Source organism: Pelophylax lessonae (assembly GCF_965119305.1).
Source record: "Pelophylax lessonae genome assembly, chromosome: 2".
NCBI lineage: Eukaryota > Metazoa > Chordata > Amphibia > Anura > Ranidae > Pelophylax > Pelophylax lessonae.
In genome coordinates, this window is record NC_138769.1 from 412,971,169 (window position 1) to 413,110,800 (window position 139,632).

General features: G+C 40.3%; 1 protein-coding gene across 1 annotated transcript; it reads right to left on the reverse strand.

The window, feature by feature from the left end:
• Positions 1–13,118: 13,118 nt before the first annotated feature.
• IMPG2 (interphotoreceptor matrix proteoglycan 2) lies at positions 13,119–106,788 on the reverse strand (the record flags this gene model as incomplete). The annotated part of the gene is made up of 20 exons (XM_082245046.1): positions 13,119–13,290; positions 13,679–13,756; positions 14,983–15,062; positions 17,044–17,245; positions 17,844–18,032; positions 18,276–18,486; positions 19,632–19,851; positions 21,069–23,720; positions 24,083–24,168; positions 28,257–28,510; positions 30,095–30,115; positions 30,233–30,291; positions 30,622–30,783; positions 33,466–33,551; positions 34,430–34,479; positions 55,851–55,874; positions 57,292–57,323; positions 62,926–63,092; positions 102,932–103,177; positions 106,710–106,788. 19 exons carry the CDS (start codon positions 106,786–106,788, stop codon positions 13,717–13,719), a joined length of 4,860 nt encoding a protein of 1,619 aa, XP_082101172.1. The 3' UTR covers positions 13,119–13,290; positions 13,679–13,716.
• Between the last annotated feature and the right edge of the window lie 32,844 nt (positions 106,789–139,632).

A 139,632-nucleotide genomic window follows, 5' to 3' on the forward strand; every position in this document is an offset into this window, starting at 1 on the left:
CACCTGGCGCGAAACATGTAGAGAATATTATGAAATATAATACTGCTACTGAATACTGAGCCCTTGAAACCACCACCATCATCATTGGAACCGCATTATCTGTTATTTAGTCTATTCACAACAACCATGGGTTGTCCGGTCTTCTTTTTTCTTACTATACAATAGATGGTTTATCTTTTCCAATGAGGTGGTTACATGGGTCATAGCTACTTTGACTATTATAACAGCAGTTTACGCTTGTTTTTAAGATTCTGTCTTTAGTACTATTTTGTTTTTTGTGTTTATGTATGTTTTTGTATATACACATATTTTTAACATTTTTCAGAATAAAAATACAATTTTTTATGACTTAATTGTCCTTTATTAGTGCCAACAAAGTCCATTCAGTTCTATTCACCTTATATGCTCATTAATTAGGACGCAGCACAGATATATCCCAGTGTCCACAGTGTCATCCTGTGGTGACACTATAAATCTTTATCTTATGTTCGGTAAGCAGCCTGTCATGTAATGTACTCTATGGTTCAATTTTCAGACCTCTTCAGCTAAGTAAGTAAGTCCATTTTCTCTGGTTTCTCACAAGCTAAGTCTCTCACCAATTATATCAGGGTGTGATTACATTTTTTATATGCTTAATGGCCTTGTGGGCTTGTACTGGGTAGCGTGTGACTTATTAATGCTCAGTAAATGACACCATTATTGCAAGAACCAGCTTTTAAAACAGGGTCCCTAGTCTGAATGTATCTTATACAGACAGTCATAAGAAAGGCAGAAGTGCTTCCCAACCAGCTTGGCAATGTTCTTAATGGTCTGCTCGCTGATCATTTCTGCCCCCGTTAACCTGGTAAAGTGGGCCACCATGACTAGAACATGATGTTAAAAATTTTATGACAAGTCAAGTGTAAAAAAGTCGATGTTCATTAATTCAAGTGTGGCAGATGTGTGCCAAGTCAAAGTTGGACTTTGGGTCTGAGTACCCTTTGACAAATCCACATATTTCTCTCTATTCCAGTATGTCAGTACAGTTGAACTACACCTAGCAGTATCAAACTACTACCTTTCTTTCCATGAACTAGTGCTGATTCTATAAGGCCTGGTATAACATTATAGAAGATAAAAGATAAATCTAAATAAATTAATTAAAATATTTAAATGTGATATTGTGATACGTTTTAAAGGAGTTGTAAAGGCAGAAGGTTTTTTTATCCTAATACATTCTATGCATTAGGATAAAAAGGCCTTTGTGTGCAGCAGCCCCCCTCAGCCCCCCCCCCCTTATACTTACCTGAGGCCCCTCTCTGTCCAGTGATGTCCACGGGTGTATTAGCCATCTGAGATTCTCCCTCCTGACTGACTGAGACACTTGGCTACTGCTGCTGTCAATCAAAGTCAGCTAGCCAATCAGGGGAGAGAGAGCATGAGGCCGGGTTGGGGCTCCGTGTCTAAATGGACACAGGGAGCTGTGACACCGAGAAGAGGAGGATCTGGGCTGCTCTGTACAAAACCAACTGCACAGAGGAGGTAAGTATAACATGTTTGTAAAGTCTTTTTTTTTTCCCTAGAAAAATAACAATCACTTTAACTCATACAACCCTGAACTTTATAAGTGTTCCATTTTTTTTCAGTTACTATTAGTAAAAACCTAGAAAGCTCTGAACAAGAGTAGAGGAATCTATAAGGAAGCTCATCCTATTAACTAATGCTCTGCTCAGACCTCACTGACACATGTGCTTTGCATTCTTACACTTAAGGAGGATTGCTGTCCACACATCAGTTGCCTATATATAGGTTTGATGCTAATTAGGGAAATTCAATTATCCTTCTGATGGGAAACAGCAATCTCTTAGAGACAATGCAATTATACTTTTTTACTAAATGGATTTAAACCATAATTGTAAAAGTACTGTCCTGTTGTGAACATATGGTCTTATTCCATAAAGAGTGCTCACTCTTAAGTACTAATTCCTCAAGTAGATCTTTCAGTAGCTGTACAAGGCTTCAAAAATAGGTTCCTGATGTCACAATGTACAGCAACAATATAATTCTTACAAAAGATGTGCCTTTTATCATTAAAAATTACTTATTAAGTGTCTTCTGGGTGACTTTCCCTAGGCTAAGATGATGTCATCAATCTGCTGCAGACAGGAGTAAACATTTCCTGTCTCCTGTCGCTACTGATAAGTAAACAACATTGTAACCTTGCAGCAAGCCACAAGGTGAGAGGCTGCAGTAGGGGCTGATCTGTGTTGGATATTTTTAAACACTGCCAAGATCTTCACAGGCATCACTTTTTACCTGGCGGTGTCATCTCTGAACCATCGTGTAAGTCCAGGATGTAGATACTGACTCTAGATAAAATCTAAACAAAGATGGCTCTGTCTTAGGCTCCATTCACATATAGGCGCCTCCGATAGCAGGCAGAATTGCCACGATTCTGCCCGCGATCCCGAACCATAGCAAGTGGCAGGGCGCCCATGCAAATCCCGTAACTGGCAATGGCACCCCAAACGTGGCACAATTTTGACACGATCGTCGCCCCACTAATGGCGGTAGAATTGCCCAAACAGAATCATGGGACGCATGTCACCAAAAAAAGTACAAGAACTTCTTTTGGACGACAGGTGTCCCGTGATTCTGTATGCGCGATTTTACTACAATTTGTCAGGCGACAATCACAGCAAACTTTGGGGTGCCATTGCAAATCACGGGAATCGAACGGGCGTCCCGCGACTTGAAATGGTTCAGGCAAAACCAAGGAAATTCTGCCTGCGATCCAAGACGCCTATAAGTGAATGGAGCTCTACTGAAGAGCATAGCAGATTAAATCATTGTCAAGGGAAGTACAGGCAGTCCCCAGGTTACAAACATCCGACTTACAAACAACTCCTACTTACAAACAGAGAGAGACAACAGGAAGTGAGAGGAAATCTACCCCTAGGAAGGGAAATTCACTCCTGTAAGAGTTCTCATGGAAAAAAGGTGTCTCCACTGAAGCTTTATCAATAATCCTTGTTTCCACATCAACCCAAAATTTTTAAAATCCAATTGTCATAGGGACAGAAAGTGGGGTGAAATCTTCTGAACAGGGACACAGACAGCAAAACAAACGGTACAGGGGTGGTAACCCTTCCCTATGCTATCTAAAAAATTAAAAAATTTATATTTTGGCTGGAACTAAACTTAAAGTGTAACTCCACTTTTACATAGTTACATAGTTAGTGAGGTTGAAAAAAGACACCAGTCCATCCAGTTCAACCTATGATGTGTGTGTGTGTTTGCTGTTAACCGTACATTGTATACCCCTCTATGTTGTGGTCTTTAACCACTTTAGAACCGCTCACAGTAATACTACTGCGGCAGAGTGGTTCGTTATCGTCCAGCGACGTAGTATTAACGTCGTTAGACACTCCCCCTTCTGGGCGGCGCTTGCGCGCCGCCGGAGGCTCGCTCCCACTGTTTTCGTTCACAGCGGGAGTCGGGCCAGGGGAGGAGCAGCGGCGATCGCCGCTGCTCTTACCCGATCGTCGGGGATCGAGTCTGGAGATCCGCCCGCTGTGTGTAAACACAGCGGGCGGATCTCCATAGTGACAGGGAGTGACAGATCGGACTGTTCAGCATAGCTGGACATCCGATCTGTCCATGACTCACACAGTCACCTCCCCCCCTACACGTCAGTAAGCACCAGGCATACATTAACCCCTCCCTCTCCAATAAAATTAACCCCTTCCCTGCCAGTGTCATTTTTACAGTAACAGTGCATATTTATAGCACTGATTACTGCAGTAATGTCACTGGTACCCCCAAAAGTGTCAAAAATGTCAGTCAAGGGTCCGATCTGTCCGCCGCAATGTCGCAGTCCCGCAAAAAAAATCGCAGATCGCCGCCATTACGCGTTAAAAAAAAAACACCAAAAATGACAGAAATCTTTCCCTTTGTTAGTAAACGCAATAACTTTTGCGCAAACCAATCAAAATACGCTTATTGCGATTTTTTTTTACCAAACATATGTAGCATAAAACAAATTGGCCAAAAATTTTTAAAAAAATTGGTTTTTACATCTTTTTTGGGGGGAATTTCATATAAAAAAATGTTAAAAATATTGTTATTTTTTCAAAATAAACGCTCTTTTTTTGTTTATAGCGCAAAAAGTAAAAATCGCACAGGTGATCAAATACCACCAAAAGAAAGCTCTGTTTGTGGGAAAAAAAGGACGTAAATTTCGTTTGGGTACGGCATCGCACGACCGCGCAATTGTCAGTTGAAGTCGCACAGCGCCGAATCGCAAAAAGTGGCCTGGACGGAAGACAGCAAAATCCTCCGGTGGTAAAGTGGTTAAGGTGCCCATCTAATAGTTTTTTGAAACTGCTCCCTGCTGATACGACTGTTTGCGGAAGAGAATTCCACATCCTTACTGCTCTCACAGTGAAGAACCCCCCCTGCGTATTTTAAGGTTAAACCGCCTTTCCTCTAGTTTTAGTGAGTGGCCACGTGTCTTATTGTATTTCCTTTCTCTGAATAGGTTTTTCCATATGCTAGGGTAGCCAGTACAATATTTGTACATTGATATCATATCCCCCCTCAATCGTCTCTTCTCCAGAGAGAATAAGTTCAGTGCTTGTAGTCTTTCCTCATAGCTGATGTCTTCCATTCCCCTAATTATTTTTGTTGCCCTTCTCTGGACTTTCTCCAGTTCCAGCACATCCTTCCTGAGGACCGGTGCCCAGAACTGGACAGCATACTCCAGATGTGGCCGGACCAGAGTCTTGTAGATTGGGAGAATAATCTCTTTATTTCTGGAGTGAATTCCCTTTTTTATACATCCCAGTATTCTGTTGGCTTTGCTTGCAGCGGCTTGGCATTGCATGCCACTGCCAAGCCTGTTGTCTACCAGCACCCCCAGGTCCTTTTCCATCCTAGACTCACCCAGAGGTCCCCCCCCCCCCCCCAGTGAGTAGCTTGCTTTCTGATTTCTGGCACCCAGGTGCATTACTTTACATTTTTCAACATTAAATCTCATCTGCCATGTAGTTGCCCACCCCATAGTTTTGTTCAGGTCCGCTTGTAAGGTTTCCACATCCTGCCCAGAAGATATTGGCATGCTTAGTTTAGTATCATCCGCAAATACTAAGTTTTTCTCGATATCCCCTCTCCTAGATCATTTATGAATAAATTAAACAGGATTGGCCCCAGGACAGAACCCTGGGGGACCCCGCTTTCCACACTTGCCCAATCTAAATACTCCCCATTAATCACCAACCTTTGCAACCTCCCCTGGAGCCAGTTCTTTATCCAGGTACTCAACTTATGGTCCATACCTACCTTCCTTTTGTTGAGAAAAAAACATTCCCCTCTGGGTGATCTCTGTACATTGCAAGGATTTTAACAAACTTTGTTGCAGATTCCTGCTATTTGTTATTCTGAAGAAATTGTTGTCTGTTTCTCTGTCCTGAGTGGGTCTAATGGGAGCGGTTTCATAATTATCATTCAGCTGTGGCAGCTGCAGGGCTCTAATGAGGGAAGCTGCTGGGCCTGCATCCCTTTAGACGTGTTCCTATTGGGAGTATCTCACCAAAAAATGAAATTTTTGTTGCAGGGGATGCCAGAAATCTGACTTGTATCTTAGGCAGACTTCTGGGAAAATTGGTGAGCCAATCACACAAGCAGGAAATGATGTTTCTGGGGGTGTGGTCAGTACACATTCTGTGTACAGAACACCTCCAGGTAGCCATATTGCATTGCATTTTCAGAAAATTACAACAGCTGCAGATTGAAAAGGAAAGGTAATTTTTAATAACATTCAATTACAATATGACTTGTGTCGCAATTGTATACACTATATTGTTTTTCTCTTTATTTGCTATCTTTTTCACGATGAAAGTGGAGTTACCCTTTAAAAAACGTACCTGTTCCGACTTACCAACAAATTTGACTTAAGAACAAGCCTACAGACCCTATCTTGTTTGTAACCCGGGGGCCGCCTGTACTGTAATCTCTGTGAAAGGTAATAATACCTGTAAATCTTACACATACAGAAAAACATGGAATAAAATTCTTAAAATAAAAAATACATCTGCTAGGTCCACTTTGAGTGCAGGAACCTGGAGCATCATGATTGGTTGTTTAGGTTTACAGCACTCAAAAATGAGTACTATTATTGAATTGTTTCTTAAAGCCAGAAAGTTGGAATGTTAGATGAAAATAGTTTTGAGACATGTCTGTGATTAGTTTTTTTTCTTCACAATTAAACAATTGAATGAACATTTTCCATAAGTTTACATACTTTTTGCCAGGGGTTGCATGCTAATACTTATTACCTAATTGGTAGCCAATTGGTCTTAAGAAAAAGCATAATGTTATGCTATTTTATAATTTGTAATTTGTAGTTATAATTACATTTAAAGGCAAAGTATAGTCTATGTTTAAAGCTTTTTAAACACACAATTGAATGTAAAACATTTAAACATACCAGTGAATGTAAAAGCCTGGTTTAATTGACGTTGTACAATCTGTAATTACATATGTACTGTACACAGAATTGTCATATTTGCTGTTAGGTCTTCTGTAGATGGGTCTTGTTTTCAAATGCTGTCTTTTGCAACCTAACAGAATGCTGTTTTAACAGACGTGTTTAATTTCAGAAAAACGTTGAGCAAATGAATAAACGCTATAATATCTTGAAGTATAAATCATAGTATATATGTAAAGAAAAGGGTATTCAAGGGCAATACCAAATAGCTTTGTTTGTTAGAAGATTAATGACACCATCAATTAACATTTCACAGGTTGCAGTTCTGCAGTTCAATTATGGGTCATCTGTCTGATGTAATATGCTTAAATTGCCAACATGCTTCCTATAGATCCAGTAATCTATTTCAACTGGCTTTGTGTAATCTCCTTTACACAAAACTGGCTGAGCCATGGAAAAAACGATAAATGTGGTGAAATGTTTTTTGCAGTTAAAAAGAATGTATAAGTATTTATTCTGTTTTTACATTGTAATAAACTAATATTTTCTCTCTCTTTATTCTTGCCTTTGCGTAGCCTCCTACCTTAAATACAAGATGTATTTAACTAAATATAAATGCATGTATTTATGTAGTGTATATTACAGTTATATTGAACTCTGTTTAAATAAAAGTCGGAATGCTAAATTAGTTATACAAACTGAAACACACACAATTTCCTAGTAAGTAAATATATTTGAAACAAATATCAAAATACAAAAACAGAAACAATTCAGCATGTTGTAGATACATATTGAAACAACCATGTAATAAGACATCAGAAAACGTTGCTTTTGAATAAGCCATTGGGTGACATTCATCAAGTAGTTGCAGGATCTGGTTGGCTTGCCATCATTTACATTAAAATTATATACAGTATCTATAGTATGTTGTGCTTACAGTACAGTATATTTTGTGTGGGTGTGGGGCTGGATGTTCAGCTGGCTAACTAAATGAATAAATGACATTCACTTTCATTTATGGCTTTGAAATGCTTTAGATATGACTCAGTTTAAATGCAATACAAAGAAAGAAATAAACCTACAGCAACCAATGATAGCTCAGCCTTTAAAAGCCTAAGTCTACTAAACTACTCAAATCTATGATTTAACAATACTCTGGGTTACTGTACAACAGCAGCAGTTTCCTACTGATATTAAATGATACCAAATAAACTCAAAATATGATAGCCAACCCAACAACAAATGATTACCAAAATCACAATTTTAAAAACAACTGTCCCTAATCAGATGGTTTGGAACAACGTTTCTACTAAATCAGGCTTTACCCCATAGTCCCCCACTGTTATGTACACTGCTTGATGGACTGAAGTCCATTCTAAGGCCTCATGCACGCTGATTTCTCGTACAGAAATAGCGTATAAATTCCTCTAAGATGCATTTCTTCTTTTCTTTTAGGCCCCCTTTACACCCCAAGATTTCCAATGAGTACCGTTCATATCCATGCAACCTCAAGTCGCAGCAACTTCAGAGCAGTTCCTGCACTACTTTGGTCCGACTTTGATGCAACTTGAGATCCATAGACCTCAAAATGACACAGGCATTGCTTTAAGTCGCGTCAAAGTCACATCAAAGTCGCGCAACTTTCAGGTTGCACAAGTGTGTAAGGGGCCTTATCAGAGTTTAACAGAGTTTGGGGATTTATTTATTTCATTGGCCAGAATTTAAATTTATTCTGGCCATTAAAATAAATAAACACTGGAGTGCTAAATGTGCCTAGAGTTAATGAGCGTTTATCAGTGTTCTTAGTGTTCAGAAGAACTGCTCTTAAATGCAATTTTAGGGCGTTCAATAAAACAGCCCATAAACTCCCCTGCTAATAAACTGCTAAAAACATCCATGTGTGCACATAAGATAGCATAGAGGGGTGTTTAATGGCAGTTAAAAAAAAAAAAAAAAAACACCCAAACTCACAATAACGTGAGTTTAACAGCAGCAGCGTGCATGAGGCCTAACAGATATAGGAGCATTTACATCATCAAAGAATGCAATGTGATCTCAGGCTTTCTGGCTGCTGGAGCTGCAGGTTAAATTCTATGTCATAGTTTTTAGTTTTCAGAAAACCAGGAGAATAAGACAAATTATCATCTGTATGTGTTGTGGAGAGTTCGTTATGGTAGAAAGTCCCATATTGGATTCTAATATATTGCAAACAAATGATCCTGATGAAGTGCACCCTCTATATATACAAAACAAAAGAGATGTATACCAATACAGAAGGCACACCTTAAAGATTACATATCACTTAGCTTCAGTGGTTAATGTGTTTTTCCCTTGAAGAGTCAGGACCTTCATTTTCTTCATTTCCTATACATTTAAAATTTTCAAATCCTCTCTCAAAAGTCCCTCAAGTTCGCCCTGTTTTGTAAGTGAAATGCATAAACCTCTAACTCTTTTCTGTTGCAGTGATGTCAGTCATTGCTAACAGCTCATTTCCTTCACCTCCAAGTTCAGGGAATGGTAACTGTGAATGGTTGAGGTTTTCTATGTCTTGGGATGAATAATGTTTGCTTAAGCTTCATCTCCATCTCTTCTCTCCTGGTTAAAGTGAAAAATAATGTATGAGCTCTGTCATAACAACTTGCACTCACCCCCCTCCTCTAGCTAGACAGCACAGAGCTAAGGGAGTTTAGGAACTGTATATATTCAAAAGTATATAACCACAGAGCGAACTGCAAAAAAAAAAAAAAAAAAAGCTGATTTATAGAAAGTACATCTTGTATGATCTTTGAATCCAGAAAAGTAGCACCATAGTAGAACAGAAGAGATAGCTCCTAGTTGAACTTACTGAGGGTTACTGTGCTGGGGGTGCATTATGACTTTTCTCTCGGTTTGCCTTTCTCAAGTGCTAACAGTCTCTTCCATCTTCTTCTCCTTGACTGTGTCCTTCTTCCACCATTGGGCAGCTACTAATGATGCACCTCACACATATAAATGCTAGAGTTACCCCAGCACTCTCCTTCCACTCTGACAGATGCTAAGGGCGGGAGGAGAGTGCATACTGCATATACAGTATGATATAAGCAGTGTACATGCAAATACATTTTTAAATAAAATAATAGGAAAAGTAACTTTATGGATGAAGGGTTGAATTCTTAAAGGCAAATAGGCTGTTCACTTTGCAAGGGAAGTTATACTTTGGAAGGAATCTTTTTACAAAACTTTGCAAATGTGGTGAAATCTCACTTTGCAGAGAATACCCAATCACAAGCAAGGAAAATAAAATACAGCACTTTTACTTAGACATAATGGAAGACACCTCATTCACAAAGCTTTAGGGAAAAAGCCCTTGCAGAGTGCAACTGCATTTGCAAAATAAAGTCTATAAGCCTTTGGAAAATCAACCCCAAAGTCTCTTCTCCAAAAAAACTGTTCCCTCTAGGACTTTTTTTCAATAGCTTTAGTTATGCTATAGGACTTTTTTTCAGCTTTAGTTATGCTATAACATAAGTACACTTTTATGTCTTTCCCTTGGTGAGCATTTTGCTAACAGCTTTTATTTATCTGATATACAGGGCTCCAGTGAGCTTCACTTTACTTGGAATGCCTCATCTTTAAAATCATTATAGCTGGCCAGTGTACACACTCTGCCTGTACTCTGTGACCTCTATTTCTTTTAGTGGTGAAGGGGCTTTTTCTCATAGGGCTGTTCGTAAGTGGGGTTTCTGCTGTTGAATGATTTGTACAAAAAATAAAAGGAGCCTCATAAACGCAATGAGTACACTGATTGGCTGAACATAATTGAGGAAGAGGTTGTGTGTGACAGGTAGGTCATACAGAAAAATCACCAGAGCCTTATAGCTTAGTTCATTATATGCTATTAGCAAAATGATCTGCACTAGGAGGGGCCCTAAATAATTACTGGTTGTAAAGTGCACTTATCCTTTAAAGGCAGATAAGGAGAATGCTATCAGCAGCATCTTCTACCACTATAAGGGTCAGAGTTATATATATTAGCTGCCTATTCTGGAACACAGCAAGGGCATTTTAAAGAAAGAACCAAAATATTAAAAAATACAAATTGGTTGGGCAGAAAGAGATTGAAGAGAAAAAAGGTCCTGGCCGCTGAGAGAATACAACGCAAGAGCCACTGAAATCAAGTGACAAGTATGCAACAAAAAAACAATACTGTACATTCTTATAGATCTTTACACACATATTTCAAGAGAAAATTCTGTAGTTTATTACTCTAAAGTTTTACCATCAAATTGCCATTGTCTATGTTTTTCTATCTCAATTTTCTTCATTCTTCAATATATAGTTCACATCCTCATGTATGAGAGTACCAGGTCTTCCCACACAAATTTCCATAAGAGAGGATGCATTCCAACATGTCAACATTAATAAAGTGTGGCACAACACTTTCTTTGTGTCAGGGGTTTTGCTTGCCATGAAATACCATGGTCTAAGTGAGCTCACTATTCTGTATAAAGTGTCTTGTAAAGCAGGCAATGTTATTATGCACCCTGCATTATATGCACTATGTTCTGTCCCCCATTACAACAAAGGGGTTGATTTATTGAAGGCAAGAAGGCTGTTCTTTTTGCAGGTTAGATTGCACTCTACAAGCAAATTTTACCCAAAACTCAGTAAATGTAATAAAGCTTCACTTTGCAAAGAATAACCAATTATGTGTAAGGAAAAATTGAAAAAAAAAAACAGAATTTTTGCTTGCACATAATTTTGTGATGAAAATCAGCAGAGCTTCACCTTTATCACTAAGCTCTTGAGATAATTTCCTTGCAGAGTGCAAGTGCACTTAAAAAGCAAACAGCCTTAACGCCTTTAACCACTTCCCGCCCCACAATGTCATATGACGTTGTAGACTTTGAGTGGAGATACAGTATCTGAACATTTCCTGCAGCTACAGGCATCATTAAGATATCTTCTTTTTCAGTCGGCGGTTCCCTGTACCATAGAAACAATAATAGTGGCTGTTCAGCCACTTGATTGTTTTTACAGGCAGCGGGAGGGAACACCCCCCTCCCATCGCCCTCAGGTGCTTCTACTGATTTGCCCGTGCGATCAGTGAGCCGTAGAGTGAATCGACCGGCGGTGGCCGTTTACCATAGAGCTGACCGAGGACTAGATGGTCATCTTTATGACCTTTGGAGGCCCAATGCAACCTTATGACATCACATGATTTTAGGATTTCCAGCCTAGAGGAGAGATGTGGGGACTTATAAACCCCAGATCTCTCTGCAAAGAGGACCTGTCATACCCTATTCCTATTACAAGGGATGTTTACATTCCTTGTAATAGGAATAAATGTGCTTAAAAAAAAAGTAAATGGAAAGTGTCAAAATATAAAAACACAAAAGTAAAATTAAGCAAAAATAAAAAAATTTAAAGTGTCTACGTGTGCTCGCACGCAGAAATGAATGCATGCATACGTTGTGTCTGTAAACAGAGTTCAAACCACACAAGTGAGGTATCGCCGGGAACGTTAGAGTGAGAGCAAAAATTCTAGCCCAAGACCTCCTCTGTAACACTAATATGTCTGTGTGCTGCAACTTCAATCTCAAGTCTTTAGTGTGAATATTAAGTGCCACCATTCTCTGATTATGTTCTTGAATTATTACGCCCCAACTCTAACTAAAAATGAATTTTTGTTATGGATGGACTGGGAAAATGTTACAGTTTCTGCTGTGTTTAGACTTCTATATGTGTCCCTTTGGGAAGTTTTTCCTCACTTATCCCTGTGACATGTATACAATAAATGGAAGAAGCAGTTGTCCTCAAGACAGAAAGGCATAGACAGCAATGAAACCATTGGAAGAAAATTGAACGCTTACTTTTTCTACTAAAAATATTCTTTTGTTTTGCCTACATCCCGATTGGGGAGATTAGTCCCTATTTCCTGTCTTGACAGAAAGTGGAGGGAAAGCTCTCCAATGGGGACCCAAATAGAAATAAAGAATTGACAGAGGCTTTAAACCTTTCACCCTTTTTTAAACTAAATAAAACATTTTGCCTAGAGAGGGGTTTTAACAATGCTTACTCTGATTTGTTTTATGTATCATCTTCCAAAACCTAAAATTATTTCAAATCAATTATTAGCTTAAAACAGTCTTTAAAAAAATATCTCTAGGAATTCTACAATTAGTCATTCAATCAGAATTAACATTTTATCTGAACACATACATTTTAGCTGTTTTATATAAAGTAAACAAACACAAATAATTCCATAGTCAGTCATTCTGATTCACTGTAATGGGTAATCCTCTTTTCTTCAGCTTTTATGCTTCAGCCATTGTCAGTCATGTTGCAATAGATCTGAAAAGTGCCCAAGCACTGGGGAATATCATGATCACAGCACTGGGAATTCAGATGGGAATTTTTTGCCACTGGAGACCCCAAGATATTAACCAGGATGCAGTTGAACTTGCTACCAACCACATTTAAATCAAACCCGGATATCAATCTTGACTGCAGCAGACTTCAGGACCATCAGTTTCTGCGTAACGTTACATATATCTTATTGGAGAAATGTTGAGGCTATGTACTGTGGTTGCAAAAACAACAACACAATACAAGAGAACAAAATATACAAAAGTTGATAGTAAAACAATGTTGTTCAAAAAAACTCAATAATAATTTTCTTCACAATCTTCATATGAAGTAATCTGACACGGTCTTCAAAATGTCCTATTTTAGAACTACAGTATGTACATTTGGGAAAAAACTTCTGCTGAAAACAACATGAGGTAACACATTTCTAATGTAATGGCAAAATGTTTTCCTCATCCAGTCCTCATAGCATTCCTCTTCATTCTGTAAAAGGAACAAAGCACATTCTCATCACACAAAGGAACTGATATTTAGGCCAAATTTTAAAAAAGCAGCATTGTTTGAATGCAGCACACAGTCCATTTTATAAAGTATATTTACTGTTGATTACCTATTTTAAAAAAAAAGCAGTAACTTGATCATAGGTTTTATTTATTTATTTTATTATCATATGCCCATTTATTGCTAATGCTTTCTTTTGATTAATAATAGAGGTTAGGTGATTGAGCCAGTAACCTTGTATTAAATATTATCTGCAATTTTTTCTGAATAATTAGCTAAATTAAAAAAATGACACCTTTTACACAATGTGATTCATGTATTACATGAAACACTGTGGTCATACAATATATAAAATAACAGAACATTACCTTTTTTTCTGTAAGATGAGGAAATATGAGTAGTTAACTCATTGGATTGGCTTTTTTGACATTATCCACAGACCTGGTAATAAAAAAAAAAAAAAAAGCAGATTACAATGTAATCGGGCTTACTAGCTATAATAATATATTAATAGAGATTGTATTGTAATATTAGGTGTAACTCGTTCACTAATGATGCAATCCATCTCAATAACACAGCAGCTGAAGTACATATCCAACGTTTTGTGTTGCTGTGGATTTCAGTACTGTATAGCTGTGCTTATGCTTAGAATGTACCATTTTTTTTCTAGCACTGTTACTAATAGGCATTAGTTGGTCAATATCTGCTACCTACAGTCATTAATAGTTTGAATAATAAGAAGCAAGCATATATGTAAAGCTATGTGCATCAGGTAAAAACAGACCTTTTTGCAGCCAAATAATTTCCTAAAAAATTATCGCCATCTAATATATTTCACAACCTTGATTCTTTGCCATCCTTAATTTTTTTTTTTTTTTTTTAAAGTGTATTGTGGCTGGACTAAGTGGTGATCATATAGCTACTGCAAATGTAAAGGAACCCTATACTGGGAGGAATACTGTATGTAGGTTGCCACTGCTTTCCTCCTAAAAATGCTAGTTGCCTGTATTTGGCTTAAATGCTTCCTGACCTGGAACATGTGGTAAACAACCAGCAAATTGAAAGCTCATGCCTCCATATTAGTTTCAGGTCAGTGAATCAGAAATTATTCAGGTCAATGGATCAGCGTGACAGCCAGGTACTACAATGGAATAAGGAATTTTAATGTAACAACTTTTGGTTATTCAGCTAAACTTTACTATTCCTTTCTTTGCAAGTTTAAATTGTTTTTGTGATTCAAAGTTTCAGCAGGCATGTACAGATAATTTGCTGAAATTATTAGGGTCCATCTACTTGGAATGGATGCCTTCGTGGCTTGTATGGCTTGTATCTAAACACACACACACCACAGGTTGAACTGGACGGACTGGTGTCTTTATTCAACCATACCAACTATGTAACTATGTAAACTGAGCATAGACCTACTGTAACTGGGATTGATAGAATATAATAAATAACTGACTTACTGACAATTTTATAGGCAAATCTACAATGACTACCCAGAATACATTTTTTTTCTCTTCTTTTGAGGTATAAATGTTGGCATGTTCTACATTGTTTATTGCATGGTGACAAGGTCTAAGCAATCCTTTTTGGTTTTTTTTTTACGTAAATTCCCAAAATTAATCAACCATAGAAAGTTTGAAAAAACAAATTTCTTAGCTTACATTTGATGCTGCCTCACAAACTCAGCAAACTGTCGGTCCTTTGCGTAGAGTTCTATTATTCTTATCCGGTCCTGAATTTCCTATAAAAAATTAGTCAAAAATTTGTAGGGTTAATTTTGGCACACTTTACCGCTGGACCACTGCGATTACTGTGAAAGAATTAATAAATAGGATAAAATACTATAAATAAAGTTGCGAATAACTGTTAAGCATGGATTTGAAATCAGTTCACATGGCATTTAGTAATTTTTTGCTTTGCTAAACCTATAGTTTAATCATATTTAAAAGAGAAGTATGGCTAAGCTTTTTTTGGGCATACTTTTCTTGTGGGTCACAGGAGTGTACTTACTTGCTAGGTGCTAAAGCCTGTCAACTGACACTCCAGGCTCTAGAAGAATTCCAACCATATTGTCTGGATCCACCCAGATGCCTAATTGACAGCTGGCTTTGACTCTTAGCACTTGACTGAGAGCCAAATCCAGCTGCCCCTTCCCCCTCTCCAGCCCAGGCACTCCAGTGAGCACTGTAGGGGCAAAGCAGAGATCAGTAACTGACAGTTACTGCTCTCCGCTATGAGAGGACAGAGAACTGAGCGATCAGTGACATATACGTTACTTCCACTTTCTGGAACGCAGGTGGAGTGCAAAGCGGCGTCCCCTGCTTTTTTAAAGTGCCTATGAACGTTCACCGATCGTAAGTGTAATTTTAATCGCTTTAATAAATCTGTTGGGTATACTACGCTATGAGAAGCATAGCTTTTTCTTCATTTACACAATTCCTCAAGCTTCCACATCCACACAGATAGGATTTTCCTGGAGGTTTATGGAGCATTAATTTTTCTTTGATTGACAACTCGTAATGAGGGTCATAACATTCTGGTGAGTGGCTTGTGCCTATGAATGTCGGTGGAGAGGGACTCACGATTTCACTGGTGATCGGTTAGTTGGAAAGATCCTGGCAGAGATCGAACACTTTTTTTTTTTTTGCTGTGTTGTGTGTAACAAATTGGGACTGTTGAGCACTGCGGTTTCACTTTATACACCTTATAACTTTATTGTTTTCCAATAGTATCATTCAATGTGAAGCGCGGTCAATACCACATGATTTGATTTATTTGTTCATTTAGAAAGTTTTTATGCTTTATGGCGTGCTGCTATAATATATAGATTTAATAACTTGGGTTTAGATACAATCCCTGTACAAGTGGAGGGGTGTTTATCACCTCGCTCATTATTACATGCTCCCCCATACCCAGAAGCAGGGCCGCTGATAGGGGGGGACCACCAGCCCTCTTGTAGGGGGCCCGAGCACACAGGGGGGCCCACACAGAGAGGGGGATTAGTGATGGACAACAATTACAGAAATCTTCCTCCAGCACCTGAATCTGATCTGTCCCTCTCCCTGCTATCTGCTTTTATCTGTTGAGAAAGAGACAGTCGTCCCTCACTAATCCCCTCCCTGTGTGGGCCCCCCTCCCAGCACTTATCTCTGCTCAGGAGTTTATTTGTAAATTGTAACTTTGTTTCTCTCTCTCTGTCTCTCTGATCACTGAGCTCCAACTGCCCAGCCTGTATATTTTTCTCATCTCATCTTCTTTTTTATTTAACATACTTTTTTTTTATTTAGATTTAGCAGGAATTATGCGAGTTATGTTATATTTGTGTCTGATAATAGTGATTTTGTTGTAATTTTAGCTAAATATATCTTTAATATTTTCTTGAGGGGGCCCTTCCAGGTAGTCTGTACGGGGCCCCGCAATTTCTAACAGCAGCCCTGCCCAGAAGCACCAGAATTGTCACTGGCTGAAGCAGAGGAAGGAGCAGCAGGGTGTGCTGGCAAGAAGTATAAGAGGTTGAGAGGGGGCCATTATACTAAGACACTGTCACTTTGTCCTAAATGGAAAAGTTGACAGTGCTTCTTTAAAGAGTTCAGCTAGTAAACTCCAGTGAGGGTGCAACTTATTTAAGCAGACAATACTTTGTATTTACACTAATAGACATAATAACAAGTTGCCTGCAAAGAAGGCACCAAAATAAATATTGTTTTTGACATACAATATACCTCTTTTGTGAGTTCACTATTTTCATAGATATGTCTGATCTCTTCACTGCTGAAGTCTGCAGAAGTCTCTGGACTGGTAGAACTGGTCGATGGAAGCTGTGGGTATCGCTTATAATAGTGACTATAACCTGTGGTGTCACTCTCATACATAGGGTTATATTTCACAGCATTCTCTATAGATGACAAGCTATCACTCTGTCTCCTGAGGATTAGAAAATATACAATCAGCGTTTTACAAATATAAAATAAATGCAATGGTCTCATTTGTGTTGGGTATTATATATATATCTTACTGAAAAGTATTTGGGTATGCAGCAGTTCTTCAAATATATAATCAGCATATCTTTGTCAAGCAGGCAGTGCAGTGGCTTAGTGGGGGTCCTTGGGTAAAAACTCAGCCGGGACACTATCTGCAAAGAGTTTGTAAGTACCCCCTGTGTTTATGAGAGTTTATTTCAATTTCCTTCCCCACTTCAAAGATATTCTGGTAGATAATTTGGCCATGGTATGTGTGTACGAATTGGCTATGCACACGTTCTCAAATTTTGCATGCCAGTCCCAAGCCCAAGTAATCAGTGTGAGTTGAGGAAACACCTTGAGACCTACCATAAAAAGCTCACTATGACATTTCTATGTAAAAAAGGTTTACAAGGAAATCAGACATGGTGTCCAGAGTGTTAGTCTAAAGATTCCTTGGGAGTCAGATGCAATACATATATACAGTACATCTGCCATGTCTGCCAGCATCTGGATTAATGCTTCATATAAGAAATGAGAAGTGATTGATTAAACAGGCTCACCCGCCAGATTCCTCAGAATCTCCCTTAGTATTTTGAACTCGAAGTGTTCTTGCTAAGAAAAATATAATAGCTGAAGCCACAAGAAGAAACCCTGCTACTGAAGCAATGGCAATGCCAACCACAAGAGGTTCTGAGACATATTCCTCACAGTGTTCTCCTCGGTACCACCAGTTTTCTCCAACACGACACCTGAAACGAAAGGTAACAGTTGTGTTTACAGTCCAAAAGTGTTCAATTTTAAAAGGAAACTAAGACTTTAAAAAACAGACTCAATTTCGTGCACAATCACTGTAAACTTTAATTTTCCATGCAGGTGAGCTTCATTGAGATCACAATGAGGATTTAGGTTAAAAACTATTATCACTGGTCTACCTAAGTATCTGTAAACTGTATAAATATATTAAATGTTATATTTCTAATCTAGGATGTTACCTGCAAATAGCTCCTTGTCCAGGAATAATATCACATTTGCCATCATTCTGACAAAATTCTATTTCCAGATCACAAATGCTCTGACAAGGCAAGCCATCAACGCTTACATATCCTGGGTTGCAAACACATTCGCCTTCACCAGTCCATTTGTTAATTAGACATTCAGAGTATTCATTGCATGCTTGAAATTTGCAAGTGTCAGCTACATCTCCTGATTATGAAAAGAAGAGAAAACATAAATTTCAGTTTTAATGAGTTTCACATATTTGAAGCATGTGCCTATTTTGGATAATTCCCCCTCACTTCCCGCTGATGGGGTGAAACAGCTAAAAGAAAAAAAATTTTTAGTAGAATGAGTGAGAACTTTTTTCAGGTTTTAAATATTATTCGTCCTGTCACAGAAACACCTATTTTCCTTAATTTCTTGTTCTAGTTTTGCAGGAAATGATTAGGGGTCTTATCCACGCTATCAAAAATCAAACTAAGTTTAGGGTACAGTTGGTCTCTCAGCAGAAACATTGTATTTGTACCCATTTAAATCAGTCAGTGCACTTTGAGCTACACCAAAGCACAGATAAGCAAAAAATACCATCAGCAGCACAATAGTAAATATAGAAATATGTTACATGAAGAAGATAAATAGAAACATAGGGGGAAAATTTACTGAACCTATCAGCTTCTCTAACTTCAGCTTGTTCAATTAAGCTTTGACAATAAAACCTACAAGTTAATTGGTTGCTATGCACATTTGCACCAGATTCTGTATGCACCAGTTTTAGTAAATCTCCCCCGCAGACTCTGAAAACTGATCTCAACAAAAATAAGGATTTTCAAATGAAAGCCATGGTTACATTAGTTTATCTAAAGTTAAAATGTAAATTATTCTTAGCAACTGAGAACAGTTTTTCCTTTTATAATCTAGTAATGTCCAGGAAAATATTCCATTCTGATGAACCTTAGAGTAATGATTTAAAAGGTCAATCAAACTAATGCTGATATTTCAGAATCTGGTAGACGTAAATAGAGGAATTTGACATTGGTAGAAAAAAAAAGAAAACAGCTTATAATTAATGACACCTTTAACCATACGACAACCAATAATAGATTCTACTCAAAGATTAAATGGCAATCTGTATGTCTATATACACCCACAGAAAACCAGAGATTGGCCATGTCAAATGTTTTCAGTCAACCACTATCCCAGACCCATTTGCCTTTTCCCTGTGCCTCTCTTAGATAGGGACATGCAGAAGTTCCATTAGAAACTTTTGCTGCAATAATGGGAACTGGTGATTCTGCAAAAGTATTGAATGAAGTTACAGCTTATCAGTCACATTGTGATTATTGTTACAGTACCTGATTCAACATCCAAAGAGTACTTATCGATGGCTAGGTTCATAGTATGGTAAGCCGTGTTGCAGAAGTCCTCAAGAATGATGTAAACAGCATTTGTAACATTGCGTGGAACAGGTTTTGCAAACTGCATTCTGCTGTTTACAATGATGCTGCCATTTCGAAAATTCATTATTTCAAGGTTCTGAAACCCAGTCAAGTTGGACTGCAGATAGGGAACCAGCTGAAACAAAGAATGCAAAAAAAGTAGTCTGTACAACATTTATTTTTCAAATTTTCTTCTACATTTAGAACTGCATAGCTGCAGGGGACTTAGTAAGCAGAGGCTTTATATCCAAGCACACAAACTAGATTGTTCTACTAAAACTGCATGCATTAGTAATAAATAAACTCTAGATTCCTACAAGCTTCTATCTTGCAGACAAAAAAACATCCATTTAACGTGCACTGCCAAAAATGGACAAAGTAAGAGATACATAAGAATAAGGACATCACCCAGTAGCTCCATATTTGAAAAAGAACTACAGTTAAAGTAAAATGTAGGAGCTCTTAGGCATTCAAGGGCTTGAATGGTAATTTTGCATGATAAGGAATTGCTTAATAATTTTAATATATCTTATAAATGTGTCCAATAAAAGCTGGTATTCTGTAAAAGAAAAGTAATATAGGTAATATGCTCCTATTATAATTCCACTCTGCTGCTACAGCTTGCACTGAAAATCTTGCAAACAGTGTAACGAAACATCCAGATGACTGATTTTCTCACTGGTGGCTCATGACTAGCAAAGGCAGATTGGAGGGGTATCTCCTCATAGGTAAAGGCAGAGAAATGTCCCAAAATAGACATTAAATAGGCACCAAAAAAAAGAACTTCTATTCCATTTGTCCAAAAGATGAATATTTAAGGCAAACAGGAAAAGTAAAAATAAATGTACGCTTAAAAGGCCCATTAAAGCTTACATAATGTCCAGCTGATCAATCCCATGTTTGGGGGTATTACACATTAAACATTTCTAAATAGGGGTGCGCAAAAAGCTCTTAAAAGGACAATTATACTTGGAATAAAATTTGCATTGTGTAAAGGAGCAAATAATAAAATTTCAGAAAATGTCATAAACCTGTACAAAAACTCAAATGCATGGTATAACAGTGCTAAAATAAACTAAGCAAATTATGATTGTGTCTGTGCACCTAAATCTGTTGAGTACAGGAAGAGAGTTGTGTGTTGGGTAATAACATCCTTCACTACTCCACCTTCATTTTAAATATCTTTAGTTCAATCAATCTTCTAAAATGATTACATACTGATCCAACAAATGTTAAAAAATATTCTTCCCAAAAAACAGTTAAAAAGAATGTGTAATTTCTAAATTATACATTTTTACAAATGTATTTTAAGATTTATAAATTACAATCACATAATTCAGAGTTAAAACTTACCAGTTCTAGAAATCTTTGTTCCAAAGATTTATATTCAGGAGAGTGTTTATTAAACAAATCTTCAGAAAATATCATATTAGTCACACGCAAACTAAAAAACACCACAAGTGCTCGTCTCTGTGCAGAAACATTCATGCCACTCTCATGAGTAGAGAAGATAACACCTGAAAAGTCTGTAGCATCCCCCTTCTTTGCCACCATGCTTCTCTCTTCAGGACTCATGTCTGGGTGAAAATAAACTGTACTTGTGTGATCTAACTCCAGGGAAATGTCCTGTACATCCGCTGTGACCCCTGCATCTTGTATCAGTAGACTTGTTGGGACTACAGATGCTCCACTTGGACGTGGCTCGGACTGAACTGGATCTGAGATGACTTCTCCTCTGTCTATCGTAGGAATAATGTTAGGTATATTGCCTTCACCTACAGATTCAAAGTCACTGTCTGGGTGTGTATTTATTATATCCAAGCTAGGGATGGTATTTAACAGCTCCTCTTGTGGTTTACTTGGTGGCACTGAAGTAAAATCCAAATAGCTGTCATCATAAAGATCGGTTGTTGACATCGAAACAACATTTTTGTCAGAACTGGTTATAGTTGGGTTGCTATTTTCATTAGATGTTGGGACTGAACTAAGCTTTTGAACAGGGGTATAGGGTTGTAATGGATCTATTTCATTAGAAATAGAACTTTTTGTAATGCTAGCATCATAGTCTAATATAAAGTCTGTATGAGATGGTGGTTCTCCTGTTTGAGCAGTACTAGTAGTGTCTGCAGCATGTGAAGATAATTTTTCCAATGAGTTATCAAGGTGGCTGTCTACATCGGTCACCATATGCCCATTTGTAACTGAATGCTGTGGTGTTTGTGTAGATAGGTGAACATTCAAGTATTCTGAAGTTGACAATACAGGTGAAAGGTTTGTTGCAGTCTCCAGCAGGACAGGTGGATTTTTAATTTCTGTAACAACTGTACCAGGAGAAATCTCAATGTCTTCTGAGCCCTGGCTCAAAGTAGAGAGTACCTCAGTGATAGCCAAACTCATATACTGATCAACTGATTTATCAGTAAATGGTTCTACAATAAGATCTTCATAACTTCTTGTTACCTCCATTAAATCTACATCTATTGATTGTTCATTTAAGGTTAAAAGAGATTCCACTGTTGTTTTTGTCCAAGACCATGTCACAGGTCTTTCCTCTTTGGACAACCCACCATATCCTGAGCCTGAACCATCATCAGGGCTAATACTATTTTCATTAATTAATTTTGTAGGCAGTAAATTATCTTCCACCAGAATTTCAGCTGTTTCCAGCTTGCTTTCAGCAGTTAGTTGTGGTATTAAGTTGTCAATGTTTGCTGTAGTAACTGGTGATAAAAAGTTGTCACTGTTTTCTGCAGTTACTGGTGATAAAAAGTGGTCACCATTTGCTGCAGTTATTTGGGATAATATGTTGTCATTATGTGCTGCAGTTACTTGGGATAATAAGTTGTCACTATTTTCTGCAGTTACTTGGGATAATAAGTTGTCACCATTTGCTGCAGTTACTTGGGATAATAAGTTGTCACTATTTTCAGCAGTTACTTGGGATAATAAGTTGTCACTATTTGCTGCAGTTACTTGGGATAATACGTTGTCACCATTTGCTGCAGTTACTTGGGACAATAGGTTGTCACTATTTGCTGCAGTTACTTGGGATAAACAGTTGTTCCTATTTGCTGCAGTTACTTGGGACAATAAGTTGTCACTATTTGATGCAGTTACTTGGGATAACAAGTTGTCACTATTTGCTGCAGTTACTTGGGATAACAAGTTGTCACTATTTGCTGCAGTTACTTGGGATAATAAGTTGTCACTATTTGCTGCAGTTACTTGATACGATAGGTTGTCACTATTTGCTGCAGTTACTTGGTATGATAGGTTGTCACTATTTGCTGCAGTTACTTGGGATAATAAGTTGTCCCTATTTGCTGCAGTTACTTGGTATGATAGGTTGTCACTATTTGCTGCAGTTACTTGGGATAATAAGTTGTCCCTATTTGCTGCAGTTACTTGGTATGATAGGTTGTCACTATTTGCTGCAGTTACTTGTGATAATAGGTGGCCATTATTTTCTTCAGTACTTTTAGAATAAATTGGTGAAGTAGGTTCACCTAATGCAGGCTCTTCTGCAGCTATTGCAGATGTTACAATGTCTGAATAGTGCTCTACAGCTGATGGAATAGTAACAGTTGGTTGAGGATGAGTGGAGGTAACAGCATCATCCTCCTTAGGCAATGATATATCTTCGAACGCAGATGAATATGAGGTTCCAATAGTAGTATGAGTATACAACGGCATATCATTATCCCCAGATTCTTCTTGAATGTCTGAGTCTTGTACTGAAGCAGTGACTAGATATATTAAAGATTCCTCTGAGCGGAGAGATGTACTTTGCACAAAGTCTGAAGCAGTTGCTTGCGTAGTAAGCATATACTCAGGACTTGTAGAAAAATGATCTTTAAAAACAAAATCTTCTGTAACAACAGGGATTTCTGCTTCCAAAGCATCCTGGGTTTGTAAAGCCAACTTGTCATGAATTTCTTCTACTGGATAAGTTCTCCTTATAGTTGAAAAATCAGTGGGGAGCCATTCAGCTTGCAGTGCATTATTCTAAAATCATATGGATGACATGATAAATGAATGTGAAAAACATAACTATAATAAAATAACATGGAATTGTGACAGATAAAAATGCATGGACAGTGAAATGTAAGGAAGGGCAAAATCTTACATTTTATCAGCTTTCTCTATCGTTATAAATGAGAACTGTGGCAATTAAAATTGACTAATGTTCACAGCAACAGATCGTATCTCTGAACATAGGGAAATTGCAATTATGTGAGAATAGTGCTGCTTTCTGTTAGATAATTTTAAAGTATGTTTTTCTTTAAGAAGTTGTGTAGAACTAGCAAGTCATGTACTGCATTTTTAGAACTGTAGTTGGATCATAAATCAACAGGTAACATACTTACAACATCTGCTGTAGAAGGAATGGGAAACGTTGGTTTCTCAGTGACTAATGCCCATTCTTTGTAAATATGCGATGGAACATTTTTTACTAAAGACATAAGAAAAAAAAAGTTGTAAAACATAAATGCATGTCAGTGATTATTCCACTGTGACTCAAAAATTCTGTTTACAAAATAAATGTACAGTATGTTAAATGCTGCTAATACTTCATTTATATAATGATTCTAGTGTTCCTGAATAGCTGCTGACTTATATATAATCAAAAAAAGTCAAGACACTGATTTATTCTCATTTTTGGCACAGGGGATTGCATTCATAGAGTGGGGGCCTGACAACACATAGTGCAGCATATGGGTCTGTCTAAAGATTATCTTAAGCACCTGGGTTCCAAATGCAGACACATCACCACTGGATTCCTATCAATTATAAGAGAACATCCCTATAACCACAAAACTTCAAGAATAACTTAGTATTACAGTAACTACAAAAATATCAACATAATTAATTTCATCTTGGCAAAAATTCTTAGTGTACCAAAATGTATTGCCTCTCCTATGACTTTTTTATTTTTATTTTGCATTGTATTGCCTATATGTATGAAGGCCTTTAAATGAGACACTTATCAATAAAGTGCAACTAAAGGTTTCCTTTGTGATAGTCTAAAGAATATCAAATGAAGGTAAGAAAGATATGCTGCTCCAGGTTAAATGAGTGAGTCTAATGGAACCTCCACATGAGTGCTAGCCACATCTCGCCTCTGTAAACCATATCAAGATAAGAAGAATTGGCCGCACATCCCTGGAGTTCCAAATGCCTTTATTGTGATTTTGAAGGTGGCACAACAAAACACCAACCAGTCCAGGTAGATGCTTTTACCCAGTACAACTGTGCTTAATCATTCATGATTAAGCATAGTCGTACTGTGTGAAACGCATTTACCTGGACTGGTTGGTGTTTTGTTGTGCCACCTTCAAAATCACAATAAAGGCATTTGGAACTGCAGTGACGTGCGGCCGTTTCTTCTTTTCTTAAGAATATCAAATACAGTCGCTGTGATGCACAGACCTCATAAAATACATTTTATAGTTTTTGGGTTTTTTTTTTTTTTTTGTTCCCTGACTGAGCCAAATCTTCCTTCATCTGTGTCTCACATGCTCCCTCTCCTAGATACTACAGCTCACAGTGGAAGAATTTCAGCAAATAGGAGCAATCCAGATGCTTTCAATCCAGAAATCAGTGGGCAGGACTAGGTATGGCTAGGTGTTGACTGACAAGCTACAAGCTTGTGAATCAGCAGTGACAATGCTAATAGCCATTCCCCCTGCAGTTTATTTTATCCCACCGTAGTACAAGTTGGGACAGCCTACATGAGAGTGGCAATGCTGCTCTGAATTCATGAGCAGTGCAGCATCATTGCCACACCATCACAGGAAGCTGCATTAGGGGGACTTCTCTGGCAAGCCCAACAGGTAATTGTGGGACTTTGCAAGGGAAAAATATGTTTCAGATGCATTTAGAAATAAGTGCTACCAAACTTTTTCTTTTAATGGAAATCATGAAATCATCATGCTGATCAGAGATGGAATAGAGCCACACCCATTACATGGTGGTGGTAACAATAAGCCCTGTTGCATGATCCCACATCGGATGGACAAATTGGGGTGGATTTAATAAAGGCAAATAGATTACACTTTGCAAGTGCAGTTGCACCAATTTTTCCAAGAGCTTATTAAACATAGGCAAAGCTCTGCTGATTTCCATCATCCAATCAAGTGCAAGCAAAAATGATGTGTTTTTTTTTTCTTTGCTCCTGTTTGGGTATTCTTTACAAAGTAAAGCTTTACCACAATTACTAAAGTCTCGGGAAAATGAGTGTAACTGCACCGGCAAAGTGTACGGGCTATTTGCCTTTAGTAAATCAACCCCACTGTTTCCTTGACTTTATTGATTAGTTTTGCTAGATATCTGCAGCTGTGTCAGGTAATCTATTCAACCGCTTTCTGACCGCCCGCCGCCTTTTTACTGCCGCAGTGCGGCCCTCCTGCGCAAACCGACGTAGTCCTACATCGGCCGCGCGCCTGCAGCTAGAGGGCGAGGGAGCGCTGCCGCCGGCGTACCCGCCCTCACTCGGCAGCGGAGAAGTCGATGCACGGGGCAGGCGGCTCTGATTGCCGTCTGACAACCGCAATCGCTCCCCGCTGAAAGAGAAGAACGGTTGGCTGTTGTAAACACAGCTGACCGTTCTTCTCCTTGGAATGATCACAGAGTGCCCGTGATCCTTCTATATAGGATCACGGGTCTCTATGATAATTTTACAAGCCATGCCCCCCCCCCCCCACAGTTAGAATCACTCCCCTAGGCTCACATTTAACCCCTTGATTACCCACAATGTTAACCCCTTCCCTGCCAATGTCATTATTACAGTAACAGTGCATATTATCACTGGCCCCCCCAAAAGTGTCAAAAATGTCAGTTAGGGGTCTGATCTGTCCGCCGCAATGTTGCAGTCCTGCTAAAAATCTCAGATCACCGCCATTACTAGTAAAAATTAAAAAAAACAATAAAAATTACATAAATCTTTCCCGTAGTTAGTAGACGTGATAACTTTTGCGCAAACCAATCAAAATACACTTATTGAGATTTTTTTTTTACCAAAAATATGTAGCAGAAAACAAATTTGCCTAAAATGTTAAAAAATTTAGATTTTTTTTTTTTTTTTGAGAATGTTATATAGCAGAAAGTGAAATTTTTTTTTTTTTTTCAGAGTTAAATTTCTTGTTTTGTTTATAGCGCAAAAAAATAAAAATTGCACAGGTGATCAAATACCAGCAAAAGAAAACTTTATTTGTGGGAAAAAAAGGACATCAATTTTATTTGGGTACAGCATCGCACGACCATGGCCTGGTCATTGAGGGGGAAATTCTTCCGCCCAGAAAAGGTTAATCAAGGAGAGATTTGCCCTATGTTGCCTTTCTTATAAGGTTATATGCCTTTTTCTTATGATGCCTTGATGCTAGCTTTGATTGAAGTTTCCAGAATGGTGCTAAAAGCAGGACAATTTATCTGTATTAGTAGCAAGCATATTTGTAATTTGGGCCTCACATTTGGACAAGATCATGACAAAATACTTTTGTGATCATATTGGATCTCAGCCTCCTTTATGTACATACTATCCAATGAGTTGAAAATATTGGTGCATGCTACACCACCTGACATCAGTTACTATATTTCAGGATATGTGTGGGGGAGCTGACTAACATGGGTATACTGTATACCACAATTTGCTTTATGCTACAACAGCTTTGTTTGATCTTTTTATGCATATTGCTTTTGCTACTTCAAGCTTTGATGCTTTTTACAAGGCAATTTAAACTCTTTTCTACTTGCACTACATATTGCTACAAGATGTGATCCAATCATGTTGTTAACTGATAACTATGTGGACACAATAATATGAGCATGCTGTATCACTTGATATCATGTGCTATATTAGCTGATATGCCTGTCTGATATGCTTACATTTCATGTTTTGCTACATGTTGCTATGATTTTGTTTGCATATTTTATTCACATAGCTTAAATATTTGAGCCTTGATGCCTTGAAAAGCTAATTTTATTTTAAATCTGTGTAAGTCAAAATGAATGCTAGAAAAATGCAGCTCACTCATACTTCTGTTAAAAATCTACCTTAATAAAAGTTTTTTGTTTTTTTTGGGGTATACTGTATATATCATTAGATGGACTAAAAAGAGTGGCTTTTTGAATCTCTAGAAATAGAAAGTACTTTTTGATTAATTTAATAAATTCGGTCTCAGATCAACATGACAATTAGGATAAACTATTAGATAGGGGCTTGCTAATGTATGGAAATCTGTTTTTAAAAGGGGTTCGGTTTTTTGTAAATACATATTTTTTGTGATATGAATTCATAAAATCTGCATAATTTTGCTGATTATTATTAATGATATTATGCACCAGCACTGCTTCTAAAGCCATTATAATTTTATTTCATTTATAATTTAATACACTTATTATAAACTATATAGTACATGCCAATATGTTTCCCTTGAGAGTTATATTTGTTTGCTTTTGTTGTGAGAGTTTTCTTAATGCTATACCATGGTAACAGAAATGGGTAATAATAATAATACTTTAAAATAATTTATACATTCTTACCATTGACAAGCTGGAGAGAATCTGGATCAAAATCAAGTGTGTTTTCTTCAGTATATATCCGTTTGTTAAGACCATCTAATATAAAATTCCTAAAGCTACTGACAGTATAAACAGCTGTTGGATTATCCTCTAAATAATGAAGGGAAGTGTCTTCAATTTTATTGGAATGTAGATTCATAAGATCCAATGTAGCATGGTTTATGGCATCTGAATCACCCTCAAAAATGACAGCATACTGAACTTCCATAGCAAGTCTGCAATTAACAAAACCTATAAATAGATTTCTTGACAAAAGATAAGACAACAGAAGTCCAAAATATTAAACTGAAGAAAACATATTTTTTAAAGTGAACCTAAACATGAAGTTTAGGACTGCTTCAAACATTAGTAAGTCATCAGCAATGCTAGGTAGAGGTTTCCTAAAGTTTAAAAACATCCCAGTTAGTCAAAAAAAGCAGCTGCTATTGCCCTTCTGAATCCTGCATGTTTGGTCAAACAACCTGCTGGAGTCTTGTTTTGTTAATATTTACATCAGCAGTCTTTATTCACTCCTCAGTGCTTTGGGACATGTCATCTGGGAGCTGTGCACCTTGAGAGCTGCTTTTTGCAATTGCAGGTAGGTTTTACTTGCAGCAGAAGCCAATCTGCGGGTGCCAAGCAATGGATGTCCGACACCAGCCGATCATCAGGCAGAGACACAGAACGGAGCTCTGCCTATGTAAACAAGGCAGAGCTCTATTCTAACAGGGGGGAAGTAATGGGTTTTCTTTCCCTGCAAAGCAGAGTATAAAATCCATAACTTCCCTTAGTAAAAGCAGCACATACAGTACACAAAAACACTGGCTATGCACACAGTTAACCCTTTGATCACCCTAGATAGTTAACCCCTTTCTAGCACTGTAACTATACTAATGACAGTATATTTTTATCCCTGATCACTATATTAGTGTCACTGGTTCCCACAAAGTGTCAAAAGTATCAGTTAGTGTACGATTGTCTGCTGCAATATCACAGTCCAGCTATAGGTCACTGATCGCCTCCATGACTAGTAAAAATAAATAAATATATTAATTAATTAATAAAAATTTAATTATACCATAGTTTGTAGATGATATAACTTTTGTTCAAACCAATCAATATATTTTACAAAAAATATGTAGCAAAATTGGCTTAAATTTATGAAGATATCTGATTTTTTTTTTTAAATTATTGGATATGTTTTTTAGCAGAAAGTAAAAAAATATGTTTGTTTGTTTTTTTTTGTTTTTTTTTTAATTATAGGACTTTTTTGTTTATAGCGCAAAAAGTAAAAGACACAGTGGTGATCAAATACTACCAAGAGAAAGCTCTATTTGTGAGAAAGGACATCAATTTTATTTTGGTACGGCCTTGCATGACCGCGCAATTGTCAGTTAAAGTAATGCAGTGCCGTATCGCAAAAATTAGCCTGGTCATGAAGGGGGGGGGAGGGGGTAAATCTTCCTGAGGTCAAGTGGTTAATAACTACTATTTTTCAAGAAACAAATAAAAGGGATAGCAAAATGCAGTATAAACATGGCATTTCTTTGCAGTTAGAGGCAATGATAAAACACATTTTCTCTTCTAGAGGTAACATTAATGAAGACTTTGCACACTTACACTAGGGGTAAAGATATGTAGGTAGAAGGAAGGGCAAAGTGGTTAAAACTTTAGAATGCTAGAATGGTGTGTCACCTGTTTCAAGACTTTTCTACCACTGGGTGAACTAGTCAAAATATAAGTGGATTCTGAGCACAATAACTCAAAGGGATTTTTTTAGTCTATAAAACTACTCAGAAAATTTAAAGCAGCCAAAATACCTGTCATCCAGTAGGGAAGGGCTGAAAAAAATAAGTTGTACATTATAAATATATAAAGTTGAAAAATACAGTTATAAAACATATTTTTAATTGACAAAATTATAATATACAAGCATTGACAAATTGACCAAGTCATACCTTATTTTTTGTATTCTTATGCCTTTATAGCCTGGTAAAGCATGAAATACACTTTTCATCTGTAAAAGCAAATAAACAGTTTGCTTAATATATCACAATATATATCTTTAAGTAACAAATATTCAAAATCAACTTTAATATATAGATTTTATTTGTTTTGGGTTAATAGATAAACACATGGGTGGATAGAAAACAGACAGACAGACAGACAGACAGACAGACAGACAGACAGACAGACAGACAGACAGACAGACAGACAGACAGATAGATAGATAGATAGATAGATAGATAGATAGATAGATAGATAGATAGATAGATAGATAGATAGATAGATAGATAGATAGATAGATAGATAGATAGATAGATAGATAGATAGATAGAATATATACCTCAGTAACAAACTTTTCATTGAACTCTTTATGCTGGTCTGTGGACAAGTCACTTAGTTCAGGGCTGTACTGCTCATTAAGAATGAGGATACTAAATTCAACCATTTTGTCTGCTGATCCTTTTGGTTCTTCTGTAATCCTGAAAATTTCATTGTCCAACTGCTAAAGGAACACATTAACCATTAGGAGAAGAATAGTTTGTCTTTTATTTTATCCATTACAGCAAAGCAGGAAATACCCAATCCTGTAAATCCAAGCACAACTGAAGTAATAAATAATAAATACATAAATAGTGGTTAACTGAAGTAATAAAAATTAAAAATTTTAGGACCGACTAGGTGTCTTCTTCAGTAGGAAGGAACAAAACAGGCCTTGAAAGGGTGCATCTTCAAAAGAATCAGTCGGCCAATAAATCGTATCACTTAAGCTCCAAATTTTTTGCATTAAAGAAAACGGATGCTAATACAGACAGAATCTGTCTGTATTAGGATACACACAGCACGAAAAATATTGTTTATTAGTGTTTCCCAACCAACTTCCCAAATAAGCTCAAATTAGAATCCTTTTAACTACTACTTTAACTACTACTATTAAAGTATGCACAAGTATTGCTAGTACTTCCATTGTAAATATAAATGTTTTCTAGCTAACACAGTTATGGTTTTAAATAACTCAAGGGCCTTGTAAGATTATTTTGTGTAATATATACAGTATTTGCTAACAACTGCCTTTTATAGATTTCTGCAACGGAGAAGTAAATCTGTTGCAACTTCGCATTATACTATGTAGTTATCATCTCAAGGTTACATGTAACTAAAATAAAATACAGTGGGGGGATTTATTAAAGCTGGAGCATAGTAATCAATCAGATTCCATACTAAACTTGTTCAATTAAAGCAGAATTAAAACACTCTATCCTTTACAGCCAGGGAAGCTGCCATCTTTGCCTCTCTTTGATTTGCAGTTGCAATCTTGCCAAACATGTGATCAGAAATGACGTTAGCCATCGGATGACTTGACAGTTGAGAGAATAAGCAACTGTGAAAGTTATTCATTGCACGCTTTGAATGTACCGGTATTGGGAAATAGTTAAATTGACGGATTCACTTCTACTTTAAAGTATAACTGTGGCCAAAAAAGAATGACATATATGATACAGTCTGTCCATATCATTAACACAGCAGTCTTTGTTTTTCTGAGTCTCCCCCTAACATAGATTATTACCTGGTAATCTGGCCAGTAAGCCTGTTGTTTTTCATGTCCCTTTAACAGACCAATCTGTCCAGCAAAGGTGGCATTTGTAGGGTTTATAAAAACCATTTAACCACTTGCCGACCGCCGCAAGTACATATACTGCGGCGGTCAGCCCCTCACAGGCAAAGTGACGTATATATACGTCACTAGCCTGTGAGGCTCTGGGGAGCGAGTGCGCGCCGCCGGCCCCGATGTCTGCCGGTCACTCGGCGATCGTCGGGGGAGAGGGAGAAAGGCAGGCGGCTAGTGTAAACAAGCTGCCTGTCATTCTCCCCTGTGTAGAAACAATGATCATACGGTTCTACTATGTAGGACCGTTGATCATTGTTCCTACAGCTCAAGCCACAGCCAATCACAGTTAGAATCACGCCCCTAGGGACACACACAGCCCCTCCCTCTCAAATAAAGTTAACCCCTTCACTGCAAGTGTAATTTTACAGTAACAGTGCATATGTATAGCACTGATTACTGTAGAAATGTCACTGGTAACCCCAAAAGTGTCAAAAATGTCGGTCAAGGGTCCGATCTGTCCGCCGCAATGTCGCAGTACCGCAAAAAAAATTGCAGATCGCCGTCATTATGCGTTAAAAAATAAAACAACAAAAATGACAAAAATCTTTCCCTTTGTTAGTAAACGCGATAACTTTTGCGCAAACCAATCAAAATACGCTTTTTGCGATTTTTTTTACCAAACATATGTAGCATAAAACAAATTGGCCGAAAATGTTAAAAAATTTTGATTTTTACATTTTTTTGGGGGGAATTTCATATAAAAAAATGTGAAAAATATTGTTATTTTTGCAAAATTGACGCTCTTTTTTTTTGTTTATAGCGCATGATCAAAAAATCGCACAGGTGATCAAATACCACCAAAAGAAAGCTCAGTTTGTGGGAAAAAAAGGACGTCAAATTCGTTTAGGTACAGCGTCGCACGACCGCGCAATTGTCCGTTAAAGTCACGCAGTGCCGAATCGCAAAATACCCCCTGGTCAGGAAGGGGGTAAAATCTTCCGGGGCTTAAGTGGTTAACACAATATTTTATTCTTTTATGTAAAACCTTTATTCCAAAAGGAAAACAAAACTGTTGCTGTAACTGCTTAATAAGTGTTAATGGAGTTTGGCTTTAAATTGTTAGTCATGTATGTAAAGTCTATCAAGATCTGCTTAGTATATCTAACATTAACCTCTCCACTGACTGACAATTCTGTCGTGGCTATGTTGTTCCTTCATAGATACAGTGGAAGAGTAAATGTAGCCACCCTAAGAAGACAGGAGGTGTGTTACTGGACAATCACCAGATGAAAATAAAAAAAAAAATATATATATATATAAGTTTGAAAAAAGAAAATGAATGCAGATACCACATCCAATGTTTGGTAATCTACAATATATAACAATTTTGATTTGGGGTTTAGCTGCACTTTAAGCTTTGAAAATTAAACTAGAAGCCATGCCATGCACAACGTATAATTTAATTTTGAGATGTATAGATGGATCCATGGGAAATAGTGAATGTTTCTATATACCACAATCATACTAATTTACTTTTTATAGTATACTAACAAAAATTAAGCAAATATGTTTACTTACTTCTTCAGTCTCCGCTTTCAGAAAAACAGTTGGTGGAATTTCTTCAACAGATATTTCATATGATAGTGGTACATTGGCGGCCGCATCTTCCAGAACAAAATAAAAACAAACACACACATTCTCAATAACCCAAAATTATGAAAATCAACAAATATTTGGATTTAATATACCTTATGATAAAACTGTAAGTCAGTATTTTTTAAATGCAAGGGGAAATCCATCCACACCGATCCTAATGTAATTCTTTATATCCATAATTTGAGTTTTTTTGGCAATGGAATAGAATGCACTAAATTTCTGAAAGGTTTGGTTAGTAGTGTTTGTTGCTCATTTTTAGACTTTTTCAGAACATAGTTCCTAGAGACAATATATATCACATGACTTACTAGCCTCTGTTGAAAAGGCTTTATAATTCTTTAACAGGATGGTACTGTTCTAGAAGGTTCCTTTTCCCACCTCCCTTTTAAGGGAGAGAGGTCTCCTTAGCTGAAGGGAGAGGGAGGGGGGTCCCCTGTGAACAGCTGTGTGTCTGTAGTGAGGGCTAGACAATTGTGTAGGTAGTGTACTTGGTGAAAGGCCCCAGGACCTCTGTGCAGGCTTTGTGCATAAAGACCATGAGGCCTGAATATCTGTGCTAGAGTCAAAAAGCTGGAATGGAGTAACACTTCAGCCCCCTGTTTTTTGGTGTCTGAACTCCAGAGGAGGCTGTGTGATACTATCTGATAAGTTTTTGGAGCTCCTAGAAGAGTTTGGGCACTCCACCCCCTCCTGTCCTACATTCCTACAAACAAGGAGTTTTGCTCTTGTCTCTTGTACATCTTAGTAAATGCAAATAATTTTGTATCTAAAGCACAGTGTCAGATTTGACCTTCATTAACAGATATTGTAGAATATGTCATAACACAACTCTTCTTTATACTACTATACTATATACAGTATATTCTGCTATAACACTATAAAATACCTCGAAAAGTGGTAGTTTCTGGTGTTGAAGTCACTGATGTTTCATCTGAACTGAAAAACATGTAAGAAATTTGTCATGATGAAATATACATAGCAATTAAGTAGAATTATAAGTAAGTAAAATAATACAATAAAAAATGAATTCATAGGGGCAAAGCACATACACACATATTTATTCCTTCAGTTTAGAAGCTAACTTTTTACCAAATGTTTTGAAGCACAGATCTGCTGAATTTTTGGAGGCATGTTTTGTGATTGATGTTAGTGTTATTTTGTAGGTAAAAGCTGATTACCATATGGTTTTTTTCAAGAAGAAGAAAATTAGGCTGATTAAGGTGGAGGGTAAAATAATGACTCATAAAGTAAAATACTGATTTATGATAAATTTGGTCTTTCATTAATTAAATGCTCATTCTATGTGAACAACTGAGTGCATAGGGCCAGAATATTCATTTGCAAACATAACACAATAAGCCCCTCCAAAATGAGAATGGCCTTCTGGATAATGCAGAAATGATCCATTGTACTAAAACTGTTGGTAGCTAGTAACTAGTTAAAATTCACTCTGGTAAAATTTTACCAGAACAAGATAACCTTTGGATAGGAGCTATAGACTACTGAATTTAGGAATTAGGATACTTTTTATATCTACAGATCGTTGCGGACATATATTTTTTAAGAACAGAAATTAATACGCCTATTAAATTGGAAATTTTTAAAAGACATGTAAATATGATTATTTAGTGAAGTGAGAGAATTTTTTTTGTTTCACCTAAAGCTTATGTATCCTTTCTAAAAAAAAAAAAAAAATCATAAAAACCCAGTGCAAAAAATTGTAAATGCTTCACCCAATATCTGATGTATCTTTTGTAGTATAAAGTCCTTTACCTCTTTAACAAAAACTTTACACATCTGAACAATAAGTAGTGATCACGGAATGATTATAAATAGGGGGCACTACTAAAAATAAGTAAATAAATTAAATCCTTTATGTCTACTATGTATTGTCCTTTTGTTTCTTGACACAGGGTCTGAAATACATAATAAATAGGAGAAAAGCCCACATAAACTCAGACATAAAATAAAGACTAATAAAAACATTGACTAAAATAAAACTAATCATAATGCAGGATTTAAAGGGTAAATGTAAACAGATTTAATGTACACTTTGAAATATGGGAAAGTATAACTATTCATAAATACTTTATCCCTTTGATAGATGTATAGAATATAGTTTATTAGTATTCTTTAGCACCGGTGCCTCCCAGCCCTTTACAAGGTTTATGACACTGGAAGGCGGGACGTGGCTTAACATCACATGACCGCTGTGATTGGTTGCCACGGCGACACATGATCCAAAAATCTTTCCGTTAAGCAACAGTAGCTGTGCCAGGAGCATGAGGCGTGCCCTCTCGGCTTAGGGGTAATGGCAGCAATTCATGCAAATATGCTAGTTGCGCCAAGCTGCAACTGATTAACGAGGTTCGGTGGCAATGGAAAAACCACCAAACTAGTATATTTGCTTGTCCAATTGAGATGTGGATCAATGTACCTTGGTGGAGTTCAAATAAAAATTAAATAAGGAGGCATAGGAAGGAACCATGCAAAAGAAGATAATTGTGAGATCCAGGTAATTTAACTAGAAATAGACTTAAATAAAAGAATAAATTAACATAAAAAATTGGAAAAACACTACCTCCATTAGACATCATGAATAAAAATTGACAACGTTGTCACAAATATTAAAAAGTCAGGACTCTAGACCTTAAATGTATAGCAAAGTTACTTGGTTGGCTCTTGTGTAGCTGTGCTCAGTATCCACTACCTCTGCTCAATGGCCATGGCAGAAAGTAATATTAAAGGAAGACATCTCGGGCACTACAAAGGAGATGCAGACCAAGAAGTGTGATATACTCGCTATGCGTGTGATAACACAAGAACCCTCATAAAAAGAGGATAGATTCCATATGTTAACCTGCAGTGGGTTATGGGGCTGTGAGATAACTCTTGAGAGGACGATTAATTTGTGAATGAGGTAAGGTAGCTGAGATGAAGCATTTATCAACAGGTAATAGCAATGTATCCCATTAGGAGCCTGTAGAAGTGTACAGAGGTCACTGGTGGATGGCAGCCTTGATGGAACAAAGGGAAGTTAGTTAAGATGCCATTTGTGGAGTCCAGGTGATGGTAGTCCAAAATGGTAGAGATTCGGGGATAGATATGGATGAGGGATGGAAATCATAGCTTATAGGTTCATCTCGGCTGTGGAAGATGAAGTGTAACTGAACGAGGGACACAGGGTCAAACCCAGGTACAGTCTCTGGGTATGGAGCTCCAATCTAGGGCAGTCAGTACTCACTGCTCTGTGTCAATGATCTCGTTCTTGCTGGTTAAAGTTGTGTATCCAGGCCAATGTGTCCACGCTGTTCACCTGTCTCTAGTCAAGCTTGTTCAGATCCACTTAGCGGCAGCTGTGGCAGGTATCCATCCAACTTACTCAGGTGTGCTCTATCAGGCTCGCACTTGCATGTTAATGGCCAACTCCGATCTAAAAAAGCCTGTTTGAGCCTCCAGCGGTGTAATTAAGATGGGTATCAGAGCAGTCTCACATCTCATGGTAGGGAATAAGCATGGGGTTAGGTTGAGTGTCCAGGACCCCCATTCAAGTGAACTGCTAATGATGCATTTTGCCTGCTGTGTGTCTTCAAAGAACAGTAGTGGGCGCATTTTCCAAGGAAAAGATCAACCTTCCAATGACTCCATGGAGGTGATTAAGGATAAATGTAAAAATCATAAAAAAAACTGACCCTTAAGTATCTCATTAGAAAATGGGACATGTCCTCCCTGGAGTCATATGTTGAACATAGCATGATCCCTAGGGGTCTCCGAGAAAAAGTTGTTCCAGCGGAACATCTACACACTGAGCGTTTACTTGAAAAATGGAAAGCCTCATGCCTCAAGCGATTGAGGAGGAAAAATAGCAACTGGAGGATTTACATAAACAAATAGAAGAAATTGTTTAAGATCTTGACCCATTGAAAGAGGACCTTGAATTTGATAAACAGAATATATTACTAAAAAAGGAAGTATAAAAAACACAAAAAAAATTCTTAAAGCCACTAAACAACCTAAATTTAAAAGAGATCTAAAAGACTGGCGCAAGGGACATATTTTTGATTTCACAATCAGGAAAGGACAGACACAGACGTAACTCCTCAAGACGCAGTGGGATCTCTTCATCTGATAGTGAGGAAGATAGAACTTTTAAATCAGTTACTTTTTTAGAGAACACAGTACCAAACAATCAGCAAAGCGATGTGACAAAGGGTATTTCAGCAGACAAAATTCAGAGCGACGGAAAAGATCAACAAAGAGGGAAACTGACACGACAAACCAGGAGCCAGAAATAATTTTGACTCAAAATCCAGTCCACACAAACAGAGGACCTTAAAGTTATTAACCTGTCTGACTTTACATTACTGGACAGACGCTAAAAACTATTACAAAAGGGGGTTCCTTCTCTCCCACCTCTCCAATGGATGAGTTTGAGGTCTTTAAAGACCTGATCCTCTTTCCAAGGAAGGGTATGTTCAGAACTTACTATGATAAACCTTATGACAGTAATTTTACCCCATGATTTCCCACATAGAGAAAGAGAAAAACAGGCATTAGATGAACTTGAGAGTCTATTTGAAGAAGCTTCACAATCTCCAATGATTGACGATCAGGATAACCCTATAGAGAAAAGGAAGGTTGAACCAAAATTAAATCTAAAAAGATGCCTCCACTTCAGAATAATAGATGGATTAGTATGTTTCTTGGACTGGTTCAGGCTGATCTAGCAAAGATTGACTGGACCAGTAAACAAAATGACAAGCTGTCAAAAGAAGAACGTAAAGCCCCGTCTGAATTAAAAAATGCACCTAACCTAGTTATTAAACCAAGTGATAAGGGTGGCAATGTTGTTCTATTGAACGACCAAGACTATCTTGCCGAGGTGATGAGAAAACTGAGAGATCAAACTACTTACTCTAAACTGTCCTAAAATCCCTTTCCTAAGTTGGTTTGTCAGTTGAACTGCCTTCTTTCTTTATCAACGGAGGCTGGTCTACTTTACAAAAATAATTTGAATTCCTTAAAATTGAGACATACAATATACCAACATTCTTGGGCTACCTTTTTGGGCTACCATCACCTGGACTCCACGAACGGCATCTTAACTCACTTCCCTTCATTCAATCAAGGCTGCCATTAACCAGTGATCTCTGTACATTTATACAGGCTCTGCAGTCTATGTCTATTCCATAACTATATCTTTGATTTATTCCTTTGACCATGCTCCCATATTAACATAGGGAATCTATCCTCTTTTTATGAAGGTTCTTGTGTTATCACACACATAGCATGTATATCACGCTTCTTGGTCTGCATCTCCTTTGTAGTGCCAGAGATTTCCCCCTTTAATATTACTATCTGCCATAGCCATTGAGCAGAGGTAGTGGATACTGAGCACGGCTACAAGAGAGCCTACCAAGTAACTTTGCTGTATATTTATGGTCTAGAGTCCGGACTTTTTAATAGTTGTGACGACGTTGTCAATTTTTATTCATGGTGTCTGGTGGAGGTAATGTTTTCCAATTTTTATTATGTAAAATGTTTTATGCACCTTATTCAATTTAATAAAGTCTACTTCTAGTTAAATTACCTGGATCTCGCAAGAACCTTCTTTTGCATGGTTCCTTCCCGTGTCTCCTTATTTAATTTTTCCCTTATATAAAGATCTTCCTACTTGAGGTGGTTAGAGCTGTATTAGTTCGATTGCAACAAGAACAATTAAGTAATGTCTGTGATACTTTTTAATTTGCCCTAACGTTTACGTTTACAGGACAAGCTTTCAAATGTACCCCCTTTTTTGGGGTCTAAGCAGTACTTGTTCGATAAAGATCTTCAGACATCTAAACCAACAAAAGCTAATAAAGGCATATTATCAAAGCAGACTTCCTTTCCAAGTTTTTGGTAAGGCTAAACTAACTATATTGAATCAGAACTTCACTCTCTAAATCAACATTGACTATTTCTAAGCCTTATTATACTGCTAGCATTGGCAAATAGATGATAAAGTACATCATATTTACTTGTTTTAAACATTTTTACATGTTTTTTCTATTTCTTCAGTTACTTCCTGGTTTCCAGGCCTAGGTGAATGATGTCATAAATTCCATGAGTTTTCAGGAGGGGAGGAGGGGGAGGAGTTTTCTCAGCTAAGCACACCCTCCTGCCTGCATGCTTGAACTAAGGGCACATGGATTCAAGGAAATAAACACTACATAAATCACCTGCCCTTATTCAAGATGACAATGGCCAGAATTGCTGGGGGGGGGGGGGGGGGGGTTTAAAAATAATAAATTTGATATGAAAAAATAGCATTTTTGACTTGTTGTGCTCAGACACATTGTAGTTCTGCTTTAATTTCATTGATCGTGTCCTTGGTCCTGTAAACACTTTTACAAGCCTAAGAGCAATTGTAGTAGGGTAAAATGTAGAGTAATAGGTACAGTACTTAGAGTATAAAGCTGCAGACGTGTATAGATAGAACTGTTTACTCCCTTAGTTTTGTAAAAACAAATGTACTACATAAATATTCTTGTGCATCGTATAGCTATACATGTGTTATGGTCGGATTTGTTTATAACTATGTATTATCTCTAGCACAAAGTAGACATGCCCAAAAACACATTGCAATATGTCCTGGAATGTAATTACCACCCCAGCCCCTTGAATCAATACTAAACCCAGGATAAAATGTACACTAAAAATGCAATGGTAGTGTACATGAAGCTTTATTTCCAACAGCAGAAAGAAAATGGTAAAACTGTGCACAGCTGATTTCTATTTATACACAAGGGTGATTGTTTTTTCCCAGCGGCAGATACATGTTTGTGCTTTCAGAGTTTACATTTATATCTAGATTGCTGTTCAACAACTGACAGAAAGTATTTTGCAATAACAGGCCATCCATTTTTGTTTTCATTGAAAAGCCACACCAATATGTTCATAAACACCAAGGTCTATGTACTGTACAAATATAAAAAAATAAACTTAAATCAAACTCACAATATAAAAGGTAAAGAAGGTTTAGAGAAACAGAAGAAAATAAGTCGATAGCCTGTCCATATATATTATTATACTTTCTGCTGTTTGAGCATTCCCACTAGCTATAACTGTGTCTCTTATGAAGAAAACTGTGGCAAATACTGCAGGTGTAGAGGAATTCTAATGATTAAATTACTAAACTAGGTACAGGTAAATCTATTTACTAAATAGGGAATGTGGATAAATAATGTGGATAAGCACTGTATATGCACTAAGGCTACTAACTCTGCATTGCATCCTTTAATAAGTGACTACCCATAGATATAAGACACTGAGAAGAAAAAATATGGCTGTTGACAGAACGTACATGCTTGTTAGTTATTAATGTAGCTTTTAGAAGCTTGTTTGGACAGCAGACATCCCATGCTTTAAATAAATGTACTTTTATCTAAATGGGAGAATATAATGTATATGAAGCATAAACACTATGTAAAGTAAGGGTTTTTAGTGTCTGATTCTCAATCATGCTCTATTTTCCTAAACAGAATATATCCATGAGTAACAATGTGGGGCTTTGCTATATATATATATATATATATATATATATATATATGTCACAGGCCCTTTTATACTTAGCATTTTCTTTAAAACCTAAAGCCTGTTACATACTGTGAGATTATCAGATGAATGATCGTCTGTGTTTTTTTTTTTTGTTTTTTTGCATGCTAGTTTTCTTATCAAAAATCGAGAGGAAACTAATGTTATGAAAATTCATCTATGACAGAATACAAATTTGAAAGTCATGTAATGTATTGTATTAAAGTTGTTTTGTATTTTTGGATAAAAACTATACTTCAGATCAGATTATCGTACAATCGCTTTGAAAGCGGTATTTTTCATCCAATTTTTTAATCCTGTGTACTAGGCTGTATTATAGCAAGAATATTTCTTTTGTTGTTGTTTCAGACAGAATGGGAAAAGATTAAAAAGCGCTGACAGGCTTTTATTGCTGTCTGTGATCCCTAAAAAGAGACTTCGCAATTCTTTATGACCTCTAATGTTGTCACCAGGACAGGAAATGAGGGAAATGGGGAAAGGTTTTGGTTATAGTTGGGCACTAATATTTAGAAGTAAGGGCAAAGCTTTACAACACTAGATGTATCTTGTCTGCTGACATATTTATTATTGGGTAGTAACAGAAATGTAATCAACATACTGTATGTACTGACATGGAACATGCTGAATCATAGATATGCAGCTCATAGATAATGTTCCGTAGTGGCATAACATGGACTGTGCACCGACGGGAACATTTATGATTTTAGGACACAGAAAAAGAGGGGTGGCATGCCATATGCAAGGCAAGGATGCCAGTAAGTAACACTGCATTTTAACTATTCATGGTATAATAGTACAGGAGATTTCCTATTATTGCATGGTAATACAGTACGAAGAATAGACACATTCGTAGTTAAACTGAATAGTATAAAGGACAACATGGTATGGCTATTTCTAAATGATTTATTTCTTCCAGTTTAAAGATGACAGAACGTTTAAATCACACTATCTCTCATAATAAACTCAAGGATACCAATTATCTTTAAAATATATTATGTTACCTTTGTTTTTTCCTTCCCTGTACAATAAAAACTACAGACGATGTTCGGGTTTGCTGAAACCATGCAATTGAGATTTGCAGTCCTGGACAATTTATGTGCAGATTTACCAGGTAAGAATCTTTTTAAACCATAAGGTATTGCATGACTGTATAGAAAGAATAAGGAAAGATGACTAACTGCATAGGGAGAGATTCGTTTTTTTTTTTAATCTTATTTACATTATTATTGTTATTGGGGGTTATTTTAGCTAGTTAGCTGCTGTCCTATCCACAAGAAACATTATTTTGCTGCAAGGCTTTCTATAAAAAAAATGAGGCTTTTGTTTCAGGTGGGTGTTTTTAAGGAAAATTATTCTCAAAGCCTTCACTGCCAAAAGCCGTAAATGATTTAGTTGTTGTAATGAAATTATGTAATCAGTTGAAATTACAAATGACTAGAAATGGGCAGCACCTGTAAATATCCAACTACAGCGTAAGGAGCACACATACCTCCCAACTTTCTGATATGATAAAGGACACCCTTTACCACACAGTATAAACACTTGAAGCCACACAATAGACAGGGGAGGTTGGTCTCAAAAGAGGGACAGTCCCTCCAAATGGGGGACAGTTGGGAGTTATGAGCACATGCTCTCCATACCAGAAGTGAAGAGAACAAATGAATGAGGGATCCCTCTAGACACGCATTCTGCTTGCACATTTGACTCTCTTGTATACCATACAATGTAGGGATGGACAGAAATGCCCACATTGAGTAGTTTGTCATTGCATTACAGCATGGACATTATCATTTATGGTTCCAGTAAGTTAAGACATTGAATTAAACTGGCAGGTAAAGTACATGCCTTACTTTAATGTAGAGACAGTGCATGTAGCAGACAAACTGAATGTTTACACTGGACTGGGCTTGTGATGACAGCTCTCAAATGACAGAAAAGTTGAAGGCAACAGGTTATATTTGCATTTTGTTGGTACTCCAGTATATATTAAAAGTTTCAATGTGGTTTAAAAGTATAGTTATCCTATAATGTAAACATTTTGTCGGTAACATTACTCTAAATACATAACGAGTTCCAGCATGAGAACAAAAACGTACTAAAATTTAGAAGCTTCCAGACTTTTCTGGACACCATTGTTGCCTCCGGTTGTTTAAGCTGCTGTATCATTTGAACATGCTGGAATCACAGCTATTAAACAACCAATGTCTAATGTCTATGGGCACCTTATACAGCATAGCACTCCACTGGCTTAAAGATCCATCATTGTAGTAATACATTCTGATCTTTGCATAGATATGTCTAAGGACTTTGCAAAGTAATGGTTTCAATATTTTCAGTATATGGCGAGCAAGAGGCTCATTCACACATATGTATTAGAAAAGCATACAAAAACATGAGCACTGGTTTTGCATTGTTGGAGCATTTATAACGGGCTGGGAAGGATTTCAGCTTCAGGAATAGAGTATGCTGATAACCCATAAGTGAGAAATATGCAATGTACAGTAATTTGAGTACAGTTTTATGCTATCAGAAATACATTGACAGTGCATCAAATGCATGCCTGTGTGAGTGAGCCCCCAAATGTACTTGCCAGAAGCACTCTAAGATCTGACTGTATATAGGGACTTCTGAGGACTAAAGTTCATGCTTACCTGCACCGGTGGACCCATGGAGCAAAACCTTTGCTGAACATTAGTTAGAACAAGACAGAAAGGGCTAAACTGAGGTGCAGCAGTGGGTATTCAGTATAAGAACAATAAATGTATGGTAAATGTATAACAGTCTCTAACAGCTTTCAATATCTTAACTATTATGCTGCAGTAAAACTATCAACAGCATAACATGTATATGCAGTGAGATACTTGGCTTTCATTAAATAAATTATTCTGCCACTGAATGGGTAATAATAATAACATAAGGCAAGTAATTAACAAAAGTCAAACCATAAATTAAACTTCAAAATGAGTCCACATTGTAGGCCAATTGGCATAAATGAAATTTAAGGCAAATATACATATATACAGTATCTCACATTTTTGTAAATATTTTATTATATCTTTTCATGTGACAACACTAAAGAGATGACACTTCTGCTACAATGGAAAGTAGTGAGTGTACAGCTTGTAGAACAGAGTAAATTTGCTGTCCCCTCAAAATAACTCAACACACAGCCATTAATGTCTAAACTGCTGGCAACAAAAGTGAGTACACCCCTAAGTAACAAAGTCCAAATTGAGCCCAATTAGCCATTTTCCCTCCCCTGTGTCATGTGACTTGTTAGTGTTACAAGGTCTCAGGTGTGAATGGAGAGTAGGTGTGTTAAATTTGGTGTTAATCGCTCTCACTCTCTCATACTGGTTTTCTCTCATACTCTCTTAAAATTGTATTTTTTTAAAAATATAATTTTAAATAGAACAGGAGTGCCAGGACTCTGAGACAAAAGGTGTGGTACAATCATGGCTGCCGATAAGGGGGTATAAGCAGTCTCCACGTACTGGGCTCAATAGGTCAGTGCCTAAACTCCAGTAGTCCCTGTCTCCATGATTTTTCTCTACATGGCTCATTGTTCACAGGGAACAGATGTGTGGGCGAAGCTCATACAAGCTCGTTGGAGTCTGCATTTTTATCAAAAATTAAAGTGCCCAACACAGAGACATGCCTACTCTCTAGGTGGTTGCCAGGACCACCAATTTGGTGTCCTTGCAGTAAAAGGCAGGCAGCTTGCAGTTTGAAGCTAACCAGTCAGTAATTCCCTTGGAAGGTAAGCCAAAGCATATGGAATATGGGATGGCTACCGCTTGCCCTGTACGACAATCCTCAGAATGGGGTTGTCAAAAGTAGCACTGAGAACCCAGCAAATGCAAGGTGGATTTACTGCCACAGTTTCTCTGTGCTATCTTACTGCTTATCAGTGAGGGAAAAATGGATGGGAGGGAGCATGGGGTCTTATCAGGTAGGTTGTATGATGCCCTATTATTTCTAATTATGGTGGCCCTGGCTGCAGTGCACATGTTCTGACAATAAACATGCTGAAAGTAGGAGAAAGTGGAGTAAGTAGAAGGGTGACCTCATAAGTCTGCTGTTGCTTTACTGTCCAATTAGCAGGCTAGAGGTGTGTCCTTGACCAGGCAGGGATACTTGTTTTAACCACTTCAATACAGGGCACTTTCACCCCCTTCCTGCCCAGGCCAATTTTCCCCTTTTAGCGCTGTTGCAATTTGAATGACAATTGCGCGGTCATGCAACACTGTACCTACACCAAATTTATGTCATTTTCCCCCCACAAATAGAGCTTTCTTTTGGTGGTATTTGACCACCTCTGGGTTTTTTCCTTTTTGCTAAACAAATAAAAAAAGGCCGAAAAGTTTGAAAAGAAAAAACGTTTTTTTGCTTATGTTATACAATTTTGTAAATAAATACATTTTTCCTGCACTGATGAGCACTGATGAGACTGCACTGACAGGCACTGATGGGGTGGCACTGATGGGGTGGCACTGATAGGCGGCACTGATAGGCAGCACTGATAGGCGGCACTGATAGGCACTGATAGGTAGCACTGATATGCAGCATTGGTGGGCACTGATAGGCAGCACTGCTGGGCACTGATAGGTGGCATTGATGGGCACTGATAGGTGGCACTGATGGGCACTGATAGGTGGCACTGATGGGCACTAATGGGCACTGATAGGCGGCACTGGTGGGCACTGATGGGCACTGATAGGCGGCACTGATCTGCACTGACGGGCGGCACTGATGGGCAATAATGGGCACTGGTGGGCGACACTGATAGATGGTAATGATGGGCACTGGTGGGCAGCACTGATAGGGAGGGCACTGGCGGGCAGCACTAAAGGGGAGGGCAATGGGGGCTCCCTGAGCTCTGATTGCCATCCCTGGTGGCCATAGTGGGCATCCCTGGGGTCATGGGTGAGCATCCCTGGGGTCATGGGTGGGCATCCCTGGTGGTTCTAGTGGCACCCCCCCCCCCCGAGGGTCTGCACTGGTAATCAATGATCTGATTACCAGTACTGACCTCCCCCCCTGTCAGGGGAGCCGCCGATTGGCGCTCCTTTACTCATGCCTGTCAGGCACATACTGAGGAAAGCCGATCAACGGCTCTTCCTGTTTACTATGTGACCAGCTGTGATTGGCCACGGCTGGTCACATGGTAAAGAGCCTACATCAGTAGGCTCTTTACCGAGATCAGAGATGCAGGGAGTCAGACTGACACCTCGCATCACCGATCGCCGCATATTATCCTGCCGCCGTCATATGACGTCCGGTCGGGATAATACAACCACAATCCTGCTGTCAATCTGCTATAGGGCGGGCGGGATGTGGTTAATAGTATCTGTCAAATCAGAGATTTCCTGTTACTTCTCTGCTTCCTGTGTCTCCAGTTGAAGTAAAGTAAACCTTCCTATTGTTTTCAGCTAAGGAAGCTGCCATCTTCGCCTTTTTAATCTGCAACTGCCATGATGCTGCACATGTGTTCCTGTATGACACCAGCCATTGGATGGTTTGACAGTTTTTTGATAGCACATCCAATGTGACAGTCAGCATTTCTGGCATGCCGGGAATGTTAACTGTTTTTTTGAAACTATAAAATCCATGGGTTTACATCTGCTTTAAGGACAGCCCTACATTGCTTTGATTCCCATGAGAGGGAGTAGTGGCACTGAGTTGTCTTACTGTGCCCTCAGCTATTCACTAATCCTCTAAAAACAAAATCATTCTGATCAATTCAGAGACTCATCCAGCTACAATATATTATCTATACTCAGCTTAAAAATATTTTGAAACCCTATTAAAAAATATATATATATATTTTCTGACATTACATCAGGCAGGCAATATGCGCTAGGAATTCCCAAGCTTTTTACAATGTAGAGCAATCTAAGCATCTATACGATATAACAGCTGGTGGGTTATTTAGCGTGGGATTACATCTTTTTGACAAGTAAATAGCATTTGACCTAAAGATATTTACTCAGCCAATTAGACTAATTTCTGCTTACATGGATTAACTGCATGTGGCTTCATGGAGCATAATTAAGATGTTGTATATAGGTTTCTTCTACTGGTAACTCCTATCACTATTTAAACAGGGGGTACTGCAAGGTATCTTTATTTTATGTTTAAACAAAGAGATGGACATGCCTTGAGCAATGCTGGGGTAAAACAACATACTTCATTACATTTTATTCAGATATGCATTGCAAACAGCAAACCCGTTCTGATAATACTATGCACAAAAGTATTTATTCTGTTCTCTGGCTAAATACAGAGCAATCACGGGCAGGACAGCAACTGGGTTATTTGGGGAAGAACTAAAGCAATGTTAGAAAACATAGCATTGAGGATTGGGCTTCATTTAACCTCCCTGGCGGTATGATTCTGTCAGGAATTACATACCAAAAGCGGTACAATTGTTTTCATGGAAATTTGGCGTTATGTATTATAGGCCTACAATTCTTAGTAATTACTGACTTAAACCTGACCAAAACAAGACTCTAGTAGACATCCCAGATGTGATAAATTTGAAACACAAACATGTGAATTATAATCGAATCAATAATATTATTTTATTATTTAATATATAATATATATAATAAAATTATATTATTGATTAGATTATAATTCATGCATTATATATTATAGATATATGTGTGTATATATATATATATATATATATATATATATATATATATATATATATATAATATATAACGCATGAATTATAATTGTATCAATAATATAATTTTATATATATATATATATGTGTGTGTGTGCATATATATATATATATATATATATATATATATATATATACACATATATTTATATGCATATATATATATATATATATATATATATATATATATATATATATATATATATATATATAATACAAAATGTGTTTTGTGCAACGTTTTTTTTTTTTTTTTTTTGAATTTCCCTCCCTAGTTCCGCTCCCATGCAGCATTGCTGCTGCAGGGAACGGAACTAGGAAGTGATCACACCGACGGAGGGACAGAGGAGCGGCGGGACTCAGCTGGCGGTCACAGCAATGAGAGATCATCGCTGGATCGCCAGGATAAGGTAAGAGAACACCGCTGCGCTCTCTGCAATCCACCCCGAGCGTGACTCGGGGTTACCGCTCCTGATATGAAAAACCAACCCCGAGTCACGCTCGGGATTACCGCCTAGGAGGTTAAAGTGGTATTAATCCCAAAAGCCTATATTCATGTTATTGCAGCTTACCAATTCTTAGATTTGATGAGTGCATTTGTTTTCTTTTTAAAGTGGTTGTAAAGTAAAGTTTTTTAAACAATAAACATGGTATACTTTCTTGCTCTGTGTAATGGTACTGGACAGAGTGGCCCTAAACCTCCTCTTCTGTGGTTTCCCACCGGCGCTCTTGGCTCCTTCCACCATAGGAAGCCACTTCCTACGGTAGTGGGCCTTGGAGTCTCGCTTCCGAGCCACGCTGTGTGCATCCAATAACACACACAGTGTGGCTCGTCCTGCCCCCCACTTACTCCTCATAGGATTTGATTAACAGCAGCAGGAGGCATAAGCTCCCACCGTTTCTTCTGCCCTGCAAGTGCACGGAGAGAGAGGAGAGAGCCATTACAAACAGGTCTAGCAAAGCGCTTGATGGAGTGAGGACTTAGATAAGTATTTGGAGGGGATGGATGCAAATACTGGGCCATTTTTTTACCTTGATGCAGGGAATACAATAAGGTAAAAAAATATCTTTCCTTAACAGTGGCTTTAAAGTGCTACAAAACCTAGGACCCTGCATTCACTATATCTGGTCTCCCACAGTACACAGAACATGGGAATGCAATAGTTTTAGTAAATATAAACTGCTAAATACCTTTTCTCATCAGCAGTATATAGCAGTCTTGTGACTTCTATCAGTGTCTGGTTAAAGCTTGTAGGAAAAGTTTTCATTCTACTCTGATTGTCCTATGAGGCTGCAGGACCCCTGACCCTCTGTCTAGACAGTGCTGATTGGCCCTGTGCTGATCACATGCACTCTCCCAAGAAACAAAAAAAAAAACTATCTAACAATACACTACAAAATGAGCATGTGCAGAGTGCCTCCAGGGCTCTGTGCTATCAGGAGATGGATTAGGGACTGTGAAAGAAGGGGAGGATCAGAGAAGACAGGGTCAAACAGCCTTTTTACATACTTTGCAGGATTAACCCCTTGGGTTCCACAGTGAGTATAACAAGCATGCTTTACTGCATATGCAGACTGGTTTTACTGCTGTGGATTTGGTAACACTTTAAGGCTTTCTCTCCTTTATTTTCATCTGGTGATCTAGCCAGTAAGTCTGTTGTTTTTTAACAGAACAAGCTCTGATTCAGGTGTTTCAGTTTACAGGGATAAGACAAACCATTTACCACTGACAAGGGTACTTACAATGATCGCCTTTTGTTGATTCATGTAAAACCTATATCCCAAAGGAAAACACACTGTTGCTGTAACTGCTTGTGTAACTGCAGTGCGAGCTGGAATGTCTTCAATGGCTTCAATGTCGTGTGTATTTAAATCTGCTAGAACATCTAATACTCCCCTCCCACTAGACTGGCCATGCTGCTGGCCAAAGGTGCCCCTGTGCTCCTTCATCCAAAGTGGAGGCACGCTAATACAAGAGGTGTGTTACTGGCCAGATCATCAAGTGAAAACAGAGGGGGAAAAAAGCCTGGAAAAGAAAACAATTGCAGCCATCACATCTAATGATTGGTAAACTGCAAAATAAAACACTTTTGGTTTTGGGTTTGATACCTCTCTAAAGAGAAACTAGCTTCGTTGTTTACATTTTTTTAAATACCTGAGAAAGGGATAGGATGACCTTAATATAAACATTGTTATAAATGTCTGGTTGTGCCTGGTTTCTTTTTTCTTTTTGCAAGCCTACCTGTCAGATCGTCACAGCCAAAAATATTGGCACCCCTGTATTTCTGTCAAATAATGCACCACTTCGCCCAGAAAATTGTTGCAATTACAAATGTTTAGGCATTGTTGTGTTTATTTCTTTTGTTTGTATTGGTATGACATAAAAGGCCAAATCTGACACATTTCACGCAAAACTCCAAAAATGGACTGGACAAAATTATTGGCACTCTTGATTTAATATTTAGTAGCATACACAGTGGAAAATATAAATTAAATCAATCCCTTCCTGTAACCATCAATGAGTTTCTTATGCCTCTCTGCTTGAAGTTTGGACCACTCTTCTTTTGCCAAATTCTTCAGGTCCCTCAGATTGGAAGGGTTCCTTTTCCCAATTGCTGTTTTGAGACCTCTCCACAGGTGCTCTATGGGATTTAGATCTGGACTCATTGCTGGCCAGTTCTTTACTCTCCAGCGCTTTGTCTTAAACCATTTCTGGGTGCTTTTTGACGTGTGCCTTGGATCATTGTCCTGCTGTAAGACCCATTACCTCTGATGGAGACCCAACTTTCTGACACTGGGCCCTACATTACACCCCAAAATTCTTTGCTATCTTTAGATTTAATAATGCAATCCACACAGTAAAACCATCCACTGGCTGAAGCAGCAAAGCAACCCCCAAAACATCAGTGAACCGCCGCAATGTTTGACTGTAGGGACTGTGTTCTTTTCTTTAAACGCTTCAATACTAGCCACTTTCACCCCCTTCCTGCCCAGGCCAATTTTCAGCTTTCTGGGCTGTCACATCTTGAATGACAATTGCATAAATAGAGCTTTCTTTTGGTGGTATTGAATCACCACTGGGTTTTTTATTTTTTGCTTAAAATATGAATAAATATCAAAAGTTTTGAAAAAAAAAGTTTTTCTTACAGTAGTTGTCAGAAAATTTTGTAAATAAGTATTTTTTCTCCTTCACTAATGTGCGCTGATTAGGCGGCACTGAAGGGCCTGATGTAGATTTACTAACATGCCGCATGTTTGGGCAATGATAGGTGGCACTGATATGCGCCACTGATGAACACTGATAGCTGGCACTGATAGGTAGCACTAATGGGCACTGATAGGCAGCACTGTTAAGCAGGCACTGAGTGATGGGCACTGAAAGGCAGCACTGATTGGTGTCACTAATGGGTGGCACTGTTAAGCAGGCAATGATGGGCACTGAAAGGCAGCACTGATGTATCTGATGGTCACTGATTGGTATCACTCATGGGCACAGACTGGCAGTGCACTGATTAAACAATAAAAAAAAGAGTGCGCTCTACCTGTGCTGGTGTTTCATATGGATCAAGCCATAAATCCACACCATTATTCTTTAAGTCCTTATACCCAGCACATCTGTGGAGGGACTTTGTGGATTTATTCTTTTCTTCACACTATTTGGAATTACCACTTATTGTGTCACATACTTTTGTAGGTTTGATGCACAATGTATGATATATGGTGTGGATTTATGGCTTGATCCATATGAAGCACCAGCACAGGTAGAGCGCACTCTTTTTTTTATTGTTTATTTCCTATTCTACTGTTCTTAGAGTTCAAGTGCAGCCACCCCCCCCTTTTTTTTAGTTAAGCGTACCCATATATATTTATTTATAGTGCACTGACTACCTGTACAGTCTCCCCTGTGAGGAGATGCTGCTGAATGGCTCTCTTCGCCTCACACTCTGTCATATGATGTCGTCCCAGAACGAGAGGAGATTCCATTTTACTATACGGCAGGCGGAAGTTAGTAACCACTTAAAAACCACCCGTCGCATTTATACTGCAGCAGGCAGCCCCTCCTGCGCGAACTACCATGGGTATACGTCAGTCGCGCGCAGGCAGCTAGGATGCAAGCGCGCGCCGTCTGCGGCATGCTCCCGCCCCCCACTCATCAGCGGGGAAGCCAATGCACAGGGCAGGCAGCTCCGATTGCCACTTGACACCCGCGACCGTTCCCCGCTGAGAGAGAAGAACGGTCAGCTGTTGTAAACACAGCTGACCGTTTTTCTCCATGGAATGATCACAGAGCTCCTGTGATCCTTCTATATAGGAACACAGGTCTCTGTGATCATTTCACAAGCCCATCTCCCATACAGTTAGAAACACTCCCCCACAGTGTTAACCCCTTCCCTGCCAGTGTCATTATAACAGTAACAGTGCATATTTTTAGCACTGATTACTGTAGTAATGTCACTGGTCCCCCCAAAAGTGTAAAAAATGTCAGTCAGGGGTCCGATCAGTCCGCCGCAATGTCGCAGTCCTGCAAAAAATCGCAGATCGCCGCCATTACTAGTAAAAAAAAAGAAAAACAATAAAAATGACATAAATCTTTCCCCTAGTTTGTAGACACCATACCTTTTGCGCAAACCAATCAAAATACGCTTATTGCGATTTTTTTTTACCAAAAATATGTAGCAGAAAACAAATTGGCCTACAATGTTAAAAAATTTTGATTTTTTAATTTTTTTTGGGGAATGTTGTATAGCAGAATGTGAAAAATATTGTTTTTTTTTCAGAATTGTCGCTATTTTTTTATTTATAGCGCAACAAATAAAAAATCTCACAGGTGATCAAATACCACCAAAAGAAAGCTCTTTTTGTGGGAAAAAAGAACATCAATTTTATTTAGGTACAGCGTCGCATGACCGCGCAATTGTCCATTAAAGTAATTCAGTGCCGAATCGCAAAATACGGCCTGGTCATTAAGGGGGCAAATCCTTCCGGTCAAGAAGTGGTTAAAGCAGGGCTTGAGAAAATTGGTTTGAATCTAGGAGCCAGCTAAAAAAGTTAGGAGCCAGTTTTTTTTTAACTACAAAGCTTTTAATGACAAAACTCCTTCTCTTATGTAGCCAGAAGCCTGCGAAACGGCTAGCTTCTGTCGAAGAGGGCATGACTGAAAAAGGTCTGCCGACTGGCATCCAATCAGTGTTCTCAGCCAATGGCTAAGAGTGCTGACCAATGTGTTCTGGCTGGGGGATCATCTCCTGTCAGAACACAATAGCTCAGTGGGTAGATTACTGTACTAGGAGTGGGGAGCTCCTTGCGAGATCTCCGAATCAGACATGCATCTAGTCAAGGACATTGTGATGGCTGCTGATATATGGACTGGTCCTTTATTATATAAATGTTAGAGTTCCAATTTGCTCAGCACAGGACCTTTTGAAGATTGCAGGCTCGGGGGGACCCTTTCATACTGGTGTCCTGCTCCTCTAACTCCAGTGAGCTGGCCCAGCCCTGAACCCCCATAATATGATCCATGCCATGGCAGAGAGAAGGAGCGGAGAGGAGAGGAGAGGAGAGGAGATCTCAGGTGCGCAAGCATGGCCAGGGCAAGGTGCAGGTGGAGCTGCCCCCCTTGGCACAGAACATCAGACAGAAATCCTGCCAGCCATCTCCTAACCCCCAGATGGTATAAATCAGATAGTGGCACTCCGATCCCCCCATCAGATCTTAACTGGGAGATGAGCCCACACTACCCTCCATTCCTTCACAGTAGCAGCCGCAATAACACAGATGGAACCTTTTCCAACATTACATCTGCTAATCCCCCCAGACATTGGAGCTCAGATAGTTCCCCTCTCGCAGCACATCTTTTGTAGAGGAGAGATGGTGGATGTGGCAATGAGCCCCCCCCCCCTCCCTCGGCCCCCTGGCTCCGATTATCTGAATAGCATGAATGGCTGCTCCGCTCCAAGTGCCTGTTCTCTTTCCATTCCCTCCGCTGCCTTCTGTGGCTGACTTCTGTCATGCTATGCCACTGATGTAGGGCATTGTGATGCCAGGAAAACCGTGTACTTCGGAACCCCAACATCCCTGTGCCAGGCCTCTGACTCCCTCAGGCTGCTCCAGCAATACCTCGAGGGAGGGAGGCAGCAGCAGCGGGGATGACCGGCCGCCAGGGATCCCCTAACTTTACTGGACTCTGCTGGCCATTCGCTCTTCCCACTGTGTCAGCGGCTGCCGTGCCGCTCTCTTCCTTCTCCATCCTCGGGGCGTCTTCATCCCTGTTAATCACATTCCCTATGAGGATAGAGGTGCCCTGCAGCCTGCCTTGTAATGGCAGCTGAGCTGAAGCACCTGTCACTGGCAAAAGCCCAGGTGCCAGGACGTAATTTCTAGTCACCATGGAGACCTGACGCCTGGTATTTTTTTGAGCCCTGAGTTAAAGGCCTAATTTCTTCTTCTGAAAACAGTAGAATCATGGGCTTTACCAAAAAGCTGTAATTTTGTTTCATCTGTCCACAGCACATTCTCCCAAAAGGATTTTGGCTTCCTCGGTTAAGTTTTGGCAAACTCTTTGATCAATTTTTCTCTTTCGCTAACATCCAGGGATATTAGCTACAGTGCCATGGGCTGTAAACTTCTTGACAATTTTGCACACAGTGGACACAGGAACATTAAGATTTGTGGAGATGGGCTTGCAACCTTGAGATTGTCCATGCTTTTCCAAAATTTTTGTTCTCAAATCCTCAGACAATTCTTTGCTATTCTTTCTCTTCTCCATGCGCCGCATGTTGATTTTTCCACCATTTTAACTGATTGCCAGTGTGATTTTTATATTGTCAGCACAGTTGAGTTTAATTACAAATTGCAGGAGCATCACAAACTTGCAATGCGATTATTTCTTACAATTTTGGGAAGGTGCCAATTTATTTTGTTCAATTTCTTTTCGGTGTTTTGCATGAAATGTGACAGATTTGGCTTTTGTTTCTCCACTTTTTTGTGCAATACCAATACAAACAAAAGAAATAAACATGACAATGCTTAACATTTGTAATTTCAACATTGTTCTGGGTGAAGTGGTGCAATATCTGACAGAAATGCAGGGGTGCCAATATTTTTGACCATGACTATAACAAACCATAAATTAAAGTGTGCCTAATATTTTATGTCAGTAGTTGTTGATGAACCAGGTTAATTAGGGTAAAATTCAGATACCATTACTAAGAAGAAACCTACAGATCTGTACAATACAATAATAGAAATATGACAGAGCAAGCATACTGTATGTATGTGTCTTAATCTTAAAGTGACTGTTGCTAACTTAAAGAAATGTACACATAGAAAACCTACAAAAGAAGATACACTATACTAAATTATTCCAATGCCCATTCCTCTGGTCTTCACTCTGTTCAAGAGCTACTACTACCCCGCTGTGAGCTGCACTTCCTACTGCTGATCACCACCTCACTACTGTGTCCTATAGTGACGCAGGGCCTGGTGGAAGAAACTACAGTGCACAATGAAAGAACAAACATCTGACACTGCATGCCAATAAACAGGCAATTTCCCTGCAAGAAACCAAAGGAATGCAGACAGCGGGACAGTTGAGTACCTTAATTTGCAGATCCTACCTTTTCTACATTCGTAAGGTCAGAAACAGAGTTGATTTAAATGAGGAAAATGCCATTACCAGTATTGACTCAGAAAATCTACCTACTTAAAATACACTATTGTACTTTAGTGACACAGAAGAATTTGGAGTCAATAATTGAAGAGGTCAAGTGACACAAAACTCTAAATCCAAAATCTATGCCAGTGCAGTGTTGGTCCATGGAAATACATCATGCATGCATGGCTATTGTGTATGACTCAAACCAAACAAAACCCAGAGTAAAGGGTGAAACAGCCCCCCTTAAATCAAAATTCTGAGAACTAACTTATTTACCAAAAACTTAACTGATGCATATTTATCCTTGACAAACTAACAACAAAAAAGAGTGCAGAGCTGAGGAAATCGATAGGCTTAAGTACTTACCCACAAGTCCAGTCAGTGCAAGAACTTAAAATATAAAAAAATATACATATATAACTAATAAGTAACATTGGATGGTAAGTTGTTAAAATAATAGGTAATGTTTAGCATATGAAAATGTATTATTAATAAGTAAGTGTAATTTTACCAAAATAAAGAGGCTTGAAACAGTTTCTCAATTTCAAGCAAATCAGTAGATGTAATAATATATAACAAGTGGTGTGCATTGCTCCACTGTGATTAGTAAACAAAAGTCCTGTTAATCCTGTTATAAACAGTAGATATAGCCCCAAAATATAAGATCTGTAAAGTGACTTAAAGAAATCTTCGGTGTACTTAAAAGTAGTTCCAATACTAGGTGTGATGTGTCAAACCACTCACCAGAAAACAGAAGATATCTAGCATCAAATAAAAGCACTTCACCCAATGTGCTTGGAAATGGCCTGTCACGACCGTGCACCTCCACAAATCTAAACACTCACCAGATAGCAAACAATTGTATGCCTTGAAAAAGAAACAGTTACAGAGGTGCCTCTAAATGCAGACTGTAAATATACTTTTAATGGTAAGTTGCAAGCGAATTAAAAACTCACATTTCCCATACGTATGAAAAGCCTTATTAAAATGGGTAAGAAGTCCCTCTGCGGCATCCTGTTCGGTTGGACTTAGGGGCCTTCAATACAAGGTGAAGTGCTTTTACTTGATGCTAGATATTTTCTGTTTTCTGGTGAGTGGTTTGACACATCTCACCTATCATTGGAACTACTTTTGAGTACACAGAAGATTTCTTTAAGTCACGGAGTTATGAATTTTATATTTTGGGACTAAATCTACTTTATATATATAACAGGACTTTTGTATGCTAATCAGAGTGGAGCGCTGCACATCACTTGTTGTTGCATTATCTTTTGGAGGTTGTATGTTCACCTTTTTGTGTGCTCGCTGCTTATTAACTGTACAGCGCTCACTTCTTTTTTGTTTTTATTGAATGTAATTATGTGCCCGTTCTGCAGGATAATTCCTGGTCCCTTCTCAAAGTGTAATCCCTACACCCTACCAATTTGTATCTCCACAGTGATACTTGCCTAATGTGGAAATATGTATGTAGGCTCAGTGTCAGACTGGACCATTTTCACTGTGAGCATTCACCAACATAGTTCCACTGGAGACTAAGAGCTTGGACCACTGAGCATATACTGTATAGCAGGGATCCTCAAACTACGGCCCTCCAGCTGTGGCGGAACTACACATCCCATGAGGCATTGTAAAACTCTGACATTCATTGACAAGACTAGGCATGATGGGAATTGTAGTTCCTGAACAACTGGAGGGCCATTATTTGAAGACCCCTGCTGTATAGGATAGTAGGATATAAACCCAGTGGTGGTAATCTTATTTGGGGAAAAGTTCACTTGTACTATAAATGTTAATAACTGTAACTTACGTGCTTTCTGCATGTTTAGTGAGAGACAGTTTCTGCAAGAAAATAATAATAATCACAAAAGGCTTATTAACAACATAAACAAAAAAATTGTATCAAAGCAATTACCCACTATTTAAAAAAACTCAAAAATATTATTGCATTGGCAATGCTGCTGTTGTAATCCACAGAAGATTAGAATGCACTGATAATTTAAATTGATAAGATTAGATAACATAAGATAGGTTTCTTAGCTCAAAGTATTAAAATATAATGTCCTGAGCAGCACTGCATACATAGAACAAATGTCTTGATGTACTTAAAGAATAGAGAGAATTCACTTATCTTAGGGAAAAAGGTGAAAGTCTGCTCATCTTAACTTGTTTTAAACCAGTGGGTTGGTACTCACGTATTTATGGATCACCATTTAAAATGGCACTGTTTACTACTTGTGCTCACACCATACATACAATGCCTGTGATTGAGCTTTTGTTTAGATCACAAGCAAAATGTACAGAGCCAATTAAAGTGGCTCTGTGCCTTGTGATCGATGTGTGGGCCAATCACAGTGTTCACAAATGTTAACACTTCCAGTGCTTACATATGAGGGTTTTCCCCATTCTTACACAACAGAGGAAAGGCAAGAAGGAGAATTTAATGATTGAAGGGATCATAGGGGGCAGCAGATTTAGGCTGGGTTCCCACTGGTGCACCGTTCCAGGTCCGATTTCAGCCGGAATTTTTGGCTGAATTCAGACCTGAAATGGACCAGGAGACGCACAGGACTCCTGTGCAATTTGCACTGGAGCCGCTCCGGAGATATGTGAACTGGCTCCATCGAGAGTCGGTGACAAACTCCTGACATGCGAATTGGATGCGGGAAACCCACATTCAATTTACAATAGTGTGAACCCAGCTTCAAGGTGGGGTTGGGGATTAATAAATGTTTTTGTGGAATTTATATTTAAACCTTTCACTCACATTCCACCAAACATCATATCTCCATCCTGTCTCTGTAGTTCCTGTATTATAATATGGTCACCTCCCTTAGCCTGCACATTAACCCTGCATCTTCATTCTCCCACTGTATGTGACCTGTATATTAACCCCTCCTCCCTCTGTGTGTGACATCTCCTCCTCCTATGTGTACTGTACAATAGTTATGTGCTGTATCTAATGCACCATTACCAAACTTTATGTTTTACCACCTCGATACCAGCTTGTTTTTTTATTTCCAAAAAATTGTCACAAAAATGAGTTCACCTCAGGGTGTCTACTTTCCACAAAGGCGTCATCTTGGAGGTTTCTGTGCTGTCTGAGCTTTTTAATTTTTTATATGTTTCTAACAGAAAGTCAGGGAAAGTCTTTTTAAAAACGTTTGATACCACCAAAAGAAAGCTTTATCTGCCTCCAAAAAACAATATTGCATTCACTTTGGTGCAGTGTTGTATGACCTAGTGATTGCCTATCCAACTATCACAGCACTAAAAACTGAAAAATAGCCTGGTAATGAAGATGTAAATAAAAGCTAGTACTGAAGTGGTTAAATGCCCAGTTATGTACAAGGGTAATCAAAAACATAGGACGTGGGAAGTCTTTACTAATTTAAAAAAACAATCCCAAAGTATTTGCATAATTCTCACATTCATCATGTTCTGCTAAGATGTGACGAATTATCATTTTAAATAATTTATATTACCAAAAGTATTGGGACACCTGTCTTTACACGCACATGAACTTTAATGGTATCCCAGTCTTAGTCTGTAGGGTTCAATATTGAGTTGGCCCACCCTTTGCAGCTATAACAGCTTTAACTCTTCTGGGAAGGCTGTCCACAAGGATTAGAAGTGTGTCTATGGTAATGTTTGACCATTCTTCCAGATGCACATTTGTGAGGTCAGCCACTGATGTGGACAAGAAAGCCTGGCTCACAGTCTCCAATCTAATTCATCCCAAAGGTGTTCTATTGGGTTGAGCAGGCCAGTCAAGTTTTTGTTTAGGGGTTAGGCTTGGCCTCTTAGTTCAAGTGAAAATAACTCTTAAGGCATCAGAATATCAAGACATTTTGGAGAATTTCATGCTCCCAACTTTGAGGGAACATTTTGGGGATGGCCCCTTCCTGTTCCAACATGACTGCGCACCAGTACACAAACAAGGTCCATAAAGACACGGATGAGTGAGTTTGGGATGGAGGAACTTGATTGGCCTGCACAGAGTCCTGATCTCAACCCGATAGAACATGTTTGGGTTGAATTAGAGTGGAGACTGGGAGCCAGGCCTTCTCGTCTACATCAGTGCCTGACCTCACAAATGCGCTTCTGGAAGAATGGTCAAACATTCCCATAGACACACTCCTAAACCATGTGGACACCCTTTCAAAGAAGAGTTAAAGCTGTTATAGCTTCAAAGGGTGGACCAACTCAATAATAAACCCTACAGACTAAGACTGGGATGCCATTAAAGGTTATGTATGTGTAAAGGCAAGCGTCCCAATACTTTTGGTAATATAGTGTATATCCATATTAGAATACAGCGGCAAGAAAAAAATATGTGAATACCCTGGTAAAAGTATGTGAACCCCTTGGAACTAACTGGTTTTCTGCAGTCATTTGCCATAAATTGTAATCTGAGCTCATCTAACATGCCTGACAAAAGGGGGGTCCTGCATGACTCCAAAACCTTGCACTACACTGTTTTGTGAGGTGATCTTTCTTTAATAAAAAAACGTTTTGACAAAATCAAAGATCCCTGGTGTGCTGGCAAATATCTACATTACTGAGCCCATTTAAGTCACAAAAATAGACAAAAACAAAGTGCCTCAGCAGAAAACACACAAAAAAATCTAATTTCTTGTGTCTTAGTTAAACAGACCCATTAAGTATTGACAGTGTTGAAGGAAAAAGTAAGTGAACCCTTGGAGTTAATAGGTGGTCAAACCTCTTTTGACAGCAATGATTTCAATTAAGAACTTTCAGTAGCTCTGGATCAGACTTGCACATAATTCAGGATGAATTTTGACCATTCCTCTTAACAAAACTGCTTTAGCTCAGACACATGTGTAGGATGTCTGGTGTGAACGGCTCTCTTGGTCATTCCACAGCATCTCTTTGGGGTTAAGGTCTGGGGTCTGATGGGACCACTGCAAAAGGCACATTGTTTTTTTTTTTCTGAAGCCAGTCTGTGGCGGATTTACTTCAATTGCTAGAATCATTGTCCCGTTGCATCACCCAACTTTTACTACTTTTACTACTTGCTGACAGAGAGCTGTAATATATTTTGAGAATCAATTTTCTCCTCAATGATAACAAGTGGTCCAGGCCCTGAGGTAAAGAAGCAAGCCCAAATAATTATGTTCCCTCCACATACTTCAGTGTCAGGATGATTTTTTGATTTTGGTAAGCTGTGACCATTTTGCAGCATACATAATGCTTGGTATTCTTCCCAAACAATTAAACTTTTGTTTCATCCAATCCACAAATCATTTTCACAGTAGCATTGTGGTTTTCCAAGGTGCTCTTTGGCAAACTTCAGGCAAGTTGTGCCTTGGGAGTCATCTTGACTGGGTGCCCACTTCTAGGAAGAGTAGCCACAGATCTAAACTATCTCCATTTATGGACAACTTGTTTAACTGTCAGTTGATGGATACCTAAACACTTTGAGATTGCTTTGTATCCCTTTCCAGGATTATGCAGATCAACTACTCTTGATTGTATGTCTTCAGAGAGCTCTTTTTTGCGGGGCATAGTTAAGATCAGACGATCCTTCTTATGAACAGCAATCTTAAAATGTCTGAGTATCTTTTATCAATTAAAGTATCTCTAAACCCCACCTCCAAAATAATTTAATTATTGGACCCTGGGTGTGCAAACTACTGAATCCAATTATCTTTTGTTGAAGTTACTAGTCTGTGGGTTCACCTACTTTTTCCTCCAGCACTGTGAATGTTCAAGGGGTATGTTCAATAAAGACACTAGAAATTAGAATCGTTTGTGTGTTATCATCTTAAGTACTTTGTGTTTGTCTATTGTGGCTTAGATGAGGATCTGATCACAATTTATAGCAAATTACTGGAGAAAACCAGTTAATTTCATGGGGTTACAATTAGACCTGTGCTTGGACCTCTAACCTAACCAACAGCAGCGTACACAATTTGTTGACATTCAAAACATATATAGCAATAAAGTGCAGCGCTCAAAACACATATAAATAGTGCTTATATGAAAAGCAAAGAGTCCTCCAAAAGTCCCAATGAAAAAGTCCAGCAACTGTGAAAACTCTCAAAAAAGCCCAGAAAGCAGACTTCAGTGTAATATTTCCACACCATCAACCATTAGTGAGCACACATAGCCTCTTACCAGAGAATGAGGGCCCTCTCTAAATGTGAATGGTCAAATAGCACTTGTTAAATAAAGCTAAAGCTTTCCAGATACAGATATTATCAGCATCCCAACTTCCACCTCCTTATCCTCCTCCTTTTTTATTGTTGACCAATAATACATGATATAGATTCTGTCACTTGTAGAATTGGGAAGTACATAGATGGATTCTTACAACTGCTTGTAACACAAACATTGTTCTATTTGCAGGATTTCACTCAATTTATCAATGTGCTGGGGGATTTACAATGGATGGATAGTTACAGCTGATATGGCATCCCTTTTCACTGCTATATGCCGTCAGTATGGCTTTGAAGCAGTGGATTGGTTCCTGCAGAAGGATGAGGGGCTTCCTGCTTGCTGCAGGAGGGCATTATTATAACCACTTGATTAAAAATAATCAAACACCCTTGCGAACAACCTATAGCTAATTAATGCTTTATCACCTGATATTATCAGCAGCAGGGACTTCTCCTGCTCCCATACTCCCATCACTTTTTGTAGGAGATGAGCACTTTTATGGATTGTACCGAAGGAGTGGTGACAACATACACAACAATTTAAATTGGATGTTTTTTTCAACTTTTTGTTTCATTATTTGTTTTGTAAGGATTGCACAGGAGTGGTGACCACATAAACAACTATTTAAATAGTTTTTTCAATTTTTTGGTTTTCATTTGAGGATATACCATGTAACAAGGACTGTATTGTTCGAACATATTCACTTGTCACTTTATTTATGAACACTGATATTGGGATTGTTGTGATTTAATGTTAGATAAGAAGTTGACAATATTGTATATTTTTTTTTATTTATTTTATTTTTTTGTTTTGTTATTTGCACATTGGATTTATTACATAAGCACTTGATTATAAGTGCATTATAGAGTTATACATTGGGATTGATTTACTAAAGGAAAATAGATTGTGCACTTTGCAAAGTGCAGTTGCCCTTTGCAAGTGCAGTTGCTCCAAAACTTAGTAAATGAGCAGAAGTTCTGCTGATTTCCATCATCCAGTCATGTGCAATCAAAAATGCTGTTTTTTAAATTTTCCTTGCATGTGATTGGGTATTTTTTGTAAATTGAAGCTTTACCTAATTTACTAAGCTGTGGAGCAACTGCACTTGCAAAGTGCAACTGCACTTTGCAAAGTGCACAGTCCATTTGCCTTTAGTAAATCAGCCCCCTAGTATCTGTTTGGAAGGAGGTTTTAAGGTTGGTTTCGAAGTGCAGCACATTGATTGATTGATAAAAAATGTCTCTATACAATGATAGTGTACCTGTTTGACCAACTTGTGATGGTCTTCAGACTTGCTGAAATTCTCCCCTATATCAAACGCTGGCATGGTGCCCTCTTCACATAAATGCATCCAGTGCTGATATTCAGCTTGGTCCGGAAGTCGGTCCCAGAAGATCTTGAACACTTCCCAGACAGTTTCTTGGCAAACTGTTCCAATATATCAACATAAATGCATGTTTTTAGAATATGTTATAAAAATAAATATTTATGTATATATATAAATTTACTGCATACACATCATGGCTGATGCATTTTTTTTTTACCTGCAAACACAATGAATAATAGTGTTTGTCTTTTTATGATCAATGGTGTTATATTTACTTTTATGCAAAAACAAATACAAAATACATCAGTGTTGGTATGTTATGGTTTTATGGTTAGTTCATGGTGCATTATACAAGGGTATCCTGAGATCAGGATATAATGATCTTATAAATAATGCTCTGCTGGACCTACAATTACAAACAACATAGAGCTGATTGCAGATGTGGAAGTAAGGGATAACTTGAGAAAAAGTGATCACAGAGTAATTACGTTTGCCATAAATTATAAGTATAGGAGACGCGAGGGTAGGACAAGAACACTAAATTTCAAAAGAGCCAACTTTAATAACCTGTGCTTTATCCTACATGACATTAAATTAGATCAAACAATGGCATTTGTCAGTGCATTAAAATGGACAAAAAATATAGAAGAACAAGTGTTAAACATGGGCGGGTAAACACTATTGTAAACAGGCATATTCATGATAAAAAAATGGTCCTTTAGAAAAAAAAAGCTGAAGGGTCACCACTGCCATTTCAAAATTACAAAGAATGTAATTAGAAGTTCAAGAGTGCAATCAGGGCAGCAAAAATAGATTACAAAATATACATTGCTTACGAGAGTTTAAAATCCCCAAACCTTTTATAAATATATTAATAATACAAAGGCGAGATGAGAACATATTGGCCCCATAAAAGATTATCAGGGAAAGTTGGTCACAAGCATAAGGGAGAAGGCAACTGTATTATTACATTCCTCTCCTCAGTTTATACAAATGAAAAAGAAGGGTATAATAAACAAGACAGTAAGGTTAAAAACATTATATTAAATGTAATATTGTGCCTGACAAAGGCCAGTGTTTAAAAAAGACTAGAAAAACTTAAAGTGATTGTAAATCAATTTTTTTTTTAAATAACAAACATGTTATACTTACTGGTTGTGCACAGAGCAGCCCTTATCCCCTTCTGGCATCCCCTGCCGATGCTCCTGACTCCTGCAAGCCTCTTGCTATGTGGCTGCTCATGCAGGCTCGACCCCGAGCCATCCTAGGTGTGCCCAAAGACACACACAGCACAGCTTGGCCCTGCTCCCCACTCCCTCATTACACAATGTGATTTATAGCAGCATCAGCCAATGGCTCCAGCTGCTGCCTCTATGTCCCTTGAGGAGAGAGGGAGAGCGGAGAGAGCTGCTACTCTCTAGCACTGTGCTGAATTGAGATCAAGCTTGGGTAAGTATTAAGAAGGGAAGCTAGACAAAGAAGGTTTTTTTACCTTAGTGCCAAGAATGCATTAGGGTAAAAAAAAACTTCTACCTTTGCAACCATTTTTATGTGATCAAACACCCAAGAGTTCTCAAAGAACTTAGCCATGTGATAGCCAGACCATTATTCAAAATTTTTAAGAACAGCTTACTGACTGCAATGGTACAACTGATTGACAAAATGTGAAAGTAGTACCAATATTTAAAAAAGGGCTGAGATACATTTCTGGAAACTACAGACCAGTCAGCCTAACATCAATAGTATGTAAACTATTGGAAGCAATGATAAGGGACCATATCCAAGAATTTGCTGATGAAAATAGTATCATTAGTAGTAACCAACATGGATTTATGAAGAACCGTTCTTGCCAGACAAACCTCTTACCACTCTCTGAGGCGGTGAGCTGTAATTTGGATAGAGAAAGGCCTGTGAATGTAATGTATCTAGATTTCGCTAAGGCATTTGATACAGCACCCCTTAATTTACAAACGAAGGTATTTTGGCGTTGATGAGATTGTATGTACCTGGATAGAAAACTAGTTGGAGGTGGGCATCCAGAGGGTGATGATAAATGGCATTTTTTCTAAATGGTCTGAAGTTGTGAGCAGTGTGCCCCAGGACTCTGTCCAGGGACCATTTCTGTTTAACCTATTTTTAAACTATGTAGAAGTTGGAATTATTAGTTCAATCTCAGTGTTTGCTGATGCTACAAAGATAGACAGGGATATAACTTTACAACCTGATATAGCAACGTTACATGAAGACCTAGTTAAAATGGAGGGGTGGATAGCTGTATGGCAGAAGAGGATTAATACTGAAAAAATGAATGTACCGTATAAGTATAAGCCTAGGGTGGGAGTATAAGCCTAGGGTGGGAAATGCAGCAGCTACTGGACCCTACAGTATTTGTAGCTGCTGACTTTTAATTTTTTCATGCGAGGCGGATCTCCTCTTTAAGTCAACACCGATGGGGTCCTAATAAGGTTGTTCCTCATTAAATGTTTTTAAAGTCTACTCTAAGCGCCGGTTCACATACACGCGACACTACTTCCCGGGGCGACCTCCGAGATCGCGGCGCGAGCAGCGTGCCGCGACCTCGGAGCGGCCGCCACGGACTTCATAACATTGAAGTCTATGGCGGTCGCCTCCTGGTCACCCCAAAGAAGCTCCGGACCCTTTTTCTAAGTCGGAGCGACTTGTGTCGCTCCTATTAGAACGGGTCCGCAGCTTCCCTATGGGAGGCAACCTGCGGCGACCTGTGAGGCGACCAGGTCGCCTCACAGGTCGCCTTAGTGTGAACGGGGGCTTAGAGGCGCCTCTCTCTCTAAAAAAACAATAACTACTAAAACAATAGACCCCAAGATCATAGCGAAGTAAGAAAAAGGCTTCATGGTTCTCTAAGCATGCTCCAAAGCACCAGGAACAAAGGTGAAATCCCCCCACCCCCTTTCTATTTGAGCCTTATAGTGTGAGATTTACAGCCCTGCCTAGTTAAAAGATTTCCACAAAAATTGTCTTTTGGTGAGTTTACGTTTTATAGCAGTAAACACATAACTGAGTGGAGCTTGCTATACATAAGACCTATAATGAGCTCTAGGGTGTGTTTTTTTTTTTGGATGTGTCACTTTTGAATATGATATTGCCAGGGCTTTTTTTCAGCTGGAACTTGGTGGAACCCAGTTCCACCACCTCTGACTCAGGCCCTCTGCTCCCTGCTCACCTCCATCACTTGTAAATACTGAAGTCCGGCTTCTGTATTTACAAGTGACAGCTTGTCTCACAAACGCACCCACAGATCTGATCTCCTGAGAGGCTTTTACTGAGTGCAGGATGGGGACAAGGGAGATGAAGGTGCCCAGGGTGCAGTGAGGACAGCGACACCCCCACTGGATGATCTCCCCACAAGAGAGAGAGGCTGAGCTACAGTTTACTGTGCTAAATGGGTGCTTAACACAGCAACAAAAAAATTAAGACATGGAAGATGGTAAAAACAAGCGCCTCTAAGTGCAGTGAGATGGTGTACTTTTTTTTTAAACCCCACAACCGGGCTACTTACAATAGATTGGTAAAACCACAGGCACATCAATAGGTGTAGATGTGGATGCAGAGGTATGCAGCTGTGGAAGAAGGCTGAATTTTGCACTTTGTATGCAGCGCACCCCCAAACTCTGCACTAGGTACATAATGCACCTCTGAACTCTGCACTCTGTACATAATGCACCTCTGAATTCTGCACTCTGTACATAATGCACCTCTGAATTCTGCACTCTGTACATAATGCACCTCTGAATTCTGCACTCTGTACATAATGCACCTCTGAATTCTGCACTCTGTACATAATGCACCTCTGAACTCTGCACTCTGTACATAATGCACCTCTGAATTCTGTACTCTGTACATAATGCACCTCTGAACTCTGCACTCTGTATATAATGCACCTCTGGATTCTGCACTCTGTATATAATGCACCTCTGAATTCTGCACTCTATACATAATGCACCTCTGAATTCTGCACTCTGTACATAATGCACCTCTGAATTCTGCACTCTGTACATAATGCACCTCTGAATTCTGCACTCTATACATAATGCATCTCTAAATTTTGCACTCTGTACATAATGCACCTCTGAATTCTGCACTCTATACATAATGCACCTCTGAACTCTGCACTCTGTACATAATGCACCTCTGAATTCTGCACTCTGTACATAATGCACCTCTGAATTCTGCACTCTATACATAATGCACCTCGGAATTCTGCACTCTGTACATAATGCACCTCTGAATTCTGCACTCTGTACATAATGCACCTCTGAACTCTGCACTCTGTACATAATGCACCTCTGAATTCTGCACTCTGTACATAATGCACCTCTGAACTCTGCACTCCGTATATAATGCACCTCTGGATTCTGCACTCTGTATATAATGCACCTCTGAATTCTGCACTCTATACATAATCCCTCCTCTGAATTCTGCACTCTGTACATAATGCACCTCTGAATTCTGCACTCTCTACATAATGCACCTCTGAACTCTGCACTCTCTACATAATGCACCTCTGAATTCTGCACTCTCTACATAATGCACCTCTGAATTCTGCACTCTGTATATAATGCACCTCTGAACTCTGCACTCTGTATATAATGCACCTCTGAATTCTGCACTCTGTATATAATGCACCTCTGAATTCTGCACTCTATACATAATGCACCTCTGAATTCTGCACTCTGTACATAATGCACCTCTGAATTCTGCACTCTGTACATAATGCACCTCTGCACTCTGTACATAATGCACCTCTGAATTCTGCACTCTGTACATAATGCACCTCTGAACTCTGCACTCTGTACAATATACACATCTAAATTCTGCACTTTGTACATAATGCATCTCTGAACTGTGCACTCTGTACATAATGCACCTCTGAACTCTGCACTCTGTACATAATGCACCTCTGAATTCTGCACGCTGTACATAATGCACCTCTGACTTCTGCACTCTGTACACAATGCACCTCTGAATTCTGCACTCTGTACATAATGCACCTCGGAACCCTGCATTCTGTGTGTAACGACCCCCCCCCCCCCGAACCCTGTGTAAAATGCACTACTGGTATTCAATGTTCCTTCCTCTGTTTGTGAAATTTGATCACACTTACAATTTGGTGTGGGGGGGGGGGGGGGGGGTTTGGGGGGTCGTGGTTGAGTTCCTGTACCTGTTTTCTGAGAAACAAAGCCCTGGATATTGCCAATTGCTATAGCAAATGAATCACTTTTTTTTTTTTTTTTTTATTGGTGAATTGCTCTTAGACTAACCTCAACAATTATTTATACATTTGGTGGGTTTTTTGCTTATTGATTTCCTGTTACAATATTCAACAATTAACTTCCCCTAAATTACACAGGAGATTTTCAATTGATTATAATGGATATTTTGACTTTTTACTATCATAAATATATTTTTCTTGTGTGTTCCCATTTAGACTGCATACCAAAAATAAAAAAATAAATAAAACAATATATGTTTCTTACCATTTAGATGTTCCAAGAATTTCATGACAGTCAAGTCCGGTACACACAGACTTAAATTTTGAATGGTTCAGCAGGAACCGGCTGAATTTCGGTCAGTGTGTACTGTTGTCTGTTCAACAATAGCCAGTCTAACAGAGTACAACAGAACAGTAGGAGCGATCCGTGCATCCACATCGCTTGTGTTGATGCGGGGGTCTGCCAGTTTTTGTTTTTTTTTTTTGCATTCAACCCATTGGCTGAACGAAGAAAAAAAATGTACATGTATACCCAGCTTTCCAGGATCTTTTCCCCACACAGAGTGAGCTAGACCTCGTTAACATACAGTGCAGTAGGGTGGTTTCTACATTTTGTCCGACACATGGCAGCAGTTGTCGACATGTCATGGCGCCGGATCACATGACATTCGTCACGTGAGGCTGTGGAGGGACTTTCATTTTTGCATTGTCCATTCCCTTATGGCAACCAGAGATGGTGGGGTTAATTTCTGCCTCGCCCTCCCCCTGGGCACCAACCTGTATTGGGAGGGATCCTGTGATGGGCCTGCAGGGCTATAAATAGGAGGGCTCAGACACCAGTCTATGCAATGCCTCCCAGGTGGATGGACACACATTTTTTTGGTCAGCATTAATTTTGGTACTGGTAGGTATAAAATATCTCCCTATCTCTATATCTCCCACATACTTCCTTTTTTGACCTGATTTGACCTTGCACTACTGGGGTAATCCCATGCACTGGTTTTACTGCCTCACCAAGTTGCATTTATACTTTATAACCAATACTTAGTTTCACATGTGGATTAATTCACCTGTGCAGGTCACTTTCACTACTCCTAATTGTACCACATGGTTGTCTTTGGCTATTCAATCATCATTTTTAAACTTTTTTTTTTCTTTTCTTACTGACTTTTTATTTTTTCACCATTTTTCATTTTATTTATTTCTAATTGTGCACATTACCACCATTTACACTCCTTTTTTTATAGCCACCATCCTGGCAGGTTGTGTTGGACGGTTCTGTTTGCCCGTTTTTCTATCTGCCCTGTTTTGCACTGCCGGCCCATCTTGGAACCTTTACCCACAGCTCCCGGGTCAGATATCTTCGGTAGCTGCTGGTGCGATTTTGACATGCAGCATCCTGCGTTTTTGTGAGTATGGATCCCTTAGTCTGATTCCCACATTCCAATCTACCTTTAAATCTACCTGATACGCTTCCATATTCATTACTATGTTATATTTTTTTTCTAATTATTTTACTTTATAGATTATGCCTATGCATTAACTCTTTAAGAGTGACACTGTACTCAAGAAATGCGTTGAGTTACTACAGATGCTATGACACATTTACTATGTACTATTTGATTACTGTATGTACCAATGTAATGGATTTGTATACTTCAGCCAACTGTTTGGCATTATGACCCCTTTTCCCAGTTTCATTGCTGGCATATAATTAATAAACTTGTACTATGCTTTTATTACAGGTTGTGTGGCGCTTCATCTAAAGTTCCAATGCGCAAAACTCTGCAATTGTTTATATAATAGGGATGGAGGCGCTTCGCAGGGCACTACCAGCCATATTTTGTTTCTTTGTTAGGACAGACAGTGTTCAAATCTAGTTTACAGCTGATAATGCAGAACTGTGAACACAGTACAGACAAGGTTCATTATGTTAAGCATTAATACTAGGGATGATCGAACGGTTCGGGTCGACCATCGGTTCAACCCGAACATTGGCTGTTCGAGGTTCGGCCGAATTTAGAACTTTTTGGCCAAAAAGTTCGGAATTCGGCAACCAGAACCAACCAAAATGCAATGGGACAGGAAATGGGCTTTAAAAGCCCATGATTGGACCAGAACCATTAGCAAAAGCCAATTGAGGGGGCATGAGAATGCTAGGAATGTGATTGGAGTGACTAGGGGGTCCATAGACCAATCATTAGTGAATACGCCCCCCACTATATAAGATAGCCCCCGCCAAATTCCTAGCATTCTTATATGGGACATGGAAGAGAGTGGAATGCTGTTCTGTTACTTCTGTTACAAAGTGTTACAAAGTGTCATTTAGCAATTTTTAGTGTGAGGAAAGGGATATCTAGTGTAGTTAGGGTGCTCTTTTACACTTTAGTTAGCTTTAATTTATTCAGTTTCTGTAGGGAAAGTGTTAAGTGTAAGGGGACCGTAGTGTAGTGTAGGGTTAACTGACAGTGACTGCTATGGCAGGGTGACAAAACCCTTCCATATCAGGGTGACCGCTATAGAGAAAAGCTAGTTTCTCTTGTGTCACTTTCGCTGCAGTAATATGGCTTCGCCCCGTCAGCATTCTTTTTGGCTGCAGGCGTCCATAGGGATCTTTTGAGCAGATGTTTGGAGTCAGGCATGACATCTGAACATGTGTATAGGGGGTATATATACTCACCCATGTATGTATATATACACACCTAGACATATATAGGTGTGAAAGGAGCAGAAAAAACGACTTGCGCTAATGAAATAATTAACACCAATATAGTTACGCTCCTATTACACCTATATATGTCTAAGTGTGAAATACATATAAGTATGTGTGTATATATACCACTATACACAAGTTCAGATGTTTTGCCTGCCTCCAAAAACCCCAAAAAAATGCCTGCAACAACACACCTGGGTGTTTTTTTTTTTGACGCTAGCGTTTTTTTGGGCATTTTTTTGGGTTCTTTGGAGGTAGGCAAAACATCTGAACTTGTGTATAGTGGTATATATACCACTATACACAAGTTTATATGTTTTGCCTGCCTCCAAAGAACCCCAAAAAATGCCCAAAAAAACGCCTGCTACTAAACCGGCAAGGTGTGAAAAGCGAGAAGCCACTAACCTGTTCTATAACTGACCTAATACAAACAATCTTTTTTTTTATGGTTCTGGACATGCTACATAGCTGAAACTTCACAGGTACACCTTTTAGACCCCCCAGACACAAAATCACACAAAAAAAGTTCTTAAAAATTGTCATTTTTGATAGAGAGCCAATTATTGAAAAAATATTAAAAAAAAAAAATAAAAAAAAAAAACATTTCTTTGGATTTGGTATCTGAGGGGTCTAAAATGTGTACATGTGAAGTTTCAGCTCTGTAGCATGTCCAGAACCATAAAAAAAAGATCATTTGTATTTTGTCACTTAAAGAATAGGTTAGTGGCTTCTCGCTTTTCACACCTTGCCGGTTTAGTAGCAAGCGTTTTTTTTGGGCATTTTTTGGGTTCTTTGGAGGCAGGAAAAACATCTGAACTTGTGTATAGTGGTATATATACCACTATACACAAGTTCAGATGTTTTGCCTGCCTCCAAAGAACCCCAAAAAATGCCCAAAAAAACGATAGCGTCAAAAAAAAACCGCCCAGGTGTGTTGTTGCAGGCATTTTTTTGGGGTTTTTGGAGGCAGGCAAAACATCTGAACTTGTGTATAGTGGTATATATACACACATACTTATATGTATTTCACACTTAGACATATATAGGTGTGATAGGAGCGTAACTATATTGGTGTTAATTATTTCATTAGCGCAAGTAGTTTTTTCTGCTCCTCTCACACCTATATATGTCTAGGTGTGTATATACATATAAGTATGTGTGTATATATATACCACTATACACAAGTTCAGATGTTTTGCCTGCCTCCAAAGAACCCAAAAAAATGCCTGCAACAACACACCTGGGCGTTTTTTTTTTTTGACGCTAGCGTTTTTTTGGGCATTTTTTTGGGTTCTTTGGAGGCAGGCAAAACATCTGAACTTGTGTATAGTGGTATATATACCACTATACACAAGTTCAGATGTTTTTCCTGCCTCCAAAGAACCCAAAAAATGCCCAAAAAAAAACGCTTGCTACTAAACCGGTAAGGTGTGAAAAGCGAGAAGCCACTAACCTATTCTATAAGTGACAAAATACAAACAATCTTTTTTTTATGGTTCTGGACATGCTACGGAGCTGAAACTTCACAGGTACACCTTTTAGACCCCCCAGATACTAAATCCAAAGACATTTTTTTTTTTAATTTTTTTTTTTTAATTTTTTTTTTTTTCAATAATTGTCTCTCTATCAAAAATGACAATTTTTAAGAACTTTTTTTGTGTGATTTTGTGTCTGGGGGGTCTAAAAGGTGTACCTGTAAAGTTTCAGCTCTGTAGCATGTCCAGAACCATTAAAAAAAAAAAAAAAGATTGTTTGTATTAGATCAGTTATAGAACAGGTTAGTGGCTTCTCGCTTTTCACACCTTGCCGGTTTAGTAGCAGGCATTTTTTTTGGGTTCTTTGGAGGCAGGCAAAACATCTGAACTTGTGTATAATGATATATATACCCGTATACACAAGTTCAGATGTTTTGCCTGCCTGAAAAGACCCCAAAAAATGCCCAAAAAAACGCTTGCTACTAAACCGGCAAGGTGTGAAAAGCGAGAAGCCACTAACTGTTCTATAAGTGACAAAATACAAACGATCTTTTTTTTATGGTTCTGGACATGCTATAGAGCTGAAACTTCACAGGTACACTTTTTAGACCCCCCAGATACTAAATCCAAAGATTTTTTTTTTAATTTTTTCAATAATTGGCTCTCTATCAAAAATGACAATTTTTAAGAACTTTTTTTGTGTGATTCATAGTCCCTGGGGCACGACCCAGAACCCTAGGCACTTTTTAGGGGCATTTATTGGGTTTTAGGGCTTTAAAATGGTGTTTTTTGATTACAGAAGTTCGGGTCCCATTGATTTCAATGGGGTTCTGAAATACGGGCCGAACTTTCGGGAAGTTCGGATGTTCTGGCCGAACCGAACTTTTGAAAAGTTGATCATCCCTAATTAATACAAAACCCCTTCTAAACCTCACAAAGCAAGGAGGACATGTAAGGATTTTCAAGCAAGTAAAAAGCACCTAAAAATTAACCAGCAATGTTTAATGATTTTTGCTATGTCAATGGGAACATTTATCAAATATAAAGTAGGTGTTATCCCAATTTAGCTGCAAAAATGGCCATTAGTCAACAGAGATTTTTAAAACATGGGTTAACACTGTAAACTTCTACATGCCTTTTTGTTACATTGCTTTCAAATATCAAACAGTATAAGTCCACCAAACAGTAAGGAGAGCTGCTGATCATCATTGATGCTTATCTTCTCTTCCATGAGAACCTGTGGTTGCTACATCTGATGTTGTAATACATTGCACTACTCAGTTTGGGCTTTCACTCTGATTGGAGGGTTGCCAAAGATATTCAGCCTCCCTCTAAGCTGTGCTGACCAGGTTACCAGCAAATGATCTGACTACTTTCAGAGCCAATGACATAATACTGACCTACTTGGACTGATATTGCTGGATATGTCCATGACATTTGTTTAAACATTAACCTATAAAGGGGTACATTCACAGGTACCCAATAGATAGAGAAGCAATAATCTATGTGCACTTATTATAACACAATATACCACAGTCACACTTGTCAGATACCATTTTTGGAAATTGTAGAGCTTCACCCTGTACAGAACAGTACTGAAATGCAGTAAAGGTTCCTTCACATCCCACATTGTGCAACACATAGCACATAATGCATGTGTGCTGGTGTGCCGTGTGAACATAGGCTGCTGTGCGTATAATGCATCATTTTCCCTTTTTTTATTTTTTATTTTATGCTTTGCTATGTGTTACAGCGTGACACAACACACTGCTTAAAATTGTAACATGTCCTACTTTTTTATGCACACACCAACGCAGTGTGTTGGTGTGTGCTGCTTAGAGAAAAAGGGAGTTTCTACCCCTTTGATTTAACCACTCCTGGACCGGCAGATTTCCCCTCTAATTGACCAGGCCATTTTTTTGCGATTCGACACTGCGTTATTTTAACTGACAATGGCGCGGTCGTGCAACACTGTACCCAAAAAAATATGATGTCCTTTTTTTCCCCACAAATAGAGCTTTCTTTTGGTGGCATTTGATTACCTCTGGGATTTTTATTTTTTGTGCTATAATAAAAAAAATTGCAACCATTCTGAAAAAAAAACAGTATTTTTTTACTTTCTGCTATAAAACATTCCCAATAAAAAAATAAATTACTGTATTTTCCGGCGTATAAGATGACTGGGCGTATAAGACGACCCACCTAGTTTTCAAGTTTTGGGCTGTACTCGCCGTATAAGACTACTCCCCTTCCGAAGCAAGGCAACACCATTGAAAAACGTAAGATTTCTCATAGCTCTCCAAGGTACCCCAAGTACTGTAATACATGTAATCTCTCAACATATCTCCAAGGTACCCTAGGTATAAGTATTACCAGTAGAGGTCAAGACGCTGGCTGTGTGGGAATCCTTTACCGGTATACCGTATGTACCGTAGCTTCGGCTACATATAGTATACCAAGCTGAGCCAATCACAGTGAGCGATGTATTCTATTATTGAATGCAAAGCCTGCTCGGATTGGCAGAGTCAGAGAGGCGGGCTGATGTTACTCCGCCAATCCGAGCAGGCTTTGCATTCAATAATAGAATACATCGCTCTCCCTGATTGGCTCAGCGCGGTACACTGTATGTAGCCTGAGCTACTGTACATACGGTATACTGGTACAGGATTCCCACACAGCCAGCATCTTGAGAGATTACATCTACCGGTAATACTTATACTTAGGTTATCTTGGAGATATTATACTCGGCGTATAAGACGACCCCCTATTTTGGGGGGATTTTTTTGAGGTTCAAAAGTAGTCTTATACTCCAGAAAATACAGTAAATAATCAATTTTTTTTCATCATTTTAGGCCAATTTGTATCCTGCTACATATTTTTGGTAAAAAAAAAAAAAAAAAAATCCCAATAAGCGTATTTTGATTGGTTTGCGCAAAAGTTATCGCGTCTACAAACTAGAGGAAGATTTATGTAATTTTAATTATTTTTACTAGTAATGGCGGCAATCAGCAACTTTTTTGTCACTTTTGGGTAGAGCAGTGACATTACTACAGTAATCAGTGCTAAAAATATGCACTGTTACTGTACTAATAACACTGGCAGGGAAGGGTTTAACCCTGGGGCGATCAAAGGGTTAAGTGTATGCCTAGGGGGTGTTTTCTAACTGTTTTGGGGATGGGCTTATGGAATCATCACAGAGACATGTGTTCCTAAATAGGAGGAACACAGGAGTCCTGTAATGATTACTGAGAGAACAACGGTCTGCTGTGTTTACAACAGCAGACTGCCGTTCTCTCTCCACGGGGAGCGATCACAGGTGCCCGGCGGCAATTGCGGATGCCAGCCCCGTGCCTCAGCTTCCCCGCTGGCGAATGGTAGATTTGCGGGAACCTGCCGACCTGCCGCCGTATGTAGGTGGCGGCTGGTTGGCAAGTGGTTAACAAGCAGGTAATCTTCGCAGAGCCGGGGGGGGGGGGGTGCACTTAAATACTTGAAAATGACTTCTTACTTTATTCTGACTTTCCTGGTAGGAATATTTGTCCTGGGTCAGTGACTTAGAGGTTACTGAACCTATAGTGTCAGCATAACAGACAAGCAACTAGTATAAGAAAGAGATCTCTTAGATTGTAAGCTCTAACGAGCAGGGCGCTCTGATTCCTACTGTATTAAAGTGTATTGTATTTGTACTGTCTACCCTCAAGTTGTAAAGCACTGTGTAAACTGTCGGCGCTATATAAATCCTATATAATAATAATAATAATTGGCTTACCTCATATTACTGTCAAGAAAGGTTCATTTTAAAGCTGAACCTTAACAATCGGTTACAAATTCACTAAAAAAAAAAAAAAAAGACATACATTTTGTGTTCAGGGCCATGCAATCGCTATCAAATTTTGACATGCAGCTGTGTCTGTGCAGCCACTGTGTCTGTTTCCACCTCTATTGTCTGCCTGCATGCAGCTTGGGTGGATGAGGACACGAAAACAAAGGCAGCATGCAGATGACAGCGTCCATTTGAACAAAGCCTAACTGAACCGTTGTGTAAAATTGAGAACTGCATCAACCTGGCTCCTTTAAAATATTATCCCTAGAATATATTCCAGAACACCTGGCATCCCCGTGCAGGCAAGCATGTCTCACGCGGGCATACACTTAATTACATCCGTGTGAATACGGGCATACGCTTAATTAGAGCCGTGTAAAGCCCCGTACACACGTACCGATCGTCGTCATACAAACGTTCGTCTTTTCTCCCCGGGATGTCGGTGTCTGTTGAAAAGTGCAAAGACAGCACAAGAATTTTGTCCGCCGACTACAGCCGCCTGCAGAAGTGATGTCATGTAATGGTTAACTTTCCCTGTGTTTTTTCTTTTCTGAGCATGCCCAGTCTTGCAAATCTGCGGTCTGTCGGCTGATTTCTGTACTGACTGGCGAACAATCGTCCGTTCTGGTGTCGGCATACAAAAATTTTTATGTTTGCAAGAAAGACTCTTGTCCGCAGAATGTGCGCAGACATCTGTCGGAGGCACCATACTAACAAGCGTACAATCGGCAGATCTTTCGTCCGCCGACGTTTGTATGACGACGATCGGTACGTGTGTACGGGCCTTAAACAAGACTCTCTGAAACTGTTCCTGACCCTCAGCTTAACTGGAGGCCCTGCAAAATCTGAGACAACCGGCATGGCTGGAATACAATGGGGGGATTTTCTAAGAATGGAGCACACTAAATCCGGTGCAGCTGTCCATAGTAACCAATCAGCTTCTAACTTCAGTTTGTTCAATTAAGCTTTAAAAAAAAAAAAAAAACTAGAAGATGATTGGTTACAATGTAGAGCTTCACCAGAATTTGTGTGCTCCAGTTTTATTAAATCTCCTCCGTGTTTTTTTTTTGTTTTTTTTATTTAAATACCAGCCTCAAACATACATTTTTTTGTATATTGTTTACTCCATCTCACCAAGGTTATATATGTTATGTAACCAATGTCCCGCTGTTTAACCCTTTTAATAATCAGTTGTAAATCCTGCTTCTTCCATCCATGGCCAAGAGAGTTCTTTATCCAGCTTAGTTTAAGAATATGCTATAGTCTTAAAAACACTAGGAGCTTAGGTCTCCTCACAATACATGTAGCCACAGAATCACCCTATCACAATAAGTTAATTTTATGTGTACTTTTTATCTGCAGTAACACTATTTTTAAACTAGCACTGGTCAAAAACTAAAAAGTGTGTTTTGTTTGATTATGATACGTTTTATTGTCTCAGGATTGCAAAAAAAAAAAAACATTTTTGCAAAACAATATGACAATGACAATATGAATATGACAATATAACATATGGGTATGGGGGTCTGGGTACTACCCTGGGGGACATGTATCAATGAAAAAAATAAAAATGATTGTTTTTTTTAGGAGCAGTGATTTTAATTATGCTACAACATGCATCAATAAAAAGGAAAAATGCCCTTAAATATAGTGCCTGGGGGGTCGCCTTATTGTGCCTGTAAAGTGGTGCATGTGTAGCTTGCATAAAACATGCTACAGCTAAAATTAAGTTTCTAAAGAAAAAACAAGACGAGTCAAATCTCATTTAAAATGACCCGTGGTTACAATCCCCGGCACCCAGCTATTAAAAAAAAAAAAAAATAGCATCCATACCAGGCCCCTCACTAAAATGTAAAAAAAAAAAAGGACATGGGGTGCCCCCAAAAATCATACCAGACCCTTATCTGAGCATGCACCCTGGCAGGTCAGGAAAGGTGGGGGACGAGCGAGCGCCCCCTCCCCTCGATCCATACCAGGCCACATGCCCTCAACCTAGTTGATGGGGACAAGGGCCTCTTCCCGATAATCCTGGGCTTTGGTTGTTGGGGTCTGCGAGTGGGGGGCTTATCAGAATCTGGAAGCCCCCTTTAACAAGGGGCCCCATGATCCCGGCCCACCCCCCATGTGAATGGGTATCTGGTACATCGTACCCCTACCCCTTCACCAAAAAAGTGTACAAAAGTATTAAACACAAGAGACAGTTTTTTTTTTTTTTAATACAAACGTTTTTATTGGGCTTTATAAACAAGAAAGCCAAAAAAACAAAAAAACAAAACCAAAGTATGACATATCAAAGCTGTGTCAGTACAAATTATTCCAAACAAGTCATATATAGCACATGGTAAGGTAAATATGTATACCAAAGAGAAAAAAATGAAAAGGTATACAGTATATCAAGTTATGTAAGGCAGCGACATCACATGCTGAATAACCAGGGGCATAGTCATGTGTTTGTAGAAGGCAAAGAATGATAAGACATATCAGAGTCCCAGTTGGAAAGCAAGGCATGGAAATCGATGTCATAATAAATGTGCTATAGTATATTAGCCTGATATTCTGCTGGCCACCCAAGCCAAAAGGAAAAGACTGGCTGATATCCGCTTGTTGACCTCTGACCTACATAGACTATATCACCTACATAGCCAAACCCACTCTCCAGAGGTACAACATCAAATCTCACAAGAGACAGTTTTTGACAAATCCTTTATTAAAAAAATCAAAAAATTGTGTCCCTCGATGTAAATCCATAGTTAATCACACCACCCGCCGGACCGGAAAAATAAAAGTAAAAAAAAAACAGTCTCACCTCCTGGGAGGCCTCCCATCATATGCTCGCTCTGCGCTTTGATATTTCATATATAGGCAAGGGGCTGGGTCACCTAGCTATGTCACCCGGTGGCACTGCTCCTTGCCTATGTAAGAAATGTCAAAGTGCAGAGCGGGCATACGGCGGAAGGCCTCCCAGGAGGCCAGAGCCTTTTTTTTTTCTTTTTGGGTCCGGCGGGTGGCATGATTGACCAAGGATTTACATCGAGGGACAACGTTTTTTATTTTTAATAAAGGATTTGTCAAAAACTGTCTATTACTTTTGTAGTTTTTTTGGTGAATGGTTAGGAGTACCCGATATCTATTCACATGGGAGGGACCGGGATCTGGGGCCCCCCTTGTTAAGGGGGCTTCTAGATTCTGATAAGCCCCCACCCGCAGACCCCGACAACCACAGCGCAGGGTTGTCGGGAAAAGGCCCTTGTCCCCATCAACATGGGGACAAGGTGCTTTGGGGTCCCCCCTGCCCCAAAGCACCCACCCCCCATATTGAGAACATGTGGCCTGGTATGGTTCAGGAGGGGGGCCACTTGCTCGATCCCCCTTTCCTGATCTGCCAGGCTACATGCCCGGATAAGAGTCTGGTATCTATTTTAGGGGGCCCCAGTCCATTTTTTTTATTTTTTATTTTGGACTGGGGTTCCCCTCCAAATTCATTGCAGACCTGAAGGGCCTGGTATAGACTGGGGGGGGCCCATGCTGTTTTTTCTTTATTTTTTTTACAGCCACTTTTTTATTCAGCTGTCAGTGGGGAAACCCATTGACAGCTGATAACTCATCAGTTGTTAAGGATCCTGCGACCGGCTTCCCGGCCCCGCTCCTTAACAACCAGCTTACACTGCACTCTGATTTGGCAAAGTTTGTGCAGCACTCAGTGCATTGCAGGGTGTTCATCAGGGCGAACACTCTGCAACTTCAGGTGTTTGGCGAACGGCCAAACAGGCAAATGTTTGGCCCGAACTCATTCCAATCAGGCAGGCCCATGCACAACATAGGTGATGGTAGATCTAGAGGAGATTGTACAATCAGATTTTATAATGTTCAATCAGCTTTTATTCGACTTCAAGGACACACATATTAGTGATTTGCTTCATTTAGGCTGTTACGTGATCGCTCAGCTTCTGCACGCTCTGGAAAATGAATGATCTATGCAAGGTCGCTCAACAGAGGAAGACACTGGCCATGTATTCAGGAAGAACAGTGCTCACTGACAATGACTGCATGTAACTACAGAGGTGGGCAGAAGAATTCTTCTGGAGGGCAAGTGCAGGGTGTGTATTAATGAGGTCAGCTGCTAAAGTGCTACTAGACTCTATTAACATTTTTCCCATTCTAAGGGACAGATAACAGGAAGTAATGGAGGCATTTTCTATACAAGAAACTGTATGCTGAGGTAAGGCCTGCTTAAGAATATAGAGAAAGCTTTTCTTAGCAACAGAAGTACTTAAAAGTACATTAAAGTGGTTGTTAAGCCACTATATTATATTTATACCATCCCATCTATTATATAAAGATTTGTGTCCCAGTGCCTGTGCTGTAAAAAATCTATGCCGATTTCTACCTTATCTCAGAGTGGCTCCCGACGCTCAGCTGGGAGGAGGGGAGGAGAGGAGCAGAGAGCCAAGGAGTCACATGAAGCTCTGAGATAAGGTAGAAATCGGTATAGTTTTTTTACAGCACAGGCACTGGGACACATATAGTTATATAACAGAGGGGATGGTATAAATATAATATAGTTTTTTAAAGCAGCAGTAGAAGAGGGGCGGGCAGTGTCTCAAGCTGACAGGCAGGGCGGGGGAGAGGACAGGGGGGGAGCAAAGAGCAGAGAGGAGAGCTGTGGTTGACGGAGGGACGTAAACTGACCACGGTGTCAGGGCTCAGCAGCCATGATAAACTGTGGTCAGTTTACAGGGGGGGGGGGGCGCAACCAGGCAGGATTAGCCAGGTATTGCAGGTGATACAAGGGGCCAAATGACACAGCACAAGCACTGTGCTGTTATTCATGCTTTAAGAGAACAGGATCTATTTTTTTTTAGGATAACACTTTATTGATATATTGCTACATAGGGAAGCCAGAATTTAGAAAAAAAAAGGCGAACTTAGCCTTTAATTATGTAAAATTTGTGCCCTTTTTTTTTTCTTTCCTAAATGCTCTGTTTTATTCATTCTGAATGTAAATTGAATTTTATTAACTTTTTGGGGTTGATTTACTGAAGGCAAATAGATTGTTCTCTTTGCAAGGGAAGTTGCCCCAGAGTTTAGTGAATTAGCATATGACTTCCATTACATGATCAAGTGCAAGCAAAAATTTTGTTTTTTGTTTCCTTTTCCTTGGGAATTCATTGCAAAGTGAAATTTCCCCAGAATCACTATGTTCTGATGTAAATTTGCTTGCCTATTTGCCTTTAGTATATTAATCCATTTGTTTTTGTTTTTTTACAGATATTTTGGTAATTTTAAAGTCTGGCAAACTGCTTTTAGGTTATCCATTGTCCCATTGTACCTGTCAAGCCCAAATTATCTCAAATCATCCTTTTTATCCAGATCATGGTTTCGTTAGTAGTAAGTCATATGGGATTTTGTACCTAGAACAAGAACACAATTTTCACTCCTTACATCGTGTTTTTAGACATTTAAAACGATTTTAAAGGTTTGTTTTGGTTTTGGTATGTTCAAAATAACAAACATGTTATACTTACCTGCTCTGTGCAAGGGTTTTGCACAGGGCAACCCGGATCCTCCTCTTCTGGGGTGCCCTGGTGGTGCTCCTCCTCTTCTTAGGGTGCCCCATTGAAAGCCGCTTTCCCTAGGGGCACCTGTGCGGGCACGCTCACGAGTCTGGCTGCTGTGTCCATTGACACAGACAGTGAGAGTGAGACTCGGTCCCGCCCCCCGCTCCCTTGTCACTGGATTTGATTGACAGCAGCGGTAGCCAATGGCTCCTGCTGCTATAAATCTATCCAATGAGGACCCGAGACAGCTGCTGGAGCCGTTGGGCCCATACTCGTCACTGGAACGATTATGTTAAGGTAAGTATAAGGGGGTAGGGGGGTCTGGGGGACAGCTGCAGCACCGAAGGTTTTTCATCTTAATGCATGGAATGCAGTAGGGTTAAAAAACCTTGAGACTTTACAACTCCTTTAACATCTGCCTTAAGACATTCCATGATGACTGGATTAGGGTGTTGGTGCTACTAGAGTGGATAGCTAGTATACAGTGGGTACGGAAAGTATTCAGACCCCCTTAAATTTTTCACTCTTTGTTATATTGCAGCCATTTGCTAAAATCATTTAAGTTCATTCTTCTTCCTCATGAATGTACACATAGCACCCCATACTGACAGAAAAACACAGAATTGTTGACATTGTTGCAGATTTATTAAAAAAGAAAAACTGAAATATCACATGGTCCTAAGTATTCAGACCCTTTGCTCAGTATTTAGTAGAAGCCCCCCTTTGATCTAATACAGCCAGGAGTCTTTTGGGAAAGATGCAACAAGTCTTTCACACCTGGATTTGGGGATCCTCTGCCATTCCTCCTTGCAGATCCTCTCCAGTTCTGTCAGGTTGGATGGTAAACGTTGGTGGACAGCCATTTTTAGGTCTCTCCAGAGATGCTCAATTGGGTTTAAGTCAGGGCTCTGGCTGGGCCATTCAAGAACAGTCACGGAGTTGTTGTGAAGCCACTCCTTCGTTATTTTAGCTGTGTGCTTAGGGTCATTGTCTTGTTGGAAGGTAAACCTTCGGCCCAGTCTGAGGTCCAGAGCACTCTGGAGAAGGTTTTTGTCCAGGATATCCCTGTACTTGGCCGCATTCATCTTTCCCTTGATTGCAACCAGTCGTCCTGTCCCTGCAGCTGAAAAACACCCCCACAGCATGATGCTGCCACCACCATGCTTCACTGTTGGGACTGTATTGGACAGGTGATGAGCAGTGCCTGCTTTTCTCCACACATACCGCTTAGAATTAAGGCCAAAAAGTTCTATTTTGGTCTCATCAGACCAGAGAATCTTATTTCTCACCATCTTGGAGTCCTTCAGGTGTTTTTTAGCAAACTCCATGCGGGCTTTCATGTGTCTTACACTGAGGAGAGGCTTCCGTCGGGCCACTCTGCCATAAAGCCCCGACTGGTGGAGGGCTGCAGTGATGGTTGACTTTCTACAACTTTCTCCCATCTCCTGACTGCATCTCTGGAGCTCAGCCACAGTGATCTTTGGGTTCTTCTTTACCTCTCTCACCAAGGCTCTTCTCCCCCGATAGCTCAGTTTGGCCGGACAGCCAGCTCTAGGAAGGGTTCTGGTCATCCCAAACGTCTTCCATTTGAGGATTATGGAGGCCACTGTGCTCTTAGGAACCTTAAGTGCAGCAGAAATCTTTTTGTAACCTTGGCCAGATCTGTGCCTTGCCACAATTCTGTCTCTGAGCTCTTCAGGCAGTTCCTTTGACCTCATGATTCTCATTTGCTCTGACATGCATTGTGATCTGGAAGGTCTTATATAGACAGGTGTGTGGCTTTCCTAATCAAGTCCAATCAGTATAATCAAACACAGCTGGACTCAAATGAAGGTGTAGAACCATCTCAAGGATGATCAGAAGAAATGGAAAGCACCTGAGTTAAATATATGAGTGTCACAGCAAAGGGTCTGAATACTTAGGACCATGTGATATTTCAGTTTTTCTTTTTTAATAAATCTGCAACAATGTCAACAACTCTGTGTTTTTCTGTCAGTATGGGGTGCTATGTGTACATTCATGAGGAAGAAGAATGAACTTAAAAGATTCTAGCAAATGGCTGCAATATAACAAAGAGTGAAAAATTTAAGGGGGTCTGAATACTTTCCGTACCCACTGTATGTTGTTTGTCACATTGGAAATAAAAAAGTTACAAGCTACAAAATGTCTTCAGCATTAAAGAACAAGTCCAGTTGAATGTGTCTAACTACAGCTAGCTTTATTGCAACAATGTTATGGCTTACATTGCACATTCTGAGTAGAAACACCAAGCACAAAGGGACCTCTAAGTGTAGTATGTTAAAACTGTGATTTTTACCCAAACCAGGTGATTTTTACCCACAACCAACTAGGTGGAATTAAGCACATGGGTGCTTTTTCTGTTTTTTACATTGCACATTCTACCCAGCTGGATATAACTCCTGGATATACTGGATATAACTCCTGGATAACTCCTGAATATAACTGGAAATAACTTCTTCGACAATTTTCACCCTTGTTTAGTGCTAAAAGCGGTACTTCACTCTCTCAATCAACATTGACTGCTTTTAATACTTATGCTGTTAATTAGGATTAGTAAATAGATAGGAAAGTATATCATATTTACATGCTTTACACTTTTTTACATTTCTTCAGTTACTTCATGGTTTTCATGCCTAGGTAAATTATGTCATCCATCCCAAGAGACTTCAGAAGGAGAGAAAGGGTTTTCTCAGCTAAGTACACCCTCTTGCCTGCATGCTGAGATGAGGTCAGATGGATTACAGGAAGTAAAAATACTACATGAATCATCTGCCCATACTCAAAATGGCCACAGCCAGAAATGCTAGTTGGGTGTTTTTCAAAGTGATTTTTTAGCAAAATAAAGCATGGAGACATGGGTGGATGGTGGGGCTTTGCTTTAAATATTAAAAATGAATTATATAGCGTTTTTGGTTTTCTTGATTCAGATGCAGTGTAGTTCTGCATTAATCATAGGGATGGAAGGAAGGATAGAATCCCTATCATTATCTGCCTGAATAAGGGTGAAATGTGTCCACCCGTAGAAACTGTGCATTGTAAGCCATGCTATTATTGTAATAAGGCTGACTAAAAAAAAACAGACTTCAGTGGAGTGTGCCCTGAATCTCAATATCCTGACCTCAATATCTTTGGGATGAATTAGAGCAGAGACTGCGAGCCAAGCCTTCTCTTCCAACATCAGTGCCACAAATGTGATACTGGAGGAATGGTTGAACATTCCCATAGACACACTCCTAAACCTTGTGGACAGCCTTCCCAGAAGAGTTGAAGCTGTTATAGCTGCAAAGGGTGGGCCAACTCAATATTGAACCCTAAACATTAAAGTTCATGTGCGTGTAAAGTCCAAATACCTTTGGTAACAAAGTGTATGTCCGAAAACAATCAAAGTGTGATATCTGTGTATATATATGTATACATTGAGTATATATTACCGGTATATAAAATATATTTATATATGTTACATGTTATATATAAAATATATGTATTAATAGAGACATAAATACATTTACACAGGGTTTTGCGTTTCCAGGGTCACAAACGTTGTATCCCTTGTTTTGGTAATCGTTAGAAAAAAACTATATATGTTATTATTGTTGTCGACCAATCACTTTCGATCATGGAAATTAGTTTATTCTATCAGTTAGTGGATAAATCGCTTTTGAGGTAGGAATTGTCGTTTACTCTGCTCTCTGCATATGGGTATGGCCACTTTAAGACGCCCGTTTTTCTTTTTTTTGTTTGTTTTATATGCATTTGTGTTACTTGTGGTATAGAAAAAATTCAGCATCGATTTCAACATCACACTAAGTCCAGGGTGATTAAAGCAATAATGGACTTTACTTTAAAGAAATCAGATAATGCACAGTGTCCATATGACCCCACAGTAGCAGAAGGAGAGCCACGTGGCAAAATGCGCATGTTTTCCTTAAGTATCACGCGTCTCTAACATGAGTTCAAGTAAGTAGCATGGCAAGAGTTGTTACAAGGAGAAAATATCCCAGAGTTATGTAATGCTTCTTAAGGACTGCATCCCTGTTCTATTTAGTTAGAAATAGACAGCCAGAATGCCAGCCACCATGGCAAGTCAAGTCATGAACCAGTGAGATACAATAATCCAATTAATGAAAGACCAACGTTAAGATACTTCAACATGTTCTTAGAAATTCTACCTGATCTTCAACTTGAAGTGAACCTTGGTGGAAATATGGGCACTGTAATTACCAACTTCTTTGCCTCACTAAATAAGGTGGTCAGAGACTATGTAAAGCAGGAGGGTGAATATGGCAGCCTGAGAGCTGGGTAGCTTTAAAATAAGTCAGCAGTGACAGCACTTGTATTTGCATCATAATTACATAGTTTGTCGGGTTGGAAAAACACACAAGTCCATCCAGTTCCACCCACAGAGAAAAAAAAAACCTACACACAAATCCAAAACCGCCATATACACAATCCTACAGTTCATCCGGAAAGTATTCCCAACGCTTTACTTCTTCCACATTTTATTAAGTTACAGCCTTATTCAAAAATGGATTTTCTTTATTATTATTTTCCTCTAAATTCTACAAACAATCCCCCATAATGACAACGTGAAAGAAGTTTGTTTGAAATCTTTGCAAATGTATTAAAAAAAAATCACATGTACACAAGTATTCACAGCCTTTGCCATGACACTCAAAATTGAGCTCAGGTGCATCCTGTTTCCACTGATCATCCTTGAGATATTTCTACAACTTGATTGGAGTCGCCCTGTGGTAAATTCTGTTGATTGGACATGATTTGGAAAGGCATACACCTGTCTATATAAGGTCCCACAGTTAAAAGTGTATGCCAGAGCACAAACAAAGCAATGAAGTCCAAGGAATTGTCTGTAGAGCTCCGAGACAGGGTATCGAGGCACAGATCTGGGGAAGGATACAAAAAAATGTCTCCAGCATTGAGGGTCCCAAATGAGCACAGTGGCCTCCATCATCTGTAAACGGAAGACGTTTGAAACCACCAGAACTCTTCCTAGAGTGGGCCACCCGGCCAAACTGGGAAGGGCCTTAGTAAGGGAGGTGACCAAGAACTCAATGGTCACTCTGACAGAGCTCCAGCATTTCTCTGTGGAGAGAGCAGAAACTTCCAGAAGAACCACCATCTCTGCAGCACTCCACCAATAAGGCCTATATGGTAGAGTGGCCAGACGGAAGCCACTCCTCAGTAAAAGGCACATGACAGTCTGTCTGGAGTTTGCCAAAAGGCCCCTAAAGGACCCCCAGACCATGAGAAACAAAATTCTCTGGTCTGACAAAACAAAGATTAAACTCCTTGGCCTGAATGGCAAGCGTCATGTCTGGAGGAAACCATCACCTGGACAATACTATCCCTAAAGTGAGGCATGGTAAGACAGCATCATCCTGTGGGGATGTTTTTCAGTGGCAAAAACTGGGAAACTAGTCAGGATCAAAGGAAAGATGAATGCAGCATTGTATAGACACATCCTTAATGAAAACCTGCTCCAGATAGCTCTGGACTAAGGATGATCGAACTTTTGAAAAGTTCGGTTCGGCCAGAACATCCGAACTTCCCGAAAGTTCGGCCCGGATTTCAGAACCCCATTGAAATCAATGGGACCCGAACTTCGGTAATCAAAAAACACAATTTTTAAGCCCTAAAACCCAATAAATACCCCTAAAAAATGCCTAGGGTTCTGGGTCATGCCCCATTAACTATTAATCACACAAAAAAAAGTTCTTAAAAATTGTAATTTTTGATAAAAAAGCCAATTATTGAAAAAAAATTTTAAAAAAAGAGAGATTTTTTGATTTTTACTTTGGATTTAGTATCTGGGGGGTCTAAAAGGTGTGCGTGTGAAGTTTCAGCTCTGTAGCATGTCCAGAACCATGAAAAAAAAAAAGATAATTTTTCAGTAGAACAGGGATGTGGGTCGGGACCCTCCTTTAACTTTAACACCTATATGATCTTTTTTTCTGGTTCTGGACATGCTACAGAGCTGAAACTTCACAGGTACACCCTTTAGACCCCCCCCAGACACAAAATCACACAAAAAAAGTTCTTAAAAATTGTCATTTTTGATAAAAAAGCCAATTATTGAAAAAAAAAGAGAGATTTTTTGATTTTTACTTTGGATTTAGTATCTGGGGGGTCTAAAAAGGGTACATGTGAAGTTTCAGCTCTGTAGCATGTCCAGAACCATGAAAAATAAGATCGTTTGTATTAGAAAACTTTCAGCACAGGAGGTTGGCTCCGCTGCTGTAACACCTTGCCGTTTAATAGAAGGCATTTTTTTGGGTTCTTTGCAGTCAGGAAAAACATCTGAACTTGTGTATAGTGGTACTGTGCACAAGTTCTGATGTTTTGCCTGCCTCCAAAAACCCCCAAAAAATGCCAGCAAAAACACACCTGGGCATTTTTTTTTTTGACGCCAGCGTTTTTTTTTGGCATTTTTTGGGGTTCTTTTGAGGCAGGCAAAACATCTGAACTTGTGTATAGTGGTGTATATACACACATCCATATATTTATATACACACCTAGACATATATAGGTGTGATAGTAGCAGAAATATATGCTTGCGCTAATGAAATCATTTACAGTAATATATTTCTGCTACTATCACACCTATATATGTCTAGGTGTGTATATAAATATATGTATGTGTGTATATATACCACTATACACAAGTTCAGATGTTTTGCCTGCCTCAAAAGAACCCCAAAAAATGCCAAAAAAAACGCTAGCGTCAAAAAAAAAATGCCCAGGTGTGTTTTTGCTGGCATTTTTTGGGGTTTTTGGAGGCAGGCAAAACATCAGAACTTGTGCACAGTACCACTATACACAAGTTCAGATGTTTTTCCTGACTGCAAAGAACCCAAAAAAATGCCTTCTATTAAACCGGCAAGGTGTTACAGCAGCGAAGCCAACCCCCTGAGCTGAAAGTTTTCTAATACAAACAATCTTTTTTTTATGGTTCTGGACATGCTACAGAGCTGAAACTTCACATGTACACTTTTTAGACCCCCCCCCCCCCCCCCCCAGATACTAAATCCAAAAGAAAAATCAAAAAATCTTTTTTTTTTTTAATTTTTTCAATAATTGGCTTTTTTATCAAAAATGACAATTTTTAAGAACTTTTTTTTGTGTGATTTTGTGTCTGGGGGGTCTAAAAGGTGTACCTGTGAAGTTTCAGCTCTGTAGCATGTCCAGAACCAGAAAAAAAAAAGGATTGTATGTATTAGAAAACTTTCAGCTCAGGGCGTTAGCTTCTCTCCTCGGTTTTCACACCTTGCCGGTTTCAAAGCAGGCATTTTTTTGGGTTCTTTGCAGTCAGGAAAAACATCTGAACTTGTGTATAGTGGTACTGTGAACAAGTTCAGATGTTTTGCCTGCCTCCAAAACCCCCCAAAAAATGCCAGCAAAAACACACCTGGGCGTTTTTTTTTTTTTTTTGACGCTAGCGTTTTTTTGGCATTTTTTTGGGTTCTTTTGAGGCAGGCAAAGCATCTGAACTTGTGTATAGTGATATATATACACACATACATATATTTATATACACACCTAGACATATATAGGTGTGATAGTAGCAGAAATATATTACTGTAAATGATTTCATTAGCGCAAGCATATATTTCTGCTACTATCACACCTATATATGTCTAGGTGTGTATATAAATATATGGATGTGTGTATATACACCACTATACACAAGTTCTGATGTTTTGCCTGCCTCCAAAACCCCCCAAAAAATGCCAGTAAAAACACACCTGGGCATTTTTTTTTTGACGCTAGCGTTTTTTCGGCATGCCTGTGCTAATTGGAAGTCAAAGGCTTGATGTTACCCAGCCCATTGCCCGGATTATAAAGGTTCATGGTCAGATTAAGGAGCGAGCCCAAGCGCTAACCAGTCAACCATTACAGATATTTGAACCTAAAGGTTGTTTATACATCCATCAAAGGGAACTGACTGCTACTACTCCAAATGACAGCTCAATATCTGTTCTTGGGTCAGAAGATGCCACTACATGTCACATTATAGTGCTCAGGCACACAGCTGGTCACATTCCCTATGTTCTCAGCTGCATAACAGCTGGGGGAAGAGCAGCAACAGTACACTGAGCTACCCAGTTAAAGGCTCTGCAGGGAGGGTGTGTCAGGACAAGTCTGATCATTGGATCAGAGCAGGCCAAGTTCCCAGCACAGCTATCTTCCATATCTTTATATGTGCGGACTGCATTGTCCACGTACGAGTAACGTAGGAGCAGGATATTCTGGATAAGAAGCCGAGGAGAGGTCTGATCCACCCATTTAAAGGGATCACAGGCGTTGGGGGTCCTTGTGACCTGCCATAATCTGGTAAGAGGCAACGTGTGGCACACCCCAGCACCTGGAGCACTATAGATCTAAACAATCAAGTTTACACAAGCACTCCTTTGTTGCATGAATTGCTCAGGATTACCAAATATATTAGAGACACTTTAATCACATTTTTTAGAGCACTGTAAATCTAATGTTGATATAATTTAAAGGTATATATCACTTGTGATTTAATTTATTTGTGGATGCACTATGAAGCACTTTTCCTGATTTGCAATAATCTTTGCACAAGTAAAGGTTAGCACTTGCACCTTAATTTACTAAGTTGATGCACTAGTAAGCACTTTGATTTGCAATAATTTTTTTTTTTTTTTTTGCACCAAGTACAATTGTTTGTAGAATGTTGAGGAAAATAATGAATTTAATCAATTTTGGAATAAGGCTGTAACATAACAAAATGTGGAAAAAGTGAGGCGCTGTGAATACTTTCCAGATGCACTGTATATCCCCAGTTAATCCAGAGGAAGGCAAAAAAAAACAAAAAAACAATAAAGCATGATCCAATTTGCTCCAGCAGAGGAAAAAAAATCCTTCCTAATCTTCCAAGAGGCAATTGCATTTTTCCTGTATGAACTTTACTAACAAATGTTAGTATCCAATTACATTTTGTACATTTACGAAAGAATCCAGGCTCTTCTTAAAACAATCTACTGAGCTGACCAGAATCAGCTCCTGAGGGAGTCTATTCCAAATTTTCACAGCTCTTACTGTGAAGAAAACTTCCCGTATTTACAGATGAAATCTCTTTTCCTCCAGACATTAAGAGTGCCCGCTTGTCCTCTGTGATGATCTTAAATTGAATAACTCTACGCCAAGTTGACTATATGGACCCTTATGTATGTGTACATGTTGCTCATATCCCCCCTTAATCTCCTCTTCTCAAGAGAGAATAAATTCAGTTCCTCCAATCATTCCTCAAAGCTGAGCTCCTCCATGCCTCTCATCACTTTGGTTGCCCTTCTCTGCTCTTTCTCCAGTTTCCCAATATCCTTTTTGTGAACTGGTGCCCACAACTGAACTGCAAAACCCTGATGAGGTCGTACTAATGATTTGTACAGGGGCAAAAGTATATTGCTCTCTCCCTGCAGTCTATACCTATTTTAATACAAGAAAGGATTTTGCTCGCTTTGGAAACCACAGCTTGGCATTGCAGAACACCCAGATCCTTCTGCACCACTGAATCCCTCAGCTGTACCCCCCCCCCCCCCAGTATGTATGATGTGTGCAGCGTTTAGGAAATATCTACATTACATGCTGTGACAGGAGTCACTTTGGTTGGGGGGCCCGTAGAACACAGTTTACAGTACCTTAGAGAGGTTGGGAAATCTCTCTCAGGCCCCTAGGCCCCTCTTATGTGTAAGTCACCCTGTGTCTATAAGGGGCACAGAGTGACCAAGGAAATGATGGACAGCTACTTAATGGACACTGAGAATATGGTTTGGATTACTCAAACGGGACAGTAATATTTGTCAACAATATATCTCAAGGAATACTGTATATGAAGACTCTGGGACTCTAGGCCTAGGATCCATGTTAAAGACGTAGCTGCCTATTGCCAATAAGAGACTGCTTCACACAGTCAGCCTCATAGCAGATGCTAATATCAGCTCAACCACCTGTCTTCCACACATTGTTGATTATGCTGATTTACTCACATATTGTCTACGGTGGCTTTTGTGTTTATACTTAGGATAATGTGTGATGTATTTTGTTTTAGCCTTGTTGCAGCGCTGCGTTAATTAACATGGTAATTATAACATTGTCTAGATGTGGATTCCCATTCACCTATTGTTTCTGTCCAGATGGCTAGGTAATTAGTTCAGGTTAGATATATTTCTGTACACAATTTCACGTGCATAGCATAATGTAATCAGGCACCTGACCTAGTGGGGTATTCTGATCAGGAGGGGGAAGTCCTCCTGTGTGGTATATATTGTGTGTGTGAGTCTGTTCAATAAAGGTTCCAGAACTATACAAGCTATTTTCGGCTAGTTTTGTATGGGGGCTGCTAGAATATGTGATATCTATGTTCAGACTGGAAGAAGCAGTATTCTGACGGAAGCCCACAAGCACAGTATGGGTTGCGGTTCCATTACACATGCAGCCAGTGACATCACTGCGCATGCACTCTAATGGAACGGCCACCCGTGGCGTTCTTTCCGAGCCCTGTGACGTGAGCAGTGGCTCCACCGCCGGAGCCCACAGACCCAGAAGTAAGACAGGTGAAGATGGAAATGGCTGCAACGATGACCTCCCGGCGCTTAGTTTTAGGGTGGGTTTGACATAGTATGCAATGCATACATCCTCCTAAAACAAAATTCAGATTTGTTTGACAACTTCTGGCTTTCATGAATCAATGATGTCTATTGCCTAAAATATTTTTGTAGCAAAAATTCATCTACGTTGTTTTTTTTTAAAACTCTCCAGTACCTTCTGAGCTATAGAAGTTAAACTATCAGGTTTGTAGTTACTCGGTAAAAACTTTGATCACGTTTCACTTATTTAAAGCAGAAGTCTGGGAAAAAAACATTTCCCCCCCTCTAGTTTTGTCCAGGGTGGGGGATTGCCAAGATATATTCACCAAATACACCAATTCTTCCAGATCCCTGCCACTCCTGTCGCCCCAAGCTCCCCCCCCCCCCCAAGCTGTCTAGTGGTCTTGTGTGGTGGACTGATGCTGACATCATCACGCCAATACACCATGGACATCAGGAATAATCCATCGTTGGACTTAGGGGAGCAACGTTTTCCTGAGGATCGAAGGATGGGATGATTTCACCCCTAGACAAAAGGAGCGGTTAACCCATGCAGTGCATGTACAGCCCCATTGCATGGGAAAAAATATTTCCAGGATTTCTGCTTTAAAGCTACTGAAATTTTTGATGCACAGTCATATACTGCAAATAAGTAAATTATCTTGAAAAGCTATTTAAAAAAGCAAAGTCCATAATTTAATCACAAGAATTTTTAATATTAAAATTGCAAACACAAGCTCAAGTATAAAATTAAAAAAAATAAAACTGGTATTAGCAATATTAAGTAATAATAAAAAGAATGCAGAAGTCATAAGAAATGCTTAGCCATGTTAAACAAAAGCTTAAAGGGAATCTCTCCAGAAAATAATGGAGGTCGCCATTGCTGAACTCTCTTTTGGCTTCAATGCTGTCTGACGTGGAACAAATGCAGAGATAAGGAAGTCTGACACTTTTCTGACACTCAATTACAATATGTTTGTTCCATGTCTTTGGATTAAAAGTACCTAAAGTGTAACCCACAGAAGTAAAATTAATCTGTATATCTGTATATGCAGTAAAGCCAGCTTTACCGACTCCCTGTGGAACCTAAGGGGTTAATCCTCCGCATTGTGTAAAAAGGCTGTTTAATCCTGTATTTTCTGATCCTCCCTTCTTCCACAGTCCCCAAACCATCTCTTGGTAGAACAGAGCCTTGGGGACAATCTGCACATGCTTAGTGCATGTGATCAGCACAGGGCCAATCAGCACTGTCCAGACAGAGGGTGAGGGGACCTGCAGCCTCAAAGGACAATTAACCACTTGCCGGCCGCCGCACGACTATTTACTGCGGCAGCGTGCGCCACCGGGGTGAGCGCGTGCCGCTGGAGGCGCGCTCCCGCCCCCGCTCGTTCAATAACATCCCCGCAATGTCAGTCAAGGGTCCGATCTGTCCGCCGCAATGTCGCAGTCCCGCAAAAAAAAAAAATCGCAGATCGCCGCCATTACTAGTAAAAAAAAAACAATAAAAATGACATATCTTTCCCGTAGTTAGTAGACGCAATAACTTTTGCGCAAACCAATCAAAATACACTTATTGCGATTTTTTTTACCAAACATATGTAGCAGAAAACAAATTGGCCTAAAATGTTAAAAAATTTTGATTTTTACTTTTTTTTGGGGGGAATTTCATATAAAAAATTTGAAAAATATTGTTATTTTTTCAAAATTGTCGCTCTTTTTTTGTTTATAGCGCAAAAAGTAAAAATTGCACAGGTGATCAAATACCACCAAAAAAAAAAGCTCTGTTTGTGGGAAAAAAGGACGTCAATTTCATTTGGGTACAGCGCTGCACAACCTTGCAATTGTCTGTTAAAGTCACGCAGGGGCGAATCGCAAAATAGGCCCTGGTCTTTGAGCAGCCAAATCCTCCGGGGCTTAAGTGGTTAAGGAAGAATGAAAACTCCTCCTACAAGCTTTAACCAGTGCCAAGCAAGACACTGTTATCATTTTACATCTTTAGAAGGAGGCCAGCGATTTACCTCCTCCCTATAATTCTCTCATGAAGTAAGTCACTTTATTAAGTGCATTGTCAGCAAAATCCTCATATTTATTTCCAGTAATATAAAAGGAGCTGATGGAGGCAGTAAATAGGTATATTTGGTGTGATATACTCACATATCCACTAATGTGCACTACAACAAGGCAGAAATGAGGTATGAGAAATCAAACATTTCAGGGTAGTTTTTATTGAAATTGTTATTATAAGTAAAACTGTTTTTTTCTACCCAGGGAACTTTAAGGGTGTAAAGACACACTTACATTGGGGTTCATTGGGAGGTTTATTGAACAATGGACCCCACAACCCTGATGTTTTGTAGGACGAATGCTATCCAAGTCGGCCATAGATGGTTGCCAAGATTTGAACCATGTTTGAGCAGGCTGATTGTACCCAAGTTGATTGATCGATCAACTTGAGTACAACCAGCCTGTTGGATTTATCATGCGATTATTGCCAGCTATAGGCACAATCATTGTCTGTTCTCCTGGCAGGGACAGCTTCTCCTGCCCCACCACTGGGAGAACGGAATAACTCAGTGGTAGGGATTTCCCCATCAACACTGACTGTGTTGATGGGGAAACCAAGCCACCATGTTTGCAGGATAGAAAAATTACATAATCTATGGCCGCTTTACCAATTGCTGAATAGAATATTGGTGTCATTGGTCGCTTATCTGATATCAGGGCTGCCGTTGGAATCATAGGACCCTGTACAGTCTACCTGAAAGTGTCCACCCTCTCTTTCCCCACTTGGTGTGACTGTGTCAGTCCAGAGCAGTATATAGAAATATACAATGAGCAGTATGTAGTTCAGGACAGTAAGAAGTGGCAGTGCAGAGCTGTGGAGTGCATGGTATGTAACAGTAGGAAAGTTCAAGACAGTCGGAAGTATGTAGTGGCAGGGCAGACAGTGACCAGAAGATTGGCAGGGCTGTCAGGGAAAACTATGTAATTGTAAAGCTTTCAGTGAGCAGTATGCAGTGGTAGATCAGTCAATGAGCAGTATGTAGTGGCCAGACAGTCATTAAGAAGAATTTTGGGGCTAGGAGGTCAGTGAGCACTGCAGTATGTAGTGACAGGCAGTCATTGAGCAGAATATTGTGGCTGGAAGGGCAGTATGTAGTAGCAGGGCAGAGGACAGTACACAGTGGTAGGTTAGTCAGTGAACATTGTGTAGTGGCAGGGTAGAGAGCAGTATGTAGTGGCAGAGCAATCAATGAACAGTATGTAGGGGCACAGTGGTCAGTGAGCAGTATGTAGTGGCAGGATAGGGCAGTATATAGTGGTGGAGCAGTCAGTCAGCAGTATGTAGAGGCAGGGTGGTCAGCAAACAGAATGTAGTGGCAGGATAGAGCAGTATGTAGTGGCAGGGCAGTCAGTCAGCAGTATGCAAGTGTATGGCAGTCAGTAGGCAGGATGTAATGGCAGGATGGTTAGTGCAGTGAGCAATATTTAGTGGAAGGCCAGTTAGGGAGCAGTATGTAGTGGCAGGTTAGTCAGTAACAGTATGTAGTGGTAGGTCAGGAGGATAGTCTGTGAGGAGTATCTAGCTCATATTATGATGCAAGGGAAGTTCCCCAGCCAACTTTACCAGGCAGAGCAGGGGCCTTCGAGCGAGACAGATGGACAGAATTTCTTCTGAGGAAGCCTCTCCACATGAGCCACCTATTAATCTCTCTTTAGAAAACCCACAACATTCTGCAAAGCCAGTGACATGGATGAACTTTTAAATTATTGTAAAAAATATTTAATATGCATAATAAAAAAATGTAAAACACCAGCGTAAAAACTAATAAACTGTTTCAAACCCATTATAGATTTTTTTTGTTTTGGTAATTTTTGTAGAGTGGGGAACCTCGGTCAGGTTTTCATTGTTTATGCTATATAAAAGAAAGCACCAAAGTGAATGTGTTATGTCCAAAAAAATTTTATTTGGGTAAAAAAAACAGAAAGCTAAGGTGTTTTAGGGGTTCCAAGAGGACCACCTTTATTGGGGTTTGGCTATTAATAAAGTTGTTTGTTCTGGACATTGTAAATCAATAGCATCCTGGAAGACAGGTCGAAGTGTAGAGCTGCAAAGAACCAACAACTGGAGAACGTACATAAAACTACTTATTAGCACACAAACACACAACATAAACTACAGAACCAAAAGACACACAGAGATTCTTCAATGCACCTAATACCCACATGTACCTTCTAAAAAGTTGACCGCACATTTAAGTTATTCATCAAAAATTTTGAAACAATAATGCAGCACTACCCCTAAAGCAATGTATATGACAACATATGTGAATATAGACATCTAACTTAGGTGCTAAACAAAGAAAGCAATACAACAGTGAAATTCATTCTAGTAAAATAAAATAGATAATTAATGCATTACCAAGTCCATTCACTGTTCCCATTGCCTGTATAATATGAAAAAATAAATACTCTATAATCTGTTCTTACATCAGATTGTGGTGCAACAAAACCACATGCACTTGTGCTAAAGTGCCAATTCAAAAACACCTCCGTGTACCACTTCACACAGAAGTGGGCTAGAACTCACCTCCTTATATATGGACCTTATAATGCAAATAAAGTTTTATAGCACATTGCCCACTAAGTAGTTAAATATTGGATCAGGAGTAACGGCTTATTCCAGGTATTTTTATCTTTGGAGGTAGAACATAAGACATTACATAATGCTTTCCATATTGCAGACTTCAATAAAAGCTCAAAAACTGTACACTTGCAGGTCTGTGCACTGAATCTGGTGCTTAAGAAGTATCAACAAGACCTAATCCACAACTCCACCCAGTTTGTTTGCATCACATGTAGCTCTGCCCTACAGTTGCATCTTACAACTTCTTCAGGAATGCCGAGCTGGTGATGTGCTTTTAAAACATTATGTTTGGATTGGTCACCGCTTTAGTGGAAACATATGGGAGATGTTATTAAGTCTGCCACCTCCATGCCAACAAAAGACACTAACCCAGCCAGATTTGTAGAAACATAAACAAATCAGCAGCTGACACTCCTCCCATGGAGATACAGACGTCACGTCTTCAAATAGCACCCCTTTAGTGCTATCATAACATAATACTTAATGAACTCTTAAAGAAGTTGTGTGTTAAACAATCTTCAAATTGTATGATAAAAGTACATAAAGCAAGGGTAGATCAAATATCACACTTCTTATACCCCAGAAGGAAAGGATCCTAATTACACATATATTTACAGATTATAAACAATTACCCTGCAAAACAGCCACCTTAAAATTCAGTTAAATAAAAAGAGGTAAAAATATACAATGGTCAGTGGTCATTTTTTATAACAAATCAACCTTTGGTGGAGTATTCTCATCCTCAGCATATTGATAAAGCCCTTCTAATGTTATAAACTGTTTCCAGCCCCTAGACCAGTAAATCCCAACTGCAGTCCTCAAACAGCCCAACAGGTAATGTTCAGGATTTCCTGAAGCTTTCACAGGTGCTTTAAATTAATATCCTTGACAGCTATGCTATCTAAGGGTCCTTTCACACGGGCGTTCATTTTTTTTCCTCCGATCAGTGACTTTTTTTTTTTTTGCAGACACGGATGACACATTGGAGTGTCCGTTCCGTATGTCCGTTTATCATCCCATCCATTTGCGGATGATAAACGGACATAATGCATGTCTATGTAAATACGGATGTCAGCGGATGACACCACTGACATACGTTTTTGCGTCCGTTCCGTTTTTTAAACGGAAGAAAAAATAGGGTTCTCTTATGTTCAAAAAAAACGGAACTGAACGGAACGGATGCAAAACAGATGTCAGCGGATGGTCATCCGCTGACATCCGTATTTACATAGACATGCATTATGTCCGTTTTTCATCCGCAAATGGATGGGATGAAAAACAGACATACGGAACGCCCGTGTGAAAGAGGCCTTAGGGAAACACTGGGGATACTTGAGGACTGAGGTTGGGAACCACTGATCTAGACCCGCCTCTATACAAACTCCAAGCTTAATTTCTTCCATTTATAAACCCCTCTCTTGACTTTTCATGTCAGCCATCATTTTTTTTTTTCTCTTTAGTCTGCACTCCTTTTCTCAGTGTATGTGACCTAGTTGTATTTTACAACTGTAGTTCTTAATTGCAGCAGAGAAAAGTCAAGTTACCAGGCTGGATATGCTGGGTGGCAGAACTATGGATGGATAGAAATACAAAAGTACAATAGCTTCCATATATGTATTTCTACTGTATATATGGCTTTTTGCCTGGAGTTCAGCACTGGCTCTTGGAGAGCAGCTACACAGGCACCAAGCGGTGTGACATGGGCATGGCAAGAGAGTCTAAAGCCATTTGCAAGCTCCACAACACAATTTAGAGCTTAGACATGGCTTCTTTTATTCCCTCCTAAAATCAAACAAGTCAGAAGGGGGCAAAATGAAAATATGTTTAAGCAGGTGTTGGGGCCAAGATTAAACTAAACTTGTTGCTTTGCCCTTCATGGGCAAAGCACTGTTCACTTAGTCCCATTTGGTTGCCATTCTTTATTCAAGACCCCTAAAGGACTGCACCATACTCTCACACGCAAAAAGGTTCTTTTATAGCTTGACTAAGTCCAGACAGCAAAAAAAAACACCATGTAGCACAAAAACCTCTTCATCAAAAAAAAGATACCATGACATAATTTCATCCATGACTTGTCTTTTCTAAAAGTTAGAAGTTCATTTGTGGTCACCAAGTTAATCTCCAGTCTATACTCAAAATAAGAAAATACCTTTCACTTCAAATGGACCTTTAGTGACATTAAATATTGGGGGTGCAGTTTACTTCATATCTTTCAGACATCTTCACGACTAACTTTCTTTCGCTACTCACAACCATCAGACAAGATGTGAAATGATGGAACAATAGTTATAGCTTTGGAACAGGATGCGCTTGCAGTCCCTCTCGCTATGCTACCTTGGCTAAAAGAAGAATATCCATACTTTGGCCAAACATCACCTGTTTATAGGGGCCATATTATCCACTATCTTTAAAATTTAAGGTATTATTGCACCAGGTAATCAGCCATCTGCAATAACTCCTTTACTAGGTAATTCAGCATATTAAACCAGTGTACAGAATCCCCATTTAAACTAGGGATAGACCGATATGTTTTTTTCAGCGCCCATACCGATACCGATATTTTGGTCACAACGTATCGGTATCGGCCGATATGGCCGATATTTTGTAAATGTAAAGTTTTGAAAAATAAAGACAATTTTTGACACAAATCTGGTACTGAACATTTTAATTTTTGTGTAATGCTTAATGGCTGGCTTGCTGGTACCCTGTGGTGGGTGGGTGGCTGGCACTCTGTGGTGGGTGGGTGGCTGGCACAGGGGCTGTGGGTGGCTGACTGGTAAAGGGCCTGCGGGTGGCTGGGTGGCTGGTACAGTGCCTGTGGCTGACTGGTACAGGGCCTGTGGGTGGCTGGCTGTCTGGCACCCTGTCTGTGGGTGGCTGGCTGTCTGGCACCCTGTGGTGGGTGGGTGGCTGGCTGGAGCCCTGTGGTGGGTGGCTGGCACAGGGGCTGTGGGTGGCTGGCTGGTACAGGGCCTGCGGGTGGCTGGCTGGCTGGCTGGTATAGTGCCTATGGATGGCTGGTACAGGGCCTGTGGGTGGCTGGCTGGTACAATGCCTGTGGATGTGGGTGGCTGGCTGGCACCAGGCTGCTGTGGGTGGGTGTATGGCTGTGATACACTCCTGCAAGACTAGTCCCAACTCCAGACGAGGCTGTCCAAGGCGAAGGAGGTGGCCTAGGGAGGCAGAATGACGTCACATAAATATCAGCAATATCGGCCAGTTCTAGGGCCGATCTATTGGGGAAAGTGCATATTGGCCCCCCGATATATCGGCCTTGCCGATAATCGGTCTTTCCCTAATTTAAACCCCTTCTGCTCACTAACAGGTTTCATTTCAAATATGTCCCGGAAAGAGGGGGCTCAATATCAGACATCAGACACTTGACAGAACCCCAGTTAAAGCACTGGCAAGTCATAAAGATTAGATATTACCAATTTTGATGTCACAATCTCGGACTCAGCCAATAAGAGGAAGCTTTGTATTCATTGGTAGAATACAAAGTTGCCTTATGAATGGCTGAGCGCAGCTCAGATTGATGCTCTTTTGTTTTGGGAGTGAGGCAGGAAGGTCTAGTCTCATACCCAGAACACCATGCTGTAAACTGTATGTAGCCTCAGCTACAGACAGTTAATACAGCGTACCCAGCGGGCCACACATGTTAGTGAAGGAAAAAGTTACTTTGGGCCAGCTTGGCCCAAACAAACTATTTAAACTGAAACTAAATCTTGGGGATCAGCTTGAAGTCCCTTCTGAGGACCTAGGACAGGGACCCCCTAGACATCGAGAGTGACTAACACTATCCTGGGTGGAGACAGGGGTATTCTCCATTTTTACTCATGGAAGGTTGCGTGTCAATAAGCTTTTAGGAGGGGGATGTACTTGTTGTTGCAAAGATTGTGAAAAACCCGTCTTTGGGTTCGAACAGCAGAGGTGCCCATTACAATGTGTATTATGGTGTGTCTACAGATGAATTTAAGTCATCGTATTTCGCAAACATTAAGTTACTTTATTTCATCAAAGATGTGTTTTGTAACTTGAGTTGGCCACTTCCTCAGTATAAAGGTGAAACACAGATAACATCCTCAATGTAATTATATCTACAGACATTTGTGTGTCACCTTTAAACTGAGTAAGTGACCAGTTCAAGCCACAAAACATGTCTTTAGTGAAATAAAGTATCTTGATGTTCTTAAAATACGATGACTTCAATTCATCCCTAGACACACCATAATACCCATTCCAATGAGTGCCTCTACCGTTTGAACCACTAATGGGTTTTTTACTTTCCAACAACAAAGGCTCTAGGGAACTCTACTACACATCCTTTAGAAATGCCCACTTCTGTATTCATTTTGAGTAGAAATCCAAAGACTAACCACTTAACTCATGGGAATAGTACCCCATGTCCCTTCTCTCTTACATGACTGTGTTACCCTAGGCTCAGTATAATAAAAACCACCCTCATTTACCTTAACAACAAAGCGAGATCATGCATACCACTGAAGTAAAAGAATAGTGAACCTCCTCCTTTAGGCCTGTGGATTCCGGTAGTTAATAAGATCAATCACACGGAAGATCTTACTGCCACTGACTCATAGGGAAGACAAATTATTTTGCACCTGGTTTTACTGGAATTATTTCAGCTTCACACAGAAAAATGAAGCCCTTCTTGTAACACATCCTGGCTTACATTTCTGCTGACTTACCCTCGGACGAAAGGCAATCAGAAGGAAGTTCTTTCCTGGAGTTCCTTCGCTTTCCTCTTCACTTTTTCCCCTTTCTTCCTTGCCACATTTCTCCCGCCCACAAACAAAAATACCCTCTTTTTGCTTTATCTTTTCTTTTTGCTCATCCCTCTCTTCAATGTTCTATTCCATAATAAAACTTTCATCCACACTGACAATTCCAGGAAGCCACATGCTAACCTTGTGTCTTCAACACAGAAACCCTATGAGGATTGACCTCATTTCTAGCAAAACCTAGAACTCATTAACACCAGGATGTGTGCCCCTTCAATTATTTATAAACAACTACGTAAAGACTGCATTAGGCTACATTCACACCTGAGCGTAGCGTTTTCGCATGTTTTTTACCGCGATTTACAGGCGTTTTTAGTGCAGGCATTTTTAGATTGAATAGAGACCAATGGAAAACGCCTGTAATCTGGCCAAAAAGAAGCTTGTGTACTTTTTTGAGCGTTGGGCGTTTTGCTCACAGTGTCAAAACGCTCAGATGTGAACAGGGGCCATTGAAATGAATAGGATTTGTCTTGTTGGGCGTTTTGAGAGCTGATCCTAGAGCAGAAAAACTCCACAAAAACGCCCCAAAACGCCTACATGTGAACGGAGCCTTATATCACATGTGCGTCTTTTGTTGTAGAAAGAATATGCTTTACCTGAACAAAAAAAAATGACAATGTACAGTGTGTTACAATAGATAGTTATTGCTGACATTCTGTGAAATACCACTTTTTTCTGATTACGTATTACGCATGTATAACTGTCTGACAGTTACATAAATATTTAGTGGTAGTATTTGGTTTAGACAGAGTCAGGTGCTATTTATGGAAGCTAACCACAGCAGGGATACGCCTAATACAGAGTTCATCATCAGAATTAATCTTCCTAAAGATCCCCGTAGTGCTGATTAATGCTATCTGTCACTAATACATTGGAGCTTTGGAAACCTGCCTGAAACACAATCCATTTCACCGCAGAACTATAACAAACATACTTGAAATGCTTTTTTTTTTTTATAACTGTCTTTATAAAATGGCATTTGATTCAGTACACCTATGTTGTACAGTATAAAACACTAGTGGCTTACCTCTAAGCTTAAAAAATTTCATATGATTGACAAGGGCCTGATCAAATGTTTCTTCAGGGCACACTTTCACTCCACTAGGAAATAAAATGGCCCTCTTTTTCCTCTTCAGGAAACCCCTGTAGTGTTGGCTGTCTGATTCAGCAATGGGTGGATTGCTTTCTGGCAATAATCCACTCCCTTCTTCCAGCCCATGCTGCATGTCTGTAAGTCCTCTATGTACAATACCATCAGAAAGCGTTCCCGAATCTGCAACAAGATGGAACAAAAATGGAAATCATGAACTCCTCAAACCTGTAAAGTAATGCTTGATTCAAAAAATAATATACAATGCAACCAATATTTACCAGTAGTGGTAGAGAAATAAAGATTGCCATTTTCTCTATCACAGGACAGCAAAAATGTAAATATTGGTCAAAAATGGTTATATATCTTCATGGGAAGCATGTTGTACAATAAAAAAAATATATATATTGTAATATCTAGAGAAAATAATTTAATAATTTAGGATATTGTGTGGATAATGGGAAGCATGGGTCTAATGCCATCCTAAAGTTTTGCCAAGGGATACTACTAATTTGGGGTTGTCCTCCTGGTCAAAGCTTCCCTACTTTCTAAGCTCCTGACCATTACTCAGCAATGAAGGAAGAATGAGCATGACAGCCTTGCACCTTTAAAGTGGATCTAAAGTCAACTTGCAAATATACAGTAGCTATTTCCCTTCCCCATGTTGACCTCCAATCCAGGCATTAATAGCCATAATACATTTTAGGAGCATTGATTGTCTGTTTCTGGATCTGATCTGACATTTAGATCTTTGCGCAGGCAAAGGCATTGATTGGCTGCCTTTACCTGATCTTCTAATCAGTACTTCTGCCAAGTCATTTATCTTACGCCAGTTGTGGCTTAGGCCTTGAAGCAGTGAACCATCACTAACACGATTATAAGTATTTCCGCACTTTCTGGCAGTCTTAGTGTTGGCTTAGGTTATAGAATATCAGGAAAGAGGTAAATAGATACATTTGTAGTATGGGGTTAGGCCTGAAAAGGCAGGTAGGTATAAAAGACAAAAATGAATGCAGCTCTGTATTGACTACTATATTATTAAATGTATTTTGTAAAAGCAAGTAGTGTAAAGCACCTGGATTTGACCCTGTATCAGTTTCTTGCTCTTCATTGTGCAGCAGGGCTTAGACTGGAAAAGGAAGCCCAAGGACTCACATGTTCATGTGTTTATGGAACGTGCTGATAAGAGAAGGGAGTTGTGAGATAGAGATCAGTCAGCTGTTTCTGATTTTACTGTCTAGTCACAAGCTGGGGGGGGGGGGGACCTAGAGGCTACTTAACAGCAGTAGAGGGAAACAAATCAAATCTCCTGTCCTATTAGATAGAGCTGTGCTATATGTTTATATAGCTATATGTTTATAGCTGTACCATCCCCACGGGTAAGCTCCAGTGGGTGGAGTGAAACACATTGGGGGAGTGGCCTGGTAGGGGTCCAGGCTAAGATTGCCACTTGTCTACACACAGCAGGTCTTGTTCTGATGTGCGGCTCCCAGGATCTTCTGCTCAGAGCTGTGCTATATGGTAGAGCTGTGTAAATTTAAGAAGTTAATGGACAGAAAGACAAATAATTTGGCAGGTAAAGCTGCTCCCTTATATGTATACCATTGTGTATTTAGCTGTTTCCCTGGGGCTCAGCTTTAAAAATATGTCAGCAGGAGAAGCGCTCAAATTTAGTTTCTGACAGCTTTGATTTAACACAAAATCAAATAGAAGACGAATGTGCAAAAAGAAGAAAAATATGCCTTAATATGTCAATTGTCACCTGTCAGATTGTCAGAATAGTCAACATTCTGTTGCAGACATGTATAAAACGTGCACAAGCTTAACAATTCCTGCATACTATTTCCAATATTAAATATACTCTTCTCTAAAGGATTTATGATTTAGAACATACAACGTTACTTACTGGAAAGGTTAATGCTAAACCAAAATTGTTATGTATAGCAAGTTTCAGATTGCATGAGTACTATCAGAGACCCCTCGAATTTCTTGTTATATTACCATTGCAGGGTTTTGGTCTCTTAGTTCTCATATTCCACTAACAATCTAGACTGTTGCTCAGGTGTATTCATTGGAAATATTCTAAAGTAACCAGTCGAATTAATTACTGTGCTAACTGTCATGAATATGAACTAGTAAACCAAACCCTCTTTCACTGTGTAATATTAGGGAGAATAGTCCATTGATAGAACAGCCTGAGTCAGGAATTTTCAAACATGCTTTACCCATCTATTAGAGACTGTATGACAAAGGGGTACGAGTTCAGCATTTTTGGCTACTTTCCTCTGAATTCACACAGTGTGCCAAGTTTTAATTAATAACATAAGCATGTTTCCTTAGTTCTGTTTGGCTGAGTATTATTATCATTGTGTTCGGTTCTTCATACAGCTGCCCTTTGAAGAACTAATATACCTAAAAATAAATAAATAAACTCTATATTCACTGTGTAAGAGAGCTAGAGAGCCACTAATACTAGATAATTTAACTCTACATGAGCGGAAAAGAGATATGCGGCCAACCATCACCTCCTCTCCTTAGTTATTGTAGGTCTGTTGAACAAGTAACAGATTAAGGATGTCCTAGTTACTGGATGCAACACAAGTTACTCCTTTTATTAAATTTACTAATTGTATTTATTTATACTTTAGCCAGACAAGTTCCATGTTCTTATTGCCAAATGTGCCTTGTGATTATACAATTGTGTCATTCCTTTTGGCCAAATATCATATGCACTCTCACTTACTACAGTAATTGTGAAATTAAATATTCCAGACATTTGCACATACTTATCTATAAATGTCATTAACATCCTCTCTTTTAGTATTGAGCAATGACTCACTAGAATCTTCTATATAATAATACAGCACCTGAGATTATTTCAGACCTACTCTACAAACTTTCTGCCCTTGCAGTTTCAGATTTTTTTTTTGCCAAGTCACATAAAAACTGATCTGTAGCTTATAGTATCATTGTCATTATGCAACAGACAAATGCAGACAACTCTTACCAATACCAGCAATGGTTTCATGTCTCACTAGTTTTACTAATGCAGAGGTGCTATCTATAAGAGAACAATATGTAGCAGAGGGACCGACCTCTTTGTTTTACAGCTTGGAAAGGCTTTTAAAAAATCATAGTTATATCAGTTATCATGTTGGCAGCAGAAATTAATCTATGTTTTATTTTGACGAATCCTTTACAGCAATAAAATAATATTTTTAGAATGTAAAATATGATTCAAATAGTTTTCAAAGGACACTTCAATATTTTCATTTTGTACTTTCATATCTAACAAATAACAAGTAAAGCTCACAAAAGTAATGCAGAAATGTGTTGAAAGTATAGCATGTCAATCGGTAAGGTTAACAGCAGAAAACATCCTGATTAAGGTTATGGATTTATAAGACAAAAGGTTTACATGACAAGTTAGTGAAAAATAGTTGAGAATTATTTTAAAAAAGTAGACTCTAAGTAATGTGTTACCATTAATTATATTAAACTCCTTATTTTTTTGACAAATAAAATATACATACATTCAATTCAGCATGGCACATCCCAAATATGCAGTATGATACATCATAAAAAAAAAAAAATTCTAAATATATATTTAAATATAATAAAAATGCTGTAACTTTGTAATTTATATAGAATTGAATAACATGTTTGAAGCAATGTGTTGCCATAGATAGGTTTTTGTTCTAGATCCAAACATTACCTGGTAAAGTTTGTAGCTGTCCTTCCAATATCGTCACAAAGAAAAATCCCAATAGTATTTTCCAAAAGAAATTAAGCATTCTTCTCACTATAGCTACAGAAGAAACAAAAATAATAAATGTATTTTTATTTTACCATGAAGGTAAAATTGTATGAAGGCTAAGCATGTATAAAGATAAAAAATATTATACAAAATATAAAAAAAAAACAGTCTTCCAACTTAGTTTAGACTGGCATCTGAATGGCGAGTGACAACTCCCTAACAGATGGGAGAAGAGACAGTTTTTTTTTTAGGTTTAATCTGCACTGGTAAGCTCTTTAGCAGAGCCTGTCAAGTTGTAAAGAGACAGCCCATTGATGGGAAGAGCATTTCACACCTAATTAAACATGTTTATCGTTCATTCAGTGTTGCTGCAGTTTCTGCAATAGCAATTCCCAGATGACAACTAGAACACATAAATGCTAAAGTGGGCAATAATAATTAGCCAGTGGTCAGATGCTGGTAAAAAAAAATCTATGTTTTTGGGGGGTTTGTTTTATTTTATGTCATCATACTGTATATATTCAAATATATGGATATTGAATATAATAGATATTCAAAATAAAGGCAACAACATAGGGACACAAAGTGTAATATAAATCGATGGGCATTTCAAACACCCACCATTTTCATCTTCAGAGACCATAAATAACCAAAATTATGTAGCTCACCTTTTACCTCATTCCTCTGAGTACTGCTAGCTAGTGTTGTCTGGTATGAAGTTCAAAAGGCAGGAGAAATAAGTGAATATGTAAGGCCCAGTCACATTATCACATTGCCGTAATGCAACAATTATGGCAACACATGTGTTGGTGCAATGCAGTGCTATTCATTCTGACACACTAAAACAGATTGCTGTTGTAATTTCCACTTCCACCTGATCCTGAGTGTCCACTAACCAACTGAAGGTTTTTTTCCAGTATCTATCCATGTGTAATAATGCTTGTTAATTGCTGTACTTTTAGCCTGGATTTCTTCTCTGCCCTGATAAAAAGGAATAGGATGCTTGTAGCTGAGAGTTTGCTTTGGTCTAGATAGAGGACCTGTGGGAAGACCTTGTACAATGTTCATGTACCACAATTCATTGTTAAGTCTTTATATGATGCTTCCTTTCATAAATATCTAAAACTTAAAAAGCTAGCTTTCTGGAGTGCTGCCTGTGACAGTGATGAATGCTGAGAGCGAGGCTTGAATTAATTCTCCGAATAAATACAAAAAAACTTCAGTTCTGGAGTGGATGGAAAGGTGTAATATTAATATTTTACAAGTTAATAGTCAGAGTAAATATGATAGCTCTCCTGCAGACTGAGTTGGAGAAGTCCTCCAATTGGGACAGTAATATTTATCAACAATATCCTTCAAGAAATCTATAAAGATAAATTAATTCCACTGTATCAGACCTATGGAACATTGTTTGCCTTCTGACGACTTGTCTAGTGAACAGATTACACAAGTTTGTGTCTCTCCCATTGTGTGCCTTCTAGGTGTGAACTCCCATTGTTAATTGAGTCACCTATTGTTTCTGTTTGTCTGATCATCTCTTGGAGATTTTGGTAATATTGTGACCACTTTACCTTGTTATGGGACTATTGTGGGATATTATCTGTTTATGTTTATTATCTTACTTTTTAAGTAGATTGATGTTTATGTTGGTTGCTCTTTAGCTATGTTAATTATCTTACTGTTTGTATAATGTAATTAAGCTCTTTCTGTGTGGTAAATACATTTTGTGTGAGTTTACATGAACGGGGTCACCTCATGGTAATCAAGTGGGGGATATAGGATCATCCCTGTCTCCCCACCAGGAGCAAGTGTCCTTTTTTCCAGTTCTTTTTCACATGTCTTGTTTCACTGGTTTTATATTCTGTATATTGTGATGTTCTTGTCATATGTTCATTGTGGAAATATTTTCTATATGTTGATATATGTGTTTTGTCCTTTTTTTAAAAATAAGTATTGAATAATAAAATGTACACATATTTTTTTACTATTTGGTCTCTTGGTCGTGCCAGTAAAGTCCGCCTTATGAAAGGCAGAGCTGGGGTTCTGCCAATTTTATGCATACAATTAACTGGATGTGGCATTTTATAGAGAACTACTTTATATCTGAGTTTACAATAAAGTTCCACTTCCAGTGCACCTAAGCTATTGTCGTCTAGCTATGCTCAGCTATAATACCTGGTTCGTAGACTGGAGGAAGCTATATATTTTGACGAAGGCACCCAAGCTGGGTGCTGGACAATTCCTCCACTCTGCCTAGTTTTTATTTACAGTATATTATTTGTGAGTCTTTCTTAAGGAAACCCAATCTATAATTCTAGCACCCTCATTTATTTATGCATTGATGTTGTGAAGTGGGTGTGCATTAGCCTAATTTTTATTTTACTAAGAGCATGTAGGATTAACATGATGCTTCAGACCAGGATGAAAAAGGTCACCGCCAGAAGGAAATGCACACTGTTGGGAAAAATTGATCCTGAGGTAGCGAAAAACTGCTCAACCAGGACCCACAAATATCCAAAGAGATAACAATTTCCCAAACAGGAAAGAAGGACCAACAGTATGATATGGCCAGTCAAACAAAACACTGGGGAGAACCCCCAAGAGAAGAAGATACTAAGGGGAATATGAAAACTAAAACATCCTCTCTGACACCCCTTTAGAGCAAGGGACAGGAATTTTTGACAAAATGCTATTAGCATATACACAAATAGGGGCAATACAAGGAAAGGTATCAAGAAGACCTTCTGCAGAAGGCTGTTGACCAAGCAAGGAGGAAGGACCGTTTCCGGTGTAGAGGTCTTATGAATAACTCTGAACATATTCTTTCCCCTACAGAGAGTATCTGCAGCAGAAATCTGAGGTGTTCACCCTACTGACAATCCAGGAAGGCACAGGGCCCTAGAGCAATGATCTCCACAGTTCCCAAGGCAATATCCTTCTCAAGGACCATTCCAGTGAGGCTAATACTCTAAGCATCATCCAGCACATGGGTCAGACAACTCTCCCTGTCGCTGTGGGAACGTCCACTCCTTCCTGAAGGTGAAGGCACTGCAAAATCTAGATGGTTTACAATGGAGTCCAAAGTAATAATTTTAGTCAAGGCAGGGTCCCCTGTCATTGAGGAAACAATTTTTCCAAGGGGCTAGAGGTGCTTCAGTTAATAGCATTTCTCAGGAATCAAAGGAAGAGACTACCCTAGTCGCCTGAAGAGGTTGAAGGATTATGACAAAGAATATATAATCTGCTGAGATAAGGCCACAGACCTGCTCATAACCGAACTGGACAGAGCTGGTAAAAAATAGCAAAGAGGAAGCACTTCTTGGCCGGGGGGTTCCCCCATTGCCCTAAGTAGGAGAAAAATATATCAGCGCAAATTTGTATTCCCCTCAATAAGTGTATAATGCTATCTTTTCATCTAAATTGTTAATGCGTCACAGTGCCTCCTAAGTCTTTTAGAACACTTATATCTAAAAAACAGTGCAAAACAAAAAAATGGCTTTTTCAAAAAGTGCTAGTGCAACAAAATCTGTGCAGTGCAATCAAAAAAATTAATATAAATATATTCATCAAAAAGTGCTAGTGCAGAATATCATTACCAAACGTTATCTGTGCAATATAATCAGAACAAATAAGGATGTAAATATATATATAAAAAAAATGAATTCATATTAAACATGTACAATATCAAAAAACAAAATAAAATAAAAATGATTGTTAAAGATGATTATTAAAAAGCAATATTCAATCTTCTTTAGAGTCTCAAGTGAATAGAAAAAGTGCAAAAAAAGTGTCTATCAAATTATACAATTTCTTCTATGAAATAGACGTGCAAAACACCCAACGTGCTCCTTCCACCGTATACCCCAAACTGACTCACCAGATGAGGTAACTGGTCAACTGGTAAACCAGCAAATGCACCTTTTTTATATACAATTTCCAACAGGTTGGTTCTTATTCCAGAGGATGGTCATTCCCATCTTCCCATACAGGCATTCTCACAGGGATAGGTAAGGGTAATATTTTGAAAAAAAAAAAAAAGGAAGAATCCATATAGTATAATTTCATAAAAGAATCTTCACTTGTTTATTAAAATATAAACTTTACACTCACATTGTTCAGTGTCTACCCGACACTGGGGATGAAAAGCATTCCTCCTTCACCCAGGCAGCGTATCCAAGCCTCGAGTGTATGGCAGACCTGTGCGATGAGGGTAATGAACCAATGCGCTAACCAATAAGTGGAGTGAAAGGGGAATATAAATGTACAAAAGAGAGTAATAGCAGCCAATTTATGTAGTGTCACCACATACAATAAATATTATAACATAGAAAAAAATCAGCTCTATAATAAGCAAATAATATCATTGAAAAAAGGACCAACATAGAATGTGTGTAAATCCGATAGTGTGCATGTTTCTTTCACATGCTAATATGTGAAAGAAACGTATGTGAAAAAAATCACACATGAATAGTGCAATAAATGTGAGGAGAAGAATTCTCCAAAAAATAGTCTATAGTGAAAATCCATAAATAAGTGAGAAGAAAGGGTCACAATTGCTAAAAGTTCAAACAAAATAGTAACGACAATCGATAGTAAAACATGTGTCTTCTGTGCAAAATCCCAGAAACCAACAGGCACTTATCCACCTATAAGTGCAATGGCCGCTCACCTCTATGAAGTATAATATTCGCATTTATAATACTCCGAAGATGGAAACAAATACTCCACAGCGGTAGTAATCTTTTAACCAGCCCTTGCACGGTGCAAACACACTTTCCTGCAAGTTAACGTCAATTTTCCCCCCAGCCAATAGAACGCCAGAGAGCCGCAGAGAACCCTGGGAAGCTTCGGTAAACCCAGAAGACACCAGGCAGCGGGTCACCTCTCTCACCGCCTCTAAAAGTGATCCCACAGCGAATCCACCCCTGGGATCACTTTCATCGGAAAGCTGGCCGCCTACCGTAAATAAAGATACTGGGGTTATGGCAGCTAGCTGCTGCCATAATAACCCCTGATATCTAACGTCAAAGTAATGACATGTGTTTACAGTTAGGTGGTTGGCAAGTGGTTATGGTTATAATTTAACTTATAATAGAAAAAAAAAGGTAGCGCCAATACAATGAAAAAATATATATATTAAAACATATATAATAAAAGTCCATCCTCCAATTAAAGGAGGCTAGCCATAATGATAATGTCCATATATAATGAGAAGGAGGTATCCAACACCAGTGTGAGAGGTAATAAACACACAGCAGTCACCCTGTGGAGATGCAAGCAGCTTACCAGACATACTGTATATGACCCTCATTTAGAGTGGTCACATAAGGCAGAGAAGGCAGGCAACAGATGAATTCACGGATCTCAGCTCTCAAAGGGAAGAACCAGCAAACCCCATACTATCCATAGCAACAGCCATGATAGGCAAGGCACCAGATTCTCAGTGGTGACAATTAGCTGACAGGCTAACAGATCCCAGATACGGATAACCTCAGAGCAAATAAAAAAAAACAATGGTGTAGTATGTCTTAAACAATGATAAACATTTATTAAAAATACACTCACATAAAAAAGATGAAAAGCCGGCATAAAAAAAATTCAAAGGAACTGCTCCTTCCCTAGGCCATATAAATTCTCCCCCCCCCCCCATTTCTTGCTGCCCATCTCTTCCCCCGCATTGTGGAAGGGCAGTCAGCCTATGGCTGCAGGTTTCCCCCCTGCAGCCATGCCTCCAAATGCCCTAACTTTAATTAAATATTAAAAAATTAAAAAAATATGGCTGCTGAATTCCTGGGTGGAGAAATATGTGCTACCTGGCCACAGTATCAATAGCAAAAGAAAAAGAAAGTATAAAAAAACTATAAATATGAAAATAAAAATGTAAAAAAGTAAGTTAAGACAAAAAAATATGATTCGGAATCTGCCAAAATGGGTCTACTAGGGCCCGTAAATTTCCAGTAGATTATATAGGGGAAGGGTTGCAGCCCAAAGAGCTTTGAAAAGTGGGGCTTAGATCGCTGGACTTGGTGGTCTTCATTTTTTTAGGGGTTGTGAAGCTTTTTTGCAGCTCAAGATGTCAATAGTAGAGTTCGGTGAACGGTTTGGCACGAACATGAGTTCGGGCTAAACACTGGCTGTTCACCCGTTCGAAAAACACCCGAATTATCAGGGCGTTCAACAGTTTATTTGGCCCGCTGAATGACCACAATGAATGCCGTAGCCGCACAGTGCATTGGAAGCCCTGATTGGCTGAAGTAATGAAAGCTTTTCCCAATCAGGGCACAGAGCACTGTCAGAGCCATGATTGAAGAAAGTAATGACTCTATCCAATCATGGCTCATTGCTTTTAGTCCCGCCTCACACTATAAAAATATTTTCCCCATAGCGGATATTTGCAGTGTGATATTGGCGTGGAGAGATAGAACAGGGCTCTGTTCAGTTAGTAACTAACTCAGCTAGAATTAGTGTGCTATAGTGTACTATTGTGCTTGTATTGTCAGTGTAGAATATCAGTTTAGTGTGAATCTAGTGATAGTTCAGTGTGATTGTTGTATGACCATTCATTTTTACCTTAGTGTTAGTTTATGTGAGTGTAGTGTGACCATTTATTTTGGTTTTAGTGTCAGTTTAATTTGTCAGGGCAGATTTCCTGCAGTATATATCAGTGCATTGGTGCACGTTTAATGCAGTATATTTCAGTATGTTACTGAACGTTTAACGCAGTATATTTGAGTGTGCTACTGCACGTTAACGCAGTATATTTGAGTGCGCTACTGCATGTTTAACGCAGTATATTTGAGTGCGCTACTGCACGTTTAACGCAGTACATTTGAGTGCATTATTGCACGTTTAACGCAGTATATATCAGTGTATTACTGCATGTTTAATGCAGTATATATAAGTGTGTTACTGTACATTTACCGCAGTATATTTGAGTGCATTACTGCGCAATTAACGCAATATATTTCACTGTGTTAGTGTACATTTACCACAGTATATTGCAGTGCGTCGTTGCAGTTTTACTGCAGTATATTGTAGTGTGTCAGTGGAGTGTATCTGTAAAGTAAGTACTCAAGTTAAGGTCCACCAAACACCACTTTCCATTGATTAAAATGCATCCACATATACATTTCCACATCTTTATTACAGGCAAAGGTGCACATGGTCCTTCCTCAGGCTGAGCATAATTTCCTCTGTTTTGTGATGTTGCCATGCCATCCAGCCACAGCTGACAGGAGGTGGTGGACTTGCTTACTAAACCATCATCATCCTCTGTCACCCAAGCAGAGATAAGTGCACAGTCCACTACAGCTGCCAGAGTGGCTTATTTTGCCTCCTTGTCCACAGCTACTTCTGCCATACCCCATCAAACATGGAGGAGTCAGCTGAGTTATTTGAACACAGCGTCAGCCACTTGCTCCTTGACAATGCGCAGCCATTACGGGATTCAGATCTTGGTTTTGAGGTTGACGAAGGTAGGAAAATGAACCTACAGAGAGGGGAGAACACTGGTAAACAACAAATTGGTATTCAGGTTCCCCCAGCCGCAGCGTATTGCCAAGTTGCACCAGTGATATTGAGGATGGAGGGGATGATGGTGATGATGAGATCACTGATGCAACTTGGGTGTCAGATAGAGCAGAGGAGAAAAGTAAGGGAGAGGCACAACCTCAAAGAAGCAGCCATCATGGAAGAGTGGAGAAAAGCCACCCTATTCCACCAGGTTGTGGAATAGGGTGAGCTGTTTTGAGCTGTTAGCTCAACTGTTTGTTGCCTTTTGTAGGACATGTGCAGCGGATCGCACTGTTGCAATTTGTAAACATTGCCTCAATCACATCTAGCGTGGCAAAAGCACCAGCCATTTGGGTACCACATGCTTGACAAGGCATTTAACCACCCACCACTCAGCCCATTGGCAAGAGCTCCTAAAAGCCACACAAAAGGGAAACCATTCTGCTCCTCCTCACTCCTCACCTTTCCGGTCTACCCCAGCTATACCTCAAAACCTCTCAGCAGCCTCCACTGACAAGAATGATGGTATAGCGCAGGGTGTCCCAGGTCCTTGCAGCACATCTGTCAGTACCACAGCCCATTTGTAGACTACAGCAGGCAAATTTCTCTGCCCCATCTGCTGCAGCGGAAAGTCACTGCCACCCACACGCCCAGCGTCTAAATTCAAGCTAGTCAAAGCTGCTGGCTTTACAATTAACATCTTTCCATCTGGTGGATTCTGCCCCCTTTCAGCAATTGGCAGAATGTGCTGCACCACAATGGCAGGTTCACAGTCGTTATTTCTTTACACGTAAGGCTATTCCAGCTCTCTAAATGTGAAACAAACAGGGTGTAACCCCTCAATATGCGCACCCTGGACTCAAAAAACTTCAAGAACTTCAAAAAAAATTTGGAATAACCATAAACATGCAAACAAAATAAAATAATAAATAAAAAATTAATAATAAAATATTGGAGCAGCTCATTGTGAGGCTGTGAACAAACCTAAAAAATAAAGGGCAAAATACTTAATGGGTATGAATGGGGGGTGACCAGCGCTATGGAGTGATGGAGACAAATGTATATAGGTGTAGAAGCTGCCACCAACCAGCCCCTAAAAAATTAGGAGCCAACAATGTTTGGGAAAAAAGGAGAGGTTGGAAACGGTGCTACCTGGTATTATAGATGTGCCAAGATGCTACAAAGTGATCTTATTATAAAACATATAAATGGTGAGACAATATATAATAATAAGGTGCAGAGTGCAAAAACGCAGAAACAAAATCGCAGAGACAAAAAATGGGCTAAATGTGATACGCCCCAGAAATGCTTTAAGTGCTGTGAGAAAATAAAGCTAATATCACTAAGTGCAAAAAATATAAATATAAATAATAATGTCCATAAACAACCACCATGTGCTTGGATCCTAAAGTGACTAAGTGGTGGTATTGTATTCTTAAGTGGTTCAACACATAAGAGTGAGCTGTGTTTTCTTCCACCACATTCAGATACACTCCCTACTCACCAGATACAAATATTTAGGATACATAATAATATATGGGAATAGATCCTCTCGGGTGGGAAGCCGTCCCACAAAAGCACGCCAATCCAGCCAGTGGGTATCAGAGGATGGCTCCCTCCCACCTTCACAGCACTCCCGTCTGAGCTCAACCTGTGGTCCTTTGTACAGCTCGGAGCTCCACAGCTCTATGGCGCATGGAGGAGAAGAGGAAGGAGGAGCAGGCAGCTCTCTACCATCACGTGGAGAGCAATGTTGTGGCATCGTTGGGCAAGGCAGTCAGCCACAAGGTCAACGTTACTGCTGGCACGTGGTCCAGCAAGCATAGTCAGGGACAATATATTTTGTTCACAGCACACTGGGAAACTCTGCTTGCAACTCCGAAGGATGCAGGACAGGGCTCACTGCTGCAGCTTGTTGTGCCACCACATCTCTATACAGCTAGTGGTGATGATGTGAGATTTGTCAGGCCCACATCCTTCTCCTCCTCCATGCCCTCCTCTGCTGAGTTGTCCCATTAATCACAATTACCCCCTAAGCTTTCAAGGGGCTATTCAATGAGTCAGGCTGAAAGGTGCCATACAGTGCTTCAGCTGGTCTATCTAGGGGACAGGAGCCACACCAGAGCAGAGATTCTGGCAGCTCTCCAGTGGCAGGCCCAGAGGTTGTTCACGCCATACCAGCTGGAGCCAGGAATAGTGGTGTGCGATAATGGCACAAACCTCCCATCCACCCTTAGGCAAGGAAAGTTGACACGTGCCATGCCTGTCCTTAATTTGGTGATGCAGCGTTTATTAAAGAGGTACCCAGGTTCTACTGAAGCAGACCAGAAGAGTCTGTAGCCCTTTCAGGTGGTCATACACAGTCAGTTCTCGGTTGGCTGAAATTCAGCGGGAATTCCACCTGCCCATAAACCGCCTGATTTGAGACATGCCCACCAGGTGCAACTCAACTTTGGCAATGCTGCAGCAGATGGCCATCAACAAGTACCTGTGTGAGTATGGCACAACCACAAACTCAGGCCAGCTTGGCTTTTTTTCCCCATGCCAATGGCTGCTGATAAAGGATGCATGCACTGTACAGTCACCATTTGAGGGGGCCACATGGAGGGTGAGCCATGAGAATGCATGCATCAGTGGCACAACCCCTGTTGTGTTCCTGCTGGAGCAGACTCTGTGTAACGCTCCTGCGTTTCTTATATGGTGTGGATTTTCAGCTGCAGAAATAGTTCCACGTCAGTAGTCATGTAAGAGATATGCTGAGATACCATTCCCAACCTCAATGACTCATCATGTGTGGAAGGTCTTATTTCAGCCAGTAAATACACACAATTAGCAAACTGGTTCCTAGAGTGACTTTATGTATGTGGTAACACAATGATGAAGGTTGAGGGATAGGTTGAGTGGAGGTGGTAGGTGATAGACACTTGAAGGTGAGACAGTAGCAGATGGATGCAGGAAGGTTTAGCAATGTTGTATGATAGCAGATGATAGAATAGCAGGTGGACATACAAAAGAGATCAACCCAGTGCAGAAAAGTAGCAGTAGTCTCAAGAGCTAGCAATCTAGTTATGCAGATGTGATAAACAGTCTTTACTATGCAGAGCTAGATAGTGTAAGCTTAGTATAAGTTTATAGAGAATTCCCCTGCGGGGTACTTAGCACTATTAGCGATACAGCCGAAGGGTGGTTCAGGAGAGGCGGATGATCCAGTAGCGGGATACAGGGATCAGCGCAGCGAGGTTCCGTCAGAGAAGTAAGCTTGCAAGCATGGAAGCTTCAAGCAAGGTTAGCATCCAGGTAAGGGTGTTTGAACGAACACATGTGAGTGAGAACCGGCGCTTTAAATAGCCATCTAGTCCGGCGCTGGGTGATGACAGCTCCAGTCTTAAAGGTGTATGCGCACCTTTCCAAAAGTAAATGGTGGGGCGCATACACTTGTGGAAAGTGTAATTTAGGGTACCAAAGGTACCGGAACATTACAATACCCTCCCCTTAAGGCCTGCTCCTGAAGGCCTCTGGAGCTGGTTTGTCTGGGTATCTCGCATGAAAATTGCGGATTAATCTAGGGGCATGTATGTCAGAGGTGTTTAGCCAGGTGTCGTCTTGGGGCCCATAGTTCTTCCATCTAACCAAGTACTGAAGTCTTCTTCTGTAGATACGAGAATCCAGAATCTCTTTTATCTCGTATTCTTCTCCACCTTCAACTTGTACAGGAGGGGGAGGTGGAATATTAGGCCTTATTCCTTGGTCCGGAACATGGGGTTTTAGTAGCGACACATGGAAAATGGGATGGATTTTTAGGTCCATTGGCAATGTAAGCTGCACTGCAGCTTTTCCAATAAGTTTCTTGATTGGGAAAGGTCCCAAGAACAGAGGTCCAAGCTTTTTGCTAGGGATCTTCAGTCTCAAGTTTTTTGTTGAGAGCCAAACGAGGTCCCCGATAGTATACTGTGGAGAAGGTCTTCTACGAAGATCATAGTACTTATTTTGTTGACTGTGAGCGTGTGCAATGGTAGTATTTAGTAAACCCAGAGAATCCTTTATTTGGGTAAGATAGTCTGAGGCTACTGGGTTATTTGAAGGAAGGATGCGTGGAGGGAGAATAGAGGGATGGAACCCATAGTTCAAGTAGAACGGACTCTGCTTGGTTGTACTGTGAGTTGCGTTGTTGTAGGCAAATTCTGCCAGGGGGAGAAGATCCAACCAATCATCCTGTTGGTAAGAAGTGTAACAACGTAAATACTGCTCGATGCATTGGTTGACTCTTTCAGTCTGTCCGTTGGTCTGCGGATGGTAAGGAGAAGTGAGCTTCCGCTCAATCCGTAGTATGTGACATAGTTCTTGCCAGAATTTGGAAATAAATTGGGATCCACGGTCAGACAGAAGAGTTTTTGGGATACCATGTAATCTGAAGACATGTTTCATCAGGAGTTCTGCCGTTTGTTTGGACGAAGGTAGTCTGCGAATAGCAATGAAATGTGCCATCTTTGTCAGATGGTCCACTGACACCAAGATGGTATTAAATCCTTTGGAAGGAGGCAATTCTACGATGAAGTCCAATGACAAGACCTCCCATGGAGTTTGGGGTATTGGTAGACTGCATAGTAGACCGGATGGTCTCGTAGTGTCAATTTTGGACCTGGCACAGACATTGCATGAAGAGACGAATTTTTGTATAGATGTTTTCATGTCAGGCCACCAGAATTGTCGAGAAATCAAATTGAAAGTCTTTGTCATACCCATATGTCCTGCCATAGGCACATCATGCGATAATTCCAAGATCTTGGTGCGTAGGGTAGGTGGTATGTAAAGTTTGTCATTGTAGTAGAGGAAGCCTTCTGCATCAGTATTTAGTTGTGGTGGGGGTGAATCCAAACTTATACCATGCAGAAGCTCTTCCTTTAAGGAACGGACAACTCCAATAATGCATTTGTGAGGTATTATAGGAACGGAAGGGATTTCAAAGTAGTTTTCTTCAGTTAGTCGTGATAGTGCATCCGCCTTTTTGTTCTTATCTGCAGGTGTGTAGGTCACTAGGAAGTTAAACCTTAGAAAGAATAGTGACCATCGTACCTGTCGATGCGAAAGAGTTTTGCTAGTCTGAAGATATTGGAGGTTTTTATGGTCCGTGTATATAATTATTGGTAGTTGGGTGCCTTCGAGTAAATGTCGCCAATTCTCCAGAGCCAATTTTATAGCAAGCAGTTCCTTTTCACCCACGGGGTAATTTATCTCGGGACTGCTCAGGGATTTAGAAAAAAAAGCGACTGGATAAAGTGGTGAAGTGTGGGTAGGTCGTTGGGAGAGTATTGCTCCTACTGCCATGTTTGACGCATCTACCTCCAGAATGTATTGGAGGGATGGGTCTGGATGGCGTAATATGGGAGCGGAAGTAAACCTTGTCTTTAACAAGTGGAAAGCCTTATTTGCTTCTTCTGACCATTTAAATGGTATTTTTATGCTAGTGAGCTGTGTGAGGGGTCTCACAATAGCAGAAAAGTTTTTTATGAACTTCCTGTAGAAATTTGAAAATTACAGGAATCGCTGTAGCGCCTTGCGTGTAGTTGGTGTAGGCCAATCCTGAATGCAGGATATTTTACTCATGTCCATCTCGATTCCTGTTTTGGATATGATGTAGCCTAGAAAGAGTACCTCATCTTTATGGAACAAGCATTTCTTCAGCTTCACATAACGATTATGTGCAAGCAATCTCGATAATACAAGTCTTACATGTCTTATGTGTTCAGACAGGGTCCGTGAATATATAAGTATATCGTCCAGATATACAACAACACAGACATCTAGTAAGTCTTTAAAAATATCGTTTATAAATCGTTGGAAAACTGCAGGGGCATTGCATAGGCCGAATGGCATTACAAGATATTCGAACAATCCGTATCTAGTTCTGAATGCAGTCTTCCACTCGTGTCCATCACGGATTCGAATGAGATTGTATGCTCCTTTCAGGTCTAATTTTGAAAAATAGGTAGCTCCACGCACCTGCTCAATGAGCTCAGGGATAAGCGGTAGAGGATAGCGATCTTTTATTGTGATAGCATTCAATTTCCTGTAGTCGATGATAGGTCTGAGACTTGAATCTTTATTGCGAACAAAAAAGAGTCCTGCTGCTGTGGAAGAAGTGGAAGGTCTAATAAAACCTTTTTCCAAGTTCTCATCCAAATAGGTTTTGAGATGGGCAAGTTCATCCTGTGAAAGAGGATAAACATGACCGAACGGCAATTTGCTATTTGGGTGTAGATCAATGCTACAATCATAGTCTCGATGAGGAGGTAATGCTTGAGCATTTTTCTCAAGAAAAACCGCAGAAAGATCCTGATAACATAGTGGTGCAATCTCATCTGTCACCACAGACAGAATCTTCCCGGAAAACGGGAGGTTACACGTTTCCTCGCAATAACAAGAAGGGAAGGTCAAGGACCGTTTCTTCCAATCTATGGTTGGTTGGTGTGTGTGCAACCAGGGAAGTCCCAACACAATGGGAAAGTGGGGTGATGGAATTAAATCGAAGGTAGAAGTCTCCCTATGAGACTCGTTAATAGTGACTAGAAGTGCTTGTGTCTGATCGGTGATCGGACCAGAGGATAACGGAACACCGGTAATAAGACTTACTGAGACAGGTTTGAGTTTAGAAATAATAGGAATTTTATTTAAAGCAGCAAAACATATATCCATATAATTTCCACAAGATCCTGTGTCAATCATGGCCTTAGTAGTAATCCTGTTCTGGTCCCACTGTAATGTCAAAAAAACAGAAATGTAGGGGTTAGTGAATGAAGTTGTCAATCCTCCTAGGGAGACATGTGAACACTCACCCTTCTTTTTGTTGACTAGGGGACAGACGTTTATATTGTGATCCGGGGATGCACAGTACAAGCAGAGATTTTCATTTCGTCTTTTGGCTTTTTCCATAGTTGATAGCGGTGGGCGTATGGTTCCTATCTCCATAGGAACGGGGTCAACGGCCAGACTCCGAGAGGAAACGGATAATGGCATTCCCATCTTTTCAGCCTTTCTTTCTCGTAGTCTTCTATCTATGGTAATACTGAGTTGTATTAGTGCATCCAGGGTTTTTGGCAGATCCGCTCGGGCGAGCTCGTCCTTAACGGTTTCTGATAGGCCAAGCCTAAATTGGGTTTTCAGAGATGCATCATTCCATTCTGAATCAAGGGTCCATCTCTTGAACTCTGCGACAAAGTCTTCTACAGGCCTCCTTCCTTGTTTCAAGGATCTTAACTGAAGATCAGCAGTACTCTGCCTATTGGGGTCATCATATAGGCTAGTGAGCTCTGCCAGGAACAAGGCATAGGAGTTGAGAAGCGGGTCGTTTTTCTCAAAAAGAGAATCTGCCCAGGCTCGAGGATCGTTTGATAGGTAAGAAATAATAGTACAAACCTTAATGTGATCAGTAAGGTAGGTACGAGGTTTTAGCAAAAAAAGTAACTCACATGCGTTTTTAAATTCGCGAAATTTTTTGCGATCGCCTGTAAATACCAAAGGGGGATTTATCTTGGGTTCAGGGGACTGAGCAGAGGTAAGTTGTGTCAGTCTAATTACCTGCTGCGACAGAGCCTGATTGTCTTCTTTTAATTCAGCAAGTGTGTGTATTAACGCAGATACTTGCTGTTTTAATTGTGTCACCTGAGTGGTTATTTCTGCTGAATCCATTTTTAGGTTCGTTCAATCTGTAACGCTCCTGCGTTTCTTATATGGTGTGGATTTTCAGCTGCAGAAATAGTTCCACGTCAGTAGTCATGTAAGAGATATGCTGAGATACCATTCCCAACCTCAATGACTCATCATGTGTGGAAGGTCTTATTTCAGCCAGTAAATACACACAATTAGCAAACTGGTTCCTAGAGTGACTTTATGTATGTGGTAACACAATGATGAAGGTTGAGGGATAGGTTGAGTGGAGGTGGTAGGTGATAGACACTTGAAGGTGAGACAGTAGCAGATGGATGCAGGAAGGTTTAGCAATGTTGTATGATAGCAGATGATAGAATAGCAGGTGGACATACAAAAGAGATCAACCCAGTGCAGAAAAGTAGCAGTAGTCTCAAGAGCTAGCAATCTAGTTATGCAGATGTGATAAACAGTCTTTACTATGCAGAGCTAGATAGTGTAAGCTTAGTATAAGTTTATAGAGAATTCCCCTGCGGGGTACTTAGCACTATTAGCGAAATACAGCCGAAGGGTGGTTCAGGAGAAGCGGATGATCCAGTAGCGGGATACAGGGATCAGCGCAGCGAGGTTCCGTCAGCGAAGTAAGCTTGCAAGCATGGAAGCTTCAAGCAAGGTTAGCATCCAGGTAAGGGTGTTTGAACGAACACATGTGAGTGAGAACCGGCGCTTTAAATAGCCATCTAGTCCGGCGCTGGGTGATGACAGCTCCAGTCTTAAAGGTGTATGCGCACCTTTCCAAAAGTAAATGGTGGGGCGCATACACTTGTGGAAAGTGTAATTTAGGGTACCAAAGGTACCGGAACATTACACTCTGACAGGGCATTATAGACAGGGCACTCAAGGCAGAGCAGCGGGAGGAAGAGGAGGACTTCCTTTCCTCTCAGGGCCCGCTTTATGCAGACACCATTCTTCCTACGCTACAGGACACAGAAGAGGAGAGGGAGGAGGAGGATTCTGGCAGCTTTGGAGGCATTGAAGCAGAGCAAGACATATGCCAACCCTTAACAAATGGTTTTTCCATCCCCAGAACCCTTGGGAGTAGTAAGTGGCTGGGACGAGGCAGTTCCAGATACTGTAATCCTCAGTGACCCCGAGGAGTCTGCTTCTCATGCCTCCACAATCTTGTGGTGCATGGGCTCCCTCATTCTTCAAAAATCTGCAAAAGGACTCCTTGACCACTGTTACAAGGGGAAAGTCTCAAACTCATCCTGTCCTCACAGAGGGAGCAGAAGATGAAATCTCTTGAGGACACCTTAAAGAGGAGTTTATGTAACGCTTTCCTGACTCTGGTAGGTTACAGTCTGGTGGAAAAATAGTTTTGAGGCTTCTGTTTGTCAAGAGAAAAGCGGTGGAGAAGGGGGCCGCCTCAGTGATGCATTTCAACATTTTTTTAGGCCTCTGCACCCATGGCTGTCAGCTTCCCCATCCCATCAGCTGCGTCTTCATCATATGGTGGGAGATTATCCAGGGGCAAAAACAGATATGGAGAACTTTCCAGTTGACAATCCACTGGGTTACTGGGTGATGAAAATAGACCACTGGCCAAAACTTGCCCAGTATGCAATAGAGCTGGTGGACTGCCCTGCATCCAGCTTGCTTTCTAAATGGGCATTCAGTGCTGCCGGAGGTTTTGTGAAAGGTAAGAGAGAACATCTGTCCACAGACTCCATGGACCGGCTGACATCAATTAAAAAGAATCAGTCCTGGATTAGCAGCAGCTATCAAGCCCCTGATGCCGATGTTGCCGATTAAGTGCTTTCTGGATCTCTAATCTCTTAAAGACTGACTAGGCTCCCTAGCTCTGTGGGTGTTGATTTCATCTGGAAAAAAATTTTTTGTGTAGTTTTCATGGGCACAATTAAAACCAGAGGAACAATTTTTCAGTACCAGTTTGACAGGTGCATATTATTACAATGTTTGACACGTGCATATCATAGGGTTACGGTGTGAAGGAACCACCGACACCTAAAGCCCAATTTATCCGCACAAGTTTGGCAGGTGCATATCATTTAAATTTTTGACAGCAAGGCCAATTCTTGTTTTCATCAAAAGTATCTCTATAGGGTTATGGTGTGATATTTCTGTCCAAAGTCTGCAAAAGAAACACCAGAATTAATGCAAAAAATCTCTAATTTTGTTTTGTGTGCACTAAATTGTGGCCTCATCATACAGACTGGCTTCACAAGCCATTGTTTGTAAAATAAAAAAAGCTTGTATGGAAAATATCATTTTTTTGGCTTTCTAAAGGTCATTATTGCTACAGCAGGCTCTATACACGGTACAGATGTGCCACATTACAAGCACACTAAGGGGACACCCCAGGCACTATATTTAACCACTTAAGGACCATGCCTATTTCTGCCATCCATTGTTTACAAGTATTTTTTGCTAGAAACTTTCTTAAAGCCCCCAAACATTATATATTCTTTTTTTAGCAGAGACTCTACAGAATAAAATGGAGATTCTTGCAATACTTTATGTCACACTGTATTTGCACAGCGATCTTACGAATACAATTGTTTTGGAAAAAATACACTTTTTTGAAATAAAAAATAAAACAGTGAAGTTAGCGCAATTTTTTTCTATAATGTGAAAGATAATGTTACGCTGAGTAAATTGATACATATCATGTCATGCTTCAAAATTGCACACACTCGTGGACTAGCAACAAACTTTGGTACTTAAAAATCTCCATAGGCGACGCTTTAAAAATGTATACAGGTTACCAGTTTAGAGTTACAGAGGAGGTCTAGTGCTAGCATTATTGCTTTCGCTCTAACGATCTAGCGATACCTTACATGTGTGGTTTGAACACTGTTTATATATGTGGGCGCGACTTGCATATGCATTCGCTTCTGCGCGCGAGCTTGGGGGGACGGGGCGCCTACATTATTTTTTTCTTATTTGTTTTACTTTTTATTTTTTATTTTTACACTGTCCCTTTAAAAAAAAAAAACATTTTTTTTATCACTTTTATTCCTATTACAAGGAATGTAAATATCCCTTGTAATAGTAATAAGCAGGACAGGTCAGGGGTTTTCCCCATTAGCGAAGGCTCCGGCAAGCCGGGAAAATGACCGGGAAGCTGCAGGAGCACCTCTCCCGCTGCCCATAAAAGTGATCCTGTGGCAAATCCACTGCTGGGGCCAATTTTATGTGAAAGAGGACCGCCGACTGTGTAGGAAAATACCAGGGTGATGGCAGCTATCTGCCATAACTCCGGCATTTAACGTCAAAGTAATGACGTAAATACACGGCGGGTGGTCTGGAAGTGGTTAAAACCGAAAATGTCCTATCAAATACTTACCGTAATTTTCCTTTCCTGATGGACTCCATGGCAGCATACGTATGGGTTAACCCCGCCTCCCCTCCTCCCCTATAGGACCCCCACTCCCATAAATCTTTGCTCTGAGCCAGAGGCCGTGTTCCGTAAATAGCCTACTCATGACTCCGGATGGGAACTCCTGCTGCCATGGAGTCCATCAGGAAAGGAAAATTGTGGTAAGTATTTAATAGGAAATTTTAAGTTTTCCTGACAGACTCCATGGCAACATACGTATGGGAAATAACTAGCCATACACAACTGGGTGGGCAATTGCAGAACCAAAGAAAAGGGTTTAATTGACACTGTTCACTGACAGGTTTTGTAAACCAAAAATTAACAGAAAATAAAGTTGCCGGCTCTACACAATAATGAGCCATAAATGTATTGATCGGGGACCACAATGGAGCCAAGCCCTCGGCTCTGTGAGCCTGTCGGATGGCCCAGACAATCCATGCCACAATCGTCCTAGATGAGGCACATTTCCCTTTGTCTTTTCAGGAAAAAAGGACAGGCATTCTGAAGCCTGAAGGAAGCTCTAGCTTGTAGATGTAACTTCACAATATCTGAGAGATTCCTAGAACCAAGAGAAGGCACTGCTGAGAGTCAAACTCAGGATTCCCTGTTTATTAGACATGACCTTTAACCAACTAAGGCACAGGGTGACCTCTCCCACGTCTAAAGGACGCAATTTAGTACCCCAAAGATTGGCAGAACAATTTATTGGTTCCCATGAAAGACTGATGTACCCATGGGAAGCGAGTCAAACATAGGTAAAAGCATTGCTTGAACTGGAAGAACATTAAGAAAAGTTCTCCATGACCAGTGAATCAACCTCTGAGGCTTTTTATGCCGACGTGATAGCCAGGAGAAAGGCAAACATGACAGAGAGGCCTTTAATGGAGACAGTCTTAGAACACTCCACTCCAATTCCCAAGAGGGAGTTGAGAACAAGAGGGAGATTCCATTTGGAAAACCTCCGCTTACTCTAAGGTCTGAACCTAGTTGCTCCCTTGAAGAATTGTTAGACAGGAAAGATGCCTAGACCTAAAAAAACACCTGTGAAGGCTGATAAAGCTGACAATTGTACTCTGAAGGAGCTGATCGATAGAGCCAGATCTAAATCCGACTGGAGGAAGCTTAGAATATTTAGAACTTCTAGATCAGTACATTATCTATCAGCATCAGACATGTATTGCACAGACTTCGACCAGATTCTCCTGTAAACTTTGTTTGTGTTCACTCTCCCATTCAAGAGAAAGAGAGAGATGATTCTGGTTCTGGGGGAGCAGCCGAGGACCTCCAAGCTCAAGAACAAGACCGTCAGACGTAACTGGACATGGATGTTGAAACGCACCCAGTGACAGAAGGTCTGGCCTGATAAGGGGCACTGTGTTCCGGTTGCTGAACAGTGCTAGCAAGGGGAACCATGGCCTAATTGGCCAATAAGGCATAACTGCCACTACGCCCACAACTTCTATTCAGGGTTTTCATAGAAACCCGAGGATGACCAGGACTTGAAGAAAAGCACAGGACCCGCTGCATATCCAATGATCTGTCAGGCCATCTGCGCCTGAAAAACCTCCACATGTAGAGACCACTCCTTTTTGTCCAACTGGACTCTAGAATGAAAGTCTGTTAGAATGTTTTGGACTCTGGGGAAAAAAGCCTCTAAGATGTAGGCTTGATTCTTCTGAGCCCAAGACATAATTGGCTTCGCTTCTGGTAATAGAGAACAGGCTGTGAGTCCCTCCTTGTCTTTTAACGTAGGAGACCGCCGCAGTGTTGTCTAGCCTAAGAGCACTGACACTCCCTTCTCTTTATTGTTAAAGGCCTGTAGGGTGCAGAAGGTTGCCCAGAGTTTCAGAATGTTCAACACAATTTTGTGAAATTGACAGCCCCGCATGCCTTGAGCTATCCCTGGCAGGCAGCACGGCCCCCAACCCATATTAGTGGCATCGAATGTGATTGTGAACCAGGAAATGGGGCAATGGAATGGCAAAATGAGCCAGTTTCTCCACTGCAGCCACCAGGGGACTCACTCTTATGACTTTAGAGATTAGGTACCTGAATTCTGCTTCCTGGATGCAATATTAGTGGTCATATTGCTTCAGTAAACGTCCCGGGTATGGAAAATTTTAAAACAGGGTACAGCACAAAGTCCAACGTCACAGTCAGGACAATAGTACCGCGTTTCTTTTCCGATTTTCCTTCCAGTGTCGTCACGTTTGGAACAGCAAACCACACACATCCCTGTGGATGCAGGCTTCTTTTCCGTTGGTGGAATGTGGTCCATAAAGTGACGACCGGTCAGGCGTTCGGGGATCACAACACCAGCAGCACGGCGTCTGGATCTATTTACAGCCGTTGGTGTTTGGTGCCTGAGAAATATCAGTTCGGCAATTTTCCACACAAAGTCTGCATGAACCACAGGCCTGTCACTCTTCTTTTTTAGGAGAATAAATGTGTTCCACAAACATTGTTCAAGAAGATGCCTGAATATTTTTTTATAATATTTTTTTTTTGTTGTTTCTGCATTGCCGGATAAAAAGTCATGGCCTGGTCAGCTCTGTCCACACCTCCCATGGTGTTGTTGTAATCCATCACCAGTTGGGGTTTCATCACATCTTTTCCACCTTTTGTGTGTACCATGACAGTAGAGATGTTGTGAATGGTATTCATTAGGCACACATCTTTTTATTGCGCCATCTCAGTGCCATCGTTTTTCCTTTCTGCCAGGTAACTATTTCTCTTGCCTTGAGCTTTTTGTTGGCAAAGGTTGATGGCATGTCACGCAGGTTAGCTCTAACGGTCCCATAGGCATTCGTCTTGTTGTGTAGAAGGAACTCATACAGTCCTGGGGACGTATAAAAATTGTCTGTGGTGACACAGTACCCCTGATTCAGCAATGGCTCAATCAGCGTAAGAACTAAAGTGGTTGCCATTCCATAACTGCTGAACCTTGCATTGAATTTGGTTCCTTTCCCGGTGTATAGGACCGAATTCCAAATGTATCCAGAGCTGGATTCACATAGCATGAATGACTTTATGCCAAAGCGTGCTCTCTTGTCTCCAGCTAAATCTTCCTTTGTAGGCCATTAGACTTTCGTCTAAACAAATGTCTCTATCTGGCACATAGGACTGCTGGAAATTTTCAAAATAATTTGATAAATGTCCCAAATCTTTTTGAGTTTTGGAGCTGGATGAGAAGTCTCGTCAAATTAGTAAAGTGCACATTTTTCATAATGAGCAAAAATTTGTATTCCGACATGACCTTGCCAAAAAAAGGAGTGGCCAGTAATTTTTGGTGGTCCAATACCACTTCTGCAGGGGTTTCCCCACCACTCCCTGCAGAAAAATTAGGCCCAGAAACTTCCAGATGTCCTCTTTGGTCACTGGTTCCCACATCCTGCTCCTTGAAAACCTCTGATGCGCTGCAGCTTGTTGCTCCTGGTACTGATTAGTTTCCACAACAATCTTTTCAATAACCTCATCGGTCAAAAAGAGTTGGAGGTATGCCAAGGGGTTGTCATCCTCAACATCCACTTTGATACCAGGTGCTCCAGTAAACAGGAACCTTGGGGGCGCTACATGCTCCGTACCACAGTCGATCGAGCACCAAGTCCACACATCGCTGGGCACAGTCGCAGGATCATCGCTGAAATCGCTTTCTGCTTCCGATGACGAACTTCCCCACGAATCGCTATCACTCCATTCTGCAAGGGATTCTGTGTCGCTGTCGCTGTTCTCCAGCAGGTCATATACCGCTTTCGAGGTGGTGGTGCGCTTTTTTGATGCCATGGTCGCTCTGCAGTATCCAGACACAAGGTACAGGAAAAATGCAGGAAGGGCAATGGAGAAAGCACTGGGGGGCAATCTAAGGTCAATTTATTTTATTTTAGTAATGTAATCCAATAGGATTACAGTGTATCAGTGAGTTTGTGCTTTTTACTTTTTGAATTTGCCGCCGCTTCCACCCCCGCCGGGGCACACAGAGCATCGGGAAGAAGATCCGCCGCCGCACACTGCCCGGATACATTGCTGGATCCCGGTGACAAGGTAAGTAACCCCTCTTTCAGGATCCAGCGATGCTTCTGGCGGTACCCCGAGTGTGGCTCGGGGTTACCGATTTTGCCACTGAAATTTAACCCCGAGCCACACTCTGGAATACCGCTAGGAAGGTTAAACACACAGGGTGATGTTGAAAACCCGAATGGTGGACAAGCAAGCTGGAGATGACCTACAGCGAACCGAAGGAACTTGCAGAAGTCTTCTACAACTGGCACATGAAAATAAGCATCTTTCGGTCTATTGGAAATGAGACCCCCTATCTTTTGATGAAAATTGGTTTAGGTGCGCAAGGTCTAAAATCGACCCCTGCAAGGCGCTCCTCTTCATGACCATAAAGAGAGGCGAGCACATGCCCTAAAATCTCTTGCATCCTGGGACTGGCACAGCAGCACTTTGCAACACCAGTGACTTTACATAATAAAAGAGTATATGCTTAATTTTACCTCAAAATGAGGTAAAATCTGTGGAAATGAATCCGAGATGAGGAGGACTTCTGATGGACCATGTGTGTCCTGAAAAGACCGCGTTAACTTTCCAATAGCCCGAGGGTCAAACTCAGTAGCTTCTTGGATACCCGAGGTCAAGCTTTAAGCATACTTCTGAGGGGATAACTGATCTCTTCACCATCTCTTCCTAAAAACCAGAACTGGTCTGTAAAAACGTGTGACCCTCGCATGCTCTGAACTTTGTCCTCTTGACTGTGTTGTCTTCCAGTCTAGCAGGTGCCGGATGCCACTATGCAGTTGATGTCAATTGGAGCCTCACCATGGAAACCAATACCAGCTCCTGCTCCTGAACTACCAAGCTCTGGAATACTGCGTCCACATTCTCCTTCCACGTTTCCATCACTTTAAACATGGGCACAAGAGCCCAGGCTGACTTTAAGGCCATTCACTGCATCTTCCAAGGAAGAGCGACATGCTTGCTTGCCTCATTAAGGCCTCAAGGACTAGAGAGGCAGCCTTTAGATGCTTCACATCCATATCTCTGAATGGATAGAGCTTGACCATCTTGTTCAGAAGGCAGTTATATCTCGCGACTTTGCTCCATTCATCCAAAATTATGTCCCTTATTTCCGTTAGGAATGGGAAATTAGAAACGCTCTCTCTAGAGGTGCCTAAAGAACTTCCTATTGCTTTGCAAGAGACTCTACAGGTTCTACTCATGTAAATGCCCTCTTCATTGCCTTGACCAAGGGTGTCACAAGGGCAAAGGGGCAAAGGCACCCCTCTCACTCTACCTCACTTTCTGAGGTCTTCATAGATGGATGGCATGATTAGGATGATTCCAGTTTTTCCTGGCCGCCCCTTGTGGAAGAACACGCCGTAACAGCTGTTGGACTTTGCGCGTGGCTTGTACCTCACTCTTAAAGCTTTTCTGCACTACGCGCCCCACCAGAGATTCCATTTGCTGGAAGTCACCATCCCCTTTTCCAACCACCTGGACTTAGTATGGCTCACACAGAGACTTGCCCTCTGGGACCTAAGTCCCGCATCCCCAGCAGGCTCCTTCCTTGGAGCGGCTGACATGGTGGTGGATGTGGTGCCTAAAGGAGTATTCAGAGCTTCTGCTATGAAGGCTGGACCTTGACGGTGACTAAATCTGGAAGAAGAATGTTGATGTAGTGACCTAATGAGGTCTTTTTCATCTCGTGTCGTTTACTGTCAATCTGAACTAGAATGACTTAAAAACCTAAAAAGAAAACAAAATAGGGTAGAAAGGAAAATGGTTAAAAACCCCCAAAAAATGCCCAGGCAAGCGAGAAAAGGAAAGGATTAAACACACCCTCTCAACCCCGCTACACAAGGGCTGGCCACCAGGAGGGGCAGTGATACATCCGTAGAGTGGAAACTGCACAGACAGCCAACCTGCACAGGTGATAGAACCATCAGGATCACACACACGGGCAGCACACACGGGCAGCACACACGAGCAGCACACAAGGGTGTTATTGCAGAGCATATACCTTTGATGATTGCACACAGCATTTAGGGAAACTGCTACTAGCTGCCCACAGAGGAATCCCAATATCAACAGTACTGACCGCTGATGGAATTTCTCCACTGTAATGACACCCTCCCCCACCCACAATGCACATGCATCCAGAGTCCCTGGGCAGGAGTAACCCATGGATGCCAGGCCGGAAGAGAGAAAGCGGCGGCTTGGAAGGTGAATGCGCTCCAGCCGCCATAGACTTGAAGACACTAGAGCCAGGGAAGAAAAACAAACGCACACAACTGCTCCCATGGAATATGCAAAATAAAAGTATACATCACTGCACACGGCATCCCCCACAACCATGCCTGGATCCAGAAGACGCTGCTGCACGGGCCCAGGGTGTTTATGGCCACCTGCTAATAGCAAGACTGTTTGGCCGTACTGCCACTTTGCCAGCCAATGGCCAAGCTTAAGCTCTTTAAGGCACCACATCCATCGCCTTTCTCCACCCTGCCAATAGCTGGGGATTGCCGGAGACTCCACATGTCACCAAATCCATTGCCTTTCTCCACCCCGCTAATAGCTGGGGACTGCTGGGGACTCCACATGGCACTGAATCCATCGCCCTTTTCCACTCTGCTATTAGCTGGGGACTGCTGGGGACTGCTGGAGACTCCGCACGTCTTCCGGGGCACAGCTTGCCGAACAGCCAAGCCTCGATCGGGGACACTTCATTCAGGTAGGACTTCAACCATTCTGGTCCTTAGGAGGAGGACAAAAAAGGAACGCGGCCTCAGGCTCAGAGCAAAGATTTATGGGAGTGGGGTCCTATAGGGGAGGAGTGGTGGCGGGTTTAACCCATACGTATACTGCCATGGAGTCCGTCAGGAAAGGAATTTTTATTGTTATCTCTCATTTTGATGGTTTCATTTTAAGCATCAGTAAATCACTGCTCATTTAAAAATGATGTTTTTTACAAACATTTTTTCATTCACACATGTCCCCCAGGGCAGTACCCCCCCCCCCCCATAATCATTGTATACCCAATTACTTGACTATTAAGCCTTCAAAATGGGCACTTTTAATTTTTCCTGTTCTGGTCCCATAGACTTCAATTGGGTTCGTTATTCGGTTCTGACCTTTTATGAAAGTTCTTACGTGAACTGAACAGGGGGTCGTTCGACCCATCTCTAGTCAGTAGATGCCCGCTGTCATCTTGAGCTGCAATATCCTCCAATGTAGGTTTGTATCTATTGTCTCTCAAATAATATGCCCTAACTTCTGTTTCAAATAAAGCCTGTCCCACCTCTCCTTCTTATACTGTACTAGAACATAACCAAGCTGCTTATATTATTGTCCACAGTCACTGAACAAAGTTTGTGGGTTTTATCCCTCAGAAAATACTCTCTATTTTAATGCAAGATAAAACTGACTTTAATCACAAAAGCCTATCATTAGAGATGGCTTTGCGGTTCACCCGGCGGTCGGTTCGCGGCGAATTTTGCTTGTTCGCTACCCGCCACTTTTGCGAACATATGCCTTTTTTCGCGGAGGCCATATTAGTTTACATTGGGGAGAACTTTGACCCATGACACAGCTGTCAGGTGGAACGGGACAGCCAATTGAAACATTTCAGCACATGGACATGCCCCCCTATCGTATAAATGGACCAGAGCAGGCGGCCATTTTACATTCTGCTTTTTATCAGCGTAGGGGGAGGTCTGCTGTATGCATCAGGGAGAGATTGCCAGACACAAATAGCTCTGTTAAGATCCACAAAAGTCCTTTTCAGGGCTGGTATTTCAGTATAGGTCTACTACAGTCTCTTTTCAGTTTAAGGACAGGTATCCAGTCTGTGCTTTAGGGACAGTTAGAGATCATCAGTGATACAAAACGCTCTGTTAATATCCACAAAAGTCATTTAAAGGGCTGCATTTTTTTTGGTATTTGTGTGCGGTGCACTATATAGGGGTGTAATCCACAGTATAATATACTTTGTAATATAGAAAGCATATTATAGTGGATTTGTATTGTGCACTGTGCAGCATTGTGACTGGTGTGGTGAGCGTTGCTGCAGCTACAAACAGTGACAAAAGCACTTTTAATGTTTTATAACTAGTGTGATAGACCAGTGGCCCCCCAGTACCACAGATTGAAGCGGGGTGTTATCTGAGTATACTTTTACAAGTGTATTTGTGTCCTGCAACAATATTGCCTATTTTGCTGTGTTAAGTCTGATACACACAGTGCCAAACTCCCTGGCCAGTTTTTTGAACAACTGGTGTGATAGACCAGTGGCCCCCCAATACCACATATTGAAGTGGGGTGCTGAGTTTACTTTTACAAGTGTATTTGTGTCCTGCAACAATATTGTCTCTTTTGCTGTGTTAATTCTGATACACACAGTGCCAAACTCACTGGCCAATTTTTTGAACAACTAGTGTGATAGAACAGTGGCCCCCCAATACCACATATTGAAATGGGGTGTTATCTGAGTATACTTTTACAAGTGTATTTGTGTCCTGCAACAATATTGCCTCTTTTGCTCTATTGAAGTGGGGTGTTATTTAACATTATACTTTTCTAAGAGTGTATTTTAGTCCTGCAAAAATTTGGCCTCTTTTGCTGTGTTAACTGTGCTACACACAGTGACAACAGTTACTGGCCAATTATTTGTAGAACTAGTGTGATAAAACTATGGCCCCCCAATATCACATATTAAAGTGGGGTGTTATTTAACAGTATAATTTTCTAAGATTGTATTTTAGTCCTGCAAAAATGTGGCCTCATTTGCTGTGTTAACTGTGCTACACACAGTGACAGCAGTTACTGGCCAATTATTTGTAGAACTGGTGTGATAAACCTGTGGCCCCCAATACCACAGATTGAAGCGGGGTGTTATATACCTTTTTCCAGATATACTGCGATTCTCTAGAGACTTTTGTCACAGGGTAATTTAAAAACATGACAGGCAGAGGAAGAGGCAGACACTTACGCAGGGGTGGTAGTGGTAGGGCAGGGGTGGTAGGGGTAGGGCAGGAGCAGTAGGCCGGAGCCAAAGTGTGAAGTTTCAGAAGGCGCGTTTGATTACATCAAAGGACGCACCAGACTTGGTTGAGTGGCTCACTCAGCCTTCCTCTTCTGCACTCTCCTCATCCTCTCTATCTGCACCCTCTTCACTCTCTGCTGTGTGCACCCCCAAAGACACCACCACAAACACCCCCACCACCACCACATACCCTCCGCTTGAGTCACTGGAATTATTTTCTGATCCATCACAAGACATTTGCGCTGCGCAGCCATTGTTGGCATCGGATCAGGAGGAGGAGGTAGCAACAGCCGCCACTCAGCAGTCTGACGACAGTACCCAGATCAGCCCAAGGAGGTTGGTCCCCGCTGTTGCTGCCTACTCCGAGATCTCGAATGTTAGTGCTGGGGAAGGTGACGTGGATGATGACTTGTCTATGGACGTCACGTGGGTGCCCACAAGAGAGGAAGAGGAGGGGAGTTCAGAGGGAGAGACGGACCGGCAGATAGGGAGGAGAGGCAGGCAGAACTTGCATTGCACAAAAGGTACAAAGCAGACTGCAAATATATCAGGAGCGAGCCATCAACCATGTACAGTCACATCTGGCGCTCCCAGGACGCCGCCATATGGCTCCGCAGTGTGGGCTTTTTTTAATGTGTCCATTGCTGACAACAGTGTTGCGATCTGCAGTCTTTGTAGTCAACACATAAGTCGCGATAAGCCCAACACTCACCTAGGGACGACCGCCTTAAGAAGGCACCTGAACTCCCATCACCGAGCCCAGTGGGAGCATCACCATCAGAACCCACAAAGCCACACTCCAGGCTCTAACTGTCCAGCCTCTTATCCTTCTCCTCTCTCCTCACATTTGTCCTCCACTCCACCTTCCATGATGCCGTCGTCACGTTGTTCTGGAAAAAGGTAGGCTTCTGTGGCCCAAATGTTGGAGCGGAAAAAAATGATGACGCTGGATAACCCTCTTGCCCAACGTTTGACTGCTGGCTTTTCGGAACTGATAGCCCGTCAACTACTGCCATATCAACTGGGGGACTCAGAGGCCTTTCGTAAATTTGTGGCCATTGGAACACCACAATGGAAGGTCACAGGCAGGAAATATTTCTCGTAGAACGGCATTCCAGAGCTGTATGGCCATGTTCAGCGGCAAGTGAATATATCTCTGGCACACAGTGTTGGTGCCAAGATACATCTGACCACAGACACATGGTCTAGCTTACACGGGCAAGGAAGGTATATCACTTTTACTATTAAAAAAGAATAGCGCACACATGCAAAAGAAATGACTATCAAATATGGAGACAATCCATAAATAAAAATGGGGATTTAGTCCCACCATATGGCCATATAGTGCTCAAGCCCACCACTGCGTCAAAGTACCCCATTATCAGTGGGTCCTACACTATCCATAAAAAAGGGGTGAATCCAGCCTCTCTAACCCTTGGAGACAACACTGCTGGAATAGATGTGCTAATGCACTACAAAGGACTCCTCCTATATTTACTTGATAGTGGACACTGATAGAGTTCAGGTGTGTGTGGGGGGTGGGGTGCTCAACCTCAGAAGTCTGGTCAGACCGAATAGATAATAAACAAGCAAAAAATTGGGGGAGCAAACCCTGAACATGTATATCTAAAGCCGGTGCAGCTATGGACCAAGCGACATGTATATTAAAAAAGAATAGCGCACACATGCAAAAGAAATGATTATCAAATATGGAGACAATCCATAAATAAAAATGGGGATTTAGTCCCACCATATGGCCATATCGCGCTCAAGCCCACCACTGCGTCAAAGTACCCCATTATCAGTGGGTCCTACACTATCCATTCTTTTGCATGTGTGCGCTATTCTTTTTTAATATACATGTCGCTTGGTCCATAGCTGCACCGGCTTTAGATATACATGTTCAGGGTTTGCTCCCCCAATTTTTTGCTTGTTTATTATGTATTCGGTCTGACCAGACTTCTGGGGTTGAGCACCCCACCCCCCACACACACCTGTACTCTATCAGTGTCCACTATCAAGTAGATATAGGAGGAGTCCTTTGTAGTGCATTAGCACATCTATCCCAGCAAGGAGTGTTGTCTCCAAGGGTTAGAGAGGCTGGATTGACCCCTTTTTTATGGATAGTGTAGGACCCACTGATAATGGGGTACTTTGACGCAGTGGTGGGCTTGAGCACGATATGGCAATATGGTGGGACTAAATCCCCATTTTTATTTATGGATTTTCTCCATATTTGATAGTCATTTCTTTTGCATGTGTGCGCTATTCTTTTTTAATATACATGTCGCTTGGTCCATAGCTGCACCAGCTTTAGATATACATGTTCAGGGTTTGCTCCCCCAATTTTTTGCTTGTTTGTTTTTTATGTATTCGGTCTGACCAGACTTCTGAGGTTGAGCCCCCCACCCCCCACACACACCTGTACTCTATCAGTGTCCACTATCAAGTAGATATAGGAGGAGTCCTTTGTAGTGCATTAGCACATCTATCCCAGCAAGGAGTGTTGTCTCCAAGGGTTAGAGAGGCTGGATTCACCCCTTTTTTATGGATAGTGTAGGACCCACTGATAATGGGGTACTTTGACTCAGTGGTGGGCTTGAGCACGATATGGCCATATGGTGGGACTAAATCCCCATTTTTATTTATGGATTGTCTCCATGTTTGATAGTCATTTCTTTTGCATGTGTGCGCTATTCTTTTTTAATATACATGTCGCTTGGTCCATAGCTGCACCGGCTTTAGATATACATGTTCAGGGTTTGCTCCCCCAATTTTGTGCTTGTTTATATCACTTTTACTGCCCACTGGTTGAACCTTCTGACGGCCGTCAAGCATGTTACCCGTGGCACCCTTGTAGATTTGGTTGTACCGCCACGGATTGCATGCAGGCCTGCCTCTTCTCCTCCTCCTCCTCCATCCTCCCTCTCCTCCTCGGCTGACTCCTCCTTTTCCGCTGCTACCGTCTCTTCTGTTGCGCCGCCCAAGATCCCCAGAACCTATTCCACATGCCAGGTGAGACATTGCCATGCTGTGCTGCGTTTGTTGTGCCTGGAAGCCAAGAGCCACACTGGTCCTGCACTCCTTTCAGCTTTGCGTTTACAGGCAGATCAGTGGCTGACACTGCTGAATTTGACAGTTGGTAAAGTGGTGTGCGACAACGGTGCCAATCTGCTGAGTGCGCTGAAACAGGGCAAAATAACACAGGTGCCATGCATGGCACATGTCCTGAACTAGGTCGTGCAGCGATTCGTTGCCAAATACCCTGGGGTCCAGGACGTCTTGCGGCAGGGCCAGGAAAATCTCAGGCCATTTCAGAAGATCTTACACAGCCATGGCTCGCCTTGCTGACATTCAGCAGCGACACAACCTGCCGTCAGGCGTCTTATTTGTTACTGCCCAACGCGATGGAACTCAACGTTGCATATGCTTGATAGGCTGCTCCAGCAGAAACGTGCAGTTAACGACTACCTGTAAGAACTCTGCGGCAGGACAGGTTCTGGGGAGCTTGGGTTTTTTTCACCTCACCAGTGGCTACTCATGCGGGACGCATGCAGACTTCTGCGGCCATTCGATGAGATCACCAAACTGGTAAGTCACGGCCAGGGCGTCATCAGTGACATCGTACCTTACGCCTTCTTTCTGGAGCGTGCATTGCGTCGTGTCATTGATCAAGCCGTCGAGGAGCAGGAATATGAGGAAGTCGCAATGTTGGATGAATTCCCAGTGGGTGCTACTCCATCTGAGACAAGTCAACAGCAGGAGTCTGAAGAGGAGTCAGAGGAGGATGGTGCTGGGGGGGATGAGGAGGAGCAAGAAGAGCATGCTTTAAACCTTTCTGGGATCCCTGGTGTTATCCGTGGATGGGGGGAGGATAACGAGGATGACATTATCCTGGATGATGAGCTGGAAGCAGGCCACTACACCGCTTCCAGTTTAGTGCGAATGGGGGCCTTCATGCTCCAGTGTTTTACGGGGGACCCCGTATAAAAAGCATAAAGGCCAAGGACCAGTACTGGGTGGCAATGTACTTAGACCCCCGGTACAAACAAAAAATGGCGGAAATGTTACCACAATCAGAGAGGGGGGTCAGAATGCAGCACTTCCAGGCCTTGCTGCGGGAAATGCTACATCCTGCTTTTGCGTGTGCTGGCAGAGGAATTTCCAGTCACAGAGAGACAGTAGCAATCCAACAGTGTCTGCAAGAAGAGGGCGGTTTGAAGATGTCTTGGTCACTTCAGATATGAGATCCTTCTTTCAGCCGAACCATCGACAGCTGTACTCCGGATCCAGCATCAGGGAACGCCTAGACCGACAGGTGTATGACAACATCAGGTTAACACGGCCGATGTGGATGCTCCGAGGAGTGATGAACCCCTGGACTACTGGGGGGGCAGGCTTGACCTCTGGCCAGAGCTTGCACAATTTGCAATGAAAAAGTTGGCTTGCCCCCCGTCCAGTGTCCTGTCCGAAAGGACGTTCAGCGCAGCAGGGGGAGATCGTGACCGATAAGCGCACTCGCCTAGCTCATGACAGTGAAGACTACCTCACATTTATAAAAATGAATGAGGCATGGATCTCTGAGGAATTCAACACATGTGACCAGTAAACCATGCTTCATTGAAATTCCTCATGCCAGCCCACAAATATCCGCCAGACCGCCATCCACCCACAACAATTCCTGGTCCTTGTCTTTGCTAAATACAGAAGCATGTCCATTGAATGCCAAATTTTTGGGGCCTTTCAGGGCAGACAATTATTTTTTCTGTGAATGCCTAATGTACCTCCAGCCACAGAATACAACTTTCTTTGCTGTCAGGTAAACCCATGTGGGCTAATTTTTGGGGCCTATACTGGCCGACACTTACTTCTTTTACCTGTGAATGCCTAATGTACCTCCAGCCATCAAATACTACGTTCTTTGCTGTCAGGTAAACCCATGTGGTCTAATTTTTGGGGCCTATACTGGCCGACACTTACTTCTGTATCCTATGAATGCCTAACGTACCTCCTGCCACCAAATACTACGTTCTTAGCTGTCAATTAAACCCATGTGGGCTAATTTTTGGGGCCTATACTGGCCGACACTTACTTCTGTATCCTGTGAATGCCTAATGTACCTCCAGCCCCCAAATACTATGCTCTTAGCTGTCAAGTAAACCCATGTGGGCTAATTTTTGGAGTCAATACTTACTTCTGTATCCTGTGAATGCCTAATGTACCTTCAGCCACAGAATACAACATTCTTAGCTGTCAGGTAAACCCATGTGGGCTAATTTTTGGGG